A 113,476-nucleotide genomic window follows, 5' to 3' on the forward strand; every position below is an offset into this window, starting at 1 on the left:
AAAGCAGTTTGATTTATTCAGTGCAGTTTATCTCTGCCTGATGCTGCATACAGTGTTGATGCACCTTGTCCTCCCTCCCCCTCTCCCTCTCCCTCTCCCTCTCCCTCTCCCTCCACTCCCCATCCTTCATCCCTTGTTCTGGCTAACATAGTAGTGAACTAGACTTCTCTGTGCTCCAGCTGCATCTGCTTGTGAGCCTGAGGGAAACAGTGTGTGTGTGTGTGTGTGCGCGCGCGCGCGTGTGTGCATGCGTGTGTGTACGTGTGCCAGTAAAACTGCACAGGGATTGCAGGGCTCTGCACTCTCCCTGAGCCATTCACAGGCTCAGCATCACACAGTTGATTCAGCACCTTGCTAATAGCACACACATTAACTGCAGCACAGAACAGAGGAGGAGTGCAGTAATGAGACAGCGAGAGAGAGAGGGGGAGAGAGAGGGAGAGAGGAGGGAGAGAGGGAGCAGCATGTGAGAGACTGTGTTGAGCAAATGTGTGCATGGCGCATCTAGTGTGTGTTTGTGTAAGAAAGAAAAATAGAGGAGGCAGTGAGAAAAGGAGGGAGAGAGAGTGAGAGAGCGAGAGAGAGAGAGAGAGGACGTGTGGTAGTGGTGAGAACTGCGAGGAAGGATGGCTGCTTATGTTTAAACTGCCTCACATGCTCAAAGGGAGAGTCAAGGCGAGAATTGAGCAAAAGCAGAGAAACAGACGTCTCATTGGGGGGACGCATCTTGTTCATCATTTGTGGGAGAAGATTTGGCAATGCCTGCTGAAGTGAAAGAGGTAAGTGTGTAGAGGAATGGCTCTATTTGCTCTGTACCCTCCCTCTTTTTTGTGCACATCAGTTTTTTTCTCCTCCTGCAGAGAACTGTAGCCCTCCTCAGCTTTGCATTCTGCCTCTGTCATGATGAATGAAGGAGGCATCAATTGCTTCACCTCCTTGCCTGCTGTTCGGTGCAGTCTCCTTGTGTGCACGGGGGCATGATGCTAACATCTCCATCAAGTGTGTGTGTGCGTGCGTGCGTGCGTGTGTGCGTGCGTGCGTGCGTGCGCGTGCGTGTGTTTGTGTGAAAGCAGATGCATAGGCTCGCTTATAAGGAGGATAATTTTTGATTGCATTATGAAGGGAGGTTTTCCCTTTGGGGGAAAATGCTGCACACTGTATTAGAAAGACATTAAACGTGGCCATGCAGCATTTAACTATTTCAGGGACAATGCACAATAGAAAGTGTCTCCAAAAAATATGAACTTTGCTGATTTCTCTCCCTTTTTTCTTCAGTCTGTATGTTGCATAATGTGTATTGGTGCATCTGAAATATATAAACAACAAAAAAAGAAGAAAAGAAATCTCCACTAAGGAAAGTACTGGTGCCATTTTGATTCACGATGCGAGAGACGTCTGTAGCTTTTCAGTGACCATGAGCATCACTGATTCAACAGATAGTGGAGGGCAGATGAGTTGTGACAAAGTTGTGACTAATGTCCTCTGACATCACTGGGTTGATGTCATGTTTTATTACCCCGCGGAAGCATAACTGTTTCAGTCCCACAGTTTGATAATGTTTCATCACCACTAGATGACTTTGGTCTACAAATATGTTGATTTAATTGCAAGTGCGTGGGCCAAAATCATTCAAATCCTCTTTTATTTCACATGGTATCTTCCAAAGGGATAAATGACAAGTTTGAAACATGGCTTGTGCCTGCTGTGCCCTTGAGCCGGACACCAAAAATCTGAACTGACTCTGCGTTAGATCAGAGTGTCTCCTAAAATAATACACTGGCTGCAGCTGGCCTCAATACAGAGAGTTGATGGGAACAAGATGCTAATCATGTCCTTCTGTCTCCTGCATCAGTGCACCTAACATCTAGATACTATACTTCATCTCGTCAGATTCAGAATCATCATCTCGACCCATTTGGCTCTGGGAGCAGACTTAGTTAGTGATGGTGCAGTGAGTTATTTAAATTAGCTTTGACTCACTGTGGCCTGGCCTTCCCTGGAGCTTGAATCAGACGGGGACAACACACAGGCCCCTGTCCAGCCTGTTATCATCCTCCAAATCCTTAATCAAGCTGTCTGTAGAGGACACTAGTTTCTCTCTTTTGGCCGGGCGTTCATTTTGTACCGCTTAACAATATCCAATCAACCTCCCCCAGAGGTGTTTGAGCGAAGATCATCTCCTCGCTGCCAATTTCTCCCGTGTGACTCTTTCATCTCCTCGTCCCTCTGACACATTTTAGTTCAGGCATATGAGAGGCTCTTGTGTTCGCTGAGGGAATCATGTTCTCTCCTCACACTCGCTGGACTGTTCACTGCAGCCTGATTTAATGCAGCGGAGTTGAGTGCTGCAGCCTGAGAAAGAAGAGATTATGTGCTATTTTATCCTTTTGTCACAGTCATTTAGCGGAGGGGTTTCCCAACATTTCAGCTCAGGACCCCTCAGTGACTCACGATTAGCAAGCATATCCAAAATATGAATTTATTTGAAATGTACTATTTTTATCGCAGCTATAGCAATATTTTTATATTTTGAAACAATAATGACAGCAATAATCTTGCTTTATTTCTAGAAACTGTCCCCCGGCTTTAGAAGCCTCACATTTTGTGTCACATTTAATATTCCTGCAAAACTGATTTCCAGCATGGATATTGTTGTGTAACCTAGATGGGGTTTTCCCTCCATAACTTAACCTTTTAATTACACTCTTATTTTGCGATGGATTATTTGTTCCACCGAGAAATTAAATAGATAAAATCAGAAGACTTTCCAGACATAATCTGATATCTATTGAATCATTAGAGCAGAGAAGCAGTTTTCTCCATTCACAGGAGCATCAATGTGAAGTTAGTAGATTTTCGAATAAGAGAAATAGCATGAAATGTGTTTACCGTCAAATATTGCCTCCAGATCTCTCTCAGACTAAGATGCTGAATAATTCATCCACTACGGTAAATGAAACCCATTTTGTTGAAAGTTTAAAGTCTACTGGAAATAAACAAATGGGAATTACACAAATATCCACATGGTGTACCGGAGCAGCAGCTGCAAGCATTTCTCAGAACAAATAACTTCATAATATAAGCAGTCTCATTCACAATGTATTTATATTCTTAAATGGCGGAGGAGTCGTTTTAAAATCTTTTCAAAGATCATTTCTAGCTGTTACAAAATGTTTAGTCTGCACTTTTTTTTGGAGATGAAAATTCAAAATATGATGTTAAGGGACATTTTCCTTTAACCGTCGTATTGGCCTGTTGGAAGCAGCAACTGCAGTAAAAATATAGTTGCAAATGTCCAAAAACAAACAACCTTTGCTTTACTGTGATGGGAATTTTATTGTTTCTGTATGTGGTTCAGGAGCAGACTTCAGAGGGGCCTCCTCCGCTGTCTTTGTCCCAGGAGCCCAAACAGGTGACTCCAGATAAACAGCCATCCACCAATGACGAACTGGACACGCCCACTTCCATTGCCTCAGTGATGACATCGACCAACGAGAGCTCCACTGAGAACGATACGCCGCTGCAGACGGACTCTGAGGTTCATGACTTTATATGTCTTCAGATGAGATCACCGTCAATTGTCTTCCGGCACTTTGTTTTAGTGGTGTTTGAATGAGAAAACTTTATTGGCCATTTTCTCATAACAAAATTATATGAGGCTATGAACTAAAGGATGTTAAGTAAATTTGACACATTTCAAATCCCCAGATTGAGATACAATGAAGTGAAATTGCTGATGCCCTCAAATTCATCACAGCTTCTGTTTTATTGACACTACAAGTTTCTCCCATTGCTTGCTGTGATGGAGTTAAAATCTAAATCAATGAACTAAACTAGACCATCAATGTCCTACAATTTACCCTGCATCTAACAGTGGCTGTAGTTGTTTCATCACAAACGCATTTTCAACAATTCATTATTCTTTGGCAGGGAAGAAGAAATCATTTACCATCATTAACTGGTGGAGCACAATGCCAGGGAAGTGCTGAAATGATGATTATTGATCATCGCTATGATGATCAGTGAGCATGCGGTTGTACAGCTTGAATGAAAGATAAATGCGCCCTGGAAGTAAATTAAGGTTCTATACTTCCTGTCGTAAACACACAGGGAAAATCTTGAGATCTTTCAGACAAATGGGATTTTAAATACCAACAGAGATTCTGCTTAGATTTTTTTCCAGAGATAATAGTTGTGGTGCATCAATCCTTGTAGGAGTTCAAGGCTGTAGAACAAGAGGCCGAACAGGCTCCAGATGAGTCCCGAGAGTCCTCCGAGCCGCAGCTGGAGGACAGTCAGCCATTGAATCCATCTGACGCTGCATCAAGTCCAGCGGTTCAAGAAGATTCTCTCGTGGAGCAACCTTCTCCTGAGGCGAACATTGAACCCTCTGAGTCAGTTACACCCACCATGTTGACGAGCAGTGCCACCCCAGCAGTACCGCTGCCACCGCCACAGCAGCCCTCTGAGCCTCAGCCGGTGATCCCAGACAGTCAGAGCAGAGTGTACACCCTTCCTGAAAGTTACAGAGGGATTGGGGGTGATTTATGCTCACGTTACGGGAGCCTGTCCCGCTCCACCCTCCACAGCTACTGGCCGGCCAAAAATGTCCAGGCCGGAGCTCACTACACCTTACCCTTCCTGAGGGACAGCTACGCTCCCACAGGCCTGAGCAGCCAGACAGATGGGGATGGCCTCGGGGAGCGAGCCGAAAACCCTCTGGACTTGAAGACTGACCACCCAGCGGCCAGCTACGCGACATTGGGCGGGATTCACCAGTTCAGACCAATTACCACCATGGAGCTCCTCAGGGAGCCCTCAAGAACCAGGTAACGAGACAGTATATTGAATGAAAGTTTATCGACCCAGCAGACTGTGTAAATGGATTTCAAGGTCATCTGTTGTTTCTGTGGTTCCATGAACAAGCGGAGTGAAATACACATCGGTTCTTACAAGTGCTCAGACATTTGAAGGTGCCAAGGGAAAGTCAAACAGTGTTATTGATGCTTCTTTCTTTTGACCCATCTGTAAAAGGGTTGAAGTGTTGATTTATGGTTTTAGCAGTGAATTGACCATGCATTATTTACAAATGTACAAAAGTTCCTTTATAATCTTTTAATAAAAATAAGGGCTTCCTTGTTGCAGAAACTCATCCTTCAGAAGCTTTTTTTGCTATTATTTTATCATGCAGACCCTCAAATGAATGGAGGAACTGAACCGAGGAGTCTGAATTCATGTTTAAGAAAGGGAACTGAGCTAAACTTTATTCTGGACAGGGTTTACAGCGTGAGGTTTGACTGGATTCTACATTTTATTCATTACATTTTTGCTCTGTACCTAGACTGAATTTTCATTTTGGCCTGAAACTACATAAGATAAAGTAAGATGAGTTAAGGTAAGATAAAACAGGATGAGATGAGATAAGATGAGATAAAACATGACGCTTGGATACAGTCAACAGTCATAAATTACATTATAGCCATCGCAATATAAAGGGCAGGTGAACAGTTATAGTAATGCACAGACCTGTATACTAGGGCTTCTCTATGTTGAGTAGAAATTGAGCTCATTTCAGTGTGTTTGGGTCGCACAAATCAAGGCATAAGCTAATTAATTATCCATAAGAATCTTTTTAGTGACACATACACCTAGTAGTCGCCTCTCTCCTGTTAGTCAGCATGGACAATGATAAGATAGATGGACAGGAGTTTAGTAGCAGCTGGTATCAATCAGAAATGTCAACCTGCTGCAAAGTCAATAAATAAGGAGGTTTCACCAGTTATTGCCTGCCAGGAGCTTTTCCTTAGCCCGTACAAATCGACAGAGCTGTTTTCAAATATACAAGCAACTCTCTTGTTCTACTACACCCCAGTAAAGTTCTGTCCGTAGACTCATAAATGACGTTGAACCTTCAAATATTTTTGTCCTGATCTCAACATGCATGACTTTTTCTATTTCTTCAGAGGCGGCTACGACGATGCCTTCATGGCCCAGCTGGAGGGGAACCTGAATCCTTTCTTTCAGGTTATGTGTCGAGCACAAACCTTGCAGTTCCCCCACAAACGCAGCAGCATGGTCAGCCTGGACAGCATCCGTCGAGACCCGCGCTGGAGAGACCCCAACTTGCATGAGGTGATCTCAATGCTCAGCCACCCAATGGACCCAGTCAAGTCCAACGCGGCAGCTTACTTGCAGCACCTATGTTACGAGAATGACCGCATCAAGCACGAGGTCCGCCAGCTAAATGGTGTGCCAATTTTGGTGGAATTATTGGACCATCCAAAAGCTGAGGTTCACCGCAAGGCCTGTGGTGCTTTACGCAATATATCATACGGAAAAGACCACAATAACAAAATAGCCATCAAGAACTGTGATGGCATCCAGGCTTTAGTCAGACTGCTGAAGAAGTCCAGCAGCATGGAGGTCAAAGAGTTGGTCACAGGTACGGCTGAGTCTTCCTGGAGTCATTTAGCCAGCAATCAATCCATTTCACTTCTACTACTCTCTTAATCTCTTCCCTGTAGGCACTCTGTGGAACCTCTCTTCACACGAGCCGTTGAAGATGACCGTCATCAACCACGGGCTTCAAACGCTAAATGATGAAATCATCATCCCACATTCAGGCTGGAGACGAGACTCTGCCGACCCGTCCAAACTGCAGAGTGCTGAGTGGACCACAGTGTTCAAGAACACCTCTGGATGTCTGAGGTAACCTTGGCTGTAGTCAAAGGCTAAAATTGACAGCAGCTGTTAAAAGCCGACTCATGATGAATTGAGCCTTGCTTATGTTGTTGTGTTGGTAGGAACGTCAGCTCTGATGGAGCGGAGGCTCGCCAGAGGCTCAGAGAGTGTGACGGACTCGTGGACGCACTCCTTCATGCCCTCCAGTCAGCTGTTGTCAACAAGGACACTGACAATAAGGTGAGGGAAGTCAGTGCTCTGACTGAAAAGAAAAAAATCAACCTCTAATGTATTTTATAGGCATCTTGTCAGATGTGGAAAGTAGAGAACAAACACTTTATCACTGGACTAATTTTTAACCTGACCTTTTAACACAGCAAGCTGATCTTTCCAATCTGTACTTGTATTTTTAAAAAAAAGGATTATTCTAGCTTTTCTGCCTTTTAAACATCCAAACAGTTGTCAGCCAAAACAGATGGGACAATAACAACAGAAGAAATAATCCCTTGGTGGCTGCATGTCATACATGGCCGTCATCTACAACCAATTCCGTGATTTATAGTCTAATTAGACCAGAGGTGTGTTGAATGTAATATTTTACATTTTCACGATGGAGCTAATTTAGTTTAATTTGATTTAATTTCTTTGAATTTAATCTTTGTAAATTTAGTTGAATTTTATTAATAGGATGTTGGGTTCAGTAACTTTGCTAAAAAAAATACCTGTTGAAAATGTCCTTGAAAGGGCTGATTTTTCCACAATTTCTTAAGTAAAGACGTTGAAGTCACTATGTGTAAACAATAATGTTTTATCTTAGCCCATTAAAATTTGTGCATTATTTATGTTGCTGGCAGCAAAGTCATGTCAGGAGCTCTGAGTTGGGGGGGGGGGGGGGGGGCGGCAGCGTCATTGTTATCTGCACCACTGCTGTTTTTGATGCAGCCACTGGGTGGGAACAAAGTCAAGAATCCTTAAATCTCACTTGTATTGGCTTTAAGTCAGGAAATATAACTTTTATGCGGAGAAAAGTAATTGCCACTAAAGTTTCACACTCCATCACATTAATAGAGATTAAACCAAACCTGCCAAATGTAAAATGTTTTCTTCTCTACGACTACGAGATCACTTTGCACATATTCTGCCAAACTGCAAAACAGCAGTTTAATGAGAGCATTAGTTGTTTTTGGTAATTAAAACTCATAATTCAAACTATGATATTGTGCAGAAATCGCCAGTTTTACCACGAAAATTTGTTTCTAAAAAATTGTTTCATTGATTCTAACATTATGACCCTATTTGCATGTAGGATTTTACACATTTATGTCACAGATTAGTGGGGTAGGGCAGCACAGTGGTGCAGTGGTTAGCACTGTCTTCTCACAGCAAGAAGGTTCCAGGTTTGAGTCCAGGGTGAACCCCACCTCTCTCCTGAAGACTGCTGGGATAGGCTGGGATTGATGTCTTTGGACTGTGGGAGGAAGCTGGAGTACCAGAGAGAACCCACACAGGCACGGGATGAAACATGCAAACTCCACACAGAAAGATCCTGTGCCCGAGCCGGGACTCGAACCCGGAACCCTCTTGCTGTGAGGCCACAGTGCTGACCACTGCACCACGGTGCAGCCCACGTGCATTTATTTAGAACTTAAATTGCTTGAACATACCGTGGATAAACACTGAAGATTTTATGCTGAAAACGGCATTTTTGTAAGGAAAAACTTCAATATTTGTATATAATCTTTGATCAAAATCCTCTGTCATTGTCCTCCATGCAGTCTGTGGAGAACTGTGTCTGCATCCTGCGAAACCTGTCCTATCACGTTCACAAGGAAATACCAGGAATGGAGCGATTCCACGAGCCTCACGCCAATCATCTGATGAGGTCAGTGGGGCAACAGAAGAAGAAGAGTGAGCCTGACTGTTTTGGAGGGAAAAGACCTAAAGGTTTGTACACCATCATAAGTAAGAACATCAGTTGTTGTATTTTATGAGTTCAAGTTGCTCAGTTTTCCTTTGAATTATTATTCCATCGGCACTGTAAGGGACCTCTGCTGTATTTTAGTGTTTCACTTGAAACAGAAGATCATTTCACATCCTAAACCTCTGTTCGATAGCAGGAGCACTCCTATGAGTACGTTAAGATCGCATATTTTCTCTTCGAAATTTTCAATTTCGACAAAAATGCGGGATGAATTCCAGTAAAAGTCAAGGCAGTATGATTTGTCGTTGTACAAAACCCTATGCAGCTGCGTACTGGTACTTTTGAACACAGATCATGTCAACAGTACACCAGTGTAGGTCACAGAAGTTACTGAACGAGTATAAGTACAAGCACTGATGGTAGCAGTATTTACAGCCTCCCAAAAAGAAATTGTAAGAGGGGGAAGAAAACCCTCTCTGACTGGGTGAGAGAGACCATGACCTTCTGGTTCTAACCCTTAAATTTTTTTTTTTTTATTAATTCCCATCAAACTATATAAAGAATGAATTAACACATATACATATTGTTCCTGACACTATTATTATTATACAGCGAGGCACTTAGTGGAGGAATAATATTACAAAGGGCTTCAAATTTCGTTCATTTGTAATGCAAAGCACAAAACTGAAGTGGCTTTTTTACTTTTTCATAAAATTAATTAAGAGTTCCACCACATCACTTTTCCTTTTCATAATTTTTTTCTTTTATATGTATTATTTTGTTTTAAATGTACTTAACTTTTTTAGATTAGGTAATTACTATTTGAGTGAGAATCCTCTTTCCTTGCCTTCTCTTTTATCCATGACGCTAATTATGTCTGTGAAAATGATCATGAGCTTGGACTTACCTTACTTCTCTTCAGGATCGTTAGACCCTGTGCAGGACCACTATGTGTTTGGTACGCAGGGGTCTTGGTTTTATCATGCAGTCGTGACAGCTTCTCAACATTTTGCATTCCTCTTTTCCTCGTGACATCAACCCAATCCTGTCAGTGCCTCAGAACTTTGTCATCTCCTGCTGTGTTCCTCTTCCCAAAATATCAACTCTGACATTCTTCTTTCTTCTTCTCCCCTCAAATCATATTCGTCAGAGGAGTGGTTCAATCACGGTCAGTCTGCTGCTCATAATCTGAATACTTTCCTGAAATATAACATAGTGACTATATTAAATTCTATCTTTGATGTAATGAAAAGTGGTCTCTGTGTGCATGTTTGTATCTGTAATGTACAGGTTGGAAAAATGTATTTATGGACAGAAAATATGGAACATTGGATTTACCAAAACGTACAGAACTGATGAAAGGTACATTTGTAATAACTTTACATTAATAAAACATTACATTTCCCTATTTAACACAAGCCTTATTGACTACACATTAGGGTTATTACTAATAGATGAAAGGGAGATGAACGATCATTTATACTCATTATCATCAAGCATCTGAATCTGCCTTCAGTTGTTTGCTTTGTATGCGTGACGCTGCCATGGCCCAGAACAGAACCCATTAAAATGCAAGGCCACACATCAGTACCTGCACCACTTGAGGAGAGTTTCATTACTGAAACAAAATGACCCAGCAACTGAAAGAGTGAGAACATTAAATCTGGCAACATTTTCAGAGGAACACTTCCTCTGGCAGTAAAAGAGAGAGAGAAAAAAAAAGAGAGAAGCAGGCGCTGGAGTTTTCTCAAGACGCTGCATGACCCATGGATATATCTTTTGTACTTCTTAACTCTCTGAACATTTTGTGGAACATAATGACTGTTTTAACCTTGAAAATATTTTACATACACCCCCCCCCCCCACCTAAAAAAAAAGATGTACTGTAATGCAATATACTGTATCTTTGGATCAGAGCTAATCTCATGGGTCCAACGCTCCAGCCAGTGAATGCAAATCAAAAGGACAAGCATGTTGTAGTCCCAGGTCAGCCTTATACTACTTGGCAATCACCCAGCATCCTCCACCAGCTCAAAAAAAAAACAACCTCTGGAAAAGCAGTAATTTTATTCCACGTTCTATTAAATTACAGTAATTTACACACTTATCTATTTACCTTTCTACTGACCCGTCAAGCTAACCTTCTTACAGGCTGCTTTGGTCACTAAAAGCTGATCATATAGTACACAATCATTTCAGTCGTACAGGTTATTTTCCACTGCTTTGGTGACATTCTCTGCCTCTCCTCCTGTTAAAGGGCTGAAGCTGCTGTACCAGCCAGAGGTGGTGAGGCTCTACCTCTCACTTCTTACCTGCAGTCACAACCACAACACCCTGGAGGCAGCCGCAGGAGCGCTGCAGAACCTCGCTGCAGGACACTGGGCTGTGAGTGGATGGAAGAAATCTTTGCTGCACTCATGCTTACAGGGATTGATTAAGTGTGCCTGCGGTCGCAAAAACCTTAATGTTGAACTGAGACTCATTCATAGTGCACTGGCAGCATTTAGATATGTAGAGAGAGCAGTTACCCTTCCCAGTTGGGAGGGTAGATAACGCAGGCGGTCACCTGTAGTGATGACACATTCGCCTCCCCTTCATGCTGCACACAGGCGTTCTTCACATACAGTATGCACCCTAACACACACACACCTAAGGACACACATCCACCAACACATGTTAGGTGCTGGGTCCTGCATCAGAAAATGAACGGCACACCAAAAAAATAAATAAAATAAAAATAAATAAATAAAATAAACCTTCTTTTTTTCCTCTTCAGGTGCCCAAGTTTGTAGCTGGAGAACTCTTCCTGAGACTCGCAAATCACACGCACAGATACGCGCCGCCGTAAACGCACAATTTGTGACGTCATCAGTAGTTTCAAAAAACTTTTTCTTTTTCAATACAAACTCACTGTCATCACTTCAGTTCCCCAAACAAAAAACTGAATTAGTGCTCGTTCGTAGAGAATCAAAGCGACGATCAATATATTAGAAGTACCCAAAGACAGTCAGTAAAAATGCTAATGATACCACTGGACTATTTCTCCCTCTACTTGGTCCCCCACACACTGGCCGCTCAGTTTGAAGAACAAAAGATGTTGCTGGATATGAAAAATAGAAGCAAAAGTAGTAATAGTAAGAGGAAAGTATGAGGGGTACTTACAAAACTGTTCATGAAAGAGGCTAAAACTTGAACGGCATTTTCAAGCTCACTTGACTGAACGGTTCCACCTGCCCAGGTACATACAGGATCAATTAATACAATGTTTCCATGCAAAGATAATTATTGTGACTGAACAGTTTCATCTTTCCTCCTACATCTAAACAGAGCCTGGAGCATCACTATCAACAGGAAATGACCCCCCCCCCCCCCCCACACACACACACACACAGGCATGCAGTGGGAAGAGCCACACCATATAAACAAAATGTGCATCAGATCATTAACATGACCTAACACATGAACATTGAGTAACTCAGAATGATTTGCTGAACACCAACAGAACAGAGATAAAGCCTGCTAATGAGGGCAGATATTTTCTTCAGTATGATCACCATGGCTACGGTGTCTTGATTCCTTGTTTATGGAGCGGATCCAGGGTTAGATGACACTCACTATATTCCTGCTGGGAATTTAATTTGGGGGTGGATTTACCCTTCAACACAGTCTTCACCCCCTACCCCCCGACGGCATTTACAACCAACTCTTCCTTCGCCTCGAAGCCCAAGGCATTTTTCTCCGTCTGGCTGGTTGTGTTTTTGAAGTTAAAATTCTGAATTCATTCACAAAGACTAAAGCAGTTTCTATTGGATAATTTTGAGTGATGTGAGTGGTTCTGTCAAGGAAAACTGATTTGATGGGTAAGATATGAGTGTTACCCTCAGAGCTATGTAGCAGTTGCTCCAGAAAACGGCTGATTTGTGTTTGGCTTGCAGTGGTCCAGCTACATCCGAGCCACTGTGAGAAAAGAGAAAGGTCTGCCAGTTCTGGTGGAGCTGCTGCACTCAGATGTGGACAAAGTGGTGCGAGCTGTGGCGATCGCTCTACGCAACCTGGCTATGGACAGACGGAATAAAGATCTAATAGGTAACAGCTTGCCACTCTCTCACACGCATTCCCACTCACACACTCATGCGCAGCTCTACGCCTGCACGCTAACATGTTGTCGTTACCAGGGAGCTACGCTTTGAGAGACCTGGTTGGTAATCTTCCATGTGGTCAGCTGCACCCAGCAAAGAATCTGGAGGGCGATACAGTGGTGTCCATTCTGAACACGATTCACGAGATCATCACCGACAGCCCTGAGAACGCCCGAGCACTCATACAGGGTCACGCTATCCAGAAACTGGTGGCCATCAACAAGTCAAGGTGTAGCTATGTGACCTGATACTCTAATGCGCCTTCAGAATGAAACAGAGAGCTGGTATTTTAATGAAGCAGTAGCTTATGATGTTATGAGTATCACATCTCAGGGCAGTCAGAGATTTGAATCATTCTGACTGAACTGTCCCAAGGCTGTTGTTCAACACGCTGTTGCATTATTTGTCAGCCAATCAGCACGAGAGACCAAGGCAGCGGCCCATGTGCTGCAGACAATATGGACCTACAAGGACCTGAGGAATACTCTGAACAAGGCAGGATGGAACAAGAGCCACTTTAAGGTATTCTGTTCATATTTCATGTTAATTGAACTTAAAGCATGTTTGATAAACAACATCGAAGATTGACAATAGCGAAACTATACAACATGTTCATTTACAAGCTCTCAAATTCATCGTCCAGCATAATCCTAGACTTCTTTATCTAGAGTTACGCTCAATATTTCCCATTGAGTTAGAAACTCAATTGTCTTATGTTGATGTCGTTAATCTTCAGTCTCCATTAGCTTCTAGCAAAAAGCACAAGGCTCGCACTTTCTGAATTCTGGATTTGCCTGGGAAAAACTATCCTCTTCTATTTAGATACGTGACTCCAAGAACAGATACAAAAACTTATTTTGTACTCTGTTGCAACACTTACATTCCTGCCATTTTGTACTGAAAAACCTCATCGACAAACGGGCACATGGTCAGTAATTTGTCAAGAAACATTATGACATCACACTTTGGACTCCAAACTTTCATTTTTTTTCCTGTATTCTTTGCTCCTGGCAAGTAACTCTGGAGATTGTTTTTAGAGGAATCTTGACTTTCTCCTATTGCATCCAAAACTGTCCAGTACCACAGTGTAAGTGACTTCATTTAAAACCAAAGTCTTTTTTTGGACTTTAGTAAAACAGGAGCGAATAAACTGTCTTTGCCACCTACTAATGTAATCACTCTTGTCCTCCAAAGCCAACAACAGCTGGAGCGGCTAAAAAATCCAGCAAGAGCGGAAAGCAAGGCAGTGATGACATCACCTTGCCGCTCATGGACAAAAACCAAGGTCAGCAAATCACTGCATGAAATTCCTTCAGCATAATATTATTAAACCATCATCTAAATGAGAAACATGTCCCTTACTCTGGGGAGCGGAGCAAAAAAAACCAACAAAAAAAACTTCTTTCAAAAATGCTGTGGTTCTTGTCATGTCAGGGACAAAGAAATGGGGCATTTTGAGTCCCTGACCATATTGTTCTGAAACATTGCCTTGAACCAATGATGTGCTGCCAAGGTTATCAGTGCACAGACTTGGCTTATTAGCCTGAGCAGTCTTCTCCCAGGGGCAGGGCCGTCTCACGCATCACCAGTCACATTTCATTTGAGCGGTATGCCAAAAGGGCATCCACATTCCCACATCCAGAGCGACCTCTAGCTTCATCCCTATAAATTCCTTTGAAATACAGACGTGGAGGGAAATAGATGAAATGATTTGCCCTTTTCTCGGTGCAGTGTTTTAGTCTAAATGAATAGATGTGTCCTTTTAGAAAATGGATTACATAAAAGACTACGATATACACTCATCAGCAAGTTTTTCTGTATTTAATAACTTTAACATTTTTGACATTTCCTCAGGCGACACGGTGGTGCAGTGGTCAGCACTGTCGCCTCACAGCAAGAAGGTTCTGGGTTTGAGTCCCAGCTGTGGCATGGGATCTTTCTGTGTGGAGTCTGCATGTTCTCCCTGTTCTTGTGTGGGTTCTCTCTGGTACTCCAGCTTCCTCCCACAGTCCAAAGACATCAAGAGGGGACGAGGCTGATTGATACTCTAAATTGACCGTAGGTGTGGCTGTGAGTGGACTGGTGACCTGTCCAGGGTGAACCCCGCCTCTCGCCCGAAGACAGCTGGGATAGGCTCCGCCCACCCCATGACTCTTAACAGCATAAGCGGTAGAAAATGGATGGATGGACAGTTCTGGAGTGTCAAACTAACTTTATAGAAATATGACTGAATAATCTCCAAAGACATCTTCTGTTGTCAAAGGCTAATAGCCAAAGATGAGGGGGAAAATTATTTCAGCACATGTAATTGGTTGATGACCTTCTTTAAGACTCCCATTTGTGGCCTATTACTTAGAGAAAGGATATATTTCTGTTGCAGACGTGTATTCCAGTTTGGAGCTGAATGACAGGGTTGGAGATGGAAAAGGGCCAGTTGTGGAAAGAGATGCTCTCCAGGTAATCTGAATGTCCTGTATGTGTCCATATTTTGTGACTATTTACAGCAAATTTAGTCACAGGATTATTTTTTTTGCAATTATTTTTGCATCTTCTCACTTCATTTATTCAAAACGGACTTGATTACCCATGCGGATGAGAAGATAAGGAAACAATCTTATTTAGAAATGCTTAGAGTTTTTATTCAAATTGAACAACAGCTGATGTCTGCATATTTCTCAACGTAGGCGATAAGTGAAAGAAAACACTTCATCCGAGCTGGCAGACCTGCAGTGGGCCTGATGGATAACAAACCTCCACCGCTGGACTCCTGGGTGTAAACATGACAACATGGCCTGCCAAGTCGATTAAATCCTGTAGAGACACTCTCCATCGGTGACATACAGATTTATGCAAACTGATTATTCTTGTAGAGACAGACAAAAAAAAAAGCCCAGTCCAGTTAAAAATACTTTCTTTTGTTTACAGGAAATAATGTGCCAAATATTTACATGTATTTATTAAGGAAGTTATTTGGCAGTAGATTTGATGGATTGTAGGAGGAGGGTGAGGGATATCTGAAATAGGATGAAATATGCAAACTGTGGTGAATCCTGACTCCAAAGAATATATATGTACAATTAGAGTTTTACTGTGTATACACAAGAGATAGTTAATAATACGGAAGCCGAAAAAGGCCATATGTGCAAATGATTTTTTTGTACACCGTTATCGCATGATAACGGGACGTTATCTCTTTATCATGATGTAGCAAATGTTGTTATCTCATGATGAAGTTAGGGACATGAGATGATTATCTTGTTAATTCGGCACTGCGGGACCACAAACTCGCTGTCAGAAGATAACAGCAGTCTTCTCGCGATGTCGGGATAATTATCCAGTTATAACAAGTTACAACAAGATAATTAACTCGTTATCCTGAGATGATCAACTTGTTATTTCAACATAGCGGTACAACTAATTCATCACAAGATAAAGGTCGCTTTTTTTTTCTTTTTTTTTTGAGATATCAAGATGATTAGGTAAATACAATCAAAGTCTTTCTTAACTTCCATATTTTAACAATAATATTTTAACCTGACTTTTAGCCTAAAAAGGTTCTGATATGAATTTTTAAAACATTTTTGGTCAGTGTTTGAAACAGTTGTCAAACACGTTAAAATTACATAGCACTTGCAAACCTGCCACCAGACAAGACAGTTTAGTTTGTTTCATGAGAGGTAAAATGTGACTGTAAATGTGTAACAAAGGACTGTTAATACTCTAAATGAAGGCATTTATATTGTAATATTTATTGTAATACCCATGTTATTAATTAAAGGTTATAGATGTGTATTAGCTAACACCAGTAAGTGATCCTACATTCAATAGAACTCTGCTTTGCAGTGGTCCTTTTTGCATTGCGATGTTGAATGAAAATTCAAATAAATGACATGCAGAATTTCTCATTTAAATTTGTATCCTCGTGTTTGTCCTTTTCTGCTTTATCTGGCACATAAAAATTAAACAGTGACACCTGTACGTGTCATAGATTTGGAAATTAGTTAATTTGTCCATTTAGGCAGTTATTTCAGGATTTCAAAAAGTTGCGTTGTCCATTGATGTTTGTGTGTTGTTCTTGTTTTCACCAGAGTTTCCAGAGTCAGTTGTCTGGTGTCAAGAGTTTTGCTCTCAGTAGAATGACAAGCAAGAGCTCCAGAGGCCAAACATGTGCCAGAATACTGATGAATCAGCCAAAACATACTGATCAACACCTATACAAGTGGAACAGTCCAAAAAAAAAAAGGAAAGAAAAAAACTTATCTCTCACATTATAAATATGGCATGATATTGTCATGCATTACTAAAAATATAAGTATATACTTGAGGGGCTGATCCAAGGCTGCAAGGATTTGTGAGGGGACTCTGGCTCCCCCTGGCCCTGGAATGGTGTCCTGCCTGGTTACTGGAATGAAACCCATTAATTACACATCACCTTCAACCCCTCTAATAACAAAATTAATATGAATCTAAAAGTACACATGTTGTGAGTAACCTGTTCAAATATAAAGATGGTTATAAAGGGTAAATTATTTTCGATATTACACAGGAAAATGAAAATGTTTACACTGATCTTACCTGTAAATGCATCGTAATTAATTTTGACATAATTTGGCATGGTTTTGTTTTCATCTAATATTTCATAAATGTATTGGTAAAAGCATGCACTGTTGGTGGTCCATGGGTCAAAACGAGACTGAATATCAGTGGAAGTTATGGATAGTCATAAGGCCCCTGGAGAGAGAGAGGAGGGCCGAGGAGGGCAGAGCAGGGCCTTGATGACATTCCCAAACATGTCAGCACAGCACATTGGACAACGCAGCCCTGCCCTCAGAACCAAACCACAGGATCAACAAGGGCAAAGCAGTTTTCTCTTTGCCCCCCAAACAGCAACCTGTTAACGAAGGAGTCCACCCTGCTTCAACTGTTCCATCACATCTTCTCATCTGATACTCAACTTTTGGATCTAAATCTTCCCTCTACTCGGCCATGAACGTTTCAGTCTTCTCCAGTTCTGGCTTTCTCTGCTCTTTGAGTGTCCTTCTTCTCATGTTGACTGATTTGAGCTGGAGCAATCCCATCAGGTCTCCTGAGAACCACCATAGGGCATCAGTCGGGAGGGAGAGAAATGATAATCAGCTGCTGGATGCTCAAGACTTTCTGAGTCAGTTCCTGTCCTCACTGAACTTCACAGAGCAGAGGCCCCAACCCCAGCCCCTCAGCACCCGTAAGGAGCCACCAGAGTACATGCTGGAGCTGTACAACCGATTCGCCAGCGACCGCACTGCTGTGCCCTCGGCCAACATTGTACGCAGCTTCAAGAATGAAGGTAGAAGTCACTTTTTGTTTGAGATTTCTGCACACTTCAATGTATTGCTCCTTAGCAATTTGACTTGTTTGTTTAAGCTCATGTTGGACTTCTTAGGTAATGATTCCACTCTGATTTCACATAAAAGTGGAAGTTTAAATTCTATTGCTTTAGTTTTATTTCTAAATGAAAATATATTTCATCCAGTGGCACATAACATTTGCAGCATGTTTTCACCACAGAAAAATGCATATTGTGATGCAGTTATTGATGTTTTAATTTCAGATTCGTCCCCCTACATTGTTACAGCTGGAGGTGCAAGGATTCACCCCCTCTTGTTCAACATCTCCATGCCCCCCCATGAACACATAACCATAGCTGAGCTTCATCTTTTCACTTTGGTCCGGAGAGCCCAAAGACCTTACCCCGGCCTTGACTGCAAGGTTACCATTTACAAAGTACATTATGGTGTAGTTTGGACCAAAGAAGTGAGAAGGAGGGATAAAGAGGAGGAGGTGGAGTTGAAGGATTTGGAGGAAGTGATGACAAAGCATATTCATGCCAGAGATAATAGCTGGGTGTCGTTTGACCTGACTCATGTGGTTACGCACTGGTGGAAGTCAGGTTGTGCAACACATAGACTGGAGGTTCATATCGCAATTTCGGGTTCAGGAGCCTCACAGGAGGACACGCTGGACGGGGAAAGTTTGATCGAGATTGACATCCACAGAAGTTCGGAGGACAAACACGACGCAGTGTTGATCATCTTCTCAGATGATAATAACCACAAACACGAGAAGCAAGAGCTCGGTCAGATGATTGCACATGAGAATGACCTTTCTGAAAACACGGAGCAGAGCCAACAAGCTTACTGGGGTCATGTTAATCATAACACTGGTCATGCAAACCAGGACAAGCTGGACACACAGTCTCTCATGCAACGACAGTCCAACCTTATCTATGACACACCTCCTCGAATCCGCCGCAATGTTAAGAGTGAGCCATGCAAGAGAACACCACTATTTGTGGATTTTAAAGAGATTGGCTGGGACCAATGGATCATCCAGCCACTGGGCTATGAAGCGTATATGTGCAACGGTGTGTGCAACCAACCTTTGACCGCTGAGGTCTCGCCTACCAAACATGCCATCGTTCAGACACTGCTGAGTGTTAAGAGTCCAAAGAGAGCATCGCGTGCCTGCTGTGTTCCCACTAAACTGGAGCCCATCTCCCTCCTTTATCACGATAACGGCGTGATCACTTTTAATCACAAGTACGAGGGCATGGTAGTGGCAGAGTGTGGCTGCAGATAGTTAAACCATGGAGACAGAGACTGTCAATCAATCAACCAATCATCCATCCATCTATCTATCTATCTATCTATCTATCTATCTATCTATCTATCTATCTATCTATCTTTCTATCTTTCTATCTATCTATCTATCTATCTATCTATCTATCTATCTATCTATCTATCTATCTATCTATCTATCTATCTATCTTTCTATCTTTCTATCTATCTATCTATCTATCTATCTATCTTTCTATCTTTCTATCTATCTTTCTATCTATCTATCTTTCTATCTATCTATCATCTATCTATCTATCTATCTATCTATCTATCTATCTATCTTTCTATCTATCTATCATCTATCTATCTATCTATCTATCTATCTATCTATCTATCTAGCATCTATCTAGCATCTATCTAGCATCTATCTATCATCTATCTATCTATCTGCTGCGGATCTGTGCTTCATGATGTAAATTTGCAGTTGTGTAAATGCAAATCTTTAGTTGTTGTTATATCAGCGTGGTCTTGCTGCAGATCTTTCTAAAATGTCAGAGGATGATTTATTATTAAATTATATGTAACATTTCTTGTATTGTAGAGTGTTTCTGAGAACACTTGTCAATGACACTGAGCTGGGTATATCTAAAGACATGGCACAAATTCACAAAATATGGATAGAAAAACAGTGTAGATTGCATCAGCCAAACCTAATGTTAAAAAAAATCAAATTAAATGCAGTTTTCCATTATGCTAAATGGATTTGACCCAAAATTGAGTGGAGTCCTCCTTGGTTAATGCTACACCACTACAACATGTTTAGGCCAAATTTGGTTTCCTAATTTTGTATAATCCTGTTAATTTATTGTTGCTGATGTTTCATCACAAACTTTTATGTTTTGTTGAGACAGAAAGAATAATGTCGACCTGCGTATTTACACTGAACAATTATTTAATGACAAGGAGAACTCTAGTTTAGTACAGCCAGATTACAGCAATTTGCACTAATGATAGTATATACTTTATGTTTTTAATATGACAGATTCAGTATTGATTGAATCATAGTTTTGCCAAAATGCTTTGTAAGTAGTTATATATGCTGCAGATTAATGAAGTGTATCATTTGTTCTTGTGCCCTTTGGCATGTAGGAGCCACTGAGATGATTAAAAAACTGTGACATTTTTCCTCTTATTTACTTGCCAAACTTGCAGAAAATGTGATTTTGATGGCTTTTGACCATGAGAGGATTTTCACGGTGGAGCGCTTCAGGGCAGTAATTTCTCCTCTGATGTGAAAATGGTCTTTTTTTCTTTTTCTTTTTTTTTAGAGCCATTCATCTCTTGCTTTCTGTAATAACTGTTGTAAAAAAAATAAATACCTGAAAAACAAACAGGTTAATATAGATCTTTTTGTGCACCCTGAGCTGACGTTTCATTGTCAGGTAATCACAGCACTCACTGAACAACCTTAATCCCTCTAGCATCACATGCCTGGTGGGCCTCTCTCTGCCTACTTCCATGCCATACTGATAAGAAGGTGTCAAAGCCTGGAGACTTGTAGACTGTCACTCAGGATGAGACGCCACTCCAAGTGGCAGCGTTTGTGAGAGTGTGGTGTCAGATTCCTTGTCTCCAATGCCAACATGCTCTTTTGACAATCCTGCCATCAGGTTGCTCGGTGCCCTCTGAGACCTCCCACTTCCTTTTCTGACACGAGCATGCTGACTCTCTTATCGACGCCACGGCAACAGTACAAATGGAAAAAAATACATGTCACATCATCACCTACCTTCTGCTGTTAACAGTCGGAAGCAGATAACAATAATGGAATAACACTGTGGAACTTTGAGTTAATAACATCCACACTCTGCTCACAGATTTTACACAGGTCAAGTGTTCCGGGCAGAGATATCAACTGGTAGTGAAGAAACAGAAGATTGAGCTTATTTGATAACTGATACTTGAAGAAGAAATTACAATATTTCTTTGTTCTCTGTTTGGCAGGTTGTTGTCGTTCTTTAAGGAAATATCTCATCCTGCAGAAAACATGATTTGTCACGGCCAACTTTATATCTGGGAATTTGATTATTCATACTTTAAAAACAGGTCAAGCTGGGTGACTATATTTCTCCTAAGGTGGTATATTGCAGTACTCCGAAGTGCTGAATTGTGACTGCATGCCTTGCCATAATGACCTTGACATTCAACCTTTGACTGCCAACATTTCTTCAGTTCATCTTTGAGTTCCAGTGGAATTCGTTGCAAAATCTGAAGAAAGTCTGGCTCTCCAGAGACATCGCAGTGACCTCGGCCTTTGACATTTGATCACCAAAATCTTTCACTTCATCCTTGAGTCCAAATGGATGTTTGTGCTGAATTTGAGGAAATTCCCTCAAGGTGTTGTTGTCATATCAAGTTTAAAAGAATGGGACAGATATCTCACACGTGAGGTGACTGAAACCTTTGACCACTGACATTTTCGTGGCAAATTTGAAGAAATTCTACCAGACATTTCTGAGGTGTTGCTTTCAATTGAATGGGATGTATGGACAGATGAACGATGGAAAATACAATACGTCCTATTGCTGTTGCTGCCCTGGAAGGCATGAAGAATTTATACAAGCGGCTACTTGAAAAACTTCTACTTCTGACAGGACAACCTCAGTCAAACCCAAAATAAACAAAAAGCCATTTTTTTGCTTTGTTTTCTCTGCTCCAAAATGTAGTAAGTTCTTCCCTGGCACATGTTACACTCGTTCGCCAAGTTCAGAAAAATTCAGCCTCATAGTTTGTGCTCAATCTCAATGACAGACAATTGAAAAAATAACAAAGAGCACCAACAACATGACCTCCGTGGTGAAAGTAAAAACCACCGGCGTGTAGCACAGGTGTAATTCATTGTCAGGTATCTTCCACTTCGAAAGAATGAGACTTACTTCCAATGAGAAGATGGTCCTAGTATTTGATTCTTCCCCTCCCCCATACCAAATTGAATGATTTCATCAGGTGGAGGATGAGTCTTCTGGTTACTGGGCAGATTTTGTTGTCCTGAATTAATGAAATTTATGAATTTGCCTTTTGATTTTCTGTCTGGTTTGACAGTCAGTTAGCTGTGTCTCTGTGGCTTCTTGTGTGCTGTTGTCTTTTATAGAAATCTGAAGCAAACAAATGCACCTGTACATTAAATGATAGAGCTTCCATGAAAATACAAATAACACCCGTGCCTGTTTTGTAAAAGTGATTTATGAGAGTACATAAACATATAGATTTTAAGTTATCCAGAAGAGTGGGCTGCACGGTGGTGCAGTGGTTAGCAGTGTCGCCTCATAGCAAGAAGGTTCCGGGTGGAACGGTTCTGAAGAAGTCTTGAAAAGGAATTTAAAATCTATCCCTTGATACAAAGGAAGCATGTATAGTGATGTAGGAACTGAAATCATTTCATTTATTGCAAAGACCCCTAAAAACACAATCACAATTTTCAGTTTACATCTTTCGATAGATGGTGGCACAGTGGTGCAGTGGTCAGCACTGTCACCTCACAGTGAGAAGGTTCCGGGTTCGAGCCCCGGCTCCAGCACAGGATCTTTCTGTGTGGAGTCTCCATGTTCTCCCTGTTCCTGTGTGGGTTCTCTCTGGTACTCCAGCTTCCTCCCACAGTCCAAAGACATCAAGAGGGGACGAGGCTGATTGATACTCTAAATTGACCGTAGGTGTGACTGTGAGTGTGAAAGGTTGTCTGTCTATGTGTGTTGGCCCTGAGATGGACTGGTGACCTGTCCAGGGTGAAACCCACCTCTCGCCTGAAGGCTGCTGTGATAGGCTCCACCCCCCCCTCCCCCGCCAGCCTTAACAGGATAAGGGTTAGAAAATGGATGGATGGAAGTTATCTAAGATCTTAAGATCACTTAACACCTGCTAAATGTAGTACCTCAGTGTACAAAAGTCATATGTTTAATCAACATGATTGTGTGTCAACACTGTATGCAATTATAGCTATGACTTTTTATCATTTTGGTCATTTAGGATTTGCCAAGCTAAATATAGCAACATGAAAATTTCAATGCATAAATTTCATCTTCAAAGACTTAAAAAGGTATAATATCTATTGTGGGCTGTGTGAGGAACTCGCCTCTGTCTTAACACATTTGACTATGTTCATGACGAGGCAGTTGTTGTTTTTTCTTCTTTTAAATAACACAAGAGGAAGAAATCTTTACATAACAACTCTTAATATTCAGCTGGGACTGGGGAGGCCACAACATCATCTTATCAGCTGATAGATGATAGATGAGAGAGAGAGTGAAAAAGAGATTTGGATGCTTGCCAGTAGAGTGAGGTCACACAAGATTGTAGCCAGCAGAGGAAGACTTTATATTAAAGTGCATTACAAAAGAACAGGGGGTCACAAAAGCTCATGTATTTTATGAGCATGCTTCAGAAGTAAAATAATCTGCAGATGTGCTGCACTATTGAGTGGAGGGGAAGAATTTTTGGCAAGGACTTCATAATAGTTGTCACATGTAAATTTAATGCAAATTTCCAAACGGCTGAAAATTCAACTTGCTGTGTTCCACCTGGGGTAGTTTTATAATATGTAAGTATTGAGTAATAACTATTGCAAAATGTAATTTTAACAGGAAGATGTTTGTTGTTTTATAGTGTTAATCGTGTGGGTGGGGGGGGGGGGGGGACAGATATTTGGGGCCATTGAGGGTCTGGGGTCAAGCATAAACTGCACTTACTTTGGTCATTGTTTATGACCAATAATAAAAAAAGACTTTCTTGACTGTTGACAATGAATTAAACCATGTTTCATCTACATTTCAGATTAATTGTAGAGGTAAAAATGAGACAGCCTATTTGCAAGGCCCTAAATTAGGTTAAATTAAAAGATGCAGCCCAAGGCTGATACACATTACGCAAAGTAAAAAAAAAAAAGCTCGTCTATCAAAGTCAAATTGCCACCTCACGCTATCAACTTGAGTCGTATTGTGGATTTTTAGTTTCCCGACACAGAAGGAGTTTTGCTGTTTCAAAGAACAACACCACGCCTGTCAGTTCAATCGCGCATGCGCAGTAAGCGGGTAGTGGGTGAGGAGGAATTTTTTGTTTATTTTCGTGGCCAGCTTTTCAGATAGCGTGTTGTTGTTAGCTTACACGCTGTGTATAGATGTAGCCAAGTGTAATAAGGTCCGCAGAAAAACGATTACGCGTTTAGCTCGTAAGAAATTGTTACGTTTCAGGCGGTTTCTTAGCCGATTAGGGCAATTATCGAGGAAGGTTAGCGTGCTAGCGTGAAGTTGATGAATGTCTATTAGCATAGCTGTTAGCGGGTGTGCTAGCCAGCTAGCTGAAATAACAGTAAGCTAGTAGACGCTACGATAAAAATTCAAGGAACTAAAGCCTCCTCCTTTTCAATTTTCAACAGTGGGACTAACTCTACCGCATACGGAACTCACGGTAAGCTCGGGAATCATTGTGTGTTTGTTTCATTTGATCTCATGAGACGATGCATTTCAGTGTTATTTAACATGATGCTAACGCTAACAGACACCCACACAATATTAGCTGGGCAATGTTAGCTGAACCTGTGCCCTTAATCCATAATATTTGACTACAAATCCGCATTATTTTAGGTTAAAATTCGTTATTCGCGATGATGCAGTATAATATTTGTATAGTATAGTTTGTTTGAATGTGACAACCTGTCGAAATAATGACAGTACAGGATGCTAATACTCCATGTGTGGCTGAGGTCTCTGTTAAGGCTGACCTCTGCTTGAAATACATTAAGTAAATAACGTCCAATGTCACTACCATATGTTATTAATCCCGGTTTCAGCGGTAGGAATTAAACATGAAAAGTGCTTTACTTTGAATTAATGGCTATATTTTAGGATGTAATACGTTTTCATTCATGTTTCATGAGGTTTTTCATTTTTTGCGGCCAAATTATTTGTAAAATATTAGAGTGTTGGCAGAAAACTTGATATTACACATCCCTAGAGTAAGAGTACCAAAGGCATAATAAAGAGAGTTGTTAAGCAGATCTGCTATGCTGATAACATGTACGAAGATTATTCTCTGAGTTCTGCATCACTACTGCAAGTTGAAACTTTGTTTAGCATCTAATGTGATCTCTCAGTCAAAAGACAGTAATTCATCTATATTGTTAGTCATTGCATTTTCTGTTTTAGGTTTCTAAAGCTGCATTATATCAGCAGTAATTTCACCTTGACGTATCCTCTGGTAAAGACATAGTGGTTTCAGCTTGAAAGCCTCCCCAAGGTTGAAACCTAAGGAGCAAGATGTCAATCACTAACACTCCTACAAGCAACGATGCCTGCCTGAGCATTGTGCATAGTCTGATGTGCCACCGGCAGGGAGGAGAGAGTGAAAGCTTTGCCAAACGAGCTATTGAGAGTCTTGTCAAAAAACTGAAGGAGAAGAAAGATGAACTGGATTCCCTGATAACAGCCATCACTACAAATGGAGCTCATCCTAGCAAGTGTGTAACCATACAGCGAACTTTGGATGGACGCTTGCAGGTATGGCACCAGATAAGCACATTTGTTTTTGTGTCATATCCCTTTAAATTGCAAGAGAAACTGCATCAGTGATCAACTTCTCCTTGTTGTAGGTTGCAGGGCGTAAAGGATTCCCCCATGTAGTGTACGCCAGACTGTGGCGGTGGCCTGATCTCCACAAGAATGAATTAAAACATGTGAAATATTGCCAGTATGCCTTTGACCTCAAATGTGACAATGTGTGTGTCAACCCATACCACTACGAGAGGGTCGTCTCACCGGGCATCGGTAAGGAGGAATCACTGGTTTGTCAGACTTGACCGCATCTTAACATTTTAGGTTTTTGTTAGAATGAAGTTATGTTAAATCTAAATGCATGGAGTAAATGTTTACCTAGACTTAGAATTGATATATTTTTCTACACATAGTTTTGAGTCTTTGTTAAGATGATATTTCAGCACTTAGATGTAGTGACCTGATCTGAAACCATGCAGCCGGTGTGATTGTGTCATATATCTTCTAATATTTTTGCAGATCTGTCAGGACTGACACTTTCAAGTTCTGGTAAGCAAGTATTCCATTCTTTAACCTCGTTATTTTTTAATGATCTGATGGACAGTTAACACTCTTGTTTGCCGTATTCTGCCAGGCCCACTCTTGGTAAAGGATGAGTATGACTACGATAACCAGCAATCTCACTCCAGCTCCGAAAGTCACCTGCAAACTATCCAACATCCTCCATCAAGACCAGGTCCTCAGGAGACCTTCAGCAGCCCTGCTCTGCTCCCTCCATCAGAGGGCAGCAGTTCAGCTTCAACTTCTGCTTTCTCTTCCATCAGTGCTGGACCTTCAAGTGAGATACCACAAGGCACTGAAACACATTCTTTTTTTTTTTTTTTTAGATAAATTAAAAACAAACAAAAAAATTCAGTCAAATGTTTTCTGGCTTGTGGACAGGAGTTGTGAACACTTAACTTATTAAGATACAGACTTCATGTTAGCATGAGTTTTATAACAGGACTTCTTTGTATCTCTTATCACAGATCCCACCCCCAATTGGAGCAGGAACAGCAGCTTCACCCCTGCGGTGCCCCAACATCAGAATGGGCACCTACAGCACCATCCTCCCATGCCTCACACAGGGCATTATTGTGCGTAAATAGAATACACGAGAAATGTCACATTCTGAAGCCTGAGAAACAGTCCACATCCTCTCCTTTGATCAATGGGGGCAGTGATAACTGTGGAATCAGGACACAGATGGTGTTGATCAAAGTAGTTTTGATTCTAAATTTGTAACTGTTGTTGAAATGAAAATTCGACGGAGATATAAGGTCGTCCTCTACAATCAACACAATTTTTCCTCTTTTTTAAAAATTTTAAATAAACTGCATAGTTAGAAAACTGCTTGCTCATAAATAATTTTGGAAATGTTCCTGCAGGGCCGGTTACCAATGAAATTGCATTCCAGCCTCCCATATCCAATCACCCTGGTGAGTGTTGAGCAGCAGATGGAAGTCGCTCCTCATATTTACCCGTGATATGTTGACAAAATTACAATGCAACCCCTCTGACCTGATGTCTGGTTCCTTCCAGCTCCAGAATACTGGTGCTCCATTGCTTACTTTGAGATGGATGTCCAGGTTGGGGAGACATTTAAGGTGCCGTCCACATGTCCAATAGTGACTGTGGACGGTTACGTGGATCCCTCGGGAGGGGATCGCTTCTGTCTGGGCCAGCTGAGCAATGTTCACAGGACAGAGAACATAGAGAGAGCGAGGTACTCACGAGCCACATACATGAAGAAGAATACTGTTCATCGAGACAGTTATTATTTGATAATGGTAAGAACACTCTCCTTGTTTTTAGGCTCCACATTGGCAAAGGTGTGCAGCTGGAGTGCAAAGGTGAAGGGGACGTCTGGGTGCGTTGTTTGAGTGATCACGCCGTGTTCGTGCAGAGTTATTACCTGGACCGAGAGGCGGGACGCGCCCCTGGAGATGCCGTGCACAAGATCTACCCCAGTGCTTACATCAAGGTGAGATCCAGAACTGTGCGAGTTCTGAGGCGTGCCAGAATAGGAAGTAAGCAGGAGTTACCATTTTTGCCGTGAAGTCTCTTGTCAGTGCGTACTTTTTAATTACAAATATGACCATGATATGATGCACGTTAGCATTTAACCTTCTAATAATTGTAGATGAGTACTTGGTGCTCATTCTGTGCCTGGTAATGTCACCAGATTAGAGCGTTTGTCTTGTCCTCTGCCAGGTGTTTGACCTGCGTCAGTGCCACAGGCAGATGCAGCAGCAGGCAGCAACAGCTCAGGCGGCAGCAGCAGCCCAGGCAGCAGCGGTGGCTGGGAACATTCCTGGACCTGGCTCTGTGGGAGGCATCGCGCCTGCCATCAGTGAGTGCGCTCTCTCTCGCTCTCTCTCTCTCTCTCTCTCTCTCTCTCGCTCTCTCTCTCGATATATGTATCTATACATAGATATATATAGATATCTATAGATATAGATAGATAGATATATAAATAACATGGTGAGCAGTGTAATATTATAGAGCTGCAAACCGGTTCAGTGTCTAACTACTTGACATTCTTGATTGGGAATTGATAGCAGTTTATGTTCTGCTCTCAAAAAGACCGAAACCTCTCTGGACCAACAGATGTTGTCGGAGCAGCACTCCCACCTGGCAGGAATCTAAATTGAGTTCATCATCTTTCTTTGCAGTTTTCTCACTACATTATAACGTTGGAGTTGAAGTTACTCCTGTAGAAGATTGCAGTAGTTTTAGCATTAAAATGCTTAGCAATGGGCAGTATTGGCTGAACTGCATCAATTGACTGTTCCTACTGGTGGCATGAATATAAACAGAAAAAAATGCCCAAGAGGTAAAATAGTTCTTGCTGGAACTCCCTATAACTAAGTTCCCACATCCGCTTGGTCAGAAAACTCCCAATGTTTGATTGGTTTCAATACTATTGTCCTCTCTATCGCTATGACCCCTCCCAGCAGCACTGAACTATGCTAACACATCTCTGCAAGGTTTCAGTCATTCATTGATTGAAAAGTTTGTGTCTGATTCCCCTGCAGGCCTGTCTGCGGCTGCAGGCATCGGGGTCGATGACCTGCGCAGGCTGTGTATCCTGAGGATGAGCTTCGTTAAAGGCTGGGGGCCCGACTACCCACGGCAAAGCATCAAAGAGACGCCGTGCTGGATCGAGATCCATTTACACCGAGCTCTGCAACTACTGGATGAAGTTCTGCACACTATGCCCATAGCTGACCCGCAACCTCTTGACTGAGTTTAAGACATGAACTTTGCATAAGATAAAAAAACAAAAGATAAAGTCCGACTCTACTTTGAATCGACCACTCCACATACAGCCTAGAGGGCCAGAGGGGGACTGCGACCGCAGGGATGCCCAGCTCAGTAGACTGTAGGACCATGGCTGGCACGAAGGCCGGCAGCGTTGTCCAAACACACTGCTGTAACAGTCAACACTGCAGACTTTAAGTCTGTAAGTTAAGTGGTGTCCAGCTGGAGGAGCAACAGTAATGAAGTGGAAACATCCCACCTTCCTGCACTCAGGAAGCCAGTATTTTGACACCGTTTGGCACTGATTTATATCATGACATGTTCAGGTTGGATGAAAAAAAATCTATAAACACACACGTAAATTAAAATCCGCACTGAGGAGATGCACAATAGGGTCCTATTAGTCCAACATTTTACATCACAAAACAAACTGCTCACCACTGAAGAGTGTAAAGCGTTAAAAGACTCACAATTCTTCTTTTTGTGTGGACGTTTCCATTATTTATTATTTCCAGATGTGTAGTCTCTGCTGATGACCCCGCTGTCGGTTTGAACTTCTTGGCATGTGGGTTGAAAACAGTTGATATGATGCTTTGAATGCCTTGAACAAACTAAACTTATTTCTGTAGGAGTTTCCTGCTGGTCCAGTCCTCCTCCTCTTGCTCTCCAATGCTGATGTGGCTTCTTGTAAGGAGTTTTCTTCCCACCCCCCTCACAGAACAGGACAATTTAAGAATATCATGTTATTCATTACTCATGTTCTTGTAAGATGTAATCTTAAATATTTTTCATTGCTGACTGTCCTTATTTGATGTGTTTGATTTATATTCTCCTCTGAATAGTTTTTTTAATAAGCATTTGAAGAGGCCCTTTTAGTCGACTGCAATGCTGAACACTATAAACCTGTTAATTTTACTATCAGTCAAAAGGCTATGACATGAAAATGTTCTTTTTCAGAAGAAAGCGTTGATACCACACATCTGTGGAATATTATTTGTCATAGTCATGTTTAAATTAGATGCCAACAGTGTCCGTTAGCACTTTAATTTTTTTTTGTTTTTTTTGCAGAAGTATTTAGCCTTGTTTCATAGTCTTATGTGCGGTTACTTGATGTTTCCATATAATCTAGCATTGTAGAAGCATTATCTTGCTAATTATCTTGGTGAGATCCATGAAAAGTGTGGCTCAAAGTGATACACTGCCCAAACTGTATTTTAGTGCCTCAGACTCTCACCCACTGCAGGTCTGAAAGGTGCATTCAGCTGTTTTTTTTGGCATTAATTTAGCACACGGATGAACAGCGGAGAAGTAGAGTGAACGAAATGACCTCTCAGACCTACAGGGGGTGCGCCTTTGACACGCAGAAGATCTGTTTCGGGTGAATCGTCATTGTAAGATAACTCACGTCCACCCATTTTAATTTGAATAGTACTTGGATGACACCGTAACATTCTAGCTGAGTAAAGGAAGTGAAGACTGAACTGTGAGAGGAAGTGTAAGCCATATTGATGCCAAATATACCCTCTGAAACGTGAAAAGTTAGTACTCAGTCATTTCAGTATTATGTCGCACGTACAAGCTTTGTTTCAATTATCAATCAACCATTTTTAGTTTTTGCTCAGCACTATTGGTCAAACAATATTTTGATATTTGGAGCTCTGTTTACCTACAGTGGTCGGCAGTATTTTATACTCTTTTTGCTACCTTTACATCGATGATCTCTGGTCATAATGAGAAAGGATTTCAAAAGAATGCTGTACAATTTTCAGGAAATGCATGTTCATCTTAATCTTAACAATTATGTCATACATCCTGAATACATAATGAGTGGAAAGATATTGGTGTTTATATGTATGAATATGGTTGAATAAAATTTAATGGGCTAACACTGAATCGACGAAGCCTCTTTTTTTTTTTTTAAGTGGAAATTGAGAATGCAGAGTTACGAAGCAACATTCGGATAAAACGTAGTGCCTCACATTAGCATATAAACAAAACTATATTATAACTATTAAGAGGACAAAAGATTTAAAAGACAAGAAGGAAAAAAGCTAAATGAAGCAGATGGGAGGTTTAGGGGTAAAAAGATTATTAAAGATTTAGCTCTATTTAATCTACTGGAATAATGACATTTTCACCAGTAAAAGGAAAGAAATTCATCACAAGAATTCCCCCCAAAATAAAGCTTCAGTCATTTGCTAGCCACCAGAAGTAACCCAAATGACCAGAAGCTTCATAGTTTCAAGTTATTTTTGATAAATGCTGTTGACGCCAATGCTGTTAGCTATGTGGTTGTGGTTTAAAAATGGATCCCTATTCACAACAGGTTTTTTGGGGAATTACTGTGTCACTTTTTTTCCTGTAAGACTCATGCAATGTGGACAAGATCCACACCTCACACAAATCACCTGACAGCCCATCATCACGACTTGATAATGACTGAATTTTCATTTTAAGGGTGGAACGGCTCTGAAGAAGTCTTGAAAAGGAATTTAAATTCTATCCTTTGATACAAAGGAAGCATGTGTAGTGACGTAGGAACTGAAGGCATTTCATTTATTGCAAAGACCCCAAAAAACACAATCACAATTTTCAGTTTACATCTTTCAATAGATGGCGGCACAGTGGTGCAGTGGTCAGCACTGTCACCTCACAGTGAGAAGATTCCGGGTTCGAGTCACGGCTCGGGCACAGGGTCTTTCTGTGTGGAGTCTGCATGTTCTCCCTGTTCCTGTGTGGGTTCTCTCTGGTACTCCAGCTTCCTCCCACAGTCCAAAGACATCAAGAGAGGACGAGGCTGATTGATACTCTAAATTGACCGTAGGTGTGACTGAGTGTGAAAGGTTGTCTGTCTATGTGTGTTGGCCCTGAGATGGACTGGTGACCTGCCCAGGGTGGACCCTCTTGCCCGTAGCCACTGTGATAGGCTCCAGCCCCCCCCCCCCCCCCCCGACCCTTAATAGGAATAAGCGGAAGAAAATGGATGGATGGATCTTTCGATAGGGATCCTTTCATAATCTGAGCAAGAGGGAACATCATAGATTTAGAATGAGGTACAAAAATAGAGCCTTGAGGAACTCCATGTAATATTTGTTGTTGAAATTTACAAATAATCCACCATGGAGTCCCTTTATTGTATGATTTTTACCACTCCAATTTACTTTTCCTATTTAGAACAGGTGTATGCTCCACTGTTACACACAAACCAAAACCAATTTTCTACCAATATAAATTTCAAACTATGAGGCAGGACACTGATTTTGAACAAGAAAACGTTTATTACTGCAAAGACAAGTCACAAATTTTAAGAAAACAACACTAAGAAGCTAGCCTGAGCTGAGATCTGAAATATTCAGAAAAAACAAACTACATGTGTCTTTAATAGTTCCTATATTCAGCAATACGACACACCAAATGATAATGTCTTTTATAAATATAAAAGTCCCCCAATTGTCCTCATTTTTTTATGTAAAATACACACTACAAATCACACGTTGGTTTTGCTTGCCAATTTGAAAAGAAGCGTTATATGGAGAAAACTTAACGGCACACAGAAAGAAAGTCACATGAAATTTGTGTATATATTATATCAGATACTATACATTATCCAAAAGAAGAGGAAAAAGAAGTCACACTTTAGCCAATAGATCTGATAAAATGTTCACCAAAAGGAACAAATCAAATTATAATGGACAAATAAATATACCTTTTTCAGTTTTTGATATATATACATATTTTTGTCTAGGGTGGATCAAAATAAAAACCTCCAAATGTCACTGCCAAATGCTTGTGCTTGCATTAGAGCGTGCTACAGATGGCCACAACTCACTAGACTGTCAAATGGCACTTGAAAACATCCAAATACAAATCTCAAACAGGTCACAGCATTCAGAAAATATTATTTGACAAAAGAAATCACGATCATGAGAAAACAAGTCATAAAGAATTTACTTTACAGTGACTCCTTAATAATTAACTGATAGCTCTATACAATAAAAAGCCAGGTTATCTCTCTACCACGTATAAACTACAACTGTTGGTGTGTGTGTCTGTGGTGTCACATCCAGTTAATAAATAATCCCGTCTGAGGAGAGGTCTTTACGCTTCCTCAGCTCCCGGGTGTGTCTTCTCAGTGGTGGCACCTGTGCAATGAAAATGTCTGCTCTGATAGCCTCCGTCTGTAGCCCACCAGAGACCCAACAGTCACCCAGGCCATCTGCTCTGGCCGGGGCGAAATTAAAGGCACTGGAGTCTGCTATGGGTCAGTGAAGCTGCCGTGTTGTCCAGGTCGAGGCTTTATTTTTTTTTTCTTTTTTAAACTTTCATTCCTGCAACAAGTTAGGGAATTGCTTATGTCTATTTTTTTTTGTATATTTTCTGATTTGGAAATTCTTACAAAAAACATGTTTGTTTTTTTTTCCAACTTCTCAAGACATTGAGAAACAAAGTACAATTCTGTGTTGGCAGCATCAGTCCAGTGTTAACCAGGCGGGCTTTTGAGATGCAATAAGTTAAAAAAAAAAAAAAAAGTAATAATAATTAAAAAAAAAAATCACTGTCTGGCACAAAAATCTATTAAAAAAAAAAAAGTCAATAAAATAAAACAACATGTTTCTAGCAGCACATGGTAGGCGTGCAAGACCAGAAAGCACTTATGATCCCCAAAGCACATCATTAAAGATTTAGAGAAAGCACAGAATTTTCTAAACCATTTTTTTTCTCCATTTCAGGCACAAAATAATACAAATCTACAATGATGTCGTGAGTTTATACAAGGAAATTCAGATTTGCTCTAAGAAAAACAAAACAAAAAAACGGACAAGGAAAAGTATCCTGTAAAAACCTTCATTTGTAACGGGTTCACTACCCAGATTTACTGCACATTTAAACAGCTTAACCTTCACTTTTTTCGTTTTTACGACTGAAATGCCAAAAAAAATTATGGGTGAATTGTTTTGGTAATAATTCATTTTTTGAGCAAGAGTTTATTACTTTTAGTTTTCTTTTTTTTTTTTTAAACTAGAATTCAGAGCAAATTTCTCATGAAAAAGTCTTTATGCTCACACCGATGGAAACAAAAAGCCTCCAACTGTCTTAGAACAATACCAATAGGACAGTTTGACTCGTGAGCTCGATTCCCAGAACTGCTGAGCCTGATATTTCAAGCCGGTAGGATCAGATGAGCGTGAGATGTTGCAGCTGTAGCTGTGGGCTTTTTCCAAGACCCACTAACCCAAATCCCATGCAGTATTTGTTAGAGGTGGGACAATTCAGGCGTTTCATGATTCATGACTATTATGAGAGCCAGAAATCTATTATTAATGATCAATTTACCTAATTTCCAAAAAGACGTTTTAGCCCATTTCCGTCCAATAACTCACAGTAGTGTCATAGTCTCGCTTGCTTGGCTATTTTTGTCTCAGGTCGCACATGTAAACAGGTTTTAGCCTCCGTAATGTTAGCAATCATGTCAAAGTAATCAGAGTTTTTGATACAAATAAAAGAAACATGTTGAAATAATCAGTAGTTTCCAGCATTCATCATTCATCGCATCTTTGAATCAATCATTTTTGCACATTTCACCCTTCTTGACCGTTAACATTTTCCACACAGGAAAGTAAAGGCAAAGATCCAGTGAAACACAGAGTATCAGAAGGATCTTTTGACAACTGGTCACCCTAAAGGACTGCGATTACAGCAAATACAATCCCAACCATTATTTTTAAACCTTCATCCACCCAAACACATTTTACAAATTTAAAAAAACAAAAAAAAAAGTGAAAGAAACCAAAACCTCCCAATCCTTCTGTACAGTAGGTCTGCACTTTACAGTGGTATAATTCATGATTCATTATCAGTAACCCTTAGAAACGTAAGCATCTACGCCAAAACGTAACACAATAAATATCAATAAATAAACATTTATGCAGAGAAACGTTGCAGACCATTTCAGAGTTCAAGACGAGAAAAAAAATAAAATGTTGTGACAAAATGTTCCTATTTAGAGGATTAATCTCAATATTCCCACAACATAGAAGGCTTAAACAGTTCAAGTATAGATGAATCGTTAGTCCCCATGCCGTTCCCATTTCACAGTCGATCAACTAATTACAGAGGAGCTACTTTAAAAATCACATACAATCAGATCAACCACATAAAAAGCAACAAATATGTAGTGTGTCAGCATTATATATATATATATACTATACATATATATATATTTATATATCTTTATATCTCTTTGAATATCAGAAAATATCTACTTTTGGTCCACTGTACAAAGATGATCTTTTTCAACAGGGAACAAAGAAGTGAAGCTTTTTTTTCCATTTTTTTTTTTTTAAATGGGATTAAAAACTTAAAATGACAAATGTGTCAGAGGTGAGAGAAAAAAGCAAAAGCACTTTTTTTCTCTGTCACGTTGAGATTTGTGCAGTACAGTGGTGTGTGTGCAATAAGGTTTGGACAGACTGTGCTGCACGTGTCAAAGGGCTGGCACCACTGGTTTGAGGTAGGGTGACTGATGGATGTGTTCCAACACACACACACACACACACACACACACACACACACACACACACACACACACACACGCACACACACAAACATGCACATTAAAGCACAGAGCAGATCCATGTTCTCACACACACACACAGACACACACACACTAACACAAACACACACACTTCACCCAACAACAAAAGGCTAATGCGAGAATAGGCCTCAACGGGGCAGAGTGAGGGCAGGAGCAAGGCTAAAGATTCCAATAAACTGATCTAGCAAAAAAAAAAAAAACCTAACGGGCGCCTCCCTTGGTCTAAACACTGATGAGCCAGCCCAAATCCAGCCACGAGTCACCAGAAAGCCCCCCCCCCCCCCCCCCCCCCAAAAAAAATCAGTGGCTGGGACGATGCAAAAAAGGGGTAAAAGGGGCTGTGGGCTCTCGACACCACACAGTCAGGACTACGAGGACAGCTGCATTTGAGGATAAGGCACTGTGATAAAGCCGAGGTACATTAAATCCCTGACATTCCTTCTGCTCTGCAACATGGCACTGTGGGACAGGAAACAGCTGTCGGGTGGCCCGAAAAGAAAAGAAAAAGAAAAACGGCTCACTCTTAGCTTCCTCTTGGGTTAAGTTTTTTTTTTTTTTTTTGGTCCTTTGCAAACTTAAGAAACTTTATTAAGACAAGAGACTGCAAAAATAGGGGAACATATCTGGTAAATTTCAAGACTACGGCATGTAAACCACATGAAACAGCATCTCAAAATGAACAAAGGCAAGTGTTATGTGCATTAGGAAAAAAAAAGCTAATGATGAGGATGTGGTTTTTGTGCAGCCTGTCTTCTCAATCTTATTATTTACACGAGTAGCAGCACAGATATTTCTTTAAGGGGGGTTTTCTGTGGCTAAAAAAGCTCTAAGTGGGTGGCAACCATGTCAAAATAGATCAGACAAATTGTCCTTTTACATACTTCCCATGATATTTTTGTTCCGCCAAAAGTTTTTCAGCTGTTGGAATGCATGTTGAGAGAAATCATACGAAAATGAAAGAAGAGAACAGAATGATAGCACCATGAGTTTGGGGTAATACTAATTGAAAGTACAGCGAATCTATTTACAATAAGCAAAGGTGTTGAGTCAATCGATGACTTCGCTCCACTGGGACTAGTGACATGGATTTGAGCTCTGAGACATCAGTAGTTTGAAGGTTTAATCTCCCTTCAAGTCAAAAAAATCAAAAACAAAAATAACAACAAAAAATAAACACAACCTGTCCTGTATAGAAGCGGTAAACAGGTCAAATTAGTCCTCCGCTTCCGCCGCCAGCTGCTGCATTGTGATAGAGCACAGACTCATTGAGATGACACCACATCCAGAATAGAAGCAGTCAGACATGGACAGTATCATCATCCCGGCTGTCCTCCACTGACCAGGCTGGATGGGAGGAGGGGAGTCCATCCACCCAAGTGCAGACAGAGACAATGCACAAAAAAAGACAGAAACATCTAGACTTACAGAGAGAAAAAGATATGTGAGACAGCGAGAACAGGCGCCAGACATGCCCCTTCGACCCCTCAAACAGAGGTGTAGGTGTTGCCTGTGGCGCTGCAGTGGCGGATGGTGGGAGTACCAATGGAGGGGGTGAGGATGTGCTCCGTGTGGTCCTGTGGGGGTTGGGGCAGCGAGTGGAGGACGCCAGGTTGGACGACCCCGACCACAGGGTGGGATCCATCCTCTAGTGCCCCGACCTGAATCACCTGGATCACCTCGTGTTCTGGCTTCTCCCGCTTGGCGAGAGGCTCACCGGACTCCTCCGTGTCCTCCTCCAAGTCACTGTCCATCCCACTTGTTTCATCTAGAGAAAGTGCATAGAAAATGTAACAAACAGGGAATTATTTGATTTAATACCCAAACACACACTCCTCTCAATGAAGTCATCAAATGCTTCATATGAAATACTATGAAGAACTTTGTGTGTAGTGCAAACATTCCTCTAATAAATGCTGCTTTCATTTCCTCATGAATATTAAACACAAAAGAGATTTTTGAAACTGACTTTCATACCTGAAACTTTAAAATTATACATAAATACAACAGGAAAACCCTTTTACCTGAGTTTTATGATATTTAAGACAAATGCTGTTCTCAAGACTAATAATTGAGATTCAGCAGTGTCATATTAGGCTACTTTGTGCTGGTTCCCTAAACATTTTAACAGGTTCAGTCGAACCTTTGTGAGTTTATACTATAACATTGTACCGCAATGAAGCCCAAAAAATGTTTTTTCACCCCTGGGGTTGTTTTTTCCCCCAGATATTCAGTGACAGCAGGACATTTTGCCACATACCTTTATCAATGTTAGTGAGGGACAGGGTGTTGAGGCTGTCGAACTGGAAAAAGAGACAAACATCTTGTGTTATGTTTTTTCTGCGAGTCTAAATCTGAGACTAGAATGCGATGTGTGACCAAACGATGCTCTTTTCACATCTGGCTGAACTGCAGACAAGCAAACTCAAGCATGCTTATATCATCAAAAATGTGCAAAACAGGTGCAATACCTCCCCCATAACACCAATGGGTGTCTCTCCGGTAGCTTGGGCCACGCGATGCTCCACTAGGTAAAACATGTACTCGTCATACAGCAGACGGATCAGGTGGAATGAACCGAAGCTGGCAGCACTGCGCAGTGTCAGGTCCCTGATCACCATAGAACTGAAACACCAAGAACAAACTGTGTCAGAAAGCATTTTGTTTCTCTAACAGTGTCTCAGTGTGGTCCACTTCATTTGTTGAGCAGACCTGTAGAAGGACCACTTGAGCAGGAATTGTCGAGCCGCCCTGGGGAAGCTGGGCCGGTGCTCGTAGGGCTTGAGCACTTGAGTGACCACATTATCCAGCCAGGCTGCCCACTGCTCCAGAGAGCTTTGCTGCTGTAGCGTGGCCTTGAAGTCCTGCTCTAAGTGCTGAACCACACCCTCTTCACACTGGCACACCCATGATGCCTGCTCCTATTCATGGGGAGAGAAATAGAGTGTCACACTTTGCAAGAAAGAACTACAGCTGTATACCACGCGTTACCGGCCTGACCTGTACGTTGGCAAAATCAACACGGTTGAGATCACTCAGCATCTGGTTGATCTGTGACGTGTTTTGCAACACAGCACGTGCTGCCTGAGCCAGGTGGTTCAGAGATGTGTATCTACGCAGTGTTTGCGCAAAGGCACTAACAGCAGCAATCTATTTAAAGAAAGCATACAAAATGAATGGGTGTTACCTTCTGTGACCTTGTTAAACTAAATATTAATTGTATATTATAGAACAAATCTGGAGTGTACCTTGGTCTGGATCATTCTCTGTGGAATCACGTTCATGGCATTATTGAGCCAACCTTCCAGGCTTTTGGCAAAATTGCGAATGGCTTGAGTCAAGGCACCTAAAAACAAATCATGACTTAATAATGACATGACAAGCTTTGACAGAGCAAACATCTAGGAGTGTGACTAACTGGGAATGGGTCTCAGGACATCAGGTATGAGGATCTCCACTAGGGCCTGGTACATTAGATGGTCACAGGTGCTCATCCACTTGAGCACAACCTCGTTTCTGCACAGCACCAATAGCTGTGACTGAGGGAGTCGTGCTTCAATCTCGCTTATGCTGCTGCAGAAGGCACAGAAATGAATTAGACAGTTTACACTTTTCAAGTAGCTAAAAAGCAAAGAATGAGACAGATATTATAAGCTTGAGCTCACCTGTTTTCTGTTATGGTGGCACCCTCTACAGAGTCAGGTGGAGAATAACGCCAGAAAGTTTGCCAAAGCTTCTCAATCAGACTGAACTGGAGGTTGACAACCACATCCAGGATAGCCTGAGAGAAAAGCAAAGAATAAACAGAATAGGTTTAGGAAAAGAAAAATAGCGGAAAATTATTAGGTGGATCAGAAGAACCCCCAGACTCTCTTAAAACATTGCCGCAAGCCTGTTTTGACAGCATGAGCGGTGGGTGAGGAAATGTGTCGTCGCTGCCTCTCCGATCATGAGGAGAGAGAGACGTGATTGAAAGCTCCACAAGATTAAGAGAAGATTTTGTTCCAAAATGCCATCAGCTGGCATTTACCAATCTCTTTGTCTAAACATACATGACCTTTCCCAAAAGTTTCAACACTGAATAGATTTTGTTTGAAAGCATTTTTTTTTCAACAGTACGGCATTTTCAATAATTCTACTCAATTAAAAATACTCCATTGGCATAAATTTTTGTTTAACAATATTGCAAAAGCCAAGGATAATTGTGAAGATCAATAATCAAATAATCCAATACTTATAAAAGAAAAATTGACCAAAAAGAGCAAGGAGACTGCACAGCAAACAGAAATTTGTCTCAAGATGGCAACTTGACAAATGCGTGAGTGGAGTGAACAACATTGAGGAGGTGAGTGAGAATCTTAAGGAAAATAAGTAGAGCTGATATATAGAGACACAGAAAGTCAAGACGGATCAATAGGAAAATGTACCACTACAATGCCGGGGCAGACATATTGATGATGATGTGTCAATTAATGCCACAATATTGAAGGGGATTACTTTAATAACACTTAAGATGGATGTGTGCAGGACCCCCCTCTGTTTCCCACTGTGACATATTTGGTGATTTTGCAGTGAAAATGAACAAACGTGGTCTAACCTCACAGTGCTCTCTGTAAAGGGATTGGAGAGCTTTCACATCATCTGGGCTGATGTTCTCTGTATTGCTCTGTCCCAGGTCCAGCTCAACAAACTCAGGGAGTGCCCGTGATGCATCTGTGGGGGGGGGGGGGGGGGGGGGGTCATTAGAAATTTAGATAAGCCGTTGTGCATGTGACAAACATAAAATCACAGAACATTTCAGTGCCGCTTCTTTATAGATATTCCAGGTGATGACCTAAGAACTGCTGGTGGTGCTGGCTCTGTGCAATGACTGTCTGCTCTGCTGCACTAGGATGGTTGTGGCCTCCACCTGAGTAGTTCTCCCCAGAGCCAGTGTCGAACTTCTGCACCGGCTTGAACCTGAAATCATATGGTTCACCTCATTATCTCAATTGGGTTACATTAAGTACTGGAAGTCCGTAAGCAAATGACGGAGTTAAACCTCTGTTTCTGCTGAACAGGTTGTTGTCTGAGTGCCATATACTGCATATCTTCTTGGAGTCTGTTGAGAGGGGAATCTGGTTTCACGCGTATACCATAGTAATGGTATTTTGAGTTCCCTCTGCAAGATAAAGTAAGATCAGGTACACAGAAAAGGTCAGGTTGAGTGGTTGCTGGCAGGACAGTGATAGAACCAGTGAGGATTCAACAGAGGAAATGACAACTTAACTATAAGCTAAACGCTCACCTTGTCCCAAGGCGCCTTGTACGAAGTCCCATGAAGATGGAGCGGATGAGTTTGCCAAAGGAGGCTGCATTTACAGGGTCCAGTTTCTGCTCCTGGCAGTGACGAAGGTAATGGTTGTAGAGTGTGGATCGCGGTAGACTAACGCCCTCTGCTGTCTCGTAGTTGTCCAACAGCCACTGGAGCTACAATGAAACAAATGTTATTCTGTGGTGATTCAAACACTGTAGCATGCAACCAGACCGAAAAAACCTCAGATTGCTACTGCGTCACAGCTCAGCCAAGGCACTTCTAATGCAGCACATCAAGTTAAAGCAATAATAAATCAGAAAACAGCAACAAAAGGAGCAAGCAACACACCAAACTTAAATGTACAGAGCTGAGAGGCAGAGGAGCAAGAAAGTGAGCTTGGCAAAGGTCAAGTTAGGGATGAAGGCAAAGCATTGGTAAAAGCAACTTACATGGCTGTTGAGCAGCGAACTTCTCTGACTGGATAAACCCTCAGATTTTTGGAGTGTCTCAATCGCCATTTCAATCTGATAAAACCATGAAGCACAGGACAACAAAATGTAAGAGGGGAGGAAATGAACACAAAAGAAAGAAAAAAAGAAAGAAAAAAGTTGGTAGAGACACATTAGTGGCCAAAATAAAGAAAATCTAGAAAAGTTCCCCAAGCAAGCACCATTAAACCCAAGCAGAGCAGGCCTTGCTGTCTGTTCACAGAAAACCTTGGCCTAGTCTAGAAACGGGAGCATAAACAAGATGAATAATAGGTAGCTGGCAGACAAGCAACAGCACCAGATTCCACTAGTGCAGATCCGCCTATAACTGTTACGTGAACACTCTATAACAAATACAATAGAATAGGGCGGCGTGCTGAGATGAATTAGCAATACCTGTATGTCAACCTCAGGAGTAAAAGCAAAGGATCAGTTCATGCTGCACAGGGAGAGGTTGATGCTAGCTAGGTACTGGTCTTTTTACAACTGGCCCTCCCCTGACATAACAATGGCAAGGGATACATGACTTCGTATTAAGCACAATACAATGATAGAAGAAGGAAAGTTATCACTTCAGCTTTTCATTACTGACTGAAAATAGATACCGTTGGAGCCATTTATGAATTTGACCATATGACTTAGGTTGGACAAGGATACATTTATTGTTTTTGTTGCTTAAAGCATGATTCAAACCATCCATCTATCCATTTTCTACTGCTTTTCCTGTTAAGGGTGGGGGGGGGGGGCTGGAGTCAATTGTAACAGCCTTCGGGAAGAGGCAAAGTCCACCCTGGACAGGTCACCAGTCCATCTCAGGGCCAACACATAGAGACAGACAACCATTCGCACTCACAGTCACACCTACGGTCAATTTAGAGTATCAATCAGCCTCGTCCCCTCTTGATGTCTTTGGACTGTGGGAGGAAGCTGGAGTACCAGAGAGAACCCACACAGGAACAGGGAGAACATGCAGACTCCACACAGAAAGATCCCGTGATGGAGCTGGGGCTCAAACCCAGAACTGTGCGGCGACAGTGCTAAACACTGCACCACCGTGCAGCCTCATTATTTACACCAAAAATTGTAATTTGTCTTTTACACACTAAAATTCCAAAAACACCCGGCACATTTATATTTGGCTTGAAGCTAATGGCAACTGCTAACAGAAGAACTGTGCAAAACATCTGTTTACAAACTCTGAGGTACATCGTCCTGTAAAATCTTCTTAATCTAGCTGTATGCCTGTGGTAACCCACTTTGATTTGAGTTGAAAAATAACCAAATTAGAGGAGCGGCGTGGCTCAGAGGTGGAGTGGCCATCAAGCAACTGAAGGGTTGCTGGTTCGATCCTCACTTCCCTGGTGACCGTGTCCAAGTATCCTTGAGCAAGATACTGAACCCCTAACTGCTCCTGATGGCCCTGTGATGGACTGGCGACCCGTCCAGGGTGAACCCCGCCTCTCACTCAATGTCAGCTGGGACAGGCTCTAGCCCCCCCACAACCCTTATTGGATAAGCGGTAAAGAAAATGGATGGCTGGATGGATGGACAACCAAAACAGGGCACTTACACTTCAGTGCCACCCTTGAACAAGTTCATTTAATTGTGCCAACTGGTCACACTCCTTCATGGTTGCGCACAAAAAATAAGATAAAAATAAAGAAGATGTGGATTATACTGGTGATGTGTTTGAGATGTTTTGGACAGTTTTGTTGTCATTAGTCTTAATTGTCTCCATTAGCTTAAATCATGTAAGAGGGTAAAATGTCTTTAGGAGTGAGTACTTGAAAGGAAAACTAGACTTCTTTTGGTGTAATAACACTTTAAACGGACTTGCACCTTGACCAGATTTAGTATTCCTTCAAAAACATGTCTCATCTGCAAGGTGATGATTGAATGTTTTAAAATGCCTGCCATGACTGACAGCCACATGTCAGTCACCCCATCATCACTTACTTCCTGCCAAAAACCATCACTATGTAGGACTATGTGAACATGCTTGGTGAGGTCTTCCTCTGTGCTGTGTGAGGAGTCAATCTGTTGAGCTGTAGTTTGCTAAAACTCAGGAAATACATCTCTGCACAGTTCCCCTCCACTATCATTTGTTTCTCTGATTTTCATCCATCCTTTTCTAAGCAGACAGATAAAGTCAAGATTTAAAAACAAGGCCCAGCATTATTTGAGTATTAAATATTTAGGGGTTGCAGCATGAACATCGCTGGCAGTAGTTCGAGCACTACAGAGGCTTGTGTCCAGCCTATGAGTCTCACTGCATAAATCAGCAAAGGATTATTGCCAGAGATAAAACACGCCATAAACAATCATGGCCGAGGCACACACTCATATTGATTTTGAATCTGGAACTTTCCAAAAGGAGGTTGGTGTCATACTTCTTGGATTGAACTGCTGCATATGAATAAAGTTTGATAAAAATAAAGCATCTTTGCCAATATCGAGAGACGAGGCAAACTAATGGCCACGTGGTTCTGAACGGGGTAGGAGTTGAGATGAATAATGAAAGCAAAAGGCAGGTGTTATGAACTTACCGTAGCTGGAGAAGCTCGTGCAGTCTGGGTGGCGGGGTGGGGTCCAGCGTTGTCCATGAGGTAGGCCCCAGAACTGCTGCTGATTACCTGACCCCCAGCCAGGCCCATGGTCATCCCTCCACTGCCCCCTCCTCCATTGTTGGTCATGCCATGAGATGTCACCACAGTGGACACTTGGGATGAGCTCCCCTGTGTGTCAAAGTAACTGCCGCCACTGTTCTGGCTGTACAGCTGAGGCTCTGAGTACGAGTAGGTTCTTCTGTTCAGAAGAGAGGTTAGCAGTCAGTCTATAAGCCCAAACTAATAGAGAAAATAAAAACAGAGGGACAGAAAACAGAGTAAATGCGTTTCAAGTTTCAATCAATTATGTTTTATGGAATAATTGTATTTTAAACCAATTATAGTGTTCACCATTATGAGGACAATCTAAGACTTTTTGCATTTTTATGTTAGACGCAGAGTGAGTTTTTCTTGAAATTAACATAAACTACTGAGAACTCAGAAAATAAGTCAATTAATTCAGCTTTCACAAATTAGTATCACACAGGCCCGCTAGTCAGCTCCAGCTGTGTAGTTTATGCATTTGTGAGGATGATTCCACCAGTAGCTAAGGTCACACACCATGTGTTGGTTCAAGCACCAATCTGCATCTATTTGTGTATCACTGTAAGACAAACACAGCTTGGCACGTTTGTTCGTTTGTGCTATGTGTGTGTGTGTGTGTGTGTGTGTGTGTGTGTCCCATTCCTCAGACACACAGGACCCTGCCTTCACCTCAGCACTTAAAAAACACAGGCCTACTTCAGGTCATTTTCAGGTGTCAGTGCACGATCAAAACCAACCGCACCCTCCTCAGAAAAGGAAACACACAAAAACAAATGTGCTCCCACCAGCATCATGTGCATGTGACATGAATGATGGTGTTAAGAAACTTAAGAGGAGCAGGGCTGGGTAATAAACTGACTCACATGTTGCCATTAGTGTAGACGCCGCTGTTTTCCTCCACATACTGCACCTGTGCTGGGTAAACATGCTGAACCTGTTGAACAGTCTGGGTCTGGGAAAACAAATGAGAACATTTAATTATTAAGAAAAAAAAAATTAAGATATAGAGATGTGCTTGTGCAGGAACTTTCAGACACAGACATGCTTGGATATACCTGTTGCTGAACAGGCAGCTGCTGGGTGGAGCCGGAGGGCTGGACAGGCACGGTGGTCTGAATAGGGACGGTGGAGGTGGAGTCAGCGCCTGCTTCAGGGGTCTGCATGGCGCCTGAAGAACACAGAGAGAACACAGTCTCACTGGAGATGGATAGTGGTCTATCAATAAGAAGCTACAGCACTCTCAAGCCACTGGTCTGACTGGCAGAACAACTTCAATAATGTGGTGCAGAGTAACACTGGTTGTTCTCACCGTAAAACTGTAAATAAGAAACCCATTTATACCACAGACTAGCAACTTACTTATCTGAGAAAACATTTACTATTGCATGGTTTTTAGTTGATGTCAGATACACTGCAAGACCACAGACTTAGTAGCAGTTATTTGACAACAGGCAAAATTATAATAAAAAGGGACTTCCATTAACTTAAAAAGTCCTTAACCGCCTCTTGCCTCTTGAGAATAAGCATTAAATAGAAATATGTCTTCATTATGTAGGATTTTAAAATCTTCACAGGAATATAAATTAATCCTGGTGAATTGGCTACAACAGAACATCAAATATGATTCTAATCTCGGCGCAATAGAAACCATGACTAGCCCAACACAGACTCTCATCCGTTTTACCCAAATGGATGCTTCTAAACAGCTCTAGAGCAACTCTAGCCCAGCACCTGTTTCTGCCTTGTGGTACTCAATGTACTGAGAGCCTCATGCATCAGTGACACATGGTTTTGTCTCCATGTTCACAGCCATAAAACAAGTTAATATTTAACAAACTCCAAATAGATGCTGCTTCTCATTGCTGTCAGCTTCCACTTTTACCAGTTTACTAGAAATAGAAAGTCCTTGTTCAGTATATTAAGGAAAAAGAACAAAATGTTGCTCAAGACCTCTTTTCTAAGTGTTGTTACCTTAATAAACACTAGCAGTACCAGAGATTGCAACAACACTTTCTATAGAACTAGGGAAGTGATTTATTTTTAACATAAGGGTAAAACTTAGACAGGACACATGCTGAACCTGTGTTTGGGAGTTAATTATAGAATGCAGTCGTATGACTACCATTACCCATTCCTTCCAGGGGAAGGCCACCTCCTCCCCATCACAGTTTCCATGAACAAACCTCTCTTGGTTAATTAAGTTGGGTTTTCTTACAGCTTTGAATCTCTCCAGGGACAACTTGCTTCTTCCCTTTATCTTCAATATCACACAGGTGGTTTTTTTCCCTTTCTTTTCTCCGCATTTGAAGGCTTTTACTTTATTTGTGATGGGGTGGCTAACCTCTAAGTATGACTACAAAGATGAGTCGAGCTTTCCTGCTAAATGGAGAGTGAAATTTTTAGAAGAAGCAGAGGGAAGGTCTTCGTTTTCCTGCAAAACACACAGAGGCTTTCGGGGAGGGTCATATTTACTTTCACTAGTAGACATGTCTGCAAGCTGTTGCCAGACATGCTGCTCTCATCAATGCAGTTCAAATGTCTATAGTCTGTTAGTTTGTTGTTGGTGTTCAAATGATGACAAAAAATTATAGTTGTGATTAGAAAGCGTAAGTATATACGGTCTCTACTTGTACCCCTAAATCACAACATACTCTTGTTGCCTCACCCCAACCCCCTCCACAAACACACACATAAACACACTCCTAACACACCTTCTGCCTCACCATTCAGGCACTCCCTTGTGGCCCACTTAAATGCTGTGCTCCACTGAGCTATTGCAAGCCCTACAAAGACACAGAGGAACAAAAGCCACCAAGGAGGGCGACATTTTGCCCTCCCTTCTATTCCTTTTACTAACGTGAAAATGCATCACACAGGACAGAGTGGAGCCGGAAAATGCAGAGAACAATTATTTCCTCTGATAAACATGTTTTGATAAAAGTTGTAAACTGAGAAATGAAGAGCTGCTGAGCAAGGTTGAAAAGTATACTACACAAGCAATCTTTCTGTCTCACACGCATACTGTATCCACCCCAAGGCAAGACAGGAGCATGATCTGGTGCTGGCGCAGCAGCAAAATGGGGAGAGGGAGATGCAACTGGGAGCTGAAGGGGAGCGTATGCAAAAGTATTATGTTTATTCAAGAGTTGATTTTTTTTTTAAATAAGGAGTGACCTGGGAGTGTTCGCTTGGATTTCATGATGTAAAAATGCATCACTATAAATGATCCTGGTAAAATAATTACACTCAGGAGTGACAAAGTTCATTTTCAACAGGTAATTAGATTTTATGATACACGAGGATAACCAGAAATGTCAAATGCGTCAAAATAACATGCAGCACCGTAACAAAAAAACGAGACTGCGCATACTTTGTTCATGCTGTCAGATGTGGTTTTAGGTAAAGGTGAATACAAAACAAGTACATTTAAGTCTCCTCATTCATCAACAATATACAATCATGCTAGAGAGCTGGAGGGTGGGGGGGGGCAAACAGAAAACAAAAACATGATGTATTCTGCTGAGCCATGAACATGGATGACTGAATAATTGAATTAATCAGCCCCTCTTTTAGTGATTGGAAATGCAACAGGATCCAGGCGGCAGGTGGCATGGTACTATTTCTGCCCCACCAGACTCCAGGTAAGAGGTAACATGATCTCATAACTAGCAGGTCCCAACATCCTGTTGTTGTGTGCGTACATGTGTGTGTATGTAAGCCCATAGGGATGGGTGTCTGTGCATGACCTATTTTAGGCTGTATATGCCAACAGATAAATATATTTATATCATTTTGTACTGATGGTACTTTAACCTACTTGCTTTGAATTGATGTGCTGCTGTCAAGTTATATTAACTGTTGCTATGGGACTCACTGGGCTATAACTCACACCTAAATAAAAGTAATTATAAGGACGATGTTGGATAATTTGTTTATTTCATTTCTGAATACCTCTTGCTTCACTTACATATAGGCCTCGGTGGTTCCCCATTACTGAAGGTGCACATGTCCTCTACTCACCTGCTCTCTGCCCTAATGGGAATCAGAGGTAGCAGCTGCACAAGAGACCAAGTGAATACAAAAATAATTGTGATGCAACATCAAGAAACGAAGTCTGCACTATATGGCCCACCTGCAAGATTGAGGAAGTCTTTTAAGGCATGCTTTCATTTTTTGTGTGGAAGATGAATAGAATATTTGCCTGAAAGTGATGTGAATAGTTATTTTTTTACCCATTTTCATCCCAGTGAGCCCACAATATTTGTTCAGCATGAATGAATACATTCTCAATGTACAATTTTCTTTTAAACAGGAGACATATAGGAGACATATAAGTAAAACTTTACATATAACAACTACAAAACTACATTTGACAATACATTTTTATTAGTCAAACGTGTTGGAATATTAGTGAATGGGTGGATAAACCTGAACGAGCCCTGTTGCAGACGTGCACCGTGGAGTAACTTAATGAAATGTTTCGGTTTAAAAATAAAATAAATTAAAGCGTTTTAATCATAAGCGGGCAGGTGTTTTTTTTCTCTCTCAGTACTACCAACTACAAAACTTATGTTATTAGTTTGCTTATCATATCTGATGCTACAAAGAGGGCAGGTGGAAAGCTAGCGAAGCTATCTGGCTCCGTAAGACAAAAGGGAAAGTAATGGCTTAGCTATTATCAGTGGCAGTTAGTGCACGGAAAGCTAGCTCACACCACTTTCCATTGCCTAGTCAAGGTTTTGATTTTTTTTTTGACCAAAGGTATTTTAGCTGTAAGAAACACAAACTTGTCATATCAGCGCAACATTACCTGAAAAAAAATATACCCACAGGCAACGCTGGCGTTAGCAACTTAGCAACAACAGACACCTGCTCCAGCTGACCAGCTAGCATCCGTGACTAGCCCGGACCTGTGCTACCACTCATTATGGTAAGTTTAAACAAATGCGTTGCAAACAAATAAACTAGCCAAACTGAGCATATTTGCCGCGAAGTAATAAAGCAGAGCTAATTCCTACAAGCGAACACTACCCCTCACAGCTGTAGACAACACTATCTACTGACAACGTTAGCAAGGAGGCTAACACGTTACAAAGAAACACCCTCGCTAGCATACTGCTCCTGCTATTCACCGAGCCTTCATTCAGCACCAGACAAAACACAAACCGGAACGTTCACATCTCCCGCATAAAATAACTCCCCTGAAACTAGGAATGATTTTAATTCGGCCAAAAAAAAATACGAAAGAATTTATTCAAACCTGCGCTGTGGACTGGTTGATGAATATGAGGATGGTGGAGGAGGTGGTAATGATGAAGCGAGAGGTTGTTGTTGGTGGGTTACAGTCGCCAGGACTACGGTGTCTATGGCGCTGCCTCACTGGGCAACAGTTGCTATAAAACTCACCGGGAGGTGGGAGGAGATTAAAGCGCACTTCATCCACTCTGCTTATCACAAATCAAATCGCAATATATTATGAGTCCAGCGCATGCGTGAAATCAGTTTACACAATAAAGTATCATTTGTATTTATTATTATTATTATTATTATTATTATTATTGTGTAGCTGTGATCCCTGCAGGTTCAAGCAACATATAGTTGGGCTGTGATTTTGTTCAATTGCCCTTACTAATACTTCTACTATATTTAATTACTCAAGCACGATTTAAATTGGTTATGTTTTACTGTATGTAAACTTTTTCCTGGAAGGGCCAAAACTGAAACAGGCAAAAAGGAACCATATATTGGTTTCTTTACATGCCTTTCGTCTGTGTCTCACTGTCTCTGCCTGTCAAACTGAGATCCTTAGCAGTGTCACTCTGCTGCCTGATCAAATTATGAAAACATAATTAAGAAATTGGTGTTTTACATATTTAAATAGTGTTTTTACCTCTCAACAAAGTAAAAGGCAGGGACAGTTATTTAGGTAGTTTCTTTATTATTCTTATTTTATCATTAGGCAATTATCTATTTATTATTTAATCTGGTGGCCAAAATCAAACCTTATAGCTGCACTCAATTTGGGTTGAATGCGCCACACTGACCAGTCTTGGTTTAAACTGTTTTGAATACAGAAGTAGACCATAACCTAGCTGCATGCACAGCACATTTAAAAACGAGGTAGAATTGTATTAATACCAAAAGAAAAATCCTTGAGTCAGATTTTTCCCAATCACAATCACAAGTAACAATAACAATAAAGAGCATCAAATAAGATACAGATGAAAAGAAAAGCGTTTTACTCTATTTTGTCACACCAGATAATGATGAAGATAAAAGATGATGTTAAACATCCATGGAAAAGAAAGATAGAAAGAAAGAAATGACGCTTTCTTAATGCTTGTTTCTGCTGGCACACAGAGTAACTTAATTGTTTTTATTGTCGTACATCCCACTTTCCACAAGTTAGTGTGCAACTGTCGTAACCGAGTGCGCACTAGCATTGGCCATTATGTAAATTCATACCCTGTGGCTAGATAGACCAACGGTGAAGGCCATTCCCAGTTCTTTTTCTGTGCTTTGAGCATTTATTTACTCATCATATTGCAAATTATTTGTTGTCAACCTACCAAATGAGTAGCCTAAATCCTCAGTTAGCACTGGAGTGTTTTTGTCGCATGGTTTCATTTCAAGCCATGAGTTATTTTAGGACAAAAGCGTTAATTTTTCTTTAAAATATTAAAAATATTTTAGCCCACCACAGGCATCAGAATACAGTCACAAAACAAACCCATTATTGTTAGCAGTATTAAGCAGCTGCTTTCTGGAAAAGCTGTTGTTGTTGCTAAGCAACTAGTGAAACTCCCATCTGAAGCATGATACTCTTTGCTAAAATAATTATTTTGAAGTTAAACAGTTTGTCCTTTCAACTTCAAACAAGAAAAATACGCAGCTGTGAAGGCTGGTGCCTGTTAGACCTGTGGCTTTACACCGCTCTAGTTTGCAGTCGTAATTATTGCTGAGATTTAGGTTATTGTCACCAGATCCTCACAGTGTGAAATTATTTATTTTTACACCACAAAGTAATTGCTCTGTTGTGCATTTGCATTTGTCAAATTTAAGTTTAAAGAAAATTATATTCTGACACAGTAGGAGTAATTATTGAACTATTAAATGCGTTTATATACGTACATGGTTTTATGGCCAGCAAAGCCGCTGCTTTATAAAAGAGTTTTATGAAAATGTTAATTTTGTCATAGCCACACATATACTGTTCATCAGTTACAGAGCAGATTTAAATTTAAATTTTCTCACGTCATGTCATGTCATGCCTCTCAAAATGTTTTTAGTTGTTATTAGTTTTGGGGTGCTTTGGAATGGTGATGCTGTAAACTTGCAAAGGAACTGTAGGAAAAAAATAATGCTGCATATTTATTTTACTGAGGGGAAAGTGGTGCATGTTCTTATTTCTGTGTAAAAATATAAAAGGGTCAACCCCAAATGAAAGTAAAAATGGTTTATGTATTTTTGTTCATATCTTCCAAATTTACTCAAAGTTAAATCACCATTTTTTTAACAAACATCTTAGCCATATTATTACAAATTCATGTTTATTGTTGATCAGTTTTCAAAGCATGGTAAATGTTATCTGTATTATGTTCACTACAAAATAGAAACAGCTGGCAGACACCTAAAATCTGCTTGTTGGTAACCCATAGGGAACATGATGCCTCTTTTCTTATAATTTCACTTGTGCACTAAATTAAAATGCCAAAAATTCCAAACAAAAAAAAAAAAGCTGGTAATTAAAAGTGTTTGTTTTCATACTGTGTTCAGTATGGGGGGGGCTGGGGCCTATCCCAGCTGACATTGGTCGAGAGGCGGGGTTCACCCTGGACGGGTCGCCAGTCCATCGCAGGGCCATCAGGAGCAATTAGAGGCTCAGTATCTTGCTCAAGGATACATGGGGAAGTGAGGATTAAACCAGCGACCCTTTGGTTGCTAGACGGCCACTCTACCTCTGAGCCATGCCGCCCCCCTGTCTTGTTACTATAGTTACAAAGCCATGGTTCTAAGAAAAACCTTGATAAATGATCTCTTGCATACCTTTCTTTGATTGCAGTATAACATTGTGGAAAATGTAACTACTTGTTCTTACTACATGTTACACGAAAACTGCATCACAGCTGTGGAGATAAAAATGAATGTCCTGTAGGCTGAGTCATTACTATTGATTAAAAACAGAGGCAGAGGCCAAAGCGTGGACTCAGATAGTACATTTACAGAGATTTAGTTGAAGAGAAAAACTTGTACAAAGAACATTAGTTTTCAGTTATTTGTAACTCAGACAGCAGTTAGATCCTCGTCTAAAATATCTCCCATAATAAAGCTGCTGCCAGGTTGCAGTGATATCAGAGGTCTTTTTATCAGACTTAAATGGACAAAAAAGTAGTGCAAAAGAGAAACTCCCACAATTGAGTAGCATCACCCCTCCGTGTAGATGCAGGAGACCTGGCTTGTGCTGTGATTCACCACATTGAAGAAGTCCACTGCCCCTTGTATTTCTTGGTTGGAGTCCACATCTTGTCCCTGGACACCAAACCCTGATGATAAACACACACATACACATATGCACAGGAATGATTGCACAGTCAGAGTTGTGAAATCCAATGACAATAAAGTGTTCTTGAGCAATTATGTTTAGACTGTATATTCATTACCTGCTATGCAGGAAAGTGTTTCTGCGGCACCCCCCCCACTGGGATTATTGACTACGGGAGCAAGGCTGTCACCAAAGGCATCAACGTGCATCAGGTGACATGAACTGGTGTGTGCAGATGTGATCCCGCCAAATTGGGGAGAATAAAGCGCCTTCATCTGCCCTGAAAGCTCTGCAGTAGAAATGAGAAAGATTTTATCCTTATTCAAAAGAACTGTAGCTTTTCTCCTCATTTTCTCTTTCTCATTTAGTCTCCCTAAATTTATATATATATGTTTATACACATGCATCTTTGTCTTCTCAAACCCTGTCTTTATCCCAGTAATCCACATCAAATTATGCCTCTGAAGACGCAGTCAACATCACCTTGCCTGTCAAATCTGAGGGGAAAAGAGGTGATATCTATTTAAAGGTACATGGAGTAGAGATGTCTGATTCTACCTAGCTGGAAAATCAACCTGCACCTGCTACATGTCATCAAGAAATACTGCATGGTTAATGTGTATGTGAGAAAATCTGCTCTAACAGATTGTTACACTGCCCACACATTTGCTAATAGGCTCTTGGATGTGAAACTTGAGCGATAAACCTTTCTCAAAAGAACCTCCCCTTCGGCACTGAGCTTTAAAACTAAGGAGTGAATATTTTGATCAAGCTTGAAAATACACTGATGATACACTTTAAAGTACCTGGGTTGGGATCTGCCGGATCAGGAGGCCGGCTAGCGTGCTTCAGAATTGGTTTGCTCTGCAGGGATGTCCCATTGGGAGGACGGGGGAGGCACATGGAAGAGTATGGATGGTCTCCATGGAAGAGCTGGTGAGGGGAAGGATCAACAAACCTGAAATATTTCAAACTTAAGTAAATGCTGAGGAATTAAGACAAAGATCATATCATTTTATCATACAAAACATCCTTTTATAGTTGTATACAGGAGCCAAGAAAGGCTGCTCTTACACTTGATTTTTTTAATATTGTTTCCTTCTAATAGGATATTATGCCGTTATCACATAATAGTGAGATAACAAGCCATTACTGTGAGATGAAAAAGCTCTTTATCTGGTGGCAACTGTCAATTTCAACAAATTAGGACCACTAACTCATTATCAAAGAGAGAAAGACTCCATACGTTACCACAAAATAATGGAATAAAAAATTAATTTGCAGTACAGCCTCTCTCAACTTCCTTGTGGTATATGGAATATGCACCAGCATACATCCCAAAATGTGTTTAAATAAACAATACACATTACAATGAAGATTAAGACGGATTTCTATCAAAAGTAGCATTAGCTGGATTATGCAAAAACTATAATGTCGATTTTCACCGAACTTGCGGAGGAAGAATCCATTAAATTTTGGGTACAGCCGTAAAAACAGAAAGAGAAAAAAGTTATTAAAAGCATATCTATTAATTGGAACGAAACTGCTTTATCTGATGTGAGCTTTAAGATGTCATGATTTTCAGTGGAATTTTTTTTTACGTTCCATCATAAAAATAACAATGTCATGAGACTGTAAATGGAGCAAGTCTAGAACTATAACAGCATATTAAGTAACGTTCAATCCATTCAATAATTTAGTTTGGTTTATCACAATCTCAGTCTTAAAGAGACCTAACCCTCCCCCATGAGTAAGCACTTGACGTGATGATGAAAAACTGCGTGTTGACGGGCAGAAATGTCAGAGGCTAAGGCTCTAGGTGGGTAATTCAGTGATATTTTCCCAAAATAATTAAAATGTGAAGTAAGACAGAATGTTTTGTAGAGTCATTGAGATCAGCATCATCATGATGCTCCCATCTTACACCATCCATCCATCCATCCATTTTCTACCGCTTATCCTGTTATGGGTCACAGAGGGGCTGGTGCCTATCCCAGCTCGACGGATCACCAGTCCATCACAGGGCCAACACATAGAGACAGACAACCTTTCACACTCACAGTCACACCTACGGTCAATTTAGAGTATCAATCAGCCTCGTCCTCTCTTGATGTCTTTGGACTGTGGGAGGAAGCTGGAGTACCAGAGAGAACCCACACAGGAACAGGGAGAACATGCAGACTCCACACAGAAAGATCCTGTGATGGAGCTGGGGCTCGAACCCGGAACCTTCTTGCTGTGAGGCGACAGTGCTGACCACTGCACCACCGTGCCGCCCTCATTTTAAACCAATTAATATTAAATCAACAACCTTCAAGGTGACATCCAGTATTTTCCTTAAACTAATCTAAAATTACAAGTTCTTCTAATAAACAACTGTATTTTTCCAATTCTAGATCTAAAATGTGTCACACAAACAAAGCCGCAGCTATAGCAGTGATGAATCATCTGAGGTCGCTGCGGCGTTACATGTTCACACAATCTATGCTCAGACAGACTGATAATAAGTTCAACGACAGTTTACCACGTGCTAATATCGTCACTTTGTCCTCTCTTACTTTGAAAAACCAGACAAAACATGTCTTGATGACAACATTTCACGTATTTCTGAATGATCTTAACTACTCTAAAGACTGCAAATGTGCTGCTTACATGGACTGAAACTAAGACTATTAATATGATGTAAAAGAATGCATTGAATAAGTGCAATAAATTATTTGAATTTTGAAAAATAGAGCAAGTACAAAACATTTCTTCTTCTAAAGGATCGGGGATATTTTTCCTCTGTCTAGATTGTACCAATTTACTACAGTGAGTCATGTTAACCCCCTCAGTGAAAAAAATGTTACATATCTGTTAGCTATAATTTTGAAAATAAAATGTTACGAATCATGAAAGTCAACTGTGATAAACATGGGGTTCAACTAGTGAATTTAGATATTGCCCAGTGGCCATGGCAGCTGACACCCCTGCTGTGAGGTTTGGCCCGGTAACACATTTGCATGTCTTCTTGCCAAAAAAACAAGAATATTACAAGGAGCCAAAGTTTGCTGACAGTATACAAGTACTGCATGGGAACCGAAACGTAATCCTAGAAAAGTGGTCAGAGAATGGCAACAAAGATTTCACAATCGATTTAACATCTAAGAGGTAATTACTGCATCTCTATTCTCCCACCGGACTTTAAGTAGTATTTTTTAGATTTTATGATTCACTTATTGAATTCCTTAGCAGCTCTTGTCGGTGGCTATAGCATCCATTAATACTGGCGGTCCAGACCAATGAGGCAAAGCAAGTTCTGCTTTCACAGGCCAATTGTCTAGCCAGGATCCTGCAGTTAATGCTTTGGCCTACTGCTGATATGAGAAAAATCAGAACCAGCGAGGAGCCACGAGCATCTGGCTTCTCAGAGCTACAGAAATCCTTTATCTCATGCTTTGAAGTTTATAGATGAAGCCATGTTCTTCTCTATGGGCTAACCATGCAAATGTGTGTCTGGCTAACCTGTACAGCATCTGCCACACAGACACACACACGCGCGCACACACACACGCACACACACACGTGCGCGCAATTACAAAGAAACAAAAACGGCTGATACTGCTTTACTAGCATTAAGAATAGCACTTTCTTTTCGAGAGCAATGATCTTATTATGAGCCGCAAAACCATGACAACCACTTTTAGATAGCTTTGCTAATGAATGAGTATGTCTTGGCACTGTTTCCTTGGTGCTGGCATGTTGTTTTTAACAACGCCACCGCTGTGTTATGCGATCTGAAGAGGTCGTGGTCATTTCACCTCTTCTATGAGAGCAGCTTAGCTTTTCCTCCACCATGTTTTCACTTTGTCTGCAGGATTCTGCTAAAACTTCTGTGCGGTTTTTGATGAAGAAATGTATCACAGAGGAAGCATGAACATTTTTCTCTGCCTTGGCCACCAGTGTTGAAAATTCAAAATGGATTTTGATGAAATTAGGGGTGATGAGAGAACAAGTAGATGCATTGGACCAAGCAGTTATAGGAACAAAGAACCAGAGCTAAGAACACCAGTACTGTCTTTCAAGGGCCTTTTTCTTTTTGTTTGTATCCGCACCACCAGTCGGAGTGGTCAAAAGATGCTTGCTGACTGGCGGTAGGTGTACACTGCCGTTAATGAGCGAACTGCTATATACGTAGCATGCTGGATAGCAGAGATGCTTTGGCTGTTGGTGCTGAAGTCGACCAATCAATGAACACTCATGTAGAAAGTAACTACCCTGCTGGTGCAGGACTAAAATCCCCTGGTCTGATAGCACCTATTGACTTAGAACATGTATGTATAGGAACAAACACTTCAACACTAAAGTCTTCAGTACCTGTAATTATCGTGCAAGGAGCCCAACAGAGCCAAGTGAGGGTCGCTGCAGGAGTCTTGACCCTGTAGAGCAGCTGAGGAACAGGGATGAGAGACACTTCAGGGCTGTCCACCACAGCTCAAATCTAATAGATACACCCCCACCTAACATTGTAGCAGGGATTTTTGTGTGTTTGAAATCCAAAATATATACGCAAAGAGCCAGCGCTTGAACATACCGGAGTATGGCTCATGTGATGCACTTGAGGATGGTATCCTCGCCGCAGGGGAGAGGCTCGGTTGTAGAGGGTGGATTGTTAAGCAGTCTGTCAGTGTGTCCTGGGTCACATCAGCAGTGGATTTCAGCTACAAAGATGATAAGGTGGGATATAAAGATAAAACATGGTGATGAGAATAATAGTGACGGTTAATCTGATGATTTTTGGTAGCAAACTGCAAGTCCACTGTACAGGCGGGTGTTTTTTTTAACTCGAAAAAACTCAAGTATCCAGTTTTATCATCACTTGTCCTCTGACAGGTCACTTTGAGAAATGATTTTAATATTCTTTTTATAGAAAGCTGCAAGAAATAGGTCTGGATATTTGGCCACAAGATTTTAAACAAGACGACGGAACAGATGAAGAGTCTTGCAGTTTTAATAATAGCATTTAATCAATGTTTAGAATCACCATTTAATTAAATCACAATTACAACAAATGTCTCTTATTGAAGTTTCTAATTAAAGAAGTTCTGCAAGTGGGAGGCTTTGTTAAAATGTCATTTTGATTTAGATTTTTTTTTTGTGTATAGACCCAACTTTCATGTCTGTATCTATGGTGATGCAACCCCTCAGTAGGAGCAGAGGAGCATGAATTTTATACAACAATCAAATGATGTGGAGTTTTTGCAACCTCGTTCTCTCTCAGTGTTAGCACGCAGTCGACACACAGACAAGCAGGCAGCTTGCTGAATATTTTCCCCTGGCTACCCAATACAAGGTAAAAAAATTACATTTATAAGTAGCAAAGTAGTACTGGAGAGAAAATCACGGCAAATGAACACATGCCATCACGCTGAAATGAAAAGGTTTACATTAATATTTGAGTGTTTTTTTCCCAGGAAAAGTGGAAAGTAGCGTTACAACATGCAGTAAAACCTTACCCTTTTTCGTAACTGTCTCTCTTTAGAAGAATGGGACTTTACATGTTTTCTCAAGGAGCTGGGATCAGTGTAACGCTTCAAACACCCGGGCACCTGGCATGCATATGGCTTCTGCATTGCCACACATGGATAAAATTATTCCACAAAGAAACACAAACACATACACAAGCTTGGAAATAGCATCCATAATTGTATGTGTGCAATGTTGTCACTCACTGTGTCCAGGTGTGTACGCTGGTGTTTAGCTCTGTCGCTTGAGTTGCTGAAGGCCTTGTGGCATCCTGGGTGCTGACACATGTAGGGTTTCTCCCCCGTGTGGCTACGCAGGTGGATCTTCAGATTTTCAAGCCGAGAGAATGCCTTCTTACAACCCTCGAACTGCAACAGCATTTATTCAACAAGTCAGGTTATACAAGGCTGCAGTTTGTTAATATATATTTAGAACTCTCTTAAGTGGGTGGGATTTTTAAGTTTTTATCTATGTTGATCCCTTTGTCCTTTCTATAAGTTTTTCAAACCTGATGTCGTGTCAATGTACCTGCAGCTATAGGGTTATTAGCTGCAACTCACCACAGACAAAAGGCTGCTGACCTCAGTGTGTAGGAGGCAATTGAAGTGGAAATGTAGAAAACATTTTGAATAGAAAAATTACCATCATTTAATCTGGAGTCACACTCAAGCCTATAAAAGCATTATAAAACTACAAGCTGTTCGCTACTAGCTTCATAGTTGGCAGACAGAAATATAACACAGTGAAGATCTGAGAAGGACAAACATATGGGAAATATCTCTGTATCACAGGATCACATTTCTTGCCAATGGCCACTTCCTCTTGTTCCCTGTAATTTAGATGACTATTTTTTTGGTAGATGTTTGCTGCAAATTTGTACGAAATAACAGAATATTAACTGTGAAGTACGGCATGTGTAAAAGTATCAACTCTACATAGTTCACATGAATTATTTACAACTATTAGATTTCAAGTATATATCTGTGGTGCTAAACCAACCCTTCTATTTCCAACTTAAAATCCATGTCTTTACACTTGGGTGTTTAAAGTTGCAATTTAAGTTGTGCAGTCATGGTTAAATGATATGAGATAACTAACAGCAACACTCATCACATTCCATCTTAAAACTCAAAAGAATACATTTTGTGTTATTCCACTGATTCAAATATATATTCAAATGTTTGAGGCAGAAAGGATTTTTTTTTTTGGAGTAGCCTCATACGTCGCCGGTAGTTGCAAAAGCCACCAGCAGGGGTCAGTATTTATGCACATTTCACTGTATTGTCTGTTTTGTGTTTTCAAGCCGCAAACGTGCATAGCCTTGTCTTAACAGCAGTAGGTAGCTATAAAAAGAGGACAAAAACAACTGTAACTGTCAGCTTACATTCTCAATACATTTATAGAAAACCGAGACTACAGAAGATGAGCATTATATTTACAACAGAATCCCATCAGAGACATTTTCAACAAGGCCTTTAAACTCAGGACAACACTAATACCATTGTAACTCTGAGAAACAGCTGCTTTTTTGCAGTATCATGCAAGGGAGTGACTTCACTGCTCAAAAATGTGAATCATCAAAGCTGTTACTCTCATTCTTCCTGTTCACAGGGGGTGGGAATGTCCTTACTAATCCTGAAGGAGAAAACACACGGACCATGTCCAATTTTGTTATTCTTTCTCCCAGACTGGATTCCTCACATACTGATTCTTCTAAGTCATCACTTTGTTACTTTTTTGTGCCCTATTTATCTTTCACTAATAGCATTCCACATATATACTGCAGGAATACAGGATGTTTCATGTAAACATCTTGAGTCAGAAGCTTTTAACAATCCAACTATCTTGCCTGGACTTTGAAAATTAAGAATGTACCTCTTTCCTGCAAGCTATTGTTATAAATCAGTGGTGGTGGTTATATATGGAGAATTTAATTAATTCCAATCTTTAGGTTTACCAGTGCTGTATATGTATGATTCTAAACACTAAAACTTAAGAGGAATATGAACAAAACAAAGGAGTAGCACAAAATGAAAGCTCAATATCTTCTCATAAAAGCTTCCCACGCATGAGAGTAAATCTTCACTGGGATCCCTTTTCAATTCTGTTCTAATGCTCCTTCATAAGGGCCAGCAATTCTAAATATGGTATAAAGAAAAGAATTAACAAGCTTTTCATTCAGAGTGCCTCAAGAAAGACACTGAGAGAAATATATTCTCTCAGAAACAGAGAGAAGAGAAAAGTGAGCTAAAATAGAGCCAGGACTTGTAACTGTGTAATGTTCTTTCTCTTATAAAAAACAGAAGGCTTTTTGGTTTTTTGGTTGTGAGGGACATTTGGGCTGAAAAGACAGCGGCAGGAGTCCTCTGTGTGGATCAGTATCACAGCCAGCGTCTGACAGGTCCTGGCAGGTACTCATGCCCAGGCTGAACAACGACAGCTGCCGTCTGTGCCAGCAGAGTCTGTCCAGTGCCCAGACCTACTCCTAGGTCACCTCATTCTTCGCTGTTTTTACTCTGCTGTTTCTAACCTCTTTTTGTTTTATGTGTTTCCTTACACACTATAGTTTTGGCTTTTCTGTCCCTCCGCTCTAGTAATTCCTGAAATAATAATAAATAGTATAATCATGAAAATGTGTGGTAAAATTCTGTAAGAAAACCATGTTAACCTACTTAATGTTTAATTATAAAAGCACGAACAATCAATGGTTCCATAGTTACTGTACGATCATTTTAATATAATCTAACATTATACTTAAATGTAGGTTGACAACACCGTTCATGAACTCAGGAGGAGTTCTGGATAAAATTCACCGCTGTAGGTTAACAATAGCCTGCGGTTGATATCAGTATCAATATGCTCAATATCTGCATCCATATATATGTACCATGTAAGTTGTATGTATTTTTATAATTTTAGTAATTTTATGTTTTAATCTTGAGCTGGTGTCATTTCTAAATTTCCCCACTGTGGTGTCAATAAAGTTTAATCTTATCTTAACTTACCTTATCTTAGCTTATATTAGCTTGTTTTGTCTTTTTGAATCTTATTAATATATTGTATTCTATCTTAAGATGATACTGGATTCTTGTCATTTGTTACTACCAAAATTACAGTGATTAACTTTTTTTTATTTTAAATTATCAGCTTAGTTTCCTTTTGATTGAATGTTAGCCAGTGGAATAATTTGATTAGGATCATTTATATTTGTTTTTCATAAAGAGTGACAGCTACTATTATGTGAAAAATATCCATTCGAGTTACTACTATCATTTCCTTTGGCCTAAATCATGTTCGTTCACACCAAACAAGGGTAAACACTCAAAACTGTTGTCAAGCCTGAGATCACGTCAGGCTTGACAACAGCGGCGTCAGCGAGAATTGAATTACAAGCTGCTCATGTATTTAGGGGATTGTGAGGGAACTAAATCTCATATTACTTTTATGCAAAATTCTGATTGATTGCAGCACATAAATGTTTCCGAAAATATAACAGATGAAGCAAATTTTCCCAAATATTGTTAGGATCACGACCTGAACTCCCGTGTGTGTGTTTTTATTCATAATGAACAAAATAAAAACTTTGTTGGTTATACAACCGACTAATTGGGGGAACATTTCTTGGCATTTTCACTGTTGGAGAAGCAGTAAAAACCAAACAAAACAGCAATTACACACAAGCTAGTAATTCCAGAGAAAACAAATCAAGGACAGAGTCCTGAAATTAATGAAATAGAGACACCGCAAGATGGTATCAAATTCTTTTCAAATTTCATCATTAACCTACTGACTCAAAATAGCTGTTGAAGTTGTTCAGCTTTGAAGTTCAAACGGTGCTTTTCTTACTTCAAATGTGTAAATCACTGTGACAGACACAAATAGAGCTGTGAGTCAAAGATCTGTTAGCAAACTGTTCAAACATCATCAAACAGATGATAAAATGACAGGAACGCGTCTGGGCTTGCCCTGTACGTTCACCATGTAACGAGAGCCTTCTCATTGTTCTGCTGCTGGCTTGCGCTTCATTTATGATGCATCGATTTATTCAACTGCCAATCTTTTCCTGTGGGGAAAAAAAAAAAACCCCTGGGCTCTAAATCTTTGACAATGATTTCATTTGAAAGACTTGTTCTCTGGAAATATTACTGTGCTTTTAGGGAACTATTTATTTATATTCTGAATTTTAATATATGAGTAATTCCAACACAATATTTCAAACTCAGAGGGAGTAGAAGCATGCAAAACCTCCTGCCAGGTCTTTGACTCTCTTCTTGTAAAGCGAGACAAGCCTGCACTCTTGACATTATGTTCTAGAACTGAAAACAAAAGAAAGAAGGAAATAATCAAAATGTCTCATCAAAGTGCGGGAAACATATACGCCTATATATAAGGCTCTTTCTCTTTTTTAATTAAGAATTGCTGTCGTCTATACTATAATTGCTGTATGACAAACACAAATGTGATTTCTATCTTTGTAAATGTGTTGTGACCATAAATACTTTCTTCATTTTTGAATGATTACAAGGTGCACAGATCCATCCAACGCTTGCAGCCCCATGGCAACAGAGCTTGCTTCAGCTAATAAATGAATATTTTGCTACAAAAGGTCGACTGCAGGTATGCATGTCGTTAATAATTGACTTGTTGAAAGCAGAAACATGAAGCATGTCTGGCTAAGAGGATTGTCCATTACTCATCATGCATTTTCCCAGTAGGAATGAGGAAAAACACACAGGATGAGGTGGAGTCTATCTATTTTCTACTTTCTCGCGTGAGCGATCTCTACCGTGAATAAAAAAAAGTATCTTCAAAACACCAGGCTACTAATTCATCAATAATCAGACTCATACATATGCCAACTCTTTGGCCACGAAAGCAGACCTGCGGAAAGCCAGACTTCAGGGCATCACCTTCCCAGAATAACAACCAAGAGTGTCAGTCGGTGGCTCGGCAAGCCCTCCTGCTGCAAACAGATCCAATAGCCACAAGACAGCCTTGTTGCCATGCCAAATCTAAAGTGCTAGGCTTCCTTTGTGCTGATTTAATAACGACATAATTGAGTTTACTCCGATGTCAGTTATCACAGAGTTTGGCAAATTACCCTGTGGCTAAAGTTAAAAGTGGACTGGCCACACTTCTTATTTTGGCTGTAAATAGAACAAATCCAGGCTTTTAAAACAGAAACAAGTGTTTTTTTCTCAGCCCACGTCTTGAATGCCATCAGCTAGAATGGAAAACTGAGAATTGACCACAGTGACCCACTGACATTCATCATGTTCCTGCTTTGATTACACTAAGGCTTCTCACAAATTAAAGAGAAGCTGTTCTATTTTTATTCTATTCAGAGGAAAGATAGAATCCAGGATCAACATGCATGTAAATATAGAGGAGACTGGTGATGTACCGTGCACTTGTTGGGTTTCTCTCCTGAGTGGACCCTCATGTGGATGAGAAGCTTGTAACGGGCATTGAAGGGCTTGAAGTTGCGTGGACAGCCCACCCAGTAGCATGTGAAATCCTCAGCCTTCCTCTGGTCCACATGTAGCTTTTCTATGTGCCTCACCAGCTCCTCCTTTTGGTCATAGACTGCACTGCAGTCCAACCACAGGCAGCAGTGGGCCCCATTGTCCTCCAGCTCCCCTTCTTCTTCCTCCAGCATTGGAACCTGGGGTAAAAAGCTGACCCCATGCTTGGGAGGACCTATGGGGGCTTGAGGGAGAGGGTCCTGAGTCTTGATTTTGTCATGGCTTCTGGGGAGGTGGATGTGCTGGTGGGAGTGGTAGGGTGGTGGAGGTCCTTGTGGAGTAGCAGCCTCTTGGATAGAAGTCAACAGGCCTGGCTGTAGGTGCAGAGGTGGCAGCATGTTGTTGGTCATTTGGCTGCAGCTCTCTGGGGTCTTCTCCAGGGCCCCTCCCTCCCCTGGAAGGTGCTGCTGCTCCACCACCATGTTAGCCATCTGACTCTCCAGACCCTCTTCAAGCATCTGCATACGGTCACACTCATTCTGAGTCTGTGAAGAACCCAGTATAGTGTATGGATGGACCTGGGGGATGCAGCGGCCTCTTATACCCAGGAAGTGACCATAACCTTCAGACTGGACAGGCGAGAGCGTGGAATGGGAGGCAGGAGAGCTGCGAGAACCGTTAATATAAGCCACAAGAGAGGTAGGCGAGGTGCGTATGATAGAGTTGAAATCAATCCCCATGACATCTGACAACGGCGACATGGACAGAGCTCTTTTCTTTGCATGGGATTGTCTGGGGCTCCCAGCATCAGCTGCAAAAAGGTACGAGGGTAGAGAGGCGGAGGTGCTCGTTCCTCCTGATACGGTTGTACCAGACATGGCTGTGCCAGGAGAAAGGCTGAGCTGCTCACCCCCCTCGCTAGCCTGGGTGGAGCACAGAGGAAGTCCCAGCGGAGGAAGGACACGGTAGCCAAACGGCCAGTCATGTCTGCCACTAAACATCGACTGGGTTTCAAACAGACTGAGGGTGGTAGATGCCAGGGATTCTCTGGACATTAAGGATCTGAAACATATTGTAGACTTTAGTAACACCCTAAGGGATTAGCAAGCTCATTAACTGTTATTGATATTGCCCACCTGGCATCAGTGTGTGGAACCTGCACACCATGTGGGTAAGATGGGGGATGAGGCGCTGCAGGATACGGATGACCTGAGACAACAGTCATGGGACTAGTGGTCACCGTAAGGTTTGCTCCAGCTGGCTGACCAAACACCTCTATGGTGGGCCTGGACACAGAGCAACCTGCTGATACAAAGCCTCAACATTAATATACAGAATTTGAGAGGTATCTCATTCATCAAGAGCTTCAAACCAGAGTTACATCACATGTTGCACGTTTTAACTGAGTTTTTTTTATAGTTGATTGTGGAATTTCCCTTGCCACCCTGGGCAGGCCAGACTGGAGACACTTTCTGCTCTGTTAATCTCTAATGAGCTTTTCAGCTCCTTCTACTTTTTCTCCATAGAAAATGTAGGGACCAGCTTTATGCTTGGTTAATTATCAATAAATAGGAGAACAAGAGGTCTGGCTAGAAGACTGCAGGGAAGGGTGCAAGTGAAGTATTCAGTTAGATGAAGCTGAGACGTCTGTTTACAATAACGCTCTTTCAGGCTTTTGTTTCCGATGACATTTGTCTGCCTGTCAGCAGGATTAGGCAACTGTGGAGTCAATTTTCATTAAACCTGGTGGACGCTGTAGGATGTGCCAAAAGAAGAACCTGCTTCATTAAGAGGAAGATTACTTAGAGCGCCACCTGGTGGCAATGGAGAACTACACTGTTTTTGTCTTACACTTAGATAAGCACCTTCCAGTGGGTCGACCAGATCATCTCCGTTTTTCTAAGAACTTTTTTAAGAGTTTTTGGTTTTTACCGAGTCAAGACGGGTAATTTTGCGAGAGAACAGAAAATTGTTATAACCAGACACCACGTGTTCAGACCTTTTCCAAACTTCGCAGGTTTGATGAGACTCCCAGCCTGAAGACGTTTACGATCTGAATCTAAGTTATAGTGCCACCTAGTGGTTACAGCAAATAAACCTGATGTTGGCAAACATCATTTGCTTTCCAAGAAAATTACACATTAACATCATCACAACATACAGCAAAATAATATGTGTTCTCTCATGTGCCTAGTGGAAGCAGGAAGTGATATTTGCACCGCAGTGCAGCGTTGGTCTGCCCTTCCATGTAAAATTAAAAAAATCAGGTTTCACCTTCGTCGGCACAGGGCCCACTCGTCACTACTTGCAGCTTTAATCCGGGCCCCAGCACTTAAGCGTCAGAGGCTGAAAGGTTCCCCTTGGTGGATGCACACAATGTACCCTGATGTCTTAGCTGAAGCATGTTTTTGTTCTCTTGTGAAATGTTACAACATGAATGCTGCAGTGTGAACACATGCTCCTGAGACAGAAGTTTTTAAACTTTCACGTTTTTGTTTTTACCTTTGAAGCTGTTGTTGGAGGAGCAGAATCCTGTCTGGGTGAGCGTTGTGGCCGTTGTGGATGTAGGATGATGAGCGGGCGCTTGCTGGTACGGTGATGCAGTCGGCTTGGCGAGATGCTTCCCATTAGTCAACACTTTTCTGCGGAGACTCAGGGTTGGCAGGACAATATGGCTTCCGCTCTGTTTCCCTGAGGTTAACGAGTGGACTGAACCTCTCTTCACCTTCTCCGTGCCTGAAGAGGGACTATGTTGGGGGGAAGACATAGGTATCCTAATGGATTGGGACTCGTGCCCTCGAAGCAGTGATGGGGACACACTACAGGGAGACACCAGGAGCTGACAACCTTTTCCACTCATGGCTGATGCCTTAGAGGTTTGCCTGGAAGTCAGTTCATCTATTTTCTTGACACATGTCAGACAGTCAGGCTCATACCTGGGGGAAGAAAACATAAAATATACAATCCTCAAACAAGGAGGACAGCATCACCAAAATGTGGAAATGCAAAACAGGGAAGGTAATATTAAACCATGTACAGTTTTGTACTTTGAACCTAAACCCTCAGGGGGAAAATACACATAAGGTTTCACTTAGGCTTTTAAAATAATGGGTTTAATTACTTCTAAACTGTTACAGAAAATAATTTAATTGTCAGCATGTTAAGTTGACAAGTTCTGTACAGAAACAAGATCAGGAGACTTAGAAAATCATCAAATAGTACAATTTCCCTCGCATGGACAGAAATAGTCAAATACCTCAGATAATCTTCACACTGGCCATTTGATCCATCTAATTCCCTCGCTAAAAGGTCCCTTTTTAAGCGTTAGGGGATAAAAACTGCACACAAGAGTAAAATCAAACACTAGAAGTAAGGTATTCATCACACTAATACTGTAAATGCCGCGTTCTTTGACTCACCTAGATTGGTTTTCCCTGAAGTGTCATACCAGGGTGAAGGCTGTGAGAGTGTCTGTCTCGGAGTTTGTGATGCGTGTGTGCTGACTGAGCACAGAAGTCAAACCTCTTCAGGGTTGCTGAGGAATCCTGCAGTTTGGACTGCGGCGTCACTCCTCTGTTTCCAGGAACTGCTTTTCTCTACTTTACACTTTTGCCCTTGACACGACTTTAAGCCCCCCCCCCCCAAAAAAAAACAGAAAAAAACCCTGAGTGGATTTTAAGAAGTAAAAAAAACTTTGACCGCAAGGGTCGTGACGTCTGCAGCCTATCACATAACTGTACGCGCGCGCTCAAACTAAAAGTACTAAAAAACGTAGGCGCGTGTTTCATGATGTTATCAGTGACTAACAACTAATTTTGAAGTTTTACGTCTGCCAAGCATTAAGTTCTTATTCTTCACTTTTTGGGGGATTTACATGGGCGTAGCTTTCTGACTGTCTGATGTAAATGCAGCAAAAGCGAGGAAATAACCTGAGAAGCATGTAAGTCTACGGAGACCCAGATTGGCCAAACATATAGAAATATAAAGTTTCCATTCATTCCCATCGTCGGATCAATTTTTGACCACAAGTTTATCAGATTGTCTGAACATGTTAAGTTGTGTCCAAAAAGGAATCAAATTGTCTGAGCAATATATAACTTGAGGCCACACATTTGTCCAATTGTGGAAGCAAACGCCATCTTGTGGCCACAAATTACTCAAACTGTGAGAAAAAAGTTCTATCTTGCAGCCGTATTTTAACCAAAGCGTCGGCATAAGTTGTCTCATGTTGTGCCTCAAAAAGAATCAGATTGTTAGACCTACATATTTATGGTGGCAACATATGAGCAAAAGTTGGGGTATAACATATCTTCCGGCAAACCCCCCCCCCCTTTTTTTTTTTGCTCCCTATGACCCCTCCAGGGTTCAATAGATAAGTAACACCTGAGGTCTACTGTTCTACTTATCCAGAGAATTAAAGTTGTGGGGAGTGGGCTGATTGGGCAGCTTTTATCTAACATGACTTCACACACTATGGCCTCAAGAGCAAATCCTTGGAATAACACCTCTCCATAAACAAATGCAGAATACGTGAACTTATGCAAATAAATTCACTGGGTTTCCATCTCACTCTTGTTTGAATATTGGCCCAGGATTGGCTACTTCAATATTTGTGATATCATAAATAATGCTCGATGGCCTGCCTCTTAAAAACTAATTTTCAAATAGCAAAGAAAATGTAGACCATAATAAGTTAATGTGTAAAGAGTCTTCTTGTGACAAACTCTGTACTAACCTCAAATATTCAATGCAGGAGCAAGAAAAAACAACAAAAAAAGACATGTTAATTTGAATGTAATGTAAATTTTGTCATGTTACTGTCTTTAAATTATTTTTAATTTCCCTGAAAAACCCCAGACTTACAAATCCTACATTGTCTACCTGCTCTAACCCTCCACCTCTGCTCAGACCCCATTGTTAAGACACTTTTCGTCAGGCTACTGGAGTGTTTGTTCTGTGGAGCCTGCTCCAGGTTGCCATGGAAACCGGCATGTTTATAGGAGGAGGTAGGTGACTTGCCTTGGCAACGTTCATGGAGGAGTGGTTCTTGTTTCATAAAATCATTTCAGAAATAATGATGGATTTTACAGTTTGACAGACAGATGAAAATACATTTGGAATAGAAAATCACTTCTAACGGCTGATGATGATTTGCATGGTGGAAGCAGTGCCAGTTGCACTCAGTTCTCTTTGTTGTATCTCAAATATGGAATTCTTTCAAGGTGCTTTATTGTTTGCTGTTGTGATCATTTATTTGATCACTTGAGGAAAAAAAAAAGAACAGAAAGATTAGAAAATAAAGTAGTAGTGACCTCTGCTGGCTCCACTGTGATAACATCTTCATCACTTGAAAATAGAAAGCAAACCTGCATGCATTTAGTCGTTTTAGTTTATCAAAATATTACTTTTTGCCTTCAAATTGTAAATGTTATCATTTTTGTCTTGCATATGCTGTTGATAAGTAAACTTTTATCATCTGATTGTGTGAAATATTCCCTTTTCAGCCAGCAGGGGATACTATTAGTACACCGATGGACTGTTCCCAATCCAGTTAATGGCAACAAAAGTGTTCAGAAAAAAAAATGGGGGAAAAAAAGCATGCAAAGATGTAAGAAGGGACAGAGATGAATGATGGTGAAGGTCATGAAGATAAGACTGCCTGTGGTTTACATGATTCTACAAAATACTCCACAGCTTCAATGGATTTTACTTGCTTCAAACAGTGATCCACTTGTCTGGCTGTGATTCGGCCTCTTCTTCCTCCCCTGAGTAAGTGAGTCACAGTGTGTTTCCAAATGTCACAGAGTAACCGGATGGAATCGTGTCTGCTGAGCTGAAGGCAGAACAACAACACAGATGTCGCTCATCTTCTCAATAACAAACACTGACACTTGGAGTCGTTCCTTCACGTAAAGTAGATAACATTTACAGTGTGTAACTTTCTCAGTCACACTTTTCTTTTCTTCCTTTCTGCAGCCTTCACATAAAAGTACTTGAATATGAGTGAAACAGATGCAGAAAAGGTGTGAATACGACCAGATGAGACCTGAGTGTTGACCATTTAAGAGCTCCTTTGAATTAATGCACTAATAGACTCTCCACCACTTTACAGCATCCATTTACTACCTCTTGCTGACAGTATCAGCACTCCAGGAAGTAGCGCAGCGTTCACTCTGGTGTCAGGATAAGAAATCATGGGTGATTTCTCTTCGAGTTATATTACAATAGTCACTTACGGTAATGCACACCCCAGTGGACTTGAGATTCATTAATCTACTTTTGATTTGCGAATAACAGTTCAAGTCAAATACAAGGTTAGTGAAGGCCGAGTCAATCCTTTTAACTGCAGAGGGCTGCAGTAAGTATGGGAGCCATCAATTTATTGGTATCATTCTTCATTATAACGGCTCCTATTAGCCCACGGCACCTAACACACTCACTATATTAATAGACAAATACAGTGTTACACACGCTCATATCTGAGATTGCATTAAAGGCTTCTCGTAAACATTAAAATCACTCATGTTGTTTTGCAGCCGATAATGTTAGATTAATGTTTTGCTGTGACTTTTGAAATGAAAAAGCTCATAAATAGTGTGCTCTTGGAGAGCAAAATCCACCAGGATGTAGGAGCCGTCCATTTATCTCCTCCTCTGCTCCTCTTCTGTCATTACCAACACTCCGATGAAGATGAGTGTGAGAGAGATGGGCTTGTGACGATGTTCCATCTCCATCCATCAATCTTAGTTGACTTCTCTAATAACCTCTACGGAGAAGTGATGTCTGATGGAAAAGGAAAGGACAGTATAGGGACCACAGGCGCCCACGTATTCTCCAGGCGTGCTCTTTTTTTGCCTCCCTGCTGTGTTTTTGAACAGGATGACTCTAATAAAAGATTGCTGACACAACAGCCCCCGTGTTTGGATCCGCCGTTAGGCTTGTTTTTAATTTGAGCGCACATTCGGGGTGAAGCCTAAGGGTGCAAGAGATGTAAGCCGCCACTTTCCTTTTTTTTGGATATGATTAACACTGAAGCTCTGAAAGCACAGTGATTAGGCCTAAATGAACACACTTACAGGATGAAGACTTTCTGTATGTTACAGTATTCTTGAGTAGACAAGATGATGAAGATGAAGAGTAACTGATATCAATTAAACCTTATTTACTCAATAGAAATAGAAAGAGGTTTAGTTGTCTGTTAGTAACTGCACGGTTAACTACAATGCATGATAAAACATGTATGAATCTTAATTAAGCAACAAAAAAAACAGTTGTAATAGTATTACAAGAATGTGTAGTCTTCTAATCTACCAATAAATGTGTTCGTGTTCTTTAAGGATACCAGCATGGGTGAACTTCTGGTTCCGTGGTGTCAAACTCAATGCGTTTTCTGTTAAAAACCCCAGATAAGGTAAGCTAGCTTAAGATATTTCTTTTCTTTTTTTTCTAGGACATTAAAAATGCTGATAAATAGCATACTGGAAGTGTCAAATATCAAATTTGCTTTGATATTTAGTCGAGGGAACCGGTGATGACGCTAACTTCTGGGTCACCCTACAAAAATACATCACCCCTGCATGGCTCTATTATCTATTAATCATGTTTCCGACAAGCATCCTAAAACTTTGATTCTACATGTAACATTTACATGTAACGCCATGTCGTTTTTGTGAAGAAACGACGCCTCTCAAAACAGAAAGTCTAAGAAACTAACACGCTTCAATACTGTAGCAACCTTTGCTGCTTCACTGAATGTGAGATCATCAATAAAAGTTTTCCGGTGGCACAACACACCTCAGTTGCGCTTTAATTGGAAACATGAGCAACCCTTTTTATATTTCACTTAACAGATTTTATATTTAGTAAAAAAAAAAGAAAAAAAGAGTGTGACTATGTTCTTAACTTAACTTGTGTATGTGCTAGGGTGGATTTTCTCCACTGCAATTATCATGCTTGTGGGTGCATGAGAGTATTTGATAGCAGACGAGCACCTTCAGGAGGTCTGTTATTTCTTGGTGCCAGTGTGGTGGTGAAGGCCGACATGGAAGGTCCAGACATAGGAGGGTGTGTCATTAAACCCCTGCCTGGAGCCCCCTGGTCAGATCCTCCCTACATCCGTCTTCATTAAAATGGTTGCTCTCTGAGCAGATGGTCATTAACAGCACCCCCCACCTCCCAGCCTTTTTAAGTCAGAGCAGCCTCCATGCACTCGGACACTATCTAGAGGACACCCATCATCATCCCTCAGGAATCCCAGAAAGCCTCGTAGAAGAAAAAGTGGCGGCTGACAAGGCCACTTGGTAATGATCACTCTGGGCTCTTCATAAATCTCTCTGTGAAGACTTTCAAAATAATAGCATGAGGTATGTTGATGGCACATGTTGGAGTAAAATCAATAAGTTAGACCCTGTGGCACAAGATAGAGATGATCACAGTGACACCGTCCAAACAGCCCCAAAAAGTGAGTAATAGTGCACCCTCATCTTTTTCCACTTAAAGGGAAATTCCTGGTATTTTTCAAGCCAGACCCCCATGTGTTTGAGCCAGATTGACCAATATATAACTTTCTATAATTAATAGATTATTGGGAACTACCACATTTTGATGGAGTGTCCATTTCAGCTGCTGCATTTGAGCCGAAAATGCTGACACAGATGTGAGACTAAGAGACGTGATGTGATAGACGAAAGACAGTCAGAAAAAGAGAAGCACGGCAAAGTCTATCGGAGAAAATTAGACAGTAAAAACTGAGTTCCTAATCAAAAAAGATAAGAACTCCTGAGTTTGTTCATTGGCAGAAGCTCAAACATGTCTTATCTGTGCTGAGAAAGCAGCGATTATTAAAAACAAAAGTGTGAAGCACCACCGTGAGACACAACACAGACTTGTGAGACACCACAGGGCCTCAAATCCAAACCGAGGGCACAGAAAATATTAGATATGTGTATGCATACAACATGTTCATAAATGGTAAACGCCCCCCCAAAGTGGATTTGTCCATTCGTCTTAAAGCTCATTACTAGTTAGTCATTATTGCTCATTTATAAATTCAAATAAACAGAAACTCCAGTAAAAAACAAGGAATCACACAGATTCTGAGGTTGTCACAGGTAATCTGTGTAACCATGAGTCCAATATGAGTAGAGTCAATGTTGTCTAGGTTTTAGTGACAACCTCATCATCAGTACTGTATCTCCTCTGATGTTCACCGTGGATCCCAATTACTGCAGTAATCACTCGTGAGCTGAGAGCAGGGTTTCAGACAGGCTAAAGAATTATCCATCTTCATCATATTCATTATCAGGCAGCAGATGCAGGTGTCCTGGCCTCCCACTGTTCCACACGATTAGTTACTGATGGCACCTTTACTCAACACAAACCACCCACACACATCAATTTTGAAGCAAAAAAAGAAAAAGAAAATAAGAACCACTTTATAAAAATAAGGTGTTGAAATACGTATTTTTTGATGTGAAATTGCATCTCGTCAGCTGTTATTGCATGCCACAGCCATCGGGCGACAAATACCATGTCTGGGATCAAAGGTCGTATAATGGGGGCAGTGTTGTAGCACATCATTTGTTCTCTTCTGATTATCCTTTACTCTCTCTCTGACAAGGAGGGTCAGTGTGACAGGAATATAGTGTCTCCAATCCAGACAACGACAGAACAGAAAGGTGAACATAGCAAGTGGTGGTTTGTCACGCATCCATCCACGTCTCACACACACACACACACACACACACACACACACACACACACACACACACACACACACACACACACACACACACACACACACACACAGTGCACACACTCTCATTCCTACACACATGAGAATGGCAGCTCTCCTACTACTGTGACACCCTGCGCAGGGCAGAGCTACAAATGCGGGTTCAGAGCGGTTCTCTCAGTAAACTCAAATAAATCACCTCATTAGCCTGTTTGCTAATGGGTTATTGTAGCACCAGGCTGACACCCTGCTCCTGCAGACCTCATGAGATTTCACAACTCAAAAAATGCTTTTGGGTGGGATCGTTTTCCTATCCCCTGGCACCTGGTTGAGGTCATTCTATTAGGTGGATTGATTTACATATAAATTGAACATGCATTATTTCGCACCTCCTTAAACTCATCTGTTCACTACTGTATCCCATTATCTGTCTTGCATACTTCAACAAGCATTTAATTTTGTCTTTCATATTGTCTTATGTTTCATTATGTTTCAGTGTTATTTATTAAAATTCATTTAGCTAATAACGCCCACACGTACGGCCCCCTTTTTACTGCACCGTACCTATTCTAATGTGTTCTGAGCGACTTGTGTCCTGAGGTAAAATGGGAAATGTTGAAAATTCACTGGAATATGAAAAGCAATCATATTTTCTGTATCAGTAAGCAGGTCTAATGTAGCTGGGGGTCATTCTTGCTCTCTGCCGTTGCTTGGGGAGGCATTTTGTATGAGCCCCCAAGGCTCACCTAGTTAATTAAGTTTTTCCGCTATTAGAACGATGTTAACTTGTGATTGTCCTCCATGAAGCTAATTCTCTACAACAGCCGAGGGTTTGACAGATATTACTTCTCTTCAGTGTTGCTCTGTTACGTGTGTAGACAAACAATAAAGATGTACGTTGTTGATCAGTTTCACAGATTAATTGCATTTATGATATTGTTTTAATTGATGAGCTTTCTAGATACATGCCATCGATGATATATGTTTTTTTTTTCCATTGGAAGTAACACCTTCAGTAAAGGAAAAGGAAAGAAAGAGAAAGACTTTGTATCCTGTATATATTGAGAGAGAGAGAGAGAGAGAGAGAGAGAGAGATACATAGATTTGATTCAAATCTATATATGCCTTAAAGCTTTTGTGCTTCAGTCATTATTATAGTGAACCAGGGAAATTTTTTTAGAGAATTGAAAGGGAATATTTTGAAAATTTTTACATTGTTCAAAAGACTCCACAAGAAGCTAGGTGTCAGAATAGTTTTGAAATGCACTGCAAAAAATGACTTGTATTTTCCAGAGTTTTAACAATTGACAGAATTTGAGGGGTTAAAAAAAACCAAAACCTATATGGAGTATCATCTCCCTAAATATAACTCTGCTTTAATAACCATTTTTAAACAAACAAATTCACTGTTAAATATGAAAGAGGGAGCACGTAGCAAACTTTATCACTCGCCTCTACAGTAGCTTGTGACCTGACCAGAGAACCAGGGAAATGACTCATGCTGCACAGGCATCACACAGGAAGCCAGGTTTACAATTATAGGTTTTAATTAAATTTATAAGGGCAAACATCCAATAAGCAGCAGGCAGAAGGCAAAGTCCATAAACGTACTGAGAGTTGAAAGGAGAATGTCAGTCTGACAAATTCAATAGGGAGAAGGCAGAAGGCCAAAAATAAAAGAGAGGGTAAAGTCAGGCATGAGATAAACTAGAAATACTACATCACGGCTGTATGCCTTTGCAATGTGCGTCTGTTACAGTGACCTTGACCTTTGACCAGCAAACATTTTTCAGGTCATTGTTGTGTCCCACTGGACATTTGTGGCAAATTTGGAGAAATTCTCACAAGACTTTCAAGAGACAATGTGCCCATGAGATGTGTCACTGACCTTAACTCTTGACCTATCACACATGGGACTATTAGAATTCAGCAATTGACTCGTTATGATTGCCACATTTTGCACCAGTCAAATTTCATCCATCCATTCATTTTCTTCTGCTTATCCAGTTAAGGGTCGCGGGGGGGCTGGAGCCTATCCCAGCAGCTTTCGGGCAAGAGGTGGGGTTCACCCTGGACCATGGTCCTTGGTCCATCACAGGGCCAACACATAGAGACAGACAACCATTCACACTCACAGTCACACCTACAGTCAATTTAGAGTATCAATCAGCCTCGTCCCCTCTTGATGTCTTTGGACTGTGGGAGGAAGCTGGAGTACCAGAGAGAACTCAGGGCTTGAAACTGGGGCTTGAATCCGGAACCTTCTTGCTGTGAGGCGACAGAGCTAACCACTGCACCACCGTGCCCTGTTCAATTTAATCTCAATTTGAATCTCTGTGCCACCAGGGTTCAAGCCTCTGTCCTTTTGTATTCAGGAGAAAACAAGATGCAGCATTCCTTCTTGCTGTTAATGTACCAGTGGGCTGAGGGAAAAATATTCCCTCAATGCATAAATTGTGAAAATGAGAGCTGGCACCCAGTGCATTTATTACAAAATGAGCCTTAGAACAATGATGATTATGTCACTCTTAAAAGATTTAGAGCACATTTGCATGATAATAAAGAGGAAAAGTATGACAGTAAAAACAAATTTTTTCCCCCTGATTATATTATTAATGAGTCAGACGTGGATTCTGGCCTGTACTAAATACATTATAGTCCCCACAGTGAAAACCTCAGCTTTCATCACAAACTACACACCATACATACACAAAATATACACTCTGTTACATAATCTTGCCGCTTTGATCTGGCTTGTGCTCACTTGATCCTTGGAAGTGTGGGTGCTGATGTAGGCTGCCTTACACGTAAGTCAAAGATGTTGACATACCGCCTCACTTCCCTTGCTGGAGAAAAGATGCACCTATCTGTCAGCAGAATAGTGAGGCACAGGTGCTTTTTATTCCCTACAAGCAGATCAGATTTAAACACCCACGCAGACATTCTTTTATATTTAAGATTTCATTTTTGTTGTTTTTTTTTGTTGCATAAAATAACTTGATGAATATCAGTTATTGTTTTTTCTTTAACAAAAAGGGTGTTTATTCCACGTTGTTGATCACATACCTAAAGAATATTCAGTTTTTATGGTTAAATTCATTTTTTTCTGAGTTCAAATTGTACTAAATAATAACTTCAAAATGCAGAAATGAGTTACATCAAATGAGCGACACGGGTTAACAAATGATTTAAAAAGTTAATAAGTAATTCTTGTTGCGTTTGGGGATTAAGGACCTTTAATAGATAATATTTCCGGTTCACCTGCCGTAGACGAAGAAGGGGCAAGTTCGCTGTGAGGAGAAGGCGGAATGACAAACTTGTACAGCAAATGTTGGAAAAAAATGTGCCATGTTAACCGTGGTTGTCCCCGCCCGTTGAACTGTGACCTGTTCGCCAGTCACCACACTCTCAACTGAGTCGTTTTGGGAGTGTTTCTTGCCTGCAGAGAGTATAGTTGTCCACGGCAAAGACAGCTAGCTGAGTTAGCTTAGCCGCCGCTGTTGCGAAAGAGCCGTTGCCCGCTCGCTGCCACAGGACTGACGTCACAGGAGACCGTGGACGTGAGGTTACCTCTGCGGATGTCATGGGTGTGTGTGCGCGCCAGGTGCCGAGGACAGGTGACTTTTGCTGGTTTCGCAAGGAGACGAGAGAGATTTTCCGTACGGTAGGAGCCGTTCCCATTGCTCACACCTTTCCTGTTACCCGTGAGTTCCACCTTCAAAGTGCGCAGTCCAACTTAGTTTAACTTTTAACTCGCTAAAATAACAGACTGAAACTTGGAGTGCTGACTACAAACTAAAAATAATGCACACTTTGGTTTTTTCTTTTCCCCAAAAGGGTTTAATTTGTCTGTGCATTTGAATTTTGTGAATACAAAAACTGAGATCCTGTGTTGGTGTGCTATTGTTTGGTATATTAGTTGATAAATCAAAGTATTAGAGTTTACATTCTATTCAGGTTTAGGAAATCAGGTATTTTCCAATTAGCCTCTCATGAATTATTCAAGTGTAAGAGAAATATTATCTTGCCTAGACAGTTTATTCACGTTAACAAGCACATATTGGCCTGTTGCACAAGGCGTCTCTTCTGCAAGTTCATGAACTCAGTCCAGTCCAGAGTACACAGCGGTGGCAGCAGGACAGCAGGTTTTGAGACCGTCACCGATGCCCAGCTGCTTGAGGATGACTTCCATCTGCTGCTGGAGTATTAAAAATTAGCTGCGCCCTGCCAATTGGACCTTGGATAGTTCCAACAGGATGGAAGTTCTTATCACATCTCCCCATTTGCTGTGTACTTGTTCTGAGGGACACTACATACCGGTTGGTTGGGGCCCTGTAATCTAAGTCTTTGGCAGGCATGATGAGGAGCACCTTGAGAGCAAAGTTACATGCTACCTGGCATTCTCTGGAAGGGTTTTAGCCAGAAACCTGCTGTGGTCCATTGTAGGTTTGGGAAGAGTTGGGCCATCTAGCCACCAGTGGGGTGGTACAAACATGGTTCTGTGCTGCTGAGGTATATAGTAGCCAGAGGATGATGCTCACTGTTAGAGATTGATGACTGGATTTGGCACTGGGTTTACTTTGCAAGTATTGGTTGGTCATATGGGCTTGACGCTCCTTTTTTCACTGGATCAGGGCCCAGCAGCGTTCAAGGGGTTGCTGACAACAACACAGCCATGCATTTCATTTACTGCCACGGTGACCTCCTCGGGGACGAAAAACAAACAGCCAAAGTCTTTGCTGCTCCCACCTTCCATCATCACCAGGGCACTGGTGATAGTACTACATGGTGAACTGTTTTTCTTAAGCATTTCTCATCGATTCCAGCATCAATACTCTTCACGTACCAGTTGGCGCCCTGTAGCGAGTCATGCAGTCTGGTTTCATTTGATGAAATTCTTGCTTCAGCTCTTTCTGTTGCACCAAATTCTTGATACTTTCCACAGCCATCTGTCATAATATGAGCACTTGCGGTACATACTGAAGAGTTGCCCTCAAAGTTTTTAATGTAGATGCAATGTTGGTAAACACCTTTTCTCTGGCTTCCAGTTCAGCCTCACACTCTCAGGAAGATTTGAAGCGACCCACAAACACTTTTTACTCATTAAACAGCCATTCATTTTCTCAATGGCCCTGTTGGCTGCTTCCTAAATCTTTATAATGCACAAAGCCACAGAGCCATTGTGTTCACAAACCGCCTTAAATGACAAGATCTTGCCAAGTGCAGAGAAATTGTAGTAAAAGTCCTTGCCCCAACAGACCAGGATCAACAAGATGGCTCCAGCATCTTCATCCACAGCCTGAGCATATAGAGAGGCCATTAGATTCACTTCTGTAGACTGCGAAAGCTGGTAGAGTTCTTGGACAAAAGATATATACACAGTAATGTAGCAGTTTAGTCGTACAGTCATTATTTCTATTTCTATTCATATTTATGTTTTTATGTACATTTATGCCTATGATTGTCCCTTTCTTTTCTCATTTATAAATGCCGTGTCTGTATTCATTTCCATATACTGCATACTTGTCGCCGTTGCATTTATTGGCTCGATAAAGTATTTCCACTTGTGAAAACAAATCAGTATTCAAAAGACATTACCGAGACTCCTCTCTCAAGCTAGGAGTTTCCTGTATCAACTGTGACTGGTTGACTTGATACAATATGGAGGTTTAAATGATAGAACAGCCATTTTCTGTGCAGAAAATAGATTAAAACTCACAAAAGACAATACCAGTATCATTACGGATTATGGATACTCAGACCTAAAACATACAATTTAGCTGGGCCAGAGACTCTTAAAATACCATGAATGTGAATGGCTGCTGTCATCGTACGTCAGCCTTGTGACTAATTGGCAACCTGTCTGGGATGTACCCGCCTACTGTTCCAGCCCCCTGCCAGAGAGTAAGATAAGCAGAATATGGATTAAACAAATGGAGGAAACAAGAAAAAATTCATAAAAATGGAAATGTGTTACAAAAAAGCTTTCATGGGCCACCAGAGGGCAACTAGGTAACCCTACCCTCCCCCAAAAAAAGACATTTCAAAGACAACATATCACAACGCATCACAACAACACCGTGTCCTTGAGAACTAACCAAACTGATGGGTTAATTTGGATGTATGTTGCCAGCTTTGTTAATCTTTCACCCACTAAACAGGTGGACAAATTGGCCATCACGAATTAAGGTGCAACCATGCAGACTTGCAGTGTTAGACAAGTGGCAGGTAGAACCGTTGATCAGTACCTTGCATGAGAGTAATAGATCTGTTTAGCGTTAATCAATGTCACTCCCAGGCTCATTGAGCAGTGCACTCAGCATCCTGCTTTTGTGTCGGAGAGCCTTTTAATTTAATTGGACATTAAACTCCTGTCATTATTCCTCATGCACTGAGACTTATTTATGGCTCTCCTGCTTGCTTGTCTTTACCTTTTCATTACAGCATGCCAGTCTACATCAGCAAACTCATTACAGCAAATGAATCAAAGGAGAAAGCTCATGTGTGGTTGAAAAGTGTAATTCAATAAATGTGTGTTAGGCTGCATTGCTCACCACATCATTCATGTTGTTTATAGGCTGTAATGTGTTAGCAGGTGAGGGCACTTTAATAATAAAGGCCTTTCACAAAGGCAAACATCAGCGGCGCATTTTAATTCCTGGACCTGTAGGGAGTGACAGGATTGTCAATGCAGTCAGAGGGAGTATTGGAGAGATTGTGGTTCAGAGTTTGGACATTCAGTCTCACTCAGTTCACAATCAGGGTGGTTGCCAGATGCAGCCAGCTGTTTTTAGCTAATTGGTTCTGTGTAAACTACCCTCATAATGCAAACGGCAGTGGCTGGCAACCTGATGATGAGCATTTAACAGCTAATGAGACAGATATTTTCCTACCAAACCAGAGGAGAGCACATTTCCTTGTCACAGAGCCACTTCACGGAAGATATGAAGGTCTCAGCACAGAATTTACTTGAGCCGTAGTCTTACCTTCCAAGCTGGACTGATCCTTGTTTTATAATACCACTTTTCTCTACAAGAGGTGACATTGTAGCATTAAGGACTCTACTATGATCTCAAGCTCATCACCCATTGATAGTATTTTACTGTTGCAGCAAGTCGTGTTGAGGAAGTCATGGCTGTACAGTGGCGGCAGGGAATTGGGGTGATACCTCTCTTTTTTATTATTATTGTTGTCCAGAGCAGCCAGATCTTGATCCCCTTTTCTCTTCTTTGCTTCCACCATTAATGTTCTCTTTAGTCTTTTCCCTTCCGTCATGATGTCTGTAGCTTTTACTGAAGGCCAGCATGAGAAGCTAGCATGTGTTTTGTGCAGTCAGCTCATATTAATGTAGGAAAAGACATTCAGGGCTCAGGAGGATGATAGAGCCACCATTTTGTTTATCACACATTAGTGTACCATCAAAATGGTATTGCAATTGTTTAATTAAAAATTCTTGATGTGACTGTACAAGCCATAAAAGTATGTTTACTTGACATTGAAATCACCAGTTGAGATCATGATTGACACTGAAGTAACAGTGAAGAAAATAAGAATGTGTTATTTTGGCAATGTAGTTGCTCTAAACTTTATATATTTATAATTACATGTGTATCCCTTATATTCAAAACCTGTAGCAAAACCAAAACAAATCATTTATGATGCACCATTCTGGGGAAGTGTTAGACTAAAATAAAGTACAAGTCCTACATTTTGAATACAATGGAATAAAAGTAAGAAATGATACCCACAACTAGACCAACTAGCTAAACATAAAGATTCTCAGAAATTAAACTCGAGTAACCTCATCAAATATTTCTACTCATTGAGTTCACCACTGTCCAGCATTGCAAACTGTCCCCAAGTGACCCAAAACAAATGAGGTATGATTGCTTTATGTTGGCTGAATGCGTAGCTAGATGACGCTAACATGCTCAACAGCGATGTATTCTATGACAGAAGGCGAGAAAGATGTTTGCAGTCGTCCCGTTTATAATAAATAATTTATTCATTATTTATGATGAGTTATTGTCACAGAACAACAACATTTGTTGTCGTATGATAGTAGGATTGTAACAGGCTTTGTTGTCGAGAGAAAACTGCTGTTATCTCGCAAAATGAATCACTTATCCCGTTATGTCGAGATAGATCGCTAATCATCAAGTTATAATGAGTTATCTCGTTATCTGGACCAAACACAACTTAGTTATCACAAGATAATGTATGATTTACTCCAGATATCAGAGCTCGTAAGTTAATCATGCCATTGTAACACGTTATAATCGACTTAAAACAAGATAACAACATGATTAACTACTTATCTGGACATAAGCAATGATGTATATTTTTTTTTTCACAGCTTCCTTTATCTTATTTTCACAAGATACTGGCGAAAGAATCGTAATTGCAGCTACGACCTTTCTCTGCCTCTGTATTCCGCTACACTAACTGGCTGACAAAGTATATTAGACTTACACTGTGTGAAATTTTATGTGATTAGCCTCCTACAAATGACTCTGCATAGTCGGTGCATTAATGGCCAAAGTGTCTCGCTCTCTACATTTAAGTGTATAATATAACAATGACTCGGGGGTCTTCGGAGACTCCTCCGTCATTTGTGTGTGCAGAGCAGCCTCTTCATGGGTGTTTAAGCAAGCACTTTAAATGGAAATGTACTTGACATGTTAAGAGATGTGATCATTGGCTATTTGAATGTCTCTGTGTAACTCCCTCACACTGTATCTCGACGCTTTCTCACCTCTTCTGTGCATTTTCATCTTTTTTTCCCCCCACTGGATTCCCCTCTCTCCTGCCACCTCATGGATAATTCCCCTTTTGAATTATTTGTGTTCTCTAGCACATCCCCTGCATTTTATGATCTGTTAGTGTTGTTCCTTATCTGTGTTCATTTCTCAAGTGTGAAATTGTCAGAGAAAGTGTGGGTGGCATCTTATACTTGGGAGGGATTGAGGTTATTTATTGGAAGTTACTAGACTGTAGCTTGCTGTTACTAAATGTAGCTATCTTCCCCATAATATGAAGAGAAACATGAGTCTTTTTTTCTTTTTCTGTGTGTGTGTGTGTGTGTGTGTGTGTGTGTGTGTGTGTGTGTGTTCGAAGTCAGATTATCTTTTGTCTTTTATGAAATACCCAAGGAGCGGTGAGTAGATGAATCATGATAAACTTGTCAATGCAGTCGAGGTGACAAAACCAATTTGCTCCCCCCCAAAAAACCTCAAATCTCTGAAGACATGACATTTTAGAAATATCATCAATACAGTCATTTCCTTTTAACTTTGTTGCAGTTCTCCCTGGTTTCTTCTCTATACAGTCCTAAATTGCTGCATCTTACTCGTCCTTTCCAGTCTCTCCTCTCATTACAACAATTACCGCCTGTGAACATTTCATTAGTCTAATATGTCTTGGCTGGGACATAGAAGGCTTTTGTCCTGAGCCACTGCGGTAACCCCTCCTCTCCCTGCTAACTTAACCACATCAACTGAAAAGCAACAAAATTAATTAATTGTGTGTTTTTGTCTTATTTTGAATTAAACTACCTTGCATAACCACTTAAAGTAGACTTTCTCATGTGTCACTGATAGTGTTTGCATTTTATGTTTGAACAAAGCACTTTTTCTTCCACAGTTTGATTTACCAGAAATGAACAATGGAGAGACGAGGAGGACAAGCTTGTAATCAAAGTGCGAGTTGGAAACAAAGAGAGGGAAATAGTTCTCTGACTGAATCAGAAATAACCTTTTAGAAGCTGGGCATCCACCTCAATGCTGTGTTATTTTTTCCCCTTCGTGAAAAGGATGAATGGTGTTCTTGTGAGAGATATGGCTTTGTTCTCTTCCTGCGATGGCCTGTCATTTGGACTTGGCTCGCCACAAACAGCCTGTTCCACATTAACTGCTTGAGAGGTCAAAGCAGCTTGATCATTAGCCTTCACAAGGAGCACAGCCATGTTTTTCGTACCCTTTTTTTTCTCTTTTCTTTTGCTATTCTGCATATTTCAGCACCTCTCCAAAAAATCTGTGTAATAAGCTCCCCTTTCTTTTCCTGCACCACAATCTTGGTTTTACAGTTGAAATTGTCACACTGCTGCTGCTGCAAGTTGCTAATAATGTAAAATTCTATATTTATGGTGGCAAAAATGAGATATAAAATGTATTACATAAATGTAATTAAAATGATAAATGATCTAATAATAATACTGTTATCATTATTTCAATCATAAATTCTCAAATTTAGCAGCATGGCTCAAAGCCATATTTTCCTCTCTCCTCTGGAACTCTGGAAAGGCGCCTGCGTCTCTGGTCCCTGTGCATGGTCAATCATATACACTCTGCATGGGAAATTAATTCCATTATTAAACATGCTGCACTTCAGAAATTTCAATTACCGACGGCAGCATGAGGAGGAGAAAGAAAGTAATGCATGAATATTGTATTAGGCCAAGAGAGTAATCGTGGCAGATAGCTGCAGAAGTCAAGTGTCTCCAGGTCCATTTATATACATGACTTCTGGCCAGATGGCCACAGCAGACAACAGGTTCATTTATGAAGTCCACTTATGCAGCCATCAAGAGCTGGAATGTATTTAAGCGGTCAAGAGTGTGACAACTGTGAGCGCCAAACAAAATAGCCACTCTTCTTAATGGGGTCAGGAGGCATCACAGTGAATGTTACCTGATTGGGCAGCTCTGTTACACCTGAATTAACTCTGCTGACCTGCGTGTTTGTTAATGCAATGTTTTGTTTCCACATTTTGTTCACAAAATACATGCAGTTTCTCTTTCAGAATACAAAATGATGAAATAGATCTTCAAGGTTTTTAGATATTTTTTCAGAAACTGGTGATAAACACAAGGGAAAACACTGCTGTGTTTTGACCCCGTAGAGGACAAACACTTACCACTGTTAATTTCCCTGCTTGCCATTTCCTCGTGTTTTGCGGACTTGAGCACTCTTTCCAGTTGGGTAAAATGTCCCTTGTTGCCATCGAGCCATGAGTCTGAGAGGAAAAAAGGTCAAAGCAATTTATATGTGACACATAGAGTTTGATCGCTTTGTCATCGCCTCGGGGGCCCAAACCTGCTGCTCTCATAAGTATGCCACACATACACTTGCGCGCGCACACACAGACACACACACACACAAACAGCTGCCATCTGCATGTATATGAGTGCAAACGATTTAGGTTCAGCTTGGTTGCATACCTTTGTTGTGGTGTTGTATATGAAATGAGACGAAAGCATCAAGATTCCACATTTTTACAATGATATATTTATTTCCTAAAATGTGTTATTGACTTGTTACTACTGTAATTGTTGATTAACAGTGAAATGAGGTCAATAACCCAGCTTGAATTTTATAATCGGCTTACATTTTCTTGTTAGGTCAAAACCAAATGGTTGATGTAGTGGCAGCTTTTCAAAGGTTGATTAGTCCCACTGCTGAAAATATCTGTCTTTGATAAAGTCAAAAATAAGCATCAAGTGCATATCATAATTTTAGGCAAAAATTAGTATTATTTGGCTTTACATCTTTGACATTTGAACCCAACAATATTAATGTTTTATGTGTATAACAAAAATTGTGGCCAGGAAGTATAACTCAGAATTACCACCATTTGAGTGTTTCATGGCCACGAGATATACAGTAAGTTGTTTCTATATGCTCTGATTAATTTGTGGCCATTGGAGAAACGTGAGAGCACAAAAGACCAGCCTGGCTTTCAATGAGCTCACTTTTATTTTGGAGTCAGCAACAGTTAAGATATTAAAAATGTCTATAAATCCTTTAATTTAGCTTCCATAAGTTATTCGTAATGCATACATAACGAGAGGATACTTGGGCACATAAGTCCGCCATGGAGAACCACACCCCCTGTCAAACAAGCAGTGATGAACAGCAGGATGTGTAGATGTGTGAGGAGTGGGAATGCAGGGGAGTGTGTGTCTGTTTCCGAGAATGAGAGGTGGAACCTGTTAATATTTGGGTTTTACACAGGGAGTAGGTTAATGCTACACCGTGGTAAAAATATCACTTCCTGCGTCCACAAGTGGCGCGAGAGGACATGCATCTCTTGCATTCAAGAGACTTTCAGGAGACACCAAGTGTTCTTCTTTGACCGTCCCCTGAGCCCAAGGGTGCTTGTAACAGCCCAGACCACAGGGAGGTGGTTACCACTGTCTGGGACACACATGGCTGATTTGAGGTTTTGTACAGTACTGAATGGGAGAATGTGAAGGTGGACTGAGACAGCAAATAAAACCGTCTTGCCGTTTGAGCCTGCTGCGGAGTTCAGGTGCGCCCTGTGGACTCCTACAACTTGATACACTGAAATGTCAAGATACTGGAAGGCAGAAAAAAAATGAAGACAAGGCATATCTGCTGCAAGTGCCCCGTAACAGATGATATTGTCCAGATGTGTCGTTATTTATTGTACACATCTGACTGGGTTATAGGCGACAAGAAGAGGAAGGGGGGGGGGGAGACTGGGAGGCAGGAGCTACCTTCATGAATACCCATCATGCCAATTCCAGTGATTTATGGTGAGTCTTGCCAACAGAGGGGGCAAATGACCTTCACACGTAGTATCAGAGGAAGATATCAGTGGACAGGGATTTCCGTATCACATCCCTCCTCCCCTCAGGGCCCTCATCCCCATGGTGTGTGTTTTTGTGTGTGCGCAGCTGTGTGTGTGTTGTTGGGTAACTGACATTGAGCAGGACCTCAGGGTAGAGGAACACTGCTGGTTGCTCTGTGTGTGTGTGATTCTGCCTTTTTGGTGCATTGGATGTTGCAGTAATCTTTGCAAAGCCAGCATCATATACACATTGACATATAGAATTATGGTCTTGTTGGTTTTAAATGAATTATTGTCACAGTCTCCTTATAATTTAGTGTGAAGGGCTTGGACATGGAGCTTTGTGTTATCACAAAATTTTGCTGCATTAAAGCACAGACTAAATCACCACCCAAATCACAACACTGTCATATGTAGGTATTTCTGATGATGCCCATCACTATCCTTATCTGCAGCAGAAATTCATCCATACCTTCATACATGGACCATTGCTAAAACAATCTTTTTATTGAAAAATCTTATTAAACTGAGGAACAACGCTGCTCGCCCTGGTCCTCCGTAACATTCATTGCCTTCCTGTGCAACAACAGATCAACTCCTAAATTCTCCTCACCCACAAGCCCCTCCATAACTGACCCCCCAATCATGTCTTCAGTGCCAACTTTTAAATTCTAACACTAAGGACAAAACACTGGCCGGATGGTGACAGAGCCTTCCCCATAGCTGCCCTCTCCCTCCTTAAGCACATCAGAACCTGCAGCGTTGTGTTTCCAGATGTAGCTGGTCATTTCCAGCCTTCAAACCTGGTTAAACCCACCAAAATGCACAGAGTTCCATTACATTTGTTGTAACTACCAATTGTAACACACACAAAAACCACGAACATCATGTAAATACTATAAATAACAATAGCTTTAGCCGTGGCTGATGATGAAACACCCGTTTATTAGGTGACGCATTCTAATTGAATCATTTCATCCATTGACATGATGAGCACTGATGCAATTAAGGGTATGTTGGGTAAAAGATGTCATTCATTTTTGGTGGGTGTGTGGTTGGATGTTGGAATACGCTTAACTTATGTGGATATTTTATTATGTTCACCTGCAAAAAATGCCCGTATTTCTCCTCACAGAGTTACTCCAAACGCCCAGTTGGGAGGAAAACCTTCTGATCTGGCAACAGTGATGAAGCAACCAGATCAAAACTCACTTGGTCTGAGCTGCTTTTAAAGTGTGCATTTTCAACATGTTCATGTCTACAAACATGATAACTTAGTGTCAAGTATCCTTGATTCAAAGTACTGGATAAATCCATCTTATCATCGTAGTTCAAGTTCCTAAATGTGAGTTGTCTAGACCGGCCTAAATTCTTCTCAGAACATTTCCTCTACATCTGATCTCAGTGACCTTTATGTGCTGTTGGATGCATGTGCAGGCTGCATGGAGTCTACTTGGCCAGCAGTCTGGATGGTGTGTCAGTCTGCTGCACACTGACGTGCTGCTTGTGGGCTTTGGCGTACATGCTGTTTCCCAGATGTATCCAGATGTTGAGTGTGACCAAGCTTTTTGATTGTCCTCCTGCTAGCCAGTTTTGGATCTCTGACCAAATAGAAAAAGAAAAAGATATTATTCCTCTTTCTCCATAGAGAAATTACATATCTCAGTTCTTTCATGCCAATTGGTACACAAATATCAGCTGACTCGCACAGAATCACTTTTTTCCTCTAAAGGTGAAACCTGGACCAGGTTAGGAGGTGATGGAGTTCCATATGTTTGAGTATAAGTTAAAACTGCCTTTTCTTCTCAAAATTGTATTCACAATCAACAAGAACACCACTGCTGGTATTGTAGACCACTAAGTGTGAACTTGCTGTTTTATAGATTTGCACAGTTATTAAAAGCACGTAGTGTGTCACTACATTTCTTAGGTATGCTCACAAGATTTTCCAGAGAGTATAATTACTCCTATATGTGCTTTTTTCCTTTGACATTTGATTAGCAAGTTTTTTTTATAAAACTCGTACAAAGCACTCCATTGACAGAAGAATTTTATATGAAGTATACATCAACATTCTCTGGTGTACCATTGCAAAAAAGGCTGTACAGTACATACAGTATCTGTGCATGTGTACTTTACCTGAGTGTTTACATTTGATGCATCACATCCTACCTTATTTCTGAGGACAATGTACTTTTAATCCCATTTCATTTATTTCACAGCTATAGTCATTTCTGGATCAATATTTTATACATTTTCTTTTTGTTAAAAATAGATTAGATAATTTAACATGTTGTATTTAGCTCCTGTTTGACAATATTAGATACTAAAGTCTATTATCCCAAATAATCCCCCCAAAAATCGACATGCATTTTACTTATTTTCTTATGATTTTGAATGTACAGAATTTTATTTTAATGCAAATGTCTTTTTCATTATTAATATATTGCTAATTTTCTTGACGCAACAGATTGGTGTGCTTTTGCCTTCTCTGCTCAACCTCGCTAAATATATTCCCTTTCTTGCTCTCCAGGAGAATACTTACAGTATATGACCATTTGTCGTGTCCAGAGTAATTATTGAATGTACTTATTGCAACAGCAGAGTTCATTTCTGAAGAGCATGCTTGAACAATTCGGCTAGAGAGCAGTGTTATAAGACTTTTATCCTTATTTACTATTCAGGTTCATGGTATAGTCACATAATTGGAACAAAAACTTCTAACTATGCCTCAGAAATTAAAGGAAAATTGCATGGAAATTCTTAAATATAAACAGCAAAACGCTGGTAGTATTATTAACAAGAGGCAACTTAAAAAGAGAGAATGAATTAGTCATATATATTTCTGGACTGTGATTATAATATAAACTACTTGAGTCACTCTGAGCTGTCCTGCCTCCTCTTCCTCTCCTCCCTGATGACAGTCTGGCACCAACTCTTCCTGCAGACGTCTCCAGTATTATTTCAGTCTTTATAACAGCATTAAATATAGTGCTAGAATATCAGCGCGTCCCATTTGTCAGACCTTTTTTACTGGAGGCTCCTAACACTGCCATCCACAGATCACGAACCCAATTAAAGCAAGCAATTTGTGTTAAATTTATTCTGCCAATGCTGCACTGCCATTGGCTCAGAGCTTGTCAGAACTCACCTTTATCACCTTTAGTAGTGCGATGTGGTCCCTTTGAGGTCTCCGGTCCTTTTTTGTTATTGTTCCTTTGATTTATTTCCCTCATAGAAGAGGACCTGGCCAGAGACTCTCCCTGCTGCCCACTGAGGCTAAAATAACCTACTGCTCCATTATGAGCTCTCATCACTGTATTATGAAGAAGATATACTGCAAATTAACTCCAGAAATATGGCCCAAGTTCACCTGATTGCAAAATTTGAAATAAAAATGCACGTATTAATTCCATTATACGGTGTAAACATGAATCAAGCTGCATGTATTCATTTGGCTCAGAACTTGCCAGGTAGTAGTCCAGTGTTTTGGTCTGAAGAGAACAAATTAACAACAATTTTTCACGCCTCCTTTGATTGCTATATGATGGCTTTAGAGGCAGTGCTTGGAAGCAATCTCATGAATACAAGAGTTATTTAACTAAAACAGTCTGCAGCCCAGGAGGGGAGGAGACTATGGTATTGTTCCATTTCAAGCCTGTCAGTCTGACTGATGACTGCAGGGCCCCACATCATTCCTCTCTTTCTTTTCATTGTATTTATGATTTGAAGTAGAGGAATTACAACACAGAAGGTCTGCTGAGGCTCCTGCATTTATTTGAAAATTCTCGTTTGACTGTCAGTTGCAGGTAGTTACACTTCTCTCTGAAGGGCATGAGGATTTGCACATTACAAAAACAAATCACGGGGATGTACATGACTCCGCTTTTTTTGGTATCTGTTTGTGAAGTTGTTTAAATACCACAAGGTTTTAGATGTGTTTAATTTCCTCCAGGCAACTTTTTATGCTACTCATGTATTTTAATGAAGGTACGCAGCATCCACTAGAACATTAGAAACTGAAAATAAAGCAGGTTGATTTTAAAATCCAGCATTGTTGTGATGTCAAACTTCATCAAAATGTGAGTGTCAAAAGAAAAGAAAAAATCATGTATGGATAAGATGTGATGAGACAAGTTAAGATAATCCTTTATTCATTACAAGACTTGGAAATTTATAGTGTTACAAGGGCAAAAGTGGATAGCGAACCACAAAACATCAATATATACGCAGTTGAAAATAAGTAAACCAGAACATAAAATGGGAAAAAAGAGTGAAAGCAGGAACAAAAATTACTGCAACAGATTTACTCAATTACACTATTGTGGTATTTACAACTTTTAATGACCTGAAAAAACAAGCAAAAATCAAATTTTCCCTTTATTTACCAGGGACATTGCATGGTAATCAACATTTCAGTTTCCTCATACTGTACATTTAAATGTGCAAAAGTAAGCTTAATAACTTATTTTGAAATGTTGTCCCAGGGCAGAATTGATATTTAGCTACTACAACTTAAAGAAACTTATGCGTGCAGGAAGGAGCGGTTAGATGAGACTGCATTTATTTTATAATGATTGAGTTAAGAACACTGAAGTAGCTGCTTTAACACGGGTATTCAGATTTTGCTTTACCTTTAAAATAACACACTGAAAATAATCGTATGTGACTAATGTTTCTCCTTTTATCAGATCTAATCATCTGTCACTTCTCGACACTCCCCAAAGTCAGTCTGCCCCTCGACAGGAACACGGCACATATTGCCTCGCTGTTTAATTTATCCCCAGACAACATTAATGGGATGTGATGGTCCATCGGGTTCTCGTCCTTCTAATTGTCACCTTTCTGGTCCCGCCCTCTTGAAGCCAAAGTGTCTTTTTTTTTTTTTATTTCGGGGGGTGGGGGGGCATGGAGGAATCCATTCAGTTAGTGATTAATTGGCCAGAATTGAGCAACTTTGTATGTGATAAATCACACATTTACAGTAAATAAAGAAATTAAACTGCCAAATAGAAAAGATACTGCAGACATAAACTAAAAAGATGCAGTCACCAAGCAGATTGGAGAAATCCCTGAACACATCAGGGGAAGCATGTAGTTTATATATAGCTGTCAAATGAATGACCACACATGAGCGCACACGTTTACTTCTTCTATTGGCCAAATAAATATAGGTTAAGTCAATTTTACTTACACGCATTCACGTGAATTTACACCAGCATGTGTACACACCCACATGCACACATGCGGGCACAGGCATTGCATTAAGGGAGAGACCCATCTGGTAACTTGTGCAAGTGTGGCACTCAGCGGACCCTGATTTCATTATCTCAGCGTGTTCTCTGTGACCCGCAGAAAAATGACATCTGATTTACCTCAAGATCAATTTGTATGTAAATCAGTAAGAAACTGGAGGGCAATGGAGGGGTGGCATAACAAAAGCTGTTTTTGAGTCTGCGAGCAGGTTTTGCGAGTTTGTTTGAAGCGGCGGTCCCTGCAGAGACTCTAATAGGGTCCATTTAAGTGTTAGGACCCTTTGGTCCACAGGGCAGATTCTCTTAAGAGAACCTGGCACAAACCATATGTTCGTATTATGTTCTGGGCCACCTGGTTGGTGTGGATTTAGACTCAAAGTATAGGTTTCCATGTGTTTGAGAACTAGTTCAACTTTGCAAGAACTATTAGTACTGTTGAAGTGTGGTGACAGTCGCGAGCCTCTTGTAAAAATGATGATTTCATAGCTAACCATACGTCTCCTGCCACCTTATTGATGCATTTGTGTTGCACTCAACCAGACTTACTCGACACTAAAGCACTCCTTGTGAATGTAAAAAAATTACAGCCATATCATTCAGGGAACACATTTTATCTTGGGGTGATGAATGCCTCTGCCTCGTAGATATTTTGGTCATTTTCATCCTCTTTGATTTGAGACCCAAACAGGCTGAACTTTAATGGATCACATAAGAAAGTGTCAGTGGTCGCCTGGAGGCTTCTACTCTCTCCTCCACCACCTTAAGACAGAGCTGCGTTAGCTTTTATTCCCATTACTAGTTCATACTGATGCACAGTTATGTGGTAATATCTTTCTATGACATTTTAATACGATGAACATGAAATTTGCAGCAGATACAACTCTCTTGACGGAGAAGGTGCTTGTTTATTCTTTTTGTGCACAAAGGAAATGAAGGCACTGTTTTTTTTCTTCATTGCTGCATACATGCATCTGAAAATCTGTTCCTCAAAGCCTCAAGTAATGTAACTGAATGGTCATTGATTTGATTTGTGCTTAGATAATTGTTTTGGTTGGAGGCCATGGGTTTTGTGGAGGGGTCAGGGGGACTAATTTGTGCAGGAGATTGATTGTAAACCTTGAGGAGGGAACTCAGTAGAGTGACCAATCGGACCGACTGGTGTAATATACACAAGAAGGTCAGGTGAGGTTTCGCTTTGAGACTAAAAACCTTAATTAAGGCCTATCAATACTACAGTTGTATTTATCAAGTTTTAAACACACATGCACCTACGCCTTCAAATAGCGATGATAAACACGAGCTGCAGCCAAAATTACATCTATAAATTATGCTGAAGGTAGTTTCATTTTATCTCCAAAATGGTGGAGCCATCCAATCACAGTTGGCCAATCCCAGGGACACAGTCATATACAGGCTCTTTCTATTATTAAATAGGTATATCATCTCTGGCCGACACTTCAGATGACAATGGCTGCATGACTTACAAAACACCTTTAATTTCAAAGTGAGGAGGAGTTGACGTCGAGTCATGCTCGGTGGCAGAGTTTAATGATGGTTCTTATATGCATCTTGAAGTACTACTACTTTGGTATAATTAGTCTGGGGCGAAGATGTCCTAACTTTCTCACATCGGCAAGCCAAAACTGAAACGTAATGGTGGCCAATTGGCCAGAAACAAACACGTTGAGTTGTCGTTAACATGCAAATTGGTACTGAGATCCCAAGTACACTCGATTAAATATAATTTAAGCTCTAAGATAATTGAATAGCAAGTTGACAGTGATAATAAAATGGATTTTTAAGGTTCCTCCATTACATTACATTACATTTCAACTTTCATGTGCAGGTAACACTTTCAAAAAAATCAGAACACAAATGTACGGTAACATAAGAAATTATGCATAGCTGCAATATTAGACAGACATCCTGAACAGCCTAACCAAATAACACAAATAAATAAATAAATATAGCTATAATATCAATATAAATACATTTATTTATTTATATGTGCATTTTTATTTTCAACTGCAAAAAAGAAATGGTGTGCGGGCTCCACTTTGGGCAACTCGGTTGGAATTGGTTGATTATTATCTGTCATGAGGCAAAAAAACGAAGAAAAAAATAAATAAATCAAAACCCTTATTTATGATGTGGCACCAACTGACAGCAGATGTGAACAAACGCAACGGAAAAGATGATAAATAATGTGAGGCTTGCTGATCTAAAGATGTCACTGATGCAAATGCGTATTTTTTCAGTGTTCTTTCTCACATACAGTATACTTCAGTCAGCTGTCGTACATCTTTTAGCTTCTAAATGAGTCACATGCTTTTCTCCTTTTCTGTAGGATTTTGCACAGAAAAGGCATGCTGGGCCGTGTCCTCAGGCCATTTAACTCCTCAGGTACCACTCACTTTGCTCAGCCCAGGGGAAGGCTGCCCTCAAATGTAGCACACACTCACTCACAACGTATAAGATGATGATGACCTATTTCATTTATATCTTTCATAAATGACTCCATTAAAGTCTGCAGAGGAGAAGGAAATTCAACATCTGCTTCTCAGGAGTGACGGAGCACGGAGGTTTTGGCCCATCAGACTGTTTCAGCGGCAGTTTCCCGCTGTAGATCTGCTCCTTGTCAGTTTATTATCCGCTTCCTGGTCGAGAGAACGTGAGCTGTGTGTGTTTCATGAAGTGGGAAACCTCCCTCTTGAAATAGGTCTCCATCTGCAGTAGATGAGCGTTATTAACACAATCCAAATGGAACTGAGTTCAGCTGAGAAGGATTTTCTCCTGTCTGCATTATAAAAGTCACACACTGGTACTTACATGGAAAATCATTTGGATTTTGAGGCAGTTTTTAGGGGTGACTAGGAATTATAATAGTCAAGAATGAAAGGAAATCAATATACAAGACAAAGAGTTGAGACAGGTTGTTGTTTGGAGTAGATGTTAGGGTCACTAAATTATGGATTGGTTTTCAGGCTGGAGCACCAACAGGCCTGCCCCAGGAAGGAGTTGGTTACGGAGTAGATGAGTGATAAGCACTATTGGATGCTGCTCCTTGAAATTAAATGATCGTAAACGGCGATATTATGTCATCAGGGGGAGTGCAAAAAAAATGAAAAAGCTCACTGAAGGACCATACAAGCACAAAGGCATATACCTCACCACTGGTTCTTTCATGCTCAGGCCTTAATTAAAGCTGCAAGCAGCGATGGGCGAGGACGAGGGCTTCCACTGGTACAGGCCTCAGCACCCTCCACCTCCTGCTGGATGGGGTGGTTTTACGGGTTCTCTACTTCTCTTCAGTAACAAAAAAACTTTCTCCATGGATAGAGTTCTGGCTCATCATATGATTCTGCTCTGGTAGAAAAAAAGTCTTGGTCTTGTTTGTATTTCAGTTAGACAGTCATACTCATAGTGAGCGGCACCAGGATGCAGATTCATTTCCATTGGGAGAAAAAAAACCCTGCAGGAAACTTGTTTTTGTATTCATATTCATAGTAGGTCTCTACTATCTCACTATTCACTGAAAGAATGAGCAGGCTGGCATTAAGGCGCCATCGTCTTTGTCTTAATTACCTAATTTCAGTGTGTAGGTTGCTGCTAGTTAGCTAGCTTGGAGGTTGTTTTACAGAGTGAGGGGGGGACTTTGGAAAGACAGCAGGACATTACTGAAAGAAACGATCACCCGATAGCAAGCTGTCACTCACAAAGTTGGGATAAACTAGACTACTACTTAATTGAGGCGTCCAGGAAATAGGCAGATAGTGTGGCAGTCGCAGTATGTGTTGGCAGAGATGTTTCCTGCGATGATTGTACATTTAACAACAAATAACCTCTAAAAGAAATTGTAGGTGAGCATTTAAACATCTAGGAATTCACATTATAAACACACGGACCACACCGTGACAAATTGGCCACACAGACCACACACATACACTTAGTTTTGACCTCGTTTGGATTCCATAAAGATCTGCCAGAAGTCATTAAAATTTCTCTGAGTCCTTTGATAATCCCATTTCACATTATAGGGTAATCAGTCTGATTATCATTCATAATTTTGTCAGTCATCATCTTATGCAGACAATTTTTTTTTTTTTTATACCCGATCGACACACTGTGGCTCTTATTTTATGGAGAACTGTAGAACAAAGGGAAACAAAAAGGAGTCTGCCAATACATTTTTTTTTCTCCTCAACACTCAAGGAAGAATTAATCTCTCAAACAGTTTTGACAAGTGACCCTGCGGGAGGTTGCTAATGTTATGGCAAGGGACCCTATTTAAGTAGCCCACGTCTTCGCTTTTTCTCCCCCTCCGAACTGAGTGATCTAATTATTGCATGTTAAATGGGCATCTGGTAAATGGCGCATATAATGATGCTCTTCCACAGAATTAAGTGCCTGCCTGTCCTGCTGCTGGGGCTAACACACAAATTGGCCGTCTCCTGTTCTTTCCTCCTCTCATCCCTCATTTAGGGGTAACCTCTCATGGAGACATGCCGCGGGTTCTCCCTGAATTAATGACATCAGGCAGAGGTGGGTTTTGGTTTATAACCCATGTCGTTATGACTTCAGCTAAGGGGGGAAACTGGAGACGTCTGTCTTTGAAAAGAGTGACAAAGTAACTGAATGTTGTTTTGAAGGTATATTTTTATTAATCGGGTGCTGGATGTTCGACCAGTAGGTGGTTAAAGTGTCTACTGTGCCCTCCTGGTGGGCTTGGAAGGTACTGCAGGTGACTTACAAGGTAGTTTGGTAATGGTACTTTTCAAAGTAACTTGTTATATCACAAGTTTACTACCATTAAAATGTAACTTTTTGCCTTGTTATCTACTTACAGGTTGAACCTTTGCATTATTTAGAAATAAAAGCCTTTTGCATTCCCTTATTAATGATTTTCACCACTCCACAGTTGATAATGGGAGCGTCTCCTCCACCATGTAACAGCTACGGACTTGCTCATTTTCTCCTTAGTAACAGCTTCAGTTGAATTATAGCACTGTGGAGGGAAATAGTTGAAATGATCACAATATATATTTTGTTTATATTAGGTTGGGTATTATGGAAGCTGAGGTCCTACTTAGGGTTCATTTTTTATGCCGTTATAACCTTACATTACTTTATAATCCCAAGATAATAAGCTTTATTATTTAGTGTATTTGGAAAAAAATAGCAGTGTATACTTGGACATTAATTATTTGCGGGGAATAAAAAAATGGGTATGCCAGATTTATCAAATAGCTCATTTCCATCTGTAGTCCTTGAGCACACGACACAATACAAGTACAAAATACAGTATGAAGATACAACACCCTCTCTTTATCTCATGATAACATAATAGTAAAATCTTAAAATGTGACGTTTGTCTTGTTAGCTTAAGAAAATTGCTGTACCTTGTGATAATGAGCTGCTTGTTCCGTCACGCTCATCATTTCAGCGCAATGGCATAAAAATGTAATTGCAAGTATGAATTTTTTCAGCCTCTCTAGGATATTTCACAAGATTTAAAGCTTTATGTTGCAAGTTGAAACAGCCACGGGTTTCACAATTCATCATTTGCATTTATTTTCCATTAATTTTCATTTGTTGCTTATAAATTGTTAAGTGCATGTAATTGGATTATAAATTTGCACTGCATAGCTGTAGGACCAAGTTCATATAGACTGTTATGAAATAAAAGTATATGGAGGAATACTTCATCATCAAGAATTGTGGTTAAATGGTTGGATGGGCTGCAGAAAATGTCCAAATTCCAATTTCTCCTGGCTACATCATGAAAGCCGACTGAAAGTACATGGCATGTTGGAAAAACTCACTTGATTGACATTTTAGGAGATCATTTCAGGGTTTATTTTGCTTCTTTTCCTGGCATGAAAATTCATCTGTGGACAAGAATTATTTTGAGAAGCAACTTTATCAGCATGCCACGTCCTCCCCCCCCCATCCTTCAGACTTGGCTCGGCTGTGTAAATATCAGCAGCGAGCATCATGTCTGCTCTATTTCAGTAAAGCCTCAGCTACGTTGCTGACATTTATCTATATCTGCTGCCAGACAATAACCTTTCTGAGTTATGAGAGGCTGTACAGGCCTGCCTGTTTAAATGTCGTTAACACATAAGTTCATTATCAGAACACCGGGGACGAGCTTTAAATGCCCAATCTGTGATCCTGATGTAAAATGAAACGGTAGCCCTCCCCACCTACAACATTCAAACAGGTCACTATCAAATAGATTAATAACAAAGTTGATGGTAGTACAGCAGGACCCCCCATCATCATCACCACCACCACCACCACCACCACCACCACCACCACCACCTCCAAGAAAAGATGTTTTCACACTAACCCCATGTGGTAATTTTGGCACCAACTGAACAGAAACACAGTTGCTAGAGCTCAGAGAGAGCAAAAGGCTGCAAACAGGCTTTGTCCTTTTGGTTTAGAATTTATCTTTGCACCTTCAGGGGGTGCAATTTTACCCTCCACCTTGAATAACACCCCCGCCCCGCCCCCACCACTTTCCCGTCCAGAGCAGACAAGGTTACTGTAGTGATTGGCAGTCAGACATGACAGTTATATCACAGGAAGATTTAGTCTAAATCACAATGAATGCTTGGATATATTTCAGAGGAAGTTACATGTACATCAAGTTAGATAAACACACATTACATTGCTGCCAAAGTTTCATCTCCAGTGATTCATTCTTCTGGAATAGATTTATATTTGCCTGTATTTTCCCGTCTGGGTCGTCTGTTTTTAAATAAAAATAAAACCACATGACCTTGGTCTTCGTGATTGATGACAGACACTGAAGGATATTGCATATGTTTATTGTCTCATTAGTGGACATGACCATTAGTCATAAGTTACATGCTAGAATTAGACACCATTAATTATGACAAGATTAAAGGGCTTTTTGTTGTAGGAGAGATTATGAACATCTGCGTGTTTTTGTCGGCGTGTCAAAAAATATAAACCTATGACATTGAAAACACTATTTTTTTATGATTATTAAATACCACAGAGGAGTGTGCACTTAACTGTATTATCTGAGTTTCATATTTATCGGTAAACTTGTGCAGTTAGAACCGTGACCATGGCAGATGAGTAATAAAATATCTCATAAAACAGTAAGCATACTATAAACAGTTTTCATGGTCCTGTTTTTAACCCCTTGTTAAGAAACATAACCTCAGTTCATAACTGTGGTGTATTTTTCATTGGAAAATTTTGTGTTTTGACCCCAGGCGGCATAAAACCAACCCGTCAACAAGTTTGCAGATTTATGAATATATTTAACAAGCGATGTAATGTGAGATAAACAGCTCACAGGAAGAAATAAAAGCAGTAAATAGCTTCATTTTTTAGCAGATTTAGTTTTTGAACAAAAGCAAGAGCAGGGTGACCAAGCCTGCATCGTGTGGTGCTCTTCTGCTGTCTTGTGCCATGTCTGGCCTGGTCGGTGAGCCCTGGAGCGACTGGGAAACAAGCGAAGCTGAGGAGCGACAGACTGGAGCTGTACACTTCAGTGCCTCTGCATGCTGAGGACAGCTGACGCACGCTGGTATTAAGACAGACGCATCAACGGTCCAAAGTTACAGAGAGGTGAGGCTTTTCCAAAAACCTGCCTGTCCCTGATACATGTCTCACCTGTCTACCGCGTACGCAGCCAAGTTTCCTGGCAACATGATCCTGATGAGCATGCTTAAATGAACAAACACAAAAGGATATACGACCTCACACAACGGCACGTACAAGCTCGCAGGAAGGAAGACAAAGAAGAAAAAAACTCACACTTAAGCAAGCAGCCAATCACAGAAGGCCCACATGTTCTGACCACATGTATTGACCATATCTGTTGACCCGGAGTGCTGCTTGCACGGGGATCGCTGACCGTGCTGCCACACTGGAATGGATTAGCAGACAGCAGGCCTAACAGCTTGGTTTGCTGCTATCCTGCGTGGCTGCCATCCTGCCTTGAGCCCTGCAGATGTCACCTCACTAGTTGGTACTGAGGTTGTGTTTTGAAAGATGATACTTCAGCATTAAAAATAAATCTTAAAGCAATATCTCACCTGAAAAAAGTCTGTTTTGCCTTTCAGGGATACAGAAATAGTTCTGTTGTGCTCACAAAGATGGCTTTCCCATCTGCATCACTCCAGAGTGCAGCAAGGTCCTGTCACATATATTTAGCTTGAAGCTAATGGTGAATGCAAGCTAACAGCTACAACAACAAAACTGGATAAAACAGCTGGATAAAGAAAACTGATAATACTGGAAGATCCACTTAAGAGTTTGCAACAAGGGCCGATATCAGTAATTGTCAGGAGTAGTCAAACACTTTGTGGTTAAGGTATTGCTGGTAATCTGAAGCTGAATTATGCTTTCTCATCTTAAAAACTACACAAATCATCAATAGTACAACCTGAACTACACAAATACAGTACTGTATCCTGTAATGTAACGACAGTTCATGTCCCATGCAAAAGGCCAGTGAACTATGTTTTTGTTGCTTTAACAGTTCACAGGGAATGTCTTTTGGGGGAATTTTCAGCTCAAGGTTGTTCAGGTTTATAGTGTACAAAACAATAACCTACAACAAATAAACAAGTCTGACATGGAAACCGATGCTCTGCTCCCTCCTTTCAAACCTCCTCATGGGAGTCTGTGTGTTTGCACACACGATGGTAGAGATGCCTTAGCTGTGAAGGTCACCTTCAGTGGCTTCCCCAGGTTTTTACCTGCACTCTACTCGTGAACATGAAATCCATCACCTGGCTCCTCCATGGTAATAGACTCATTTTTTTCTTGGGGCTGGATGTCGGGGAGACTCACAAGGGACACAGGTGTGGTTCTGGCACAGTGAATAATTGACCTGATGCCAGAGGGGAGCATAAAGGTCACCGTCGCCAATGACAAAGAGGACGCCCCTGAATCTGGACCCGTAACGTTTTGGTGAATGGAGGATTGGTGCAAGAGGGCATGTGGCAGTGAGACTGACTGAGACAGAGGGATCATTAAGTCATTGAGGAGGGAGCAAGAGGGGGGAGTGGGATAACAAAGGAGGTGGTACTTATTCAGAAAAAGCACAACAATGGAAGTGGTGAGATTTCATCAGAGGGGAGAAAAGAGATAAAAATAGCTTCTGATTATGGCCAACGTGATATTCTTTTAAAATCATTTTTACAGACGGTTAATTCTTTGCATATTGGATTTGTTGATATTTTCGGCGGCACTTGTGATGCTAGCCTTCATAACGCCAGAGGGTTGAATCACTTGCCAAGCAGCATTGCTTCATAATTGCGATCACAAACAAAAGGATAATGTATTTTTTAGCACATTACAGGATTTTTTTTTTGGTAAACCATTGAAGTCAAACTAAATTAATCCCTCTTGCTAACATTAAAAGTGTAGATAAATGCAATCTTAAACACATAAAAAGAAAATCCTGCTTTCCCAGCCGACCATTAGCCAGTATTACTCGGTGAGTTGTGTATACTAATGGATGGTTAGGCTTCACGGTGTCTTTACCATAGGGCTCATTGTTCTCGCATCTACACCTGGGATGTTGGAGCTCTAGGGCAACGTAGAAGTCTGACACGCCATCTTTGTTGATTTCACATCCATGATACAAACCTTACAGCAACACCTTTATTGATTTCCCTTTAATTGGAAACCTCCAATAAAGAAGCCCTTATTTCCTTAAAAGGGTTTTACATCTATGAACTTTTCACGGCCAAAACTGGTAACATTAATAAAAGTGAATGGTGCAAAGATGTTTGTGTTCATGAGAAAGGAACAACTTTACAGACGCGAGGCCATAAGACAAAAACGTAATATACGACTGCACTATTTTACTGCATGTCTACTGTTTCTCAGCAGATTATTTGAAGCATCTTATCTACAGCACCTTCTGCCTTTTTCATAAATTGAGGCTTCGGTGTGCTCCCCAGCTATGTAGGAAGCAGGAGAAAACTGCTATTAACAAAGAGACACTGGGGAATAATAGGAACATCATGAAAACAAAAATGTTACAAAAATTTCTTGAGCGTAAAGTTTTCCCTGTTGATTCAAGATGCACGCATAGTAAAGCCTGTGATTGACTGCACTTCTAAACCCATCTACATTTGAGGTCTATCAGTTGAAGTGCCTCTCTTCCTTGCTGAGCTACTGTACACCTGCTGCTGCTCTTCCCGGCGGCGGGCGGAATTCATTTGTTGTCCCGGTCTCCTAATTTACTGTGTGCCATTGTTGCTTGTTATCACATCTTCTCTCCTGGTTTTCAGCGGCAGGTACATCTCTTGATTGAGTTATGTAACATGTTCCCTTTGGTAACAGAAGCTTCCCAGCTACATAATTGCCTTTGATAAGGAACTTTTTTTTTTTATCAAAGTATATTAAAAAGGAGTATTGGCCTTGAGTTTTGCTTGCTCACTTGTTTTGGATGTTATCAGCCCATTAAATAGTCATTATCAGTCATCAGGTCTATGGATCTGAGGCAGTATAGACCAACTCTGGCTTCCTTAAATGACCTGTATTTGCACTCAAATGACAAACGCCCTCTAGTGGTTGTAGTAGTTACGACCAGAGCAAGAAAGGAAAATTATAGCTGGGAAATCCATGCAGAGAGGAGGAAGGGGTGGGGATTTGGTCAACGCTGAGTTTGATGTTTGATTCAACTGCTGGTTTCACACTTGCAAGTGGTAGTTTCCCCTGCACTGTGTGTCTAGCGTGGCATGCCCACTAGCAGTACTGTTGCTTTCAGTTGGTAGAAGCTAGCTTGTAATTATTAGTACAGAATTCTTGACAGAGGCAAGTTGGCGCAAGTCCAGCTGCTAGTGTTTGGACTTAAGTCTTTCTTGACAGCAGCTTAATTAAACTAGGTCTACCTGTCACTGTCTAAGTCCGCTGTCCTTATTTATAGCCAACACTTAAGATCTAATGTTTATTATTATTTTTTGTAATGGCTCAGGTCACATCAAGTCAATAGTATGGATATATTGAAGCCTTAGTCAGCCATTTAAATCTGAATTTTAGTGGCTAACATCTGACAAAAGTCCAAGTTTCAACTCCACAGCTTTGCCTCTTCAAGCTAGTAAACTTCTTTTAGTACCTCACGGAAGAAACAACTACAGGCAACATTTAATGACATGGAAATAAATGAAGCTCTTATTTATTTATCTGTACCCTGTTGCTTTTAGTTAATCACATCGTGCTGGAAATTCTATTTGGACTAAACAAAAAATGCACTGTATCCAATCTTTAGTTGTCTGACCAGCCACTATCGGCGAGAGGGGCTGTCGGGACCCCACACTGAGACGGCGAAGAGCACATCTCGGCTCCCCTCTTCCCACGGAGGCGCCAGCTATAGAAAATGAGTGAGGCAGCTCCTCACAATGGAGTTATTCCATGAGACGGTGCCAATCCAGGCCTAATAGTAATGAAGTCTCTTTCTAAGGGGAGGATGCTGAGCTGGATATGCGACTTGTGGGACGGACAGAACTGGCACACTGTAAATTGGCATGAACCTGGCAGCAGCTTTATCACAATTGGCCACAAAATCCGATTAGTGGATTTCACCCCAGTCTGGTAGATCAGGGAGAATGTGGCTGTCTTAGTCGTGCTCCCCAAAGAAGTTTTTGGAGAAATCCAAAGGCCCAGTGAGGGAGTGGGAGCATGTGTGTGTTGTATCAGAGAGAGAAATGATGAGTGAGGGAAATGTTTCATTTCAAGTGGATGAAAGTGTCAGTGCCCAAAAAGTTCACACTCGAGACACAATGGCTATAGATGCGCATTCCAATTCAACAAATACTATCAGGGTTTTATGTTTATGAATATAAAGACATGGCTGATTTCACCGCTGCGAAGTGTTCGTCTGTGCTCAACAACCTAGTGTTCCTTCAGTTTCAGTGTAAATCAGTGGCGCTTAATGTTAACCGATTGTTGCCAGACAAGGAGGAAAATACACAACTAAATTTGCAAGCAGCTTTTGTGTGTGTGTGTGTGTGTGTGTGTGTGTGTGTGTGTGTTTGTTTGACTCAGTAGTGTAATGCAAATCTTAAGTTAAGACATGTCGCAAGCAAAACTTCTTTTTGTGTTCCAGAGGATACGCTTAACATGACCCCCTAGTCCACACTGTGAGACACTGGCTGCTGTGGGCAGTGATCAAACACAGTTTTTCGTAGTCTTACATATACCTGTGTCTGCCCTAAATATTATAAATGACTACATGGTTTATTTTTTTACATCACCCAGCTGTAGTCCCATCTGCTTGGCCCCAAAGTGGGACTTTAATTGATAAATTAAATAAGATCATTGTTTACTCAGACAGTCAGGGCAGAGCTCATCTGCATGAAGAGTATATATGAACAGATGTCCAGAAGTTTGTCCAGAATTCCCAAGATCAACATCACGATTTCTTGCTCTATCGCTGATTACAACTGTAACGACCTAATCAAATCAATACATCTCAGTTCTCCTGCTTCTGCGAGGATTCGTGTTCTAAACCTTTGAAGTTTGAGGCGCGGTGCGACACAAACGAAAGAAAGTGATCTCACGACAGAGCGTGAGAAAATGACCTCGTGACTGATTTCAGATCCAGATCAAAATTTCATTCACAGCATTTTGAATAACATAAATCAGAGCCACTTCATTATCTGGTCTCCTTTTCTGTGACTGCGGCCATTTAATTTCGTTAATTTGACTGGGATTTCTATTTTTCAAGCATGTAGAAACATCTTATGTATCAATATTTGGTGATTTTATTTGACGAAGTCTTGCTTTTGTATTATGACCTCACGCATCCAGATGTTCGTACTCTGTAAAGATGAGACCATGGAGCAACTGTGAAAATCACATTTACTCTTCTGGTTGATGAAAAGCTGGGAATAATAAGTTATTGTAAATATGGTACTTTGTAAATACAAATAATGCCCCCCCCCCCCCATGGCATTCAAAGTTTTCAGTTTTGAGTCAAACTTTATGTGATGTCATAAGTAATGCCTCCATCTGCCCTCTTGTATATGTGATAAACATTATTTCATTTATTCTATGACAATTTTGAAATGTCATTCTTTAATTCGTATTGCAGACGAGTTAAACGCATGCAGTAGTTTTTTTCTTGAAAATGAAACTGATTTCAAGAAAGTATTATCAGATTTTTGATATTAGCTTTGGATGCGTGGTCAAGTGTTTTCCCATTTCAGTAAGCCCCCGTAATGACAAACCTCCACTCCTAGTATCGTGGTGGGCTTCTAGTTAAGATGTACCATGTGAAATATAAACATAAATCCTCTAGGTTAAGTAAAGCAACATAAAATTACAATCAAAACATAATACGTGCATAAATAAAACGATAAAAGTGTCGACCCGGTGCAACCTGAGAGGCCCTCCATAACTCCTGACCTGTGGTGACACCACTGTGTTTCCCTTCTTGTTAACACACTCGATTCAGCCAAGAAACGTGTGGTGACGTCATGCCAAGTTATTATTATAAGATGTTATATGAGGGACAGGCTGTGTGTGTGTGTGTGTGTGTGTGTGTGTGTGTGTGAGTGAGAGAAAGAGAGATGCAAAAGGAGCACATCATTTTTACAACTGAAGAAATCTACAAAGCATTTTACTATCAATTTATCTTCCATAAAGTTTCAAAGAGGCCTGTAGCTTTTAAAGCTTTTATGTTAATGAATTTCCATGTTGGTTCCATAAGTATGAGATCTATTGACTCTCTCTCTCTCTCTCTCTATCTATATATATATATATATTGTGTGTGTGTGTGGGAGGGGGGGATTGCTCACTAATTTGAATTTGTTTTAGTATTGATTTTTTTTCTACTTTTTGGTCTATTAAAGAGATTTAGTGAGCAGTAAATGCTTTTATAGAGCCTTGGTGGGCAGCACATTACAATGCATCTTATGACGGTTGTTTAGAATTTTGTCATGAACTGAAAATAAACAGCTGCACTTTTTCAAATCCATATACTGCAAGATAGCGTCAGGGAAGGACTCCAACTATTGATGCAGAGAGAATTGCAGAGGTGAGTGTTTCAATGCTGGTGTACTCTTGAGAATTTGAGCAACACGCAGTGATGTGTTGCATAGTTTTAAGTCTGTTGGACTGGTTTGATATTTACTGACACGTTTTGAAGTTTCCCAGATCACGGAACGCCAATCCAGGATTTATACTGTGGCTTATTTCTTCTATCAACCCACATTCTTTTTTCCTGTTCAAAATAAACACACCACACTTCTTTCCCTATTTTCTGGAATTTATGTTTTATCTTACAATGAGCATATTTTCCTCAACACGCTGAAGTGTCTTGTTGAACTTCTCAACTTTAAAGGGAGGTAGTCATCCATTGTTGGGGTTTTCCCTTCAAGTCAGCACGTCTTAGGGGCAGAGAAGTAGTCAGCAACGGAAGCATCTGTGGTTCAGTACGTCACTGCAGCCGACGGGGGCACAGAATACCCCTCAATAAGAACCCATCACACAATAAACCTATCCATTTACATGTGCTGTGTTTGTAACTTCCTGCTCAGGGACATTACAGCAGAAATTTACTACATTCTTCCAAAAACCTCAGAGGTGTAGATTCTGGACTAAAAGACAATAAAGTTGATGATTTTTGAAGAAACATCATCTTCCAAGCCTTAACTAGTGCTGCTGTCTCCACAATGTCACCTCCACAAAATCATTTTATCACCAAATTTCATCCACTTACTTACGGTGCGTGAGTGTGTGTTAATGATCCTTTACACTGATTGGAAAAGAGATAAAAATCCACCTGATTGCCATTATTTTTGCTTCACTGACAAATTCCTGAGAAGACTCAGGTCCTTCCTTACTGAATCTCCTCCATCGCCTCTGTATGGGCTAATTGATTCCCTCCTGCTTGCTGGTTCCCATATCAGGCCGACTGTCAGCCTGGGAGATGGGAAGCATCCAGAGGTACACTGCTGCTTCAGCAGAAGCTGATGCGATAGCACAAACTGTATCGTCTTTCCCCTAGCAGACAAGGAGAACGTCTTCGAGGAGGGAACTTTTTCTGACACTGTGCAATATTGTGTTACTCAGAATGGCGTCTTGGATCGTTTTCAATCTACATTGTTTTGCGTGTCATGTTGTTCCATCTGCAAGTCTCAGTTGAAGCATCTCGCTGTGCTGACACAGACCCGCAGAATGTTTACTGTGGAGAGGCAAGAGCAGCTTTGTAAATCTCATCACACAGTGCTACAGATGGGCAGGCAAGCTAGGCAACTTCTCCAGACATAATTGCATAAAAAGGAAACAAGCAACTATCTTAATTCTGCTTGAAATTTAAAATAATTTTAACTTGAATGCACGAGTTCTTGATCTGGTGTCCATGGTTGTGATGGTGGATTCCACAGCTTTACAGTATTTCTGCTTGTCACTGTATTCATCAAATTGTCTTTGTCACCAGGCTGAATTCTGCCTGGTTTGCCCAAAGATGGGACTAAGGGTGGAGTCTTTTTTTTTTTTTTTTGTGGTTTGTTTGTTTTTGCAGATTCCCAAGCAATGGGTTGAACCAACTGTTCTGATAGCATGGGGGTGAGTTTAGGTTATAGCCCTCAGTTATCATCTCGGGAGGTTTTTCTTTTTCATTTGAACCGCATGCCTTTCCTCCTTTTGCCCACATTGCAGCATAAGCAAGTGGTAGAAATGCAACTTAAACTTTTATTGCCACCTGCCATTAAACACTACAAGAAAAAGACGACTTTCTAGTAGGTCTGTTAGGTTTTCCTTTATTTTGGCGTAGAGTTGTTAAGTTGACCTTCCTAAAGGCCAATATAAGTTTCTTTTCCAGGGTTGATTTCTTGGGAAACATAAAGCCAGTTGCTGCTGACCAGGTGCTCCTCTGTAAGCGGTCAGGTGCTGCACAACCTGGGCGGAGTGAGAGGGAGGGAGCCGCTGAGAACACACAGGTGGCCATGAAAGTACAAGTACTTGTGCGGGGTTTTACATACTCATTAGTGTTTTCAGCCACTTTAACACGATTAATTATTCCATTACAAGTCAGCATTATATAAAAAAAGAAGCTTCCATGTTAAATTGCTCACCGCTTCACGTGGTGATATAACGTGAATTCTTTAGAGGACAATAAGAATGAATGAACGGCTTTGACTGTTAATTTTCCCCTTGTAAGAAGATTCTATGACCTAATGTGTTTTGTTAAATGGTTCTAAAATAAATAAGGAATAAAGAGCAGTAGTGAATAAACCGAAGTGGCCAAGTGATTTATGAGCGGGAAGTGTTTTACTGACTCTTTCTATCCTGAAGTTATTGTGACTTCTGACACATTTTGACTTTATTTCTCTGCTACTTTGTTGAGAACAACTTCTGCTGCTTATTATTGTTCACCACTATGGCTGATGAGGTATTGTCATCCTGTCTGTGAGCTATAGAGCAGAGGGCTCTACTGTACAGCGCCGGTGGCAGTACATAAATTAGCAGTGTTCACTTTAGGATATTATGCAGAGAAGGACTCATGGGCTGTCTGTAGCGCCGCTGCAGCAACATTACTGTGATTAATGTCGCGTTTCACCCATCCCAAAGAAGAAAAGTCCTGAAACTGCCTCTTGTCCTTCGACTAATGCACCAGCCAGTTTGACCTAATTGTGTTTCATCACTAGCTAGAAAGCTGCTCACTTGAGACAGTTATTAACTGTCCCATTTCCCTGTCATGAAACTGCAGTTGCATCAGAGCATTTAATGTTTTATACTTCTATAAATTTGCCAGCGTGTCTTATTCATTGAGGCTGAACCTTTGATGCATTTCTTCTGTCTCTGACTGTGACATACAACTAACCCTTTCCCATCAGCCCTTGCTGAGCCTGGTATGGAGGAGAGGGCGGTACATCCATCGTGCATGATGCAGTGGGTGCTTACTGTCTTGCTAGAAACAGAAACATGACAAGCAAAGCTGCTGACTTATTAAAGTTGGGAATGTAGAGTGACCCCTCCAGTGGCCGCCATATTGGAAGGTTCCACTTTACATGACAAAGGATGTAGCAAAACATCGAAACCTTGATGTTCTTTTTAATTTGAGTCAGCTTTCATATTAAGCTACAGTGGCCCTGACAGCTCAGTGCACTGCGGCTTAAGAACATACTTGCAAAGATCAAAAAAACAAGACAATTAGTGGATGTTTTCACCAATTTTACAAGACATGATTAAAAAAAACCATACGCTATACAGAAATCCTGCAAGAAGTTAATCTATAAGGCACCTATACACTTTTAAAAAAATATTTTTTTGCCATAGTTTGTGATCAGAGCTCGTATCATGTTGGAAAGTCATCCAAATGTAACTATTATTTTTATTTAGGACACATTTTTGCGCATCCAAAACGGGAGGTGCTGGCTGTGGCAGGAGCCAAGTTCATAGCAGGATCTACATCATGAGGAAGGACTGAAGAACTGACTTACCTCAATACATCATTGTATTTACATCAGTAAAGTATAGATAGTTGTGCTTTTTTGGCATTGATGTGTGTGTGTGTGTGTGTGTGTGTGTGTGTGTGTGTGTGTGTGTGTGTGTGTGTGTAAGGAGGGGCTTTTTCCCACGTAACCCTCCTTAAAGGTGTGTCAGGTCATTTCCTTGTATTAGAAACGATGAGCCCGATGATTGTTTATTGATTATTTATTGATTGAATAAAGATGTATTCAGGAAGAAAGTCAGTCCTTCTGCCATGTCAGTGGAGGAGTGGGTGTCCCAATCTTATGGATTTAAATCCTGATGAAAACCTTATTCTTCATGTTTGGGTTGGTATAAAGCATAAACCATGAGCATCCAGATGTGTTTATTACTTGATTGCCTTCAGGAAACATTTCCATTGTCGTTTCACAGAATTTCCGCTTCGTGAAATTAGAATAGTCAGTCCGGCACATTTAAGTGTGCCACAAACTCACACGTGTCTTCATAAGTGTGTGTTGAGTTTTGTGGGTCATCATATGAACCCCGTTCTCCAAAATGGATAAGGGATAAGGATAAGGGAAATATTATTGAGTACGCGGTGCCAAAATTGCATATATTTGTTAAATAACCGTTACAAAGATCACGTGTCAACCTTTTTGCCTCAATCAGCTCGGACAGAACTTAAGTACATTTGTCAGCCTCAAGGTGGCAGAGCAGCCACTGCTTGAGAGCAACTCACCAATCACACAGATTTACTGCTGTTGGAGCTGGTGTTTACTGCAACAATAAGCATCCCCTAGATAACACCCTCGCTGACCCTACATTGACGATCAGGGTCCTCCCCCCTTCCATCCCCACATCCGATTTCTCTTCGACGCGGCGCGCTCTCAGCCAAGCAAGCGGCTGGTCCCAATCTGTGGCCAAATGAAGCCCAGCTGCCGTTTGTCTCTCACACCGTTTTAAAAGTTAATGGAAGCGTCCGGGGGCCCACGGTGAGACGATACAACCTGTGCTCAACCTTTCACCCCATGAGCTGGGAAGGTTAGCGAAGAGGAACTGTCATGGTGGTACACCTGTTTCAACCGAAATATAGAATTTAGAATGTGGGATTGATTTGTTTGTGAACATGAAGCAAAAATATTGTACATTTTTAGATCTTTACGTCCTTAAATTGATTAGAAAAAAAAGTCATTTATAGAACCACCAAACTCTTTTTAAAGCAAATATTACACTGATTTGATAATCATTGAAATCAATAATTATCAATGACATCGCCACAATGCTGCCCAATGTATATCTAGTGTAATACTGAAGGTGAAAGCAATACAGTCACTCCAAGAAATCTCACACTTTTTTTTTTTCTTATTTTTTGCAAATTAAGCAAGCTGGTCTCTCATCTCAATATTCAGTAGGGTCAGACTGCCAAAAAACATGAACACACAATGTGCCATCTGGTAAATCATAGTCTTCTCATCAACTCTGTCCAATCTGGAGTCTCTCTCTCTCTCAAAATAAAAAAAGAAGCAAAGTGACATCAATAAGCTGCTTTGACTGGAGGGTTAGATCTCAACATGACTGTAAAATTAATAAATAAAAACAAACTGGAATATTTGAATAAATCGTTTCGTTGTCATTCTACTCTCCATCACATAGTCTGTCACTACATACTATTAAAAGGGAAATAAAAAAAAAATTATATGTATTTTTGCAAATAGCTGCTGAACATGAAGCCAATATTAATGCAGAAGAAATGGCGTTTGCTGATGTGTGAAAAGGGCCAATCACAGCCACGCTTGGCTGCTCTCCAGTGCTCAGATATCCACACAGGGTGTGTGCATGTTAGGCTATCTGCTGGCAGTAGCTGGCCACCCTCCTGGATTTCTCTGTTCTTATTTTAGGGTTGGAAGATTTAAACATGACCTATAATTGAATGGAAAAATGGGTGTAGGAGCCGTTTCTCTCCAGCCATCTCCCTTAGACTGGACGAATGACAGGGAGGGTCTCCCTATAGCATCCATAAGGTGGGAGAAGCACGTGGGAGATTTACATTGAGAGCTTTTAATTGCTTGAGCTTCCAACTGCAGTTTGGTTGAGTTTGTGTTTCCAGCATCATCTGTTCCTCCAAGATTTGAAATTCATGCGCTGTCTCCAATCGTCGATCACGCTGACAGCTCGAGCTGCCGTGGAAGCTAAAAGGTTTATAGTCGTACCTCTAAATATTGCTTAAATCATGCAATATTAAAGAAACTAAGGAAATGAAACTATAAAATGTTTTTTTTTTCTTCTGTTTCATAAAGCATCCAGATAGTGGGCAGGATCTTCTCACACATTTGCAGCCCTGCTGTCGGTTTAATGTCTTTTCCCTTTTTGGTCCATTTGATGTCCCCACACTCACCTTAAATCTCCACTGATGCTCTCAACATGTGTTCAAGGCTCATAGTAAAAATTGTAATATCCTCCACATGCCTCAGTCACATCCTGGAGAGTCCACTTATCAGAGTAGGGAAAACAGAGAAATCCCATTCTTCTTTGTTGCTTTAGAAGATTGCGCATGCACACGTGGCGGACTCGCAAAAAACACACCGTTTTTTGTTTCATGTGGGTGGATTACGTGTCTCGCATCCATCCCTGTGATGAAAGGAAAAAGACAGAGACATCAATTAGCTTTCATGATTGCTCCTTTTATCTGAAAACAAACAATACCGCAACTCATGAATGAAAGCTGTCAGCTTGCTGTTTTTTTGTTGTTGTTTTTTTTAACTTTAATTTTTGGATTTAGCGTTGATTTGAAATCGGGATAGGACCAGATAAGCATTTGCCTCCTTCTATTCCAAAGCATCGGATTGTTCGTTTACATGTCATTCAACATTTTTATTGATTTTTCTACATGGTTTGAAAAAAAAGAAAAGAAAAAAAGAGCAAGAAATCTCCGTAGCCTTTGTCTGTCTCAATTCAAGAAACGCTCATCACGGTGTCAGATTTGGTGTAAAATGCAGTTGAAATCTGGGGGTTCAGGTTCTGAGATGACAGACAGATGGACTGAGATGACGGACACAAAGGCCCGCCCCTCAAACGACTTTGTTGCTGTACAGCTCCTTGGGATTTCTCATATGGAGAAAACATTGGATGGAAGAAAAAAAAAAAGAAAAAGCACCCAACTCCCCTCCAAGTTGAGGTCAAACTTATGGGCTTGGTGACTTTGGAGGTGGTTGTACATGCTGGATGACATGCAGCAGATGAAGGGAAAATGTGACTGAACAGCGTTTCCCTGGGGACTTAACATCAAAGCCTCACCAACAGGAAACATAGTTAATCTCCCTCGTCTTCCTCCCCAGTGGGATACTCGCAGCACAATGAGGAAAAATGGGCCAAGTGCACGGGCCCTATAGGAGGATAAACACATATGTGCACAAACAAAGTGCACACGTGTGCATCCCAACCCTCCAAACAAACAAATGCGCATTTAAACGTGGATTGTATTTTCAGTGACTACTGCAGCAGACAGATCCTTTCATATCACTGCCCACTTTTTTCTTTTGAAATCGCTGCTTCAAAATGCTTGTCTCAATCCCTGCGGATCTCTGACTAACTCTTCTGGAGTGTTTACTGGCAAAACTGAGAATATATTTCCCCCTTTCCGTCAGAGCAGCCACGACAGGGTGTTCACTACACCAGAAGCAAAGAGTTAAGGACCCCACTAATGACCTTCCTCCTCTGAAAGAAAGCTATAATTAAAGTTAAGTGAGCAGATGCTGAAAGAAAGGCATTTTTGTCATAATAAACGTGGTTTTGAATTTAACACCTCGGGCTGGAGGAACCCTATCTAAATGACCCCGAGGCCCCCCTGCCACTTCTACAGTATACGCCATAATGCTGTAAAAAGCGTTGACAACACCCTCCTCCACTTCCACTCAGCTCGTTCCTCCTCCCAGCCCGCTGGCTAAGGCTGAAACCCTTCTGTTTCAGATGGGATTAGATTACTGCACTTAAGTGTAGCAACAATGTCGATGAAATTGAAACCAGCGTTGTTTGCATTGTACCGACATGACGGCTAACCTCAACAGTAGAAAGAGGTGTGGGAAGTAAAAGATGGAGTTTAAACTGGTAGCCGTATCACAATCATTCTCACAGAAAGAGTTTGAAGTGCTGGTGTATTAGAATGCAAATTATTTATCTGAAATACTTGCGAGTAAGCATATATTTGCATTTGAAACACTGTTTTCACCAAAAAAATGGAGCTATTTTCAGAATTTCTGTTAGGATGGGAATAGCAAATCACGTTTTTGCAGTTAGAAGATGTTTTATGAGATTAGATGCAAACTAAATAAGATACATTATTTAATATTACAGTGCAGCAGTGTGTACTCCAGCGTATTCTCTATATTTTTTACATCAGTTTACATATGGGGAAATTAAATGTTTATCAGGCTTTTTAGGGTTAATTGATAACATAACGATGTTAGAGTTGAATCTTTTTTTTCCTTCTTTTTTTTTTAAATAGTGGTTCATCCGGAGGGCGAGGGGAACCTTTAGGGACTAGAAGGGGAGGACCCCCTGCTATCACTGCTGTAACCCGGAGCAGAAACAGAGCAGGGGTCCTGGGATATCATCCGCCCCCACCACCACCACCTACCCAGAAGGGACCCCCATCTCTTCTGTCTCTGAGCCTGAAGTGAAGTCTGTGCTCTTCCATCACAGCCCTTCTCAGCAGGGGTCCGGTGGAGTTATCTCCAGGCT

General features: G+C 40.8%; 5 protein-coding genes across 8 annotated transcripts; 3 read left to right on the top strand and 2 right to left on the bottom strand.

Annotated features, from left to right (window-relative positions):
• The first annotated feature begins 367 nt into the window (after positions 1 to 367).
• arvcfa (ARVCF delta catenin family member a) lies at positions 368 to 16,622 on the top strand. Of its 2 annotated transcripts, XM_086187503.1 has the most exons (16): positions 368 to 779; positions 3,359 to 3,538; positions 4,216 to 4,829; positions 5,964 to 6,442; positions 6,525 to 6,708; positions 6,804 to 6,921; positions 8,457 to 8,625; positions 9,753 to 9,770; positions 9,893 to 9,964; positions 10,860 to 10,987; positions 12,538 to 12,688; positions 12,778 to 12,970; positions 13,152 to 13,263; positions 13,936 to 14,026; positions 15,122 to 15,198; positions 15,426 to 16,622. In XM_086187503.1, the coding sequence occupies exons 1-16, from the start codon at positions 759 to 761 to the stop codon at positions 15,516 to 15,518; spliced, it is 2,700 nt and encodes an 899-aa protein (XP_086043629.1). In that variant the 5' UTR covers positions 368 to 758; the 3' UTR covers positions 15,519 to 16,622. The 2 variants fall into 2 exon arrangements, with proteins under 2 accessions (XP_086043629.1, XP_086043630.1); XM_086187504.1 differs by lacking the exon at positions 9,893 to 9,964 and having other exon boundaries at positions 369 to 779.
• Positions 16,623 to 17,727: 1,105 nt separating this feature from the next.
• On the top strand, positions 17,728 to 19,359 carry bmp10l (bone morphogenetic protein 10, like). Its single transcript, XM_086188114.1, has 2 exons — positions 17,728 to 18,067; positions 18,332 to 19,359. Exons 1-2 carry the CDS (start codon positions 17,728 to 17,730, stop codon positions 19,357 to 19,359), a joined length of 1,368 nt encoding a protein of 455 aa, XP_086044240.1.
• A 5,058-nt stretch (positions 19,360 to 24,417) lies between these two features.
• Positions 24,418 to 31,092, top strand: smad4a (SMAD family member 4a). Its single transcript, XM_086188113.1, has 11 exons — positions 24,418 to 24,797; positions 25,535 to 25,885; positions 25,978 to 26,152; positions 26,399 to 26,428; positions 26,514 to 26,717; positions 26,908 to 27,015; positions 27,307 to 27,357; positions 27,461 to 27,644; positions 27,734 to 27,902; positions 28,133 to 28,271; positions 28,957 to 31,092. Exons 2-11 carry the CDS (start codon positions 25,646 to 25,648, stop codon positions 29,166 to 29,168), a joined length of 1,512 nt encoding a protein of 503 aa, XP_086044239.1. The 5' UTR covers positions 24,418 to 24,797; positions 25,535 to 25,645; the 3' UTR covers positions 29,169 to 31,092.
• Positions 31,093 to 36,074: 4,982 nt separating this feature from the next.
• Positions 36,075 to 49,575, bottom strand: rfx3 (regulatory factor X, 3 (influences HLA class II expression)). Of its 2 annotated transcripts, XM_086188112.1 has the most exons (18): positions 49,470 to 49,575; positions 45,265 to 45,377; positions 45,073 to 45,161; positions 44,105 to 44,363; positions 41,520 to 41,594; positions 41,062 to 41,243; positions 40,816 to 40,935; positions 40,609 to 40,733; positions 40,372 to 40,487; positions 39,440 to 39,555; positions 39,193 to 39,347; positions 39,023 to 39,120; positions 38,775 to 38,924; positions 38,487 to 38,695; positions 38,246 to 38,399; positions 38,035 to 38,077; positions 37,318 to 37,542; positions 36,075 to 37,121 (listed from the first exon to the last, which is right to left on the bottom strand). In XM_086188112.1, exons 2-18 carry the CDS (start codon positions 45,370 to 45,372, stop codon positions 37,075 to 37,077), a joined length of 2,271 nt encoding a protein of 756 aa, XP_086044238.1. In that variant the 5' UTR covers positions 45,373 to 45,377; positions 49,470 to 49,575; the 3' UTR covers positions 36,075 to 37,074. The 2 variants fall into 2 exon arrangements, with proteins under 2 accessions (XP_086044238.1, XP_086044237.1); XM_086188111.1 differs by having other exon boundaries at positions 36,075 to 37,542.
• Positions 49,576 to 51,778: 2,203 nt separating this feature from the next.
• glis3 (GLIS family zinc finger 3) lies at positions 51,779 to 67,352 on the bottom strand. Of its 2 annotated transcripts, none has more exons than XM_086187123.1 (11): positions 67,141 to 67,352; positions 66,224 to 66,657; positions 64,858 to 65,023; positions 63,661 to 64,783; positions 58,463 to 58,624; positions 58,247 to 58,357; positions 57,325 to 57,451; positions 57,108 to 57,180; positions 53,558 to 53,709; positions 52,870 to 53,040; positions 51,779 to 52,752 (listed from the first exon to the last, which is right to left on the bottom strand). In XM_086187123.1, the coding sequence occupies exons 2-11, from the start codon at positions 66,579 to 66,581 to the stop codon at positions 52,634 to 52,636; spliced, it is 2,562 nt and encodes an 853-aa protein (XP_086043249.1). In that variant the 5' UTR covers positions 66,582 to 66,657; positions 67,141 to 67,352; the 3' UTR covers positions 51,779 to 52,633. The 2 variants fall into 2 exon arrangements, with proteins under 2 accessions (XP_086043249.1, XP_086043248.1); XM_086187122.1 differs by having other exon boundaries at positions 64,858 to 65,026.
• Between the last annotated feature and the right edge of the window lie 46,124 nt (positions 67,353 to 113,476).

Source organism: Aulostomus chinensis, chromosome 19, assembly GCF_037954235.1.
Source record: "Aulostomus chinensis isolate RoL2024-O1b breed Wild chromosome 19, RoL_Achi_v1.0, whole genome shotgun sequence".
In the NCBI taxonomy this organism is placed as follows: Eukaryota; Metazoa; Chordata; class Actinopteri; order Syngnathiformes; family Aulostomidae; genus Aulostomus; species Aulostomus chinensis.

Coding starts and splice junctions, on each gene's coding strand:
- arvcfa (XM_086187503.1), top strand. CDS start 759: ATGCCTGCTGAAGTGAAAGAG. Junction 780..3,358: donor TGCCTGCTGAAGTGAAAGAG/GTAAGTGTGTAG, acceptor TATGTGGTTCAG/GAGCAGACTTCAGAGGGGCC. Junction 3,539..4,215: donor CGCTGCAGACGGACTCTGAG/GTTCATGACTTT, acceptor CAATCCTTGTAG/GAGTTCAAGGCTGTAGAACA.
- bmp10l (XM_086188114.1), top strand. CDS start 17,728: ATGAACGTTTCAGTCTTCTCCAGTTCTGGCTTTCTCTGCTCTTTGAGT. Junction 18,068..18,331: donor ACGCAGCTTCAAGAATGAAG/GTAGAAGTCACT, acceptor TTTTAATTTCAG/ATTCGTCCCCCTACATTGTT.
- smad4a (XM_086188113.1), top strand. CDS start 25,646: ATGTCAATCACTAACACTCCTACAAGCAACGATGCCTGCCTGAGCATT. Junction 26,718..26,907: donor CATCAGTGCTGGACCTTCAA/GTGAGATACCAC, acceptor CTCTTATCACAG/ATCCCACCCCCAATTGGAGC. Junction 28,272..28,956: donor AGGCATCGCGCCTGCCATCA/GTGAGTGCGCTC, acceptor ATTCCCCTGCAG/GCCTGTCTGCGGCTGCAGGC.
- rfx3 (XM_086188111.1), bottom strand. CDS start 45,372: ATGCAGACCCCTGAAGCAGGCGCTGACTCCACCTCCACCGTCCCTATT. Junction 40,734..40,815: donor CCTGTTCAGCAGAAACAGAG/GTTTAACTCCGT, acceptor ATATGATTTCAG/GTTCAAGCCGGTGCAGAAGT. Junction 39,348..39,439: donor GCCACCATAACAGAAAACAG/GTGAGCTCAAGC, acceptor TGCCTTCTGCAG/CAGCATAAGCGAGATTGAAG.
- glis3 (XM_086187122.1), bottom strand. CDS start 66,581: ATGAGTGGAAAAGGTTGTCAGCTCCTGGTGTCTCCCTGTAGTGTGTCC. Junction 53,041..53,557: donor TCCGGCAGATCCCAACCCAG/GTACTTTAAAGT, acceptor TTTCTACTGCAG/AGCTTTCAGGGCAGATGAAG. Junction 52,753..52,869: donor AACACTTTCCTGCATAGCAG/GTAATGAATATA, acceptor GTTTATCATCAG/GGTTTGGTGTCCAGGGACAA.